Source organism: Felis catus, chromosome D4, assembly GCF_018350175.1.
Source record: "Felis catus isolate Fca126 chromosome D4, F.catus_Fca126_mat1.0, whole genome shotgun sequence".
Taxonomy (NCBI): Eukaryota; Metazoa; Chordata; class Mammalia; order Carnivora; family Felidae; genus Felis; species Felis catus.
In genome coordinates this window covers 28,524,977-28,669,155 of record NC_058380.1, presented here as the reverse complement: position 1 = coordinate 28,669,155, position 144,179 = coordinate 28,524,977, and the positions used below count along the sequence as shown (strand labels likewise).

Here is a 144,179-nt window from a genome sequence, read left to right as displayed (position 1 = left end):
TTTGTGGGGTGCCTGTGTGGTTCTGTGGATTGAACATCTGACTTCGACTCAGGTCATGATCTCGCGGTTGTGAGTTCGAGCCCCGCGTCGGACTCTGTGCTGACAGCTCAGAGACTGGAGCCTGCTTCGGGTTGTGTGTCTTCTCCTCTCTCTGTCCCTCCCATGCTTGTGCTCTGTCTCTGTCTCTCAATAATAAATAAACATTAAAAAAAAAAAGAAAGGAAATTGGTGACAAGATGCTCCTATGTAGAAATTGTCCTCTTCCTTTCCCTTATCTGTGGTTCCTAGTGTGATTACTCTCCCCCTCCAGATGACCAGACTTATCACTGCAAATTCATCTACTGTCTTGGCTTCTCTGCCTTGGCTTCTATTGCCTGCTCCTCCTGACAATCTACCACAAGTCCTTGCTGACGTATTCTCCAGGGTCACTCCTGTGACCCTCAACCACTTTCAAGAACCAGATTCCAGGACCGGGTGTCCCCAAACCCCAAGCAGTTACTTATTTGGGGACTTATTTACTAAAAAAAACTAAGAATGTGGCAGCCAACTCCTCCCTTTCCGGCTCATCAGGAAGCTGAGTCTAGAACCTTCTGAGGGAATGACTGTAGCAAACAAATCACGGGTCTCAGTGAGCACGGAGTCCAGGAGACTCTGCTAAAGGGAACAGGCCCTGGTGACCCCTGGAAGGAGACTGTGGCTCACCACACAGCATGTGAGTTCAGCACGGGGGAAGGCTGGCGAGGAATCAGCACTGAGCCCACTGAAGGGCACTGAGAGACAAATCAACCCGCATGGAAGTGTGTCCTCACAGTCAAACCTATGTTTTTTAACTGTCAACTGTATTAGAGAAAATTTGGGAAAAATACATTACCATTTAAAGAAGAAAGTGTTAATCACTGTAGTAAAATCCCAAAACACCACTGTTAACATTTTGTTCCTATGCTTATTTAAAAAAATTTTTTAACGTTTATTTATTACTGAGAGACAGACAGAGCATGAGCAAGGGAGGGGCAGAGAGAGGAGGAGACACAGAATCTGAAGCAGGCTCCAGGCTCCAAGCTGTCAGCACAGAGCCCGACGCGGGGCTCGAACTCACAAACCACGAGATCATGACCTGAGCGGAAGTCTGACGCTCAACCGACTGAGCCACCCAGGCTCCCCCTATGCTTACTTAAAAAACATAGGTGGGATTATAATGTGCCCTTAATATTATCTTCCGCTTTGAAGCCAGGAACAACCTAAGCATTAAAGTCCTGCTGCTAAAACCTATTCAACAATATTTTAATGTCCCCAAACCATTCTATCCTGTAGCTGCATAACAATTTACTAGACATTATTGTTGGTCATCTGATGTTTTTAATTTTTGCTACCATATTATAAAGAACACTGCAATGAATATCTTTGCACATAAAACTTTTTCCCCCTACATTTCTTTAGGATAGAGTCCCAGACATGGAGTTCCTAGCTTAAAGGGTGTGACTATTTTAAAGACTCTTGATACACATTCCTATGATGTGGGCGGGAAAGACACCCCTGCATTTACTAACTTCTGTCCTGTGTCCCTAAACCTTAGAGTCACAGTGTTTCCTCTACTGGAGTGTATCATGTAATATCTGGGAGCTCAACACATTAAGAAGGAAAGAAGCAGTCAGCCTTCTCATTTCCTGTCTACTTTGTGGGGACGGTTATTACAGAGAGGGTGGGAGGAGGGAAACCAGGCATAGCAACTGTAAGGAGGTCACATGATTTCCATGTCCAAACATAGAAGAGGAAACTGATAGGTAGCTGATGTGTTGACGCTAACTGTATGCAAACCACAGGACGGGGGTGGGGGTGGGGGTCCAATGCCTCACTTTGTTCATCTCATCGTTTACAAGGAAAAAGAATTTTTCACGTAAAAACAATTTCAGACCAATAAACAGAATTTCTGCCTTGCAAGCAGACCTGCTACGTGCTCGTACTGTTCTGATTTAGCCAGTTCTTCCGCTGTCTTCCCATTCTGTTGGAGAAAGAGGATTTGTTTCTTTCCTTCGCACAAGGGCTGCTTGTTCCACACACTAGTTCTGCCTTCAGAGGCAGAAACAAGTGCAATGGGCACTGGAAACAAAGAAGGTGGACAGAGCGTGTCCTGGATTTTAAAAAAATTTTTCTTAATGTTTATTTATTTTTGAGACAGAGACAGAGCACGAGTTGGGGAGGAGCAGAGAGAGAGAGAGAGAGAGAGAGAGAGAGAGAGAGAGGAACACACACAGAATCTGAAGCAGGCTCCAGGCTCTGAGCTGTCAGCACAGAGTCCCATGTGGGGCTCGAACTCATGAAGAGCAAAATCATGACTTGAGGGAAGTTGGCCACTTAACCGACTGAGCCACCTGCTTTTTTTTTTCTTTTAAGATTTTATTTTTAAGTAGTGTCTACACCCAACATGGGGCTTGATCGCACAGCCTCGAGATCAAGAATCGCTCGCTCTACAGCCTGAGCCAGCCAGGACCCACCTAGATTCTGTGTATTCACAAACCTCAGCACTCATTTGAGGCTAGTTACTGGTAATATGTGCACTTCAAAGAAAAGGCTTAGTTTTACGGACCATTTTGACCTAAAGAGTTTCAGTGAACATAAAAGGAGGACATTAGAGTTCACAGCACCTTTCAATTAGAGAATTTTCATAGGGCTGCAGTTTCGTAGCGAGCAAATTCACTTCCATTTCTGTGCCATGAATAAGCACGACACCAGCTAACATGTAGGGAGCACCTCCCGGTATCATGCGCCTGGTCCAGCTCTCGGGGCTGTGCCTGCACTGACCCTCGGAGTCGCCCTGGGGGAGGCAGGGACGGAGGCTGTTCACGTGCCCCCAAGGAGGAAATGGAGGCTTAGGGACTGCAGTTTTAAAGTCATTACAAATTCGAAAGTAAGAAATTGCAATTTCCATACCAATAAAAGCAGTATCTTTTCAACAAGAGTTAGAAGCATCTCGGCCCCTCTCTCAATGTTTATCAGTAACAGTTAAAGTTCCATTCCCACGGAAGCTCACGGACGCCCGAATCTGATTCACAGCACATCTTTGAATTTCTCAACTCGAGTCATAATCTGAGCCATGCGCGGGGTTTCATGAGACCAGCGTTTCTCAGCCTCAGCACTGTTGACGTCTGGGACCAGATCAATCTCTACTGTGTGGGCGGGGCTGTCCTGCGCATGCGGGATGTTTAGCGCATCTCTGGCTTCCGCATCAGATGCCAGCAGCATCGCCTTCCCAAACACGTGACAACCCAAAGTGTCTTCATGAGACAATATAGGGAAAGCAAAAGGGACTTAACTCCTATAAAGCCACTGGTCTAAGGCAAGGGTTAAATGTTTCCATAGGCTTAGAGGCAAAAATCTCCTTCTGGAAGGGAGACAAGGAGAGATAAGAGTCATTAGGGAGTAATGGTGGTCTGGGCAAAATTAGAAGTAGCAATTTAAAGCCTCCTTGCACAAGTATTTCTGTTTTCCAGGAGTTCTAAAGGAACGTTGAACATGGGGAAAGGCATCCTGTGATTGTCTTGTATCCACTAAAAAGTAACAACCACAAGATAATGACTGTGGGACTGAAGGATGCTTCCCCACTGCTTGCTCTCACCCTTTGGGAACGTGCCTTTATAAGCCTTGCGTGCTGTCCCTTCTGGGAGCAACATTCCTCCTGCTTGTTGGCTCCCTCGTACACGGGCTATCTCTAATAAGTTCTGCCTGCCTACTTTCTCTCAAGTTTAGGGTTGAGACTCAAAAACCTGGTCTTGGGGGTCCAGTAACAACATTCAGACATTGCCAAGCGTTCCCTGGGTGGTGCGAGATGGCCCCGGTTGAGAACCACTGCCTTGGGCCGAAGCTGGAAGCTCACGTGGGTGCTCCGGGGAGGCAGTCTCCCACCCATCTCTCGCTCTCCCTTAAAGTCCCCAGGTGTCTCCAATGGGCAGGTGAGGGCTTCTCGTTTGCTCTGGGGTCAATTAGGGATCTTGTCGGACACCACAGCCCAACCAGGAATTCATGCCCAACTGCCCAGATCCTTACTGACATAAGAAAAGGCTTCAGGTTAGTGGTTCCCAAATCTGACCGCACACTGGAATCGCTGGGGTCCTTAGCACCTCCTGGTGCCTGCACATGTCCACTCCCTCTGGACACTCTGCTTCTCTATGTCTGGTTGCCACCTGGACACTGCGGTTGTAAGTGTTCCCAAGTGATTCCATCGTGCAGGAAAGTTTGGGAACCACTGTCCCCATTGAAAAAAATCTGAGCCTTGACTAAAGTTGTCTTTTGGTGTTTTTGGTGATAACATTTCTCTTGGAGACCCAAGATCTGCATGGTACACAGGCAGAGGAACTTCAGTGACAAAGGTCCTTCATGGAGCCTCTGCAATGACAAGAAAGCCAACATCAACCAAATGACCTCCACTTGCCCAGCATTTTATAGTTTGCAAAACACTGTGCCCTAAGAGACACTACTCAGGCTCCCAAAAGAAAGGCCTGTCAGTGTAGTGGAAAGTTTGAATTTTGGAGTCAGAAAGAGTAGGTCGAACTCCTGAATGTACCCCTCACCAGCTGTGTGGCAGTCACTCGGCCTCCTGGGCTTCTTCACCCATAAGATGGAAACAGACACCCTCACAACACACATACTTGAGCAGATTAGAGAAAACCGAGTGGAAAGAACCAGCAAAGTGTCAGGCATAGAAAAAGAGAGCTGAGATTTTCCCCCAAATTCCCTGGCTTTCTGTCCAAGAAGAAAAAGAGTAGGAGCTGAATGTTTGCATTCTGGCCTTGCTCTACTGTGTGCCCCTGGGCCAGGTGCTAACTCCCTGGTAGTTTGTCATGAGGAGCAGACCATACCTGCAGAGAGGCCAAGACAATAGATGTATTTGCAGCTATAACTCAGACCATCTGGAAGAGGAGAGTGATCACAATCAGTAACCATGGATAAAGGAAAGGCAGAGGGCAATTTATACTTATTTCCTTTCCATGTCACTTTTTCTTGATATTCCCAGTGTTTCTCATCAGGGTGCAGTGGGCATTTTGGGGTGGGTGGGGCTTTCTGTCCTTATAAGACATGAGGACCCCAAGCAGCTCCAATCATAGCGCCCCCCCGCCATTCACTGTGAAATCAAAAACTGATTATACACATTTCCTGACACCCCTTGGGGGAGCTACTCTCTGTAAGACCCCCTCTTGTGGATCCTAAACACATTCATGCTAGAAGTCTATATCTGCAAAGCAGGGGGGTGGCCAATAACATAGGTTTCCAAGTGGGCTAAATTAGCAACAGAAAGACCCCTTCTTCTTGACCTGCAGGGGGCAGCAGAGGACTGGCCAGAGCACAGGGAGAGGCTACTTGGGTCCTGCCTGAGACAGCTCAGTGGGGCTGACCCTGGGGAGATGAGACCTTGCAGCCAGTGCATCTGGGCAGGGTGGGGCTGGGGGTGGGGGTGGCCAGGCCAGAACTTGTGGGGGAAGGAAGAAGCCGGGACAGGCCTGAGCTGGGTGAGGTGTGCTGTGACCCAGTTCACCACGAAGTGATTGGGGGGCAGCCGTGTGCGGGAGCCTCTGGTGCCCCCTGCAGAGCCCACCACATGAGTCTCTTCCCACCTGGGTGTTCAGTGCCCTCACACTGGGGGCTTGGAATCAGCCGTGGTGGCAGTATTTGCATCCCAGGAAGCAGCCGGTGCTGCAAATCAAGGCTTGTTCACCCCTAGCGAGCTGGCGAAGCAGCCCACCGCTGCTCTGGGGGCTCAGGAGCCCCACAGCCACACCTTGGGTTGTGGGAACCACCTTCTTACAAAAGGAGCGGCCCCTCCAACTCTGCCCTATGCCTCCCCACCACCCCCTCAACTGACCAGGCCAATGCAGCAGCCCAAACCTGCCCAGAACTCCCCCACAATGGAGTCCCAAACCCTTAGACACTTCACTTCCTGGTTCTTCCCCTCTCTGATTCAGGGGCTTATTTTTCAGGCTTTGCAATGAATATGCGCCAAAAAACTGATGTCTCTGCATCACTTCAAGGAATGTATATTTGTTCTCATCAGACTACTTTTTGCCTTGCATGGGCATAGGCAAGGTCTGGGTAATGCTGTAACCTCTGTGGTCCTTAGCCAATGAGGAACCAGGGGAGGGACTTACATGCTAGGAGATAAATTGTCTGCTGTAACTGCCTTGAGTGTGCCTGTCTAGGAGGCACCCACTCTTGCAAGATGTTGATTAAAGCTTTGCTTCATTGTGCTCTGGGTCTTCGTGTCCCTCCTTTGATTGGGTCAGTGGGCTTATTTCTCACATTTGGGGGCTTGTCCAGGATGGACCTTGACCTGCAGTGTTCAGGTCCTCTTGTTAGAGGAGAGACACATCCCACCCCGGTTTGGGTGGTCTTTCGTGGGAGGGCCCTGTCCTCTGTGGGGTCTGTGGAGCTTGAGATTTTTTTCCTTTGGCGACAGAATAAGTGACACTGCGGAAAGGGTAAAAGACAGGCACTGCAGCGACCTGGTAACTCTGTGCATAGACCAAGGTAGGAAAATTGGACTCTAAGTAGTGCCTTTGTGGTCAGGAAATCCTCAGGCTGAGTGTGTGTGACTGAGATGTATCCTAGATACGAAAGGAATGCAGTGTCTCGATCTGTAGTTCCCTTCTCCTGCAAGGGAAATGGCTGGAGACAGATGAAGCAGGTTCTGGAGAATGCAAGAAACCTCCATTAAGGTGGGTTGAGGGAAACTCAGGAGCAGGAACTAGCCTGGTGGAAGATGGGGAACAAAAATTCTAGGCCTAGGGTAAGGGAAGAGATACACAGAAAGAGGTCGGGTCTCTTTAGATTCTCCCAGAGAGTCCTCTGGGGCAAATTTACAGTACTGGGAGGATGCTTCTTGTACAAGGAACAAGAACAAACATAAAATAATCAAATTCTGTTGCTTTGTTTGGACTAAAGACCCAATTAAAGGGCAGTCTGCTTTTTGGCTCAGAGGAAGACTGATTCTATCAGGCTCTAGTTCTTTATGTGAATGACAAAAGTTCTAGTACACTGGAGGAAAGGGGCTCTCTGCTGGTTATGATTGTCTAAACAGGCCTCCTCTGAATAAACCCAGGTTGCTGGAGTAAACACAGGGCATCCCTTATGAAGGGGACTCTGATACTCTCACTGTTCCTCCTTCCTGATAGACTCAAGTTATTCTAGCTGTATGTGGGGGCTTCTCCCTCATTCATTTCCTGGGTTAATGACTATGATAATTGGAGCCAACTGTCTCTAGTTAGTCTACTTCAGGAGGAAGACTTTAAGGAATATTCCCAAGCAGCTGCCAAACTCCTACCTTTTGTTTTGGGGAAATTCCCTGTCTTCTCTGGCCTGACATAGACTCCATATTTCCACTATGGTAGGTAAAAAACATGGCGTCTGCTCCTCTGTCTGAGCTAACAAGATTTAGAACTGGGAATCTTCTTTCTCTGCTTTCTGCTAGCACCTCACCTCTTCTGCCTTCCCTTCCCCCTCCTCCTGTTTCTGCACCACGTAGGGTGTGGCCATGCATAACTGATTCCATACCTTCCTCTGTGCCTCAGGCACCATTGGCTGCTCCTCTCATCAAGGAGGGAAGTTTAAACTAACTAGTTTAAGTTTAAACTAACTTAAGTTTGTTGGTTTAATTAAGATAAACATGTATTTAGAGTTACCAGCATTAAATATGAGACTTACTTTCCTGGCTAGGTTGGTCAGCCAGCTGAATAAAAGTTTCCCAATGTAGACCCTAATTAGGACAATAATGATCCTGGGGACAGGATTAAGATGCAGGATGTAAGAGAGCTAATAATCAAAGAAATCAGGGAATCGGCTCCAAGATATCAGAATGTTGGCAAGCTTTTTGAGATATAGCAAGAGAAGGAAGAAACCCCAAATGTTTTCTTAGAGAGGCTTAGGGATCACATGAGGAAATATTCAGGTCCATATCCAGAAAGTCCAATGGGGCAGGGTCTCCTGAAGGTTAATTTTGCCACTAGAAGTTGGCCTGATATTGCCAGAAATTTACAGAAGATGGATGGATGGAATGAGAAGCAGATAGAAGAACTTTTGTGCTCAGGGAGGCACAAAAGATAAAAGGGATGAAGAGAGACAAAAACAGAAAGCAAAGATTATGGTAACTACTGTGGAGAAGATGACTGAAAGGAAAGGGGGAAGTAGAGGACCCCCTTGGGGAGAAAAATGATGAGGAAAACAAAGGCAAGAGAAATGTAGCTTAAATAAGTCTCATTACAGCTTGCAGCCCACTGATAGACACCTGAAAATATGCAGAATGTGACCTTCCTTGAGGAACTCATGGCTGCCTTGGTGCCTTAATGTTTTTGTTTTATTACCTAGGTTTTCTGAAGGTCAAATAAGCTCATGTTATCTCTGTTGCAATTTGCTAGCAAAATGATGACTTAAAATGATGGCTTCTCGAAATTTTTATGGATGAGTAATTGTAAGATCGCTTTCAAAGTCTTTGATAGTCTGAAACTTTAAAGTTTTGCTTGCATGATAAATGGGATTAAATTCATTGGATAGCTAATGAGATAAATGCTAAAGCATTGATGACCAAGCATAGATTTGTTTTTAATTTCTTATTGCAAAGAAACTAAGGCCATTTGGGTCTGTTGGTAAATATGCTTTGTGCTTAATAGATCCATAAATTTGCCATTTAAAAACCACTTAGTTTTCACTGCAGACTAAGGTTTCTAAGAGTTAAAATTCTGCTAAATGCAGTTAAGACCGACGGTGAAAGAGCAGACCTAGGCCGGCCGACTCCATTTTGTTCTGTGTCCTCCATCTTGAGTGACTATGTCCCCGACATGGCCACAGAAAGAAATTCCCGCTCAAACCTCAGACCATGCCTCCTCCCCTTGAGTAACTTCCCAATCAAACCACACCCGGCACCTGTGTTATGGGACTCTGGCCCTTCCCCAGCCAATCGGTTAAGGCCACCACCATTACCTACCTCACTGACTACCCCTAGACCCCTATAAAACCTTTGTGCTTTTGAAACTCGCTTTCTCTCTCCAGTATCTCACTGCTGTGTCGGTGCAGGTAGGGGATTGAGCTCGAGCTAGCTCGAATAAAGGCTCTTTGCTTTTGCATCGGACTTGGCTCCCTGGTGGTCCTTGGGGATCACGAATTCTGGGCATAACAATGGAAATAAGAATAGCAACTTTGTATGTAAAAGTAGATATGTAAAAATATATACGTATATGTACATATATAATGGAAATACATTTTTATTGGAGGTAAAAGAAAATAATTTTGTGCTAAATGAGACTGGTTGTTTGAAGAGGAATGGTTGGAGACATGATCTAAATGCAAAGGTGTAAGGGTTAAATTGTACTGTAGGGCTAACGCTTAGCTTGAAAGATAACAACTTTGTTCTGACACTGAAGGTCAAAAGATAACAACCTTGCTTTTAGTCTTGTAAATCATACTTCATACTTTTGTGAATCAGGCTTTACCAATGAAGGAAACAAAAGCTCAAAAAAGAGCATCAGAGACAAGGTCAAGGAGATCCACTGGTTGCAACTTAGCGGCAGAAAGTCTAAAATAATCACCTCATTCGATAACTGTTTCTGACTCATCTGGTAACTGTTTCTGACTCATCTGGGAACTGTTTCTCTGTTCTGTTCCCAGATAACGATAAAACGATGTGATCGGCTTTAAAAACTCTGTACCCCGGCTGTTCGAAGCCGCACTCTTATCAAGAGTGTTGGTCCCGATCGGTCGGCCTTGCCTCTCATTGTAATAAACTTTATTGTGACTGTCACTGGTGCCCATAGCATTCTGTTTCAGGAGTCGTGTGGATGCAACAAAGGAAAGTTGTAGAATGTTTGTGAAGGGAAATCTTTGGAAAGGAATTTTATGTGTGGTCAGGACGGACTAAGGTTAACATTTATGGATTTAAAAAGTACACGGATATAAGATTAAAATTATCCTTTACTCTCTGTTAAAAAAAAAACAACTCTGTTAAAACTCTCTGTTAAAAAAAAACAAGTTTTCTTGGATTGCTGGTCTGTTTTTGATAAAAAAGGTAAAGGGTTTTTTTCTGCTTTATCCAAAAAGATGGAAAGAACTATGATTTTAACCAAAAGGGCAGAACAATATGCCCTTTTGAGTTGTTTTGCTCAAGTCTTGGTTGAAAGTGCCCCCTCACCCCTTTGATCCAGAGGCTGGGGAGACGGTGGCATTGTCCTTGCTGTTGGCCTCCAAATGCTCCATATTTGTGTTGTTTCTGGAAGGCATAAGAATAGATGCCTGTGGCACATGAGGAATGGTGGACTGTGATATATGAAGGACTCTTACTGGGATACATGGGAGCCATTTTGCTACACTCAGCCCAGTGTATGCTGACTTGTACCAATCTAGAGACCTTAAAATGGACACCCACATGGCTGGAACATATTTATGTGGGCATTGACAAAACAAGGCAGGGGAATAAACCTCGACTTTGGCCCTTTTAGTTTCCCTCAATGGCTGATTTTAGCCTTAGGAAAAAGAAATGTTTTTGCCAGCCTTTTAAAATGTATTTGTAAAGGGGCGCCTGGGTGGCTCAGTCGGTTGAGCATCCGACTTCCGGCTCAGGTCATGCTCTCGTGGTCTGTGAGTTTGAGCCCCGCATCGGGCTCTGTGCTGACAGCTCAGAGCCTGGAGCTGCTTCGGATTCTGTGTCTCCCTCTCTCCCTGCCCCTCCCCCGCCCATGCTCTGTCTCTCTCTGTCAAAAATAAATAAAACATTTAAAAAAATTAAAAAAAAATAAAATGTATTTGTAAAGAGGAACAGTTTGATTATGATCAATATGTAAATTACTGTTGGGCCAAAATAAAATTAATGTCTCCCTTGATAACCAAGGGAATCTTGCTTGGTCACAGTCAATACCCCCAAAGTCCCGCAGGCAGGAAATGGAGGGGTAGGAGAAACCAGGGAAGATGGTCAGCTCTCAGAGGTAGTGAGAGAGACTTACAGGGCTTTTGGCTACCAGTCGATTTGCCAGTCAAAATGCAGGGCCAAGAGATGAGGCTTTTCCTGACCAGCTATAGGAAATTGAGATAAAGGATGCCTTTTTCTCCTTTTTCCTCGTAGATGGGCAATTCCCCAAACAAGGCCAATACTCCTTCGGTATGCATTCTGAAAAGTTAGAATGATTTTGATCCACAGCCCTAAAGAAAAAGCAACTCATTTGCTTTTGCACCGAGGCTTGGCCCCAATACAAACTGGAGGAGGAAAACTGGCCACCAGAGGGAAATATCAATTACAGTGCTAGGCTACAGTTTAACTTGTTTTGGACATCTGAGGGGAAACTGGGAGAAGTTCCCTATGTTCCGTGTTTTGGGGGTCTTAAGAGAAAATTGAGATATGTATAAGGTCGATCTTGGCCTATCAGCAACCCTTTTCAAGGTTCACAATGATGAAAGGAGGGCACCAAGGGTCCGTTGCCTGTACCCAAAGCAGACATAGAGAAAGAGGAAGGGAAGACTTCCACCTCAACCTTCTTCTCCTTGGGTCCTAGATCTATATATATCCAGACTTAAAACATGCACTTCTGCTCCCTGCTGCTCACCTTATCTAGGCTTTCCCCGTCCGTAATGTAACAGGCATGTAGTCCCCATAAGAAGCTACAGTGTCAGAAGGAGAAACAGAGGGAGGCAACACCATGATAAGATTACAAGTAGTTTTTTCATTGTGAGATTTAAGATGACTGAATTAGGGACTATAGTGCTACTAGCTCCAGATGGATAAACAATTGCCTGCACTTATAGTAATCTGGGTATGGAAGATAGATTATTTCCTTGAGGTAAAATTAAATGCACCTCATGGAGTTGTTCCTATGGGAACTGGATGGGCAAAGGAAGATTTGAGGATTGAGAACCAAAACTAGATCAAATCCTTATTTATTCTAACCAACAATATCACAAGATCCAAATAAATACAGAAGAGGGAGGAAAAACTATAGTTAAACTTAAAAAAAAAAGAAAATGACTAGACATGTCAGGTACTTTTTGGATGGCTACAATGCAACTTTCCTTTCCATGATGTTGTGACCTCCTCCTTGGAAACATTGCATTTGGAATATTAATGTTTGTTGGTCTAATATTCTATTTATTTATTTATTTATTTATTTATTTATTTATTTTTAATGAATTAATTTTTTTTAATTTATTTATTTTTGGGACAGAGAGAGACAGAGCATGAACGGGGGAGGGGCAGAGAGAGAGGGAGACACAGAATCGGAAACAGGCTCCAGGCTCTGAGCCATCAGCCCAGAGCCTGACGCGGGGCTCGAACTCACGGACCGTGAGATCGTGACCTGGCTGAAGTCGGACGCTTAACCGACTGCGCCACCCAGGCGCCCCAAATGAATTAATTTTTATTTTTTTAATTTTATTTTTTTTAACTTACGTCCAAATTAGTTAGCATATAGTGCAACAATGATTTCAGGAGTAGATTCCTTAATGCCTCTTACCCATTTAGCCCATCCCCCCTCCCACAACCCCTCCAGCAACCCTCTGTTCTCCATATTTAAGAGTCTCTTATGTTTTGTACCCTTCCCTGTTTTTTTATTATTTTTGCTTCCCTTACCCTGTGTCCATCTGTTCTGTGTCTTAAAGTCCTCATATGAGTGAAGTCATATGGTATTTGTCTTTCTCAGACTGACTAATTTCTCTTAGCATAATACTCTCTAGTTACATCCACATAGTTGCAAATGGCAAGATTTCATTCTTTTTGATTGCCAAGTAAGACTCCATTGTACATATATATATGTGTATATATATATATATATATATATATATATATATATATATACTATATCTTCTTTATCCATTCATCTATAGATGGACATTGGGCTCTTTCCATACTTTGTCTATTGTTAATAGTGCTGCCATAAACATTGGGGTGCATGTGTCCCTTCAAAACAGCATACCTGTATCCCTTGGATAAATATCTAGTAGTGCAATTGTTGGTTCACAGGGTAGTTCTATTTTTAGTTTTTTGAGGAACCTCCATACTGTTTTCCAGAGTGGCTGCACCAGCTTGCATTCCCACCAGCAGTGCAAAAGAGATCCTCTCTCTACTCATCCTCGCCAACATCTGTTTTGCCTGAGTTGTTAATGTTAGCCATTCTGACAGGTGTGAGGTGATATCTCATTGTGGTTTTGATTTGTATTTCCCTGATGATGAGTGATGTGGAGCATTTTTTTATGTGTCGGTTTGCCATCTGGATGTCTTCTTTGGAGAAGTGTCTATTCATGTCTTTTGCCCATTTCTTCACTGGGTTATTTGTTTTTTGGGTGTTGAGTTTCATAAGTTCTTTATATATTTTGGATACTAACCCTTTATCTGATATGTCATTTGCAAATATCTTCTCCCATTCCATCAGTTGCCTTTTAGTTTTGCTGATTGTTTCCTTTCCTTCACTGTGCAGAAGCTTTTTATTTTGATGAGGTCCCAATAGTTCATTTTTAATATTCTTTTTATATGTCATTTGTAGAAGCTGTCACATCTGCCAGAAAAATAAGACATCCAAGAAAATTTTGCTAGCCCAAATACCCTCCCATTATTTCGAACCTCTGGATTGACCTCTGACCCTGCCCTGACTGCTGTGCCCCTGTTATCGCTCCCTTTCAGCAGGAAACAGTTAAGATTGGTCATCATCTCAATTCTTAATGGTTAGGAGTCATGTGTTCAAAGAGGGAATATGATAGGAAAGGATGGGATTCGGTAGGCAGAAAGAGAAATGTTAGGACCTGAGTGGAAAAAACAAACAAACAAACAAACAAACAAACAAACAAACATATTTTGCAACAATGCTGGGAGCTTCTGACCACAGCAGACTGTCTTGGGCTTAAGGTTCCTCTTAAGAAGCAAATGTCTGTGCCTTATGCTCAAAATAACCTATATGTGAAAATGGAATTAATATAGAAAACAAGAGGAGGGATTGTAAGAAGGGAGATGATTCATTTTCAGAAATACCAAATAAAACTGTTGTCTAATTAACAATAGGTTTACAGCATATTGGAAATATGTATGAACCCTGTCCCCCCACAATGGAGTCCCAAATCCTTAGACACTTCACTTCTGGTTCCTCCCCTCTCCATTTCGGGGGCTTATTTTTGTGGGCTTTGCAATGAGCATGTGCCAAAAAAACTGAAGTCTCTGTGTCACCTCAAGGAATGTACATTTGTTCTAATCAGACTGCTTTTTGCCTTACATATGCAAAGGCAACATCCGGGTAAGGGTGTAACCTCTGTAGTCCTCAGCCAATGAGGAACCAGGGGAGGGACTTACATGCTAGGAGATAAATTGTTGTGACTGCCTTGAGTGTGCCTGTCCATCAGACACCCACTCCTGCAAGAAAGTTGATTAAAGCCTCGCTTCACTGTGCTCCGGGTCTCTGTGTCCCTCCTTTGATTGGGGCAGTGGGCTTATTTCTCTGATCTGACTTGAGCATCCTAGTTTCAGGGGGTTAGGAAGTTAGCTCATTTTTGTTTTGTTTGATTATCCTCCTAATCAGATTGTTTGCAAGCTGATATTAAAGTACTTACTTTTTCTAAGCCTAAGACAACACAGTGAAGAAAGGTGCCCAGGAATATTTTGGAAAATAAGACAAGGTGTAGAGTTTCCCCCAAATTTAAATTTCAGCACAAATAAGCTGCATTTGCATCACTAGGAGTTGCTGCTCCTTCCATGCTGGGACCCATTGCATCCTGGCTTGTGGGGAAAGCAATGTAAGCTCTCCATGCCTCCTCTGGCTTTCCCAGATACTGATGTCCGTCTGCTGAGGTTCAGTCACCTTTGCTAATGAGAAAGTGGAGCTAAGTTTCCAGTGCGAAAAAGCACTGAAAAAAAGGAAAAGTAGAAGAAACAGATTCACCAGGGCTTCAGAGATAACCACAGTGTCTGCTATATGCCAACAACTGTCCCAGGCACAAGAAAGACCACAGCCTATAAGCAAATAAGAAAACTGCCCGACGGGGTAAGTCAGGGATTGGCAAAGAGTGGCCTATGTACCAAAGCTGGCCCACCACCTGTTTTTTTTTTTTTTTTTTTTTTTAATAAAGTGTTACTGGAACAAAAACACCTGTTTCATTTCCTATTGTTTATGAGAGGTTTGGGAGACATGGCATTCACAATTGAGAACACCAGTCACTTTACAGAAAGGATTGCTGGTCTGGTATAAGTGTAGGGATTCAAACAGGGTGAAATGAGAGAAAGAGATTGGGGCCATGGTTACTCTCCACTGACTGCTCAGGGGACACCTCTCTAATGGTGACATTTAAACCAACATGTGAAGGACAAGAAAGAAGAGGCAGCCAGAGGACGGGCTGGGGATGGCAGGGAGAATAGTGAGTGCAAAAGGCCTGGGGCAGTAGGGAGTTGGGTGTCACCTAGGAAAGAAACCTAAAGGAGGGCTGATGGGGGCTGGTACCAGGGTTTGAGCATGGTGGTCTGGGAGAAAGGTGCCTGAGGGGATCTAATCAGAAAGGTAGGGGGCCATACATACCTAGGTAAGGAGATTGGGTTTGGTCCAGGAGGGTTTAGCAGGTGGGCACAAGATCTGACTCTGGTTTTAAGAATTTCCCTTCCACTGCCCAGAGAGGCCAGGTAGAAGGTGATCTTGGAGGCCAGTGAGATATGAGGGCACTTGGATGGGGTTATCCAGGCTCAGACACTTTGTGAGCCATGGGCAGGAGTGCAAAAGGAGGCTCCCATCCCTGGGTAAATATGTAAAATATAAGGTTAGAGTGAACAAACAGGGAAATAGCACATATCCTGCCTCTCACTTACATAAATACACCAATATGAAAACTTGGAAGGCAGGACTGGTTTAGAATTATGATCTTTGGGTTCTCTTCTGCTTTCCACTCTTCTTCCCAAGCCTGGCATCCTCCCCTGCCAGAGGCCCACAGCCATGGACACACCAGGCCTCATGTCTGCCTCCAGTCACACCAGCCTCCTTGAGGAGCAGGGACACACAGAGGAATATTTCAAGGCAAGAGGAAGAATTTAGGAAACATCATAGTCCCAGCTCCTCATTCTCTGGGTTTACTGTAGGAAGGTCTGACCAGGAGGGGCTTTTTGGCCACCAGGGTACAGGTGGTCTTGGATCTCCTGGTAGGTAGAGACCACAGAGGGACTTGTGCTCCCTCCAAAGAAATCGGTGCCTCTCACCTTCAGAGCTAGCTGGGAGCACTTCACTGTCTTCCTCAGGCCCTCTCTGTATCAGAACCACAGTCTACCTTGGAGAGCACACCTGTCAGGTGGATGGCAGTTACCTTTCCTGGGTCACTGGTCTGGGCCCCCACCAGTCCCTGTGCCACCACCTGCAGTGGGAAAGAGATTTCAGAACCTTCTGTTGTACTTCTGCATCAAAATCTATTGCGTTCAGATTCTCCAAGTCTCTCTATAATTCTCATGAGCCTCTTATGAACAGAGTGAGTGAGTGAGTGAATCTATGAATTATCCTGCTTCTCCCTGTAGGGCTGAGAGAAAACAGTGGGAAGTTTATGGGGTCCCCGGCCCCACCACAGCATTCGTGTTTGTATTTCCTGATGCCTCTTCTGAGCATCTGGTGCCATCACGGTGTCATGACGGAACAGGACCCCTCCACACAGAGGAGCAGGTGTCCCTGGGCTACCCTGACAGGCTGACCCTGGGTGCCTTTTAAATTGAGGGCTTCATGGGAGTTCCTCCAGCCCATTCCTGGTGTATCAAAATACTTTGGACGCAGGCACATCTCTGGTGACAGAGAGCACATTGGTGGTTGCCAGGGGCCAGGCAGGGAGAGGGGGTGACTGGTTATACTACGGAGCTTCCTTAGAGGATGGAAATGCTCTGGAACCCAGTCAGTGTTGTGTGTACACACTGTGCGTGTAGTAAAGCCTCAGAGCTTCCGTCCACCCTGAAATGGCTAAAATGGTCAATTACCTGTTATGTGCACTTTGCATGAATTGTTTTTGATGCAATGGGACAGAATAGAACATATCTGCAACATGGGTAATAATCGCAGACCAGGGTACAAACCTTCATAAATACAACAAGTAAGTCTAGAGATGTGATGTACAGCATGGGAACTACAGGTAATACTGTGCCGCGTGTTTGAAAGTTGCTAAGAGCATAGACCACCAAAGTTCTCATCACAAGAGAAGAAACGTTTCTAAGTATGTGTGGTGAAAGATGTAAACTAGACTTATTATGATGATAATTCCACAATATATACAAATTATGAATCGTTATATTGCATATTTGAAACAAATAAAATATTATATGTCAATAATACCTTTAAAAAAAGACAAAAAGAATTGTAGACCAGGAAGGAAGCAGCCAGGGATTCCAAACATGAGAATCAGCAATGACAATCTGCTAAGGGCCTTCTCTTTTTCTGTGAGTAATACACCCTGTCACCTGTGTTTAAGATACATACTGAGGACCCTTCGTCCAGCAGCTGAGACCCACATAGAACCTCCAATCTTGAGTCATAGTGAAGCTGCTGGGCCCTTAGGGGTCTGGGAAGACCACTCTGGGAGGATCTCTCAAGTGTGGGCTGCTGAAAACTGTCTTCAGAAGATGCTGGCCCAGACTCTCCTCTACCAGCTCTACAAGGTTCCCGCCCTCACCCCTATCATCCAAGCTGGCGAGTAGGGGCCTCCTCCCTGGCTCCTTTCTCTCCACTCCATGCTTGCTTTTGTGCTGTCTCCTGGCACAGTCTGGGAGGAGTGCTGGCTTTGTGTTGGTTGCTTGGCTCATGTCACCTGGGTCCCAATACGTTGGTGGCCTTAGGTGTGGTCAGCCCCACAGTGGGCCCTTCATGGCCTGTAATCGAAGATGCCTCTGCAATAGCAAGGACAAGTCCTCACCGAAATCACGGTCATAGTCGCAAGGGTCCAAATTGCAATGTTGCCAATTGCAGATGGTGTTGGGTTCTTCTTGGGGACTTGGCCCCCAGAAGACACAACAAACTTGGACAGCACAGTTTCCAGATTGCACAGATCCCCAATATTGGCCCCAGGATGGGTCCTCCCCTCAGGCTTTCTTCTTGGAATTCTGGGCGCATCCAGTGACTTGAGAGCAGAGAGCAGCACAGTTGGGTTCCTGTGGAAGCACGTTCCTGGGCGTCTCAAAATTGGTTGGTGGTTTTGAAAGGCTCCTTAATGATTTCACGAATGGTCCATGCACATGCATGGAGCCTACCTGGGAGGCTGGCTTTGCTGTCTTCCCCTCCTTCTGCAGACACAATTATGGGTGGATTCACATCCAGAACTGCAGGGTTGCCCATGGATGCCTAAGAAACATCCACAGGGACCAAGAGGGAATTGTGCCACCTGGGAAGTTATTTTTCCTGAATCCCCCTAGTGAGGGAATTCCATTTTGTAAAGATAAGAATAGAGGCCTTCAGAGAGTTTCTCACACAATGTCAGTTTTGAAGTTAACTCCAGACCCAACCACAGGTGGGGGTGGGGGTGGGGGGCAGTTATGAGATGGTGTGTGTGTGTGTGTGTGTGTGTATGTGACATATGTGTATATGTGACACACACACACACACACACACACACACACAGAAGGTGGGGGAGATGGAGAGAGATCTATTTAGATCTATGATCTTGACTTTTTCTAAGTCCTCATTGGGTATGAAGATTATGCCCCAGAAGCCTAGGAGTTACACTGAATCAGCTACACATCAAGTGATACGTGGGTTCCCAGGAGGGTGAGATTTTATCCCCTGTATTCATCTTCCACATCTGGAAGAATCTGGAAGTAGATTCTTGATAAAATGAGGCTCAGGAAGGCCAGATTATCAGCCAGGGTCACGGTGTATAGCAGCGTCCTTCAGGCAGTGCTGAAGGAGACTTGGTCATGGGGCTCAGTGACAGAAGATTCTGTTGAGGATGAAGTCTACTCTGGACAGCACGCGTGACGGGTCCACAAGGCCCAAGCCCCAAGTAGCAGGGGTGGGGACAAGAGTGTCCTGGGAAGGGACAGGGCATGGCAAGGTGGGAGGGGCGCACACACACACACACACACACACACACACACACACACGCCGCTGTGGGGCGGGGTCTCACTGCCTCCTCTCCGCCTGCAGGCTCCTTGAGCGTCAGCAACCTGTACCCGGGCTGGGAGCATGTGAGCATCAGGAGCCGCAGCATGATGTTCGGGCCGGGCCTCACCAGGGGGACCCTAGAGGTGGTGGTGGCCCTGCCCCAACACCCGCACTGCGTGGCTGGTGACCAGTCCACCAAGGCCATCGACATTCAGAACGCCTATCTGAACGGTACAGTAGCCCGCCCACCGCACCGGGGAGTGCGCCCAGAGTCCCTTTGCCCGGACTGTAAATCACCCCCCCCCCCCCCGGAGGCCTCTCCCACTGCATGTGTCACAGCCCCACGAAGGACAGAGGAAGAGCCGCACAAAGTGACCTTGCGATGACCCAGTGAAGCGTGGCTGGTCAATAACCCTAGTGAAACCAGACACCCTGCTGTCCTGGGCACCTAGCAAAGCCCCAGGCACACAGTAGGTGCTTAATAAATGACTGCTGAGTAAATCAATACATTTTCTAGGCAGAGCCAAACATCCACTTGGATGAGAAAACTTATAAAATATAATCCCATTAGCAGTTTGACAAATGCAAATATGAGAAGAGTGATTCTTGAATACATCTCCACTCATGGCTGATGCTATGATACAGGCCAGGCAGTTTTTTCCCACAGGCAAAATTTCAAGTGCTCTCAATCATTTCCAAGGGGGTGAAGCTTTAAATGTTACCAGGGAAAGTTTACTATCTCCATCAACCACTGAATCCTTGGTGCTGCACCTTCCGAGCTCCCAGGAACCCCAGTTGGGACCATGTCACTTGAATACCAGCTTCTGCCCTGTTGAGATGCAGTTTAGGGCAGGGATCAATAAATTTCTTTGAGACTCATCTGCGAAGACTGTATGAGTCCTTGTTTATTCAAGCACTTGGTAGAGTGTCTGGCATAGTGGAGGCATTCAGAAAATGGCAACTGGAAGCATCTTCATGATATTTTGTTATTTCAAAAAATATTTAAAGTGGTTATCATAGGGAGACGAGGTTTGGCTCTTTTCTCTTTTGTTTGCTGTTTAATTTTCTATTTTTCAGTTTTAATCCATATATGAGATGATGCCATAGTCCTTTCATGACTTTAGATTCTTGAGGGCTTAATCAGGCCAAATTGTTTATGAGGAGTGAGGTTATCTGATTCATTATCCCCCAGACCTTTGCTGAGCACAGGGGCACAAAGCCAGGTAACCATATGGCTGTTTACCCAGGCCCATCGTTGGGCTCAAGTCAACAGTACCTGAAAAATTGGCTCTGGGAGGTTATTTTCAAGATTGGAGCTATATTTTGGGTGAGTTAGATTAGACTTCATCTTTGCAACCAAAGGTCACGTGCTTCTGAGAGGCTGGGGCCTCAACCCCCTCAAACCCCTCTGGACTCAGCAGCTTCCAGACACGGGTCAGGACCAGGATGGGAGCACAGGTCCCTGCTGAACATCCTGGAAAGGAGGCCCAGGGAGGAGCCCCTGGTAGGGGATTTTAAGGAATGGTCAGCCCCCTGTCATGGGCACCTCCATGTGGCAGGAGCGGGAAATGGCCCAGGGGACAGCTGCTAATCTCCCAGAACCCCAGCCTCGGATGCTTGCTGGTCATGACTATTGCTCACAGCGCCAAGTCTTTGCACGGAAAGGATGAAGAAGAGTGTGGGCGTAGGGAGGAGGGGCAGGAAAGAAGTTGCACAAGTTTCTACAGCAAAGGTTCCCCTGAGATGGGGCTGTGATGTGCCCTCCCTCTCAGGGCTGACATTTGGTGAGGAGGCCTGGCTGGGTGCCCAAGGCTGTGACTCCAGCCTATGATGCTCCTGTCAGGGGCACAGTGAAAGGCCTGAGGCCAGCTCTGGGTAGATGATGTTCCTTGTCCCCCTGAAATCACAGAATTTACAACTGAAAGAGACTTACAGATGGTTTGCTTCAACCTCAGTCTTGGGGTCTAGAGAGATTTAGACAAAACTGTACCATCAGTTGCTAACAATTCAGACTAAGTGTCAGGCCATCTGCCCACACCTGGGGGCCTGTTATTCTCCTGTGCTAAGTATTTATATGGTAAAGTAGTGTGTGTGTGCATGTGTGTGTCACGGGTGTACACTTATATGTGTATACTGTGAAAGTTGAGTATGCATACGTGTGCATGTGTGTCTTATGTGCATAAGTGTGTGTATGTGTGTGTATGTGGTGTATGTGTGTATGCACATGTGCATATGTGAACTGTGTGTGTGTCCCTATGGGTAAGGGTATGTGTGTCTATATATATATGTTTGTGTTTTTGTGTATGTATGTGTGTGATGTGTGTACTGTGTATAAGTGTGTGTGTGTGTGTGTGTGTGTGTGTGTGTGTTTTCATGAGGTAAAGGATTCTCTGTCCCTAAAGACCTGTTCTCCCAGCCAAGAGCCATGACCCTCACCCATCCATCCACGAGTGCCTGTTCGGAGACTCACAGAGCAGGTGAGGACTGTCTTCTTCCCCCCAGCTCCCCACCATCCCCACCCCTGTGTGAGCCCCACGGGGCCCTGCAGAGCCCTCGGGTTGCATCACATCCAGTGCTGATGATAATCTTTCTGTCTTCCAAGAAGGGAAGGCCAGTCACCCGAGAACGAGGCCAGTGCTGATTCCGATGAATCATGCGAATCCGTGACTGTACTCTCGTGGAAAGGAGAGGCCAGGCATTTTTGGTGACAGTCCCGCCTCTGCAAGTCAGCAAACCAAAATCTTTCAGTACTGGCCGTCTCAGTACTCAGGCAACTGGAGCTCAGGCAACACCCTTGGCTTTCGGGGCCCTTTGATGCAATGAAAGTTTTATCCAAGATAAAAAAAAGTTTTATCTCTTTTTTTCTGACATATTTTCATATAACTGAAATCATGCAAAATGTACAATTATATATACCGCTTTTTTTTTAAACCTGACACCATGACAGCTACTTTTCAATGTTATTGGAAGCTCTCCAGAAACACCAGTTTTAAGGACACATAGGACAATGGTGTTGCCTTATCTCGATTCATGTAACTGTTCCCGACCAGGAAACACTGAGGCATATTTCCCTGTTATAAATAAAGATGGGATCAACATCTGTCTGCACAATTTCCTTTTTTGTATTTTTGATTGGACATGGAACTTCTTTTGTGTGTATGGGTTGTCGCAAGACAGTTAAAATTCAAGGAGAGAAGCATTTATTGCTGTGCACAAAATTACATGTGTGTTTCTCTAGATCTGTTTTTTTTCCCCCCTGGAAAAACATTATTTTATTAGCTGTTGACCCACCTTATAATACTCTCACTACAGTTTTTTGCTACATATAACAACTTTGAGAATATCACTATTCCACCATCATCATTGTTAATATATAGTTAGTGATAGTTTTGAAAACGTTCAGCTCCAAAGCTCATTATTGGTAGTGCCATATAAATATTTAAGATTATTTTTCGATCTGGGGAAACTCTATCCAGTTTTTTAAAAATTTATAATTTTAACACACAATGTTATATTAGTTTCAGGTGTGTAACATAGTGATTTGACCATACTGTACATTATACAATGCTCACCATCGGACATGTACTTCACCTATCACTACACAAAGTTAATACGACATTATTGCTATATTTCCTGTGCTGTACTTTCCGTTGTGGGGAGGTATTTATTTTGTAAGTGGGAGTTTGTGCCTCTTAATCCTTTTCATCTATTTTTCCCATCCCCCCCCCCCCTTTGTAGCAACGGCTGACTTGTTTTCTGTATTTATGGGCCTGTTTTGGTTTTTGGTTTGCTTGTTTGTTCATTTGTTTTGTTTTTTAGATTCCACACGTAAATGAAATCATATGGTATTTGTCTTTCTCTGCCTGACTGATTTCACTTAGCATAATACCTTCTAAGTCCATCCATGTTGTTGCAAATGGCAAGATCTTATTCCTTTTTATAGCTGAGTAATATTCCATTGTGTATATATGTCACATCTTCTTTCTCCATTCATCCATCAGTGGACACTTGGGCTGCTTCCATACCTTGGCTATTGTAAATAAGGCTTCCATAAACATAAGGGTGTATATATCTTTTTAAATTAATGTTTTCATCTTCTTTGGGTAAATACTGAGTAGTGGAATTATTGGATCATATGATATTTCTATTTTTAATTTTTTGAGGAACATCCATACTGTTTTCCACAGCGGCTGCACCAGTTTTCATTGCCACCAACAGTGCATGAGGGTTTTCTTTTCTTACCAATACTTGTTCTTTCTTGTTTTTTTGATATTAGCTATTTTGACTGGTAGGGGTGATATCTCATTGTGGTTTTGATTTGCATTTCCTTGATGATCAGAGATGTTGAGCACCTTTTCATGTATCTGTTGCCCATCTGTGTATGTTCCTTGCAAAAATGTGTATTCAGTTCCTGTGTCCTTTTTTAATTCTGATTATTTGTGTGTTTTTTGATGTTCAGTTGTATGAATCCATTACATGTTTTGGGTACCAACTTCTTACCAGATATCTAATTTGCAAATCTTTTTTTTCACATTAAATAGGTTGCCTTTTCATTTTATTTATGGTTTCATTCACTGTGAAAAAGCTTTTTATTTTGGTGTGGTCACAATAATTTCTTTTTGCTTTTGTTTCCCTTGCCTGAAAAGACATATCCAGAGACGTGTTGCTAAGGCTGATGTCCAAGAGATTACTGCCTATGTTTTCTTTCAGGAGTTTTATGATTTCACGTCTTTAAAGCTATTTAGTTCTTTAATTCATTTTGAGTTTATTTTTGTGTATGGTGTATGAAAGTGGTCTAGTTTCATTCTTTTGCAGGTAGCTATCCAGTTTTCCCAGCACCATTTATTGAAGAGATTGTCTTTCTTCATTGCATATTCTTGCCTTTTTTTGTCATAGATTAATTGACCATATAAGCATTTCTGGGCTTTCTATCCAGTTCCACTGAATTCTGTGTCTATATTTGTGCCAGTACCATATTGTTCTCATTACTCTACATTTGTAGTGTATCTTGAAATCTGGGATTATGATACCTCTAGCTCTGTTGTTTCACAATATTGCTTTGGCTATTTAAGGTTCTTGTGGTTCCATATAAAGTTTAGGATTATTTGTTCTAGTTCTGTGAAAAATACTATTGAGATTTTGATAAGTATTGTATTAAATCTGTAGATTTGTTTGGGTAATAGGGACATTTAAATAATATTTGTTCTTCCAACCCATGAGCATGGAATATCTTTCCATTTGTTTGTATTGTCTTCAATTTCTTTATCAATGTCTTATAGTTTTTAGAGTATAGGTCTTTTACCTCCTTGGTTAAATTTATTCCTAGGTATTTTATTTTATTTTATTTTATTTTATTTATTTTATTTTATTTTATTTTATTTTATTTTTTGGGGAGTGCAATTATAATAGAATTTTTTTCTTAAAAAATTTCCTGCTACTTCATTATTAGTGTATAGAAATGCAACAGATTTCTGTATATTAATTTTGTATCTTGAAATTTAACTGAATCTGTTTATTAGTTCTAATGGTTTTTTTGGTGGAGTCTCTAGAGTTACCTATATATAGTATCATGTCATCTGAAAATAGTGAGTTTTATTTCTTCTTTTCCAATTTGAATGTCTTTTATTTTTCTTCTCTGATTGCTGTGGCTAAGACTTCTAGAACTATGCTGAATAAAAGTGGCAAGATTGGACATCCTTGTCTTGTTCATGACCTCCAGGCACAAGCTCTCAGTTTTTCACCATTGAGTGTGATGTTAGCTGTGGGTATGTCATATATGGCCTTTATTATATTGAGGTATGTTCTTTCTAAATATAAAGAAAAGAAAAGAGAAAGAAAGAAAGAAAGAAAGAAAGAAAGAAAGAAAGAAAGAAAGTTTAAAAGAAAAAATAGAAAAGTTAGAGTCTTAGGATAATGGACATTTCTTTCAAAGGAATAATTTAATCTCAGAAAAAAACCTATCCATTTGTCCTTATTTCTATATTTCACTGCAGTAATGACCACTTAGTTGTGGGCAGTATGGCTTTCAAGTTTATTATTGTTTTGTTTGTCCTGGCAAAGCTCTATACTGTGTATAGAAGTGTGGAGAAAGCCCCACAGGCCCCTTCCCATGAAATATTTCATGGTCATGTGGATTCTATCCCCTGACACTATAAAACTCACCCTGTGTTCCACAGGTCCAAAGTGGCTGCACCAGTTTACTTTGCCACCAACAATGCACAAGAGTTCCCTTTTCTCAACATCCTTGCCATGATTCTTAATTATTGTCCTTTTGAAAATAGTTGTTCTAACAGGTGTAGGTGATAGCTCATTGTGATTTTCATTTGCATTTCCTGATAATTAATGATTATGAGCATCTTTTCATGTGCCTGTTGGCCATCTGTGTGTCTTCTTTGGAAAAATGTCTGTCCATATCTTCTGACCATTTTTTAACCTTTTTTTTTTTTGCTATTAAATTGTATGTGTTCTCTGTATATTTTGGATATTAAACCCTTATCAGATGTGTGGTTTGGAAATATTTTCTCCCATTCGGTCGTCTGGCTTTTCATTTTGTTAATGGTTTTCTCTGCTGAGCAGAAGCTTTTTAGTTTTCTATAGTTTTCCCACTTGTTTGTTTTTGCTTTTGCTGCTTTTGGAGTCAGATTCAAAAAATCATCACCGACACCTATGTCAAAGAGCTTGCTGCCTCTGTTTTTTTCTGTAAGTTTTATGCTCTTAGGTCTTACATTCGAGTTAGATTTTTTTAATGGTATAAGAAAGTGGTTCAGTTTCATTCTTCTGGTGTGGTGGCCCAGTTTTCCCAACAGCATTTATGAGGAGATTATTCTTTCCCCATTGTATATTCTCACCTTCTTTGTTGTAAATTAATTGGCCATATATTCATGGGTTTATTTCTAGGCTTTCTATTCTGTTCCATTGATCTGTGTCTATTTTTATGCCAACAAAAGGGACATGGGATTTCTCTATATTATTTTTACAAGTGCATGTGACTCTATAATTATCTCAAAAGAAAAAGTTTAATGAAAGAAAAAGCTTCTCTGTATGTTGGGAAAGCTAAGGAGCAGTTGCTGTGTTGAACAAAGGCTATTTCTTAGGCACCAGCATCCATTTCCTCTTGTCCTGGTGGGAGCAATGCAATTTCTTCTCTTCTCTTCTCTTCTCTTCTCTTCTCTTCTCTTCTCTTCTCTTCTCTTCTTTCTCTTCTCCTCTCCTCTCCTCTCCTCTCCTCTCCTCTCCTCTCCTCTCCTCTCCTCTCCTCTCCTCTTCTCTTCTTTCTTCTTCTAATTTCTTTTTGAGAAATCATTATATGATTTCTCCATTATAAGCAGTCTTGCTGGGGCTATAATCAAGGTGGCATGCCTTTCTCTAGACGCAGATGGGATATTAACAGATGTCGTCTTCCAGATCTTGAATCTTGAGCACAGTTATGCAGGATGGAAGAAACAGTGTGAATCTATTCATTCCAATAGCTGAGCCCTAACAACGCTGCTGAATATTTCCTGCAACTCAGATGCCATTGTTGCCCTGGATTCTGGTTGTTTTGGTCCTGACATCTGTTTTTCCAGCCTGAGGTCAATTCTGTGAACATCCCAATATCTCTTCCCAAATGCCTTTTAGAAGAAGTTCAATTGGTTCGGCTTACCTTTCATGTGGTCTTCAAGGAGATCTCACAACCACTTGAGCTGTTACTCAGGTTTCACTCAGCACTTACTCAAACTCAAAGATTTTTTGTTCTTTGCATACACTAAATTAGAATACCCCCCACTACCCTCCAAATTTAGATTATTGGGAAAGGGAGCAAGTGTTCAGAGGCTCTCTCACAGAGAAGTTACTATGGAAACAAATGCAGTGATACATTTTAACTATTTAACAATACTTAGCATATCATAAGTGTTGACAAATGCTACCAAGGTGGTGATGATAATGATGATTGTAGAATATCTGAATTAAAAGTTGCAAGTAACTTGTTCTTGTTGCTGATAAAGTGAAACCAAAGTGAAGTGGTTATTTTAGTAAGTCAATGATACACTTGTAATTTTCTGGTCATTGGAATGCAGATAGTAACAATTAATGAAAAACCAGCTGCTATGACTTTACACCAGTCAAAATACATTTCCTGCCCATATCTTACGGAGGTTGGGGGGGAAGTCGCCTGCTAGAGTAAAGTCACAAATGCTCACTGTGAATATCTTTTTCAGTTACTGTTAAATTGTCTGGAAGTGATTTTTCCCCCTATTAATGGATCATTCTGGTGCTACTAGAAAGATGTGAAATATTTGGAAACTATAATGGATGTGATATAAAATAATAGTGTGAATTCTTAAAGGCCTTGTAATCTCCAATAATTTGGAATAGTGAACTGGACAACTACTCTCAATAAATGGTTGGCTAGACTAATACATTTTTTCCCAAGATGCATAAACATATTGTAAATCTTTGAAAGCAAGCACTATTGCAGAGTTTTTATTTTCTATAGAATGATTTAGAGCATATAGCTTAGTAGAGATGAGGTCCCTCATAGCAGAGCAGAAAAACAAACTTTTCAAACAGAAAAGTCAAATACAGAAGAAAAAACAGCTTTCCCCCTGAAGGAAAGTCAGTTCCCGTGTCTCCCCCTCTTCTGCTCTTTCCCAGCAGGTGCACACATCTTAGTTTCCCTGGGAGATGTTCTTTTTTTCTTTTTTTAAAAAATTTTTTAACATTCATATATTATTGAGAGACAGAGCATGAGCAGGGGAGGGGCAGAGAGAGAGGGAGACACAGAATCCAAAGCAGGCTCCAGGCTCTGAGCTGGCAGCACAGAGCCCAATCAATGCAGGGCTTGAAACCACAAACTGCAAGATCATGACCTGAGCCAAAGTCAGACACGCAACTGACTGAGCCACCCAGGCATCCCTCCCTGGGAAATGTTCTAATGCTCTACTTTAGAAACACAGACTAAGGATCTGGAGGAAATTTTTATTGTTTTACAAATAAATGTGAACTCAGTAACTAATTGTTCTCTTGTAGCTTTAAAGATGAAAGAATGGTATTTAAATCCTGTGTCAGCTGAGTATTTTAGAATAATTTACAGAAGAAGAGAGTAAGGCCCAGATGGGTGGACAGACTTCCCAGCAGCTCACCCTGAGTTTGGACCACTGGGTCTGCTGACAGCTGCCCTGTGGCTTCTGGTGAACCCAGGCTGCAGGCACTGGTGACCAGAGAGGCTGGAGGTCAGGCTTTCCTTTCCCAACTGCTTTTCCAAGGGAGGCTTACTGTCACCTCTTATTTCTACCACATCAACAAGCACAGTAATCTTACTTGGGGCATAGCTCTAGGGCCAATAGAAAGATCTTGGCTACTTTTTTATAGTTTTTTTTTTTTTTTTCATAGCAAAGGCGGGAATCTGCTCAATATCCTGATACAGATTTCTATTTTTTACAACGTAACTTTCCTTTTTTGCCCTGATTTCACGAATTTTATGGTAATGCAGTTTCTATTGAGGTAGAATTTAACACAGATTAAAATTAACATATCTTGGGGCGCCTGGGTGGCGCAGTCGGTTAAGCGTCCGACTTCAGCCAGGTCACGATCTCGCGGTCCGTGAGTTCGAGCCCCGCGTCAGGCTCTGGGCTGATGGCTCAGAGCCTGGAGCCTGTTTCTGATTCTGTGTCTCCCTCTCTCTCTGCCCCTCCCCCGTTCATGCTCTGTCTCTCTCTGTCCCAAAAATAAATAAAAAAACGTAGAAAAAAAAATAACATATCTTAAGTGAATTGCCTGGTCAATCTTGACCAGTATCTACACCCATGTAACTATCCCCAGGATCACAATATAGAAATCTTCATCCTTCTAGAAAGTTCTCTTGTGCCCCTTTCCAGTCAATATTTCCCTTGCAGGTAACTGTTGTTCTGATATCTATCACCATAGATTGGTTTTGCCTGCTCAAACTTCATATACTATGTTCTTTGCATATGTGCCTTCTTTTACTCGACATAGTATTTTTGAGATTCATGTTTGTTGCTGCACATAGAGATACTTTGTTCTTTTTAAATTGTTGAGTATTAATATACTACCATGTGTTTACCCACTCTCCTTGGATGGACACCTCTCCATGTGTTTCCAGTTGGAAGTTATTATGAGTAAAGCTTCTGTGAACATTCTCACTTGGGCAGATCCTAACACTGGAATTGTTGAGCTGGTGGGCAGGTGTATAATTACCCTTATAAGAAGCTGATGAGCCCCTGTCCAGAGTGGTTTACCTTTTAGGCTCACTAGTAATGTCTGAGAGTTCCTGTGGCTCTGAAACTGTGCCCCATAGTGTTTATAAAGTTAAAACTGTCACCTGCAGGCACCCACTCACCCTCATTCTTCACAGGCATGTTAATCTTTTATAGGCAAACAACAGAAAGAGCTTTAGCTGGCCTAGACCACTTTGGGCTTGATCAATGGCAGACTCATATCTGTGTGGATGGACCTTGGGGTGTCCAGCAGTTACCTCTGCCTCATTATAATGTTAAAATATCCACCCAAGCTTCATTAACATAACATGTATAGGTATTTTAAGTACATCTGTGCAACCATCTGCCTGCCTTTACATGGAAAACAAAACTCCCTTTTCTGAATGCTCATCCTAACCCTACATAAAAGAAACCCTTTTATCCCCACCTAGGGACTCATGGCTTCACAAAAAGACTTCCTGTGATCTCCGTATTTGATGCAAACACAGTTTTCTTTGTGGTAACAACTCCACTTGTTGTAGTCTCTACCTGTAATTCACTAGGGAGCAAACTCATGTTATTTCAGTTACAGTCCCACATCTCCACCCACACTTAGTATTGCACCCTTGTCAATTTCATCCATTCTGCTGGGTATGAAATGTCATCTCCTTGTAATCTCATCATTTTTAAGGAAACTTGAGCCACCTAAGCACCCTCAAATGACCTCCTAAATTCAAATAGTCAAGAAAAGCTACTTGTAATTTACAATAGAACATTATCTCTAGCATGATGGGTAAAACAGAAGACAATGAATTTTATTTTAGGTTCTGTGAGTGTAGTCCTAAGACATGTATGAGTAATATATCATTTCGGAAGCCAAATTTAAGAATATTACTACCTGTATCTTGGCTTGTAACATATAAGCTTGCTTACCACTATACTTTATGGTTCATTTCACCAATCTTGTGACCTGGCTCGTGGAAAGTAAAAAGTAAGTAGGAATTGCCTGTGTATGAAATTCTTGAATAACTGTTTTCTGAAATAAGCAAGGCCTCTGGAAAGATTTTGTCTTTGACCTCTTAAATAACAATTCAACCAAGTAAATTGGAAGATCTATATTGGCTTTATTAAATGATTCATGAATTGGGCAGCATTCCACCTAGCAAATAGAGGGAAATTCCACTGAACCAAGAAAAAGAAACATTTTAAAAGGCAGAGAGAAGATATTAAAAAAAAGAAATAAAAAAAGAAACAGTCAACAAAATTAAAAGACAATCTACTGAATAGGAGAAGATATTTGTAAATGACATACCCAATAAAACGTTAATATCCAAAATGTAAAAAGAACTGATAAACTTAGCACCTAGAAACCCAAATAATCCAATTAAAAAAGGGGGGGGGGAAGAAAGGAAGAAGACACAAAGAGACATTTTTCCAAAAAGGACATTCAGATTGCCAACAGACACATGAAAAGATGCTTAACATCAGTTATCATGGAGGAAATGCAAATCAAAACTACAATGAGATATCACTTCACACTTGTCATAATGGCTAAAATAAAAAATACAAAAAATGATAAGCATTGATGAAGATGTGAAGAAAAAGGAAGTCTAGTGCATGCACTGTTGGTGGGAATACAAACTGGTATAGCCACTGTGAAAAATAGTATGGAGGTTCCTCAAAAAATTAAAAATAAAACTGCCATATGACCGATTGTGCATATACGATATATATATAGTGCATATACCGATTGCACTACTCGGTATTTACCCAAAGCGTACAAAAACACTAATTCAAAAGGATATATTCATCTCTGTGTTTATTGCAGCATTATTTACAGTAGCCAAATTATGGAAGCAGCCCAAGTGTCAGTTGGTAGATGAATACATCAAGAAGAGGTGACGTGTAGGTATGCATTGCCATTCTGGGAGGCTGAGAGTGAGTCTCTGAGCACAGAGAGTTCATCTTGTCTGAGTTTCACTCAGCTTCTTGAATATATAGACACAGACCTTACACCTTCTGTTTTAAAATTACTGCCATAAAATAGGTACAAAATTTACTAGTTATAAAAGCTGGATCTGGGTTTGGGTTTTTTAGTGGATGGAATAAGTTAAGGTTATTGGTCTAGATGGCTAAAGCTATTTTTTGAAAAAAATTTGTGGAGAAGAAACTTAAAATTGTATTTCTATTTGGAGGGTCAAATTTTCATTGGCCTTTCCTCCTTGTTTTTACTTGAGAAGAAATATCTTCTTGGAATTTTTATCTTAAAGAGATGGGCCATAAGGAGTTCCTGGAGAAGACCAGGCTGAAAGCTAAGTATTTACATTGTAAAGGCACTGGGAAAAAAATACAAACACTTTCTAGAAGGACGTTTCTTCTTTACAGTACTTATAAGCCTTTTAAAATAAATAAGGGAGGTGTTGGGATTGGTAAAAAGGATTGGTGATCTTTGAATTGTTTTTGAAAGCACACCTCTGGTCCTGTAAAGCCTGGGTTCATAAAAGAAGTATAATGGAACTAAAGAGTGTTTGTCTGCCTAATGCACTGCAAGCCAGTAAAGAAACAAACACCCAGCTGTTGCAGTGAAGAAAGATAGGCTATTTATTGGTGTGTTGTCACCCAGGAGAGCAGGGAGCTAATGCTCAATGTCTCAAATTGTCCCCTGGCTTACAAATGAGGATTTTTAAGGGCAAGAATTACAGCCAGGGTCTCCGGGTGGAGTGGCATTCAAGGACTGTTGGAGAATGAAGTCACATTCTTAAGATGCTGTCTTCTATTCTTTGCTTCCCTGTCTGATCGGGAGGGGGTCTGTTCTACTTCAAAGACTGTAACTCTGCAAAACGTCTCTATTGTACGTCAGTGAGTTAATAAAATGTAGTGTACTGGGGCAATATGTCCTGTGATCTTATCGATAGTATTTTGTTACCTTACGTGATTGTGGAAGTGTTCTCTATTTATAACTACAATTATTTTAAACAACACATAGCTAAAATTCTGCCACAGTGATCAATAGTGACTTACGTGTAGCTTAACAAATCTGCCTTCTGTTCCATTCTCTGCTAGTATTTTTCCCAGTTTCACAGGGACAGCAGTGTTTAGTTTCTCAAACAATTGGTTGTTGCCTAAATAATATCAAAGGACTGACACACCCATCTGCCTGTAGAAAGCCTTCTTTTTCCTGTGAGTGCATTTTGCTTAAGGGAGAAGCTAAAAAACAAAAATCTATCAGGCTCTGAATATCAGCTTTTAATTGGGCCATATTTCTGATTATAAAGCTATTAAATTAAATATTTTGTTGGGTTTTAGCCAAACACAGTAAAGATTTCTGATTGTATTAAATGATTTCATGGAGCCAAGAGGTATCCTCAAAGAGGGTGTAAAAGATACTATTTTTACAAAATCTAGACCCACTCCCAAAGACGGCCAAAGAGAGAGCTGAGGCAAATGGAAAGCCAAACCATGTTCTTAGGATGTAAAACAAAAGGAACAATAAGGAAATAGTTTTTCCCAGGAAAGAAGGATTCATAGCCAACAGGTCTGGAGTTGGAAAGGAAGGGATGATGTGAATTTTTATTTCCTTCTCTCACCTGGGCTCAGGGGGAATCTATTTAAGAATAAAACAAATAAACAAACAAATGAAAACTCTTGAGGACCCTGGCTGTGTTTATGAAATGTTTTACTGTGGGCCTTAGTTCAGTCTTTGACCAAGGATGAAAGGCTTCTCAGGAGGACCACCTGTAACCTCAGGTGGTGTCCTGTAAAAAAGGTGGGTGTCTCTTCAGGTGGAAAGGCACCTGGGATGGGAAAATGGCAGACACAGAGTTCAGGGAAAGGAGGGCTGAGGAGGTGGAGGACATAAGTCAGTTTTACAGTCTTTGGTCTTAAGCACCTCTCGTGTTTCTAATTGTTCAGTAGCCTTTTGTAGTGAATCTTGAAGCCTTTTGGAGGCTTCTGCATATGAATTAAAGTAGGCACCCCACTCTGTTTATTTAGATTGGGATGCCTGACTTTCATGTACACTTCTTAAATGAACAATCTGGCCTAACTGGAAGGTTCCTCATGGTGGCCACTGTAATTCTAGGTTATTTTTAAGAATTTTTTTCCATTTTGTTAGATATCTGTTGCTATCTACTGATATCTAGAAAGCTATATATCTTGCTGATATAACTTCTGGGACCATAGTTTTTAGGCACAAAATAAGCAGGTGTGCTGGAAGCTAGCACACCTGACTCTTTAGAATTGAAGGATCCCTTCAATTTGGCTTTCTCAGAGGGGAACTAATACTTAAGAGGGAAGTGCCACAGGACTGGGGATAGTGTGTGTTTTACAGTGTATTTTTATTGCATGGAAGTTTTCTTGAGCTGGAGGGTGGCCTAGTGTCCATCTAACCTATTCTATGACCAACTTATTCTATCATGGCAGACTTCTTGAGGTGGCCAGAGCTCTAGCAGCCTTTAAATGCTAGACCCTTGCCTACCAATGTTTGTGGCTTTTTGGCCTCCAAGATCTTGCTAGCAATAGCCTTTATTTACACAAACAGGACAAACATGTTCCTTCATATATCAGCAGCACTGTGTCTTGTCACTAGGAAGGCCCTATGAGCACCACCATCCATTCCCTTAGGAACCTCTTGCTGAGGAATGTGGCATGAAAGGCAGGGGTTGCCTCAGGGAGACCCTTCTGTCAGCTCAGTGGAAGTCCTGGCAAACACACCAGCACCATTGGGCTCCTGGCATAACCATCTGCAGCTCAAGCTGACCTGACCTGTAATGGATGGTTAATGGGATCAGGAGCTTCAAGGCAAAGTTAGAGACAAACAGAATGGACCTTTGACCCAGAGGAGCTTACCCATAGTGTTAGGAAAGAAGGAAGACCTTGAAACCATGTCTCGTATTTCTCCTTGTCCTGAATGCTGCTAGAAGTTTACTCCAGAGCTTGTTCCTGTCACCAAATCGGTTAAATTGTACAATTCAGCCAAGTAAACTTGAAGAAGTAATTGGCTTTATTAGACAACCCATGAATCAGGCAGTATCCCATCTGGCAAGTAGAAGGGAACTCAGCTGAGCTAAACCAAGGAAAGATTTTAAAAGACAGGGCAGGGGAGTCTGGCTGGCTCAGTCAGTAGAATATGCCACTCTTGATCTCGAGGTTGTGAGTTCGAGCCCACATTGGGTGCAGAGATTACTTAAGAATAAAATCTTAAAAATAAATAAGAAGCAGGGGAATAGCCAAAAGAGAAGAATGGAATTTATTAGAAAAGAATGCATTGTTTGGACAAGGTAGCCCTGCTAATGAGAGCAGAAAGGCTCTCAGTAAATTCCCCAGTGTGGACCAGGAAATTGACTCTTTCAGGGTTTCCTTGCTAGGGGTTGAACCTGCAGTTGGGTTAGGTATTAAGTCTTGGTTTCCTGACTTGGGCCCTTAACCTAAGTGACACCATTTTGGGCCTATGGATTTCTGTTCAACAGCCTTCACAAGGAAGCAGTATTAAATTAGCCCTACTCTGTGCTCATGCCTGACATGTATTATCTCATTTAATCCTCTGAGTAAAATGTAGTTATTGCCTCATGTCCTCACTGAAGAAACAGGCTGAGGGTGTTGCAGGGCCTGAGGGGCCCACACGGAGAGAGCTGCAGAATGGCCATGCTGGCCCAACCCTGACTCCAGGTGGTGTTCAGAATCCCTTTGACCATGGCTGTCCGGGAGCAGAGAAGTCCTGAAGATGTGTGAGGAAGGTCACTAGGGTGTATCATTGACATAGGTCCAGAGAAGTAGGCGGTGTAGACCTATGGAAGCGTGTTTCTAAGGAGAGCAAAACCGGTCGTCAGACAGCAAATTCATGGTTTCCTGATAAACGCTGTTTTGCTAATTTTTCTTAAAGTTCTTAAATCTCAAGAAACCAGGTTGGATACTGAAGAGGTAAATGTAGTTTCTAGATTCTACTTTTCCTCCATTTCTTTAAACCATTCCCCCCCTAATAAATAATACATTACTGTCGGTTTGGAGAAAGGTTTGAGAGGGAAGAAGAATTCTTGACAGTCAGAGGTAGGACAGGAGCATTACAAAATGCCACGCCTTCCCTGGACACCCCTCCCGTCTGCCCCTTTTTCGTCTAAGGATTTGAGCCTTGTCCAATTGCGTCCCGAGTTTTCATTTCCAGTCCACTCCAGAGTCTTCCCAAACTCAGAGCATCCCTTCCTGTAACAGTGATAACACATCTGAAGGTGGGCATTAGCCACTTCGTCTACCTGCCCCACATTTGCCTGGGGTAAACAGGAACCACTAGACTAGATTATCCTGTTCTCAGTCCTCTGGGAGATTCTTACCAAAAATTCGGTGACTAAAGGACATGCAGGGTGACATTGAAAACCCATTTAGGCTTCCTTATGAACTACTTTTCGTGAGCCACTAGCCAGCTCATGGATTCAGGGTAATTAGTTCATTCGGGTCCCCAGGCAGGCGCCATACACCACCGCTCCGCCCTCCCTCCTCAGTCCTGTTCCTGGTCCCCCAGCTCTCCTGGCCAGGATGCCACTGAGACCGTTAAGACCTCCCTAGGCAGGTCAAGCATGAACCCAGCCAGGTAGCAAGACTGGAGTCCCAGAGCACGGAGGTCCCGCCCACATATCGGCTCAACCAATCGCGGTGGGAGCAGGTGGTGGGGGCGGGGCCCTCCAGGCAGAGTCACAGGCCTTAAATGCACCTAGGATGCACTCTTCTCCCTGGGGAGAGTGGGAAGCCCCCGGACCCACACCTGTGACTGCACCTGCACAGTTGCACCTGTCACAGGTGATTTTCCAGCGCAAGACCTGAGCAGGGGGTCGGGAGGGACACTCTCGGAACCAGCGCGGCCTCCAGCCTTGGGAGTCGGGAGTTTGGGGCTCCCAGGAAGCTCTATCTGCAGGTCTGGCCCCTCCAGCCGCGGCCCCGTGATCCCCGCAGGTTTTGCTGCGGGGCCCTACCCCCTCCCTCTCTGCCCTGAGATCCAAGTCCCCCGGAAGAAGCGGAGGTCGCAGGGCAGTGTCCCGCACATCCCACATCCTCAGCCTTCCTCCTTCCACAGCTCTGTGGAAATACTCGGGAGGATAAATTCAATGTTTTTACTTCACCGGGGTGGCTTTTACATCTCAGAAAAAAGGAGGTTGGCTTTTCAGACAGCTTGGCCTGATCAGATACTCATTTCTTTTCCCTTCCCAGGTTTTTGAAACATGCATCCTTTACTCTTCCTGGCTGGCCTTTGCTTGGGGGTAGCCTCAGCTGCTCCACAGCTCTATCAGAGCTTAGATGCACGATGGTCCCAGTGGAAGGCAACACATGGGAAACTATATGGCATGGTTGGTAACATCTAAACTGCCCAGTGAAACTTGCAGAGAATGTTCTACGCTGGTGGGAGTTCATAACACAGAGTAGCTTGAGTCTGCTCTTACCAGCTCTTACCAAGGCAGTAAGCAGGGCACCTTGACTGTACACAACGTGGGCACATGTCCTGCTGTGTGGTTGCTGGAGAACAGCTCACAGAAGCATCAGGCCATCCCTGGCTGTGGTTTCTCCTCCTTGCTGGGAGCACATCCACTTGGTGCAGGTGATTTGCTTTCAAATAGAAGTCAAGATGATAAGATACTTGTTTTTCTGCAGGATGAAGTATGGAGGAGAGCAGTGTGGGAGAGGAATATGAAAATGATTGAACAGCACAATCGGGAACACAGTCAAGGGAAACACACCTTCACAATGGCAATGAATGCCTTTGGTGACATGGTGAGTGTGGCATGGATTGCTGAATGTTATGTGTGTCCTCCTCACAATATTATTTATTTATTTATTTGTTTGTTTGTTTATTTTATTTTATTTTTTTTATTTTCCTCACAGTACTTAAAAAAAAAAATCTCACGCTTGTCAACATTCTATTTCCTTTTCCTTGAAGACCAATGAAGAATTCAGGCAGGTGATGAATGGCCTTAAAATCCAGAAGCGCAAGAAGTGGAAAGTGTTCCAAGCACCTTTCTTTGTTGAGATCCCCTCATCTGTGGACTGGAGAGAGAAAGGCTATGTAACTCCTGTGAAGGATCAGGTGTGACAATATTCAGCAGGTCCCTCTCAAGAATAGAAGACAGGGGCACGTGGGTGGCTCGGTTGGTTAAGCGTCCAACTTCAACTGAGATCATGATCTCGTGGTTTGTGAGTTTGAGGCCCACAATGGGGCTGACAGATCAGAGCCTGGAGCTTGCTTCAGATTCTATGTCTCCCTCCCTCTCTGCCCCTCCCCTGCTTGTACTCTGTCTCTGTCTCTCTCGCTCTCAAAAATTAAATACAACATTAAAAAAAAAGAATAGAAGACAAAAGGAATTAGTGTCCTTGCTATGGATGTTGGGGAAGAATATGCAGTTTGTTGTTTTAGGAAGTTTTAGATCTATGGGCTGTTGTGAAACTCTTACTGTTTATTTTGTAGACTAAGAGCTTTTCAATTTTGTTTTCAGGGTTATTGTCTTTGTTGTTGGGCTTTTAGTGCAACTGGTGCCCTTGAAGGACAGATGTTCCGGAAAACTGGCAAACTTGTTTCATTGAGTGAGCAGAACCTGGTGGACTGCTCTCAGACTGAAGGCAATGAGGGCTACAGTGGCGGCCTAATTGATGATGCTTTCCAGTATGTTAAGGACAACGGAGGCCTGGACTCAGAGGAATCCTATCCATATCATGCACAGGTAAAGAGAGCTTCTTGTCTTGTTATCCAAGTTGAACAGGTTCAAAGACAACAGCTACCATATTTATATTCACATTTTAGATTGTAGACTTTGTATCTGCAGACTGTCAGAACTGTCATTAAAATTTATTAGTCCGGCATAGTTCTCTGCCTTGATGGTTACCATATAGTTGTTCCTACTTCTATGTTATGTGGAGGTAAGTACAGTATACCATTCTGTATACTGGTATGGATTTCTCCAGATTGAAAAATTTCTTATGGACAAGGAGACCAAGAGTGTGTCATTGAATAGATACCTGCTGATTTTTCAATTTCAAAACAACCAGTAAATAGCATTTCAGCTCCTGGGGTGCATTATAACAAATTTGTCTTGAATTCAGTAAGTTTCAAACTGTTTTGAACCCATGTTCCCCAGGAGGTGGATGGTAGTAATCAAGTCTCTTCCCCTTTACCTTTGAAAGGGAGACTCCTGCAAATACAGGCCTGAGAACTCTGTTGCCAATGTCACTGACTACTGGGACATCCCTAGTAAGGAGAATGAACTTATGATCACATTGGCAGCTGTGGGGCCCATCTCTGCTGCTATAGATGCAAGCCTGGATACCTTCCGCTTCTATAAAGAAGGTAAGCATTTGTTCATATGGAAATTTAGGTAGAAAAATGGTACCATGACGTACCATGTAATTGACTAGTAGGTATTTAGAATACAATGTAGAATTTTGAGTGTGTTGATTAACATGGTTGTTCATTCTGTACATGTAGTATTTGTGCCTGTTGTTTCTGTGTGACATTACTTGAATCATATCTTCATGATTTTAAGCTTGTCATAAATATATTTAAATGGCTACAGAATTTGATTTGGTATAGCTCAATTTACATTTTTTTAGTTATCAGACCTTTCGAAATTTCTAAGGAATTGTATTAATATAATTGAAACTAGAAAAAAAAAAACTCTTGGCTCACATAATTTTGTATTTTGTGCTGTATCCCCAGGCTGACATCCTAAAAGTAGAATGACAAGGCGTCAATAAGCAGTCATTTATGCTTCTTGGCAAGTTTTTTGGAAAAGAGTTTGTGCCAACTTGTATTTCTGGTGGCATTAGATGAGGGCCTAAATCTCTAGCATATTAAAAAATCTTGTTTTTAAAATCTCTCTGGATTTATGTTATTTCAATATTTAATGTAATTTATGTAATATGTAATTTAAATATTCATTAAATATTTAATGAAGTTTGATATGCCTACCAGCATGGTTGATAAGCCACATGTCACCCCAGCATTGAATTTTACTTTTCCAGGCATTTATTATGATCCAAGCTGTAGCAGTGAAGACGTGGATCACGGTGTTCTGGTGGTTGGCTATGGTGCTGATGGAACAGAGACAGAGAACAAAAAATACTGGATTATCAAAAACAGGTATAAAAAGCCAAAAATACTTATCTTTGAAATTGAAAAGGGAATCCTTTTTGGAATTAGTGTCTGGATGCAGGTCCTCAAACCCTTGAGCACACTGCTGAAGTCGCAGAAGTCTTTACCCCACACGGGGGGGAACACAGACATATTCATTGGATGATACTAATAAGGTACTGTCTCAAGTTTGCTAAGGTCCTTGCTATAGTTTTGGTACCACTGCATTTCTAAACTTGAAAATTTTCTTATTTCTGAAATACATCTTGCCCTGAGAGTTTCTTTTTCCTGTCTCTCATTTTGCAGTTTCGTGAAAGGTTGGGGGAATAGCTTTCTGTGCAGGTTTGGAACGTAAACCATGAACAAGAACAGCCTCTCCTGATACTTTCTGAATCTGTCTTGGCCTCTGGTGCACTGCTCAGTACCAAGTCCCATTGTTAATAAAGACAAATGTATTTGATTTATTTGAATAAAATGGCAAATGCTGTCTTCTTTCAGCTGGGGTACAGACTGGGGCATGGATGGCTACATAAAGATGGCCAAAGACCGGGACAACCATTGTGGAATCGCCTCTTTGGCCAGCTTTCCTACTGTGTGAGATGATGGTGGGAAGAAGACCTTGATTGGCAACAAAACATCCAGAAAATGAATTTTAAAGCTGACCACACTTTATTATGTGGGATAAAACACTTGAACCTTTGAGGATACAAGTTGTGATTTGATTCTGTGGTATTTTATACTGGTAAAATGTTACTACTTTGCTTATTACTGCCGTAAACAGCTTTGTATGATTGACTCGTCTAATATGTCGAAATTTTATTGTTTTAAAAGGATGTATGAAGTTTTACCTTTTAAAATAAAGCAATTAAAATTTTTCTTTATTTTTTTTTTGAGAGAGAGAGAGACAGAGAGAGTGAGCAAGGGTGGGGAGGGGCAGAGAGAGAGGGAGACAAAAAACTGGAAGCAGGTGTTAGCACAGAGCCCGACATGGGGCTCGAACTCACGAACTTTGAGATCATGACCGGAGCTGAAGTCAGACACTTGAGTAGTAGTGAGGAGGGGGGGAGGGAAGGGAGCCAACTGATGGACATCTTATCATTTCTTCTTTTTTCTTTTCCTTTGAATAAATGTCACTTTTTGAGGCAAAATTAAAAATAATGTGGTAGTGGGGAAGTTTCTAATAACTTTTTGTAAAGTCAAAAATGTGATTGGGCTCTAGGGATATAACTGAATGTGCCAGGGGTCCACTAGGGGAAAGGCTGGGTGGCCTCTGGCTCTTACAGTTGTAAATATGCACATCTCATGTCAGCTGCTCTTTCACTGTTTGATTCAACCCTTAAATGGAACAAAATGTGACCAATGATCTATAAAGACAAAGGTACACTATTTTAATAAGGAAAAAACTTCACATTTTAGAAAAGTAAATACACACATAGGATTTCCAAAATAAAAAAGTGCACTAGATATAATGGTCATTTGACCTTAGATGGTTACAACCCAGCTAAGTTACAGGACGGATGTCATAGAGTCAGTTTTGGGTACATCGTCTCCACTTGCTAGTGAAGACTACATCAGTACTTTGCAGGTGAGGAAGGACCGAACACAGCGGATTGCCAGGAATTTGTGTTGTGGGTCCACAAGGATTGAGGGTAAGCCCCTAGACATGAGGGGTGGATTCAGAAATAATGCTGGGGTTTCAGAGGTGGCAGAAAGGTGATGGCAACCAAAGTGATCATCTGAGGTTGAATTTACCTAACCTCAGAATTTATTAAAAGAAGACAAATTGCTTACAGTCTGCAGGCTAAAGAAGCACATAGTTTAATTTGCTCTCTGAGTGTTCAAAAGTATCAAGTTCCCACTCAGGAAGTATAAGGAGAAGGTGGAAGTTAAGAGACCCCGTAAGCCCTCAGGGGTGCGTGAGGTGGAGGACAGTCTCAAGCCTACAAGGTCCCCTGTTTCTTGATTCCTCTCTCTCTCTCTCTCTCTCCCCCTCCCTGTATCTCTTTTTTTCCTTTGTTTGTTTAGTTTCTTAAATTCCACATAAGAGTGAAATCATATGGTCTTTCTCTGACTGACTTATTTTGCTTAGCATAATACTCTCTAGCTCCATCTATGTGGTTGCAAACGGCAAGATTTCATTCTTTTTTGTGCCTGAATAATATTCCATTGTATATATACCACATCTTCTTTACTCATTCGTCTGTCGATAGACACTTGGGGTCCTTCTTTAATTTGACCACTGTAAATAATGCTGCTATAAACACAGGGGTGCATGTATCCCTTTGAATTGGTGTTTTTGTATTCTTGGGGTAAATACTCAGTTGTGTGATTGCTGGATTTAACTTTTTGAGTAACATTCACAGTGGCTGCACCACTTTACATTCCCACCAACAATGCACGAGGGTTCCTTTTTTCCCACATCCTCGCCAACACTTGTTGTTTCTTGTGTTTTTGATTTTAGCCATTCTGACAGGTGTGAGGTGATACCTCATTGTAGTTTTGACTTGCATTTCATTAATGATCAGTGATGTTGAGCATCTTTTCATGTGTCTGTTGGCCATCTGGATGTCTTCTTTGGAGAAAGGTCTGTTCATGTCTTCTGCCCATTTTTTAAGTGGATAATTTGTTTTTTGGGTGTTGAGTTGTATCAGTTCTGTATATATTTTAGATATTAACCCTTTATTGGATATGTCATTTATAAATGTCTTCTCCCAGAGAGACAATGGATCTTTGAGGAACTGAAAAAAATCAGGAAAATTTAACTCCAGGAGATTCAATCAGTAAGTAATTCTGAACAGGATTTGGACTGGGTGCGAAATTAGGAATAAGTAACAGGGTTGTTTATACAGCCTTCTGGGCTCTGAATCCCTTTCTCTGGTGAGGAGAACGTCTCTGTCTCCTGGTGCAGGGAGGGCGCCTGCCACAGGGAGAGTTCTTTCCTGCTTTCAGGGGAATGGGGGAGGGTCTGAGTGTTTTAAGTAATTTTTATTTATAATAATCAAAATGCCAAAGTGGCACATTTCTGGCAGCTGCCCTTGGCCCCTACACCTTCACGGCGTGACCCTGGAAAAGCCCCTCCAACATGAAGGGCCGGCCTGGCTGTTCCTGCATAAGCAGCCGCTAGATGGCAGCCAGGCTGTAAAACCCGGAGGGATGTCAGGGGAAGTGAGCCTCAAAGTGGAATGCCTTCCTTGAAGGATACAACGACGACGTTTCCAGTTGTGCAAGATGAGAAACGTTCTGGAGAAGGCTGGTGGTGGTGGTGCACAGCAATGCCCACGTACCGGCTGCCTCTGGGCCGCGCAGGTACATATGACTAAAACGAACAATCTTATTTTATGCTTCTTTTACCACAGTTTTTAAAAAATGAAGTCAAAAAAGATAAAGCTGAAACCTAAAAGTATCCGGGAATATTTTAGCTTGCGGAAGAATATGCAAGGTTGCCAGTTGTGTTTAGAGAATCCAGCAAAGCAGGGCCCCCAAAGAAGGGGGATGGGGATAGAAAAAATGATAGATTGCTGTTTTGGAAGAACTTGGTATTTCAGAAACAACCTTTAAAGTGGTTCCGTAGGAAAAGAAGGTAAGAATTTTGTTTGGCCTCTTTATCTTTTGTTTGCTGTGAATCTTCCCCCCCCCCCCCCCCGTTTGAATGCATACATGGGATAAAGGCCATAAAGACTTAGGATTCTTGAGGACTTAATCAGGCCCAATTGCTTATGAGGTTGTCTGATTCATGGTCCCTAGACATTTGCTGAGCACCTATCATAGGCACCAGCCCCGGACTCATGACAGGGGCACAAGGTGGATGACAATGTACCTGCTCACAGAGCTAGTCATGGGGCTCAACTCCACAGCTGCCTGAAAAACTGGCCCTGGGGGGTTATTTTCAGGGATTGGAGCTGTATTTTGGGTAGCCACCTGAAAGCAAGATCAGACTTGATGTTTGCAGCCAAAGGTCATGTGCTGCTTCGAGGCTGGGGCCTCAACCCCCTCAGGCCTGGGTCTCAGCAGCTTCCAGACACAGGCCAGGACAGGGATGGGAGCACAGTCCCCGATGAATACCCTGGAGGAGGGAGAGGGAGGAGCCCCTAAAAGGGGATTTTAAGGAATGGTGAGGCCCCTATCATGGGCACCTCTGGAAATGTGTGTGGCAGGAGCAGGAAATGAACCAGGGGACAGCTGCTAATCTCCCCAAACCCCAGCCTCAGTTGCTTGCTGATCATTATTGTTGCTCACAGGGCCAAGTCTTTGCTCCTAAGGAATGAAGAAGACTGTGGGCATAGGGAGGAGGGGCAGGAAAGAAGTTCCACAAGTTTCTAGAGCAGAGTTTCCCCACAGACGGGGCTGTGATGTGCCCTGCCTGTAGGGACTGATGTTTGGTGAGGGGGCCTGGCTGGTGCCCAAGGCTGTGACTCCAGCCTGCAGGGCCCCTGTCAGGGGCACAGAGAAGGGCCTAAGGCCAGCTCTGGGTAGATGATGTTCCTTGTCCTCCTGAAATCACAGAATTTACAACTGAAAGAGACTTACAGATGGTTTGCTTCAACTCAGTCTTGGGATCTGGAGACAAAGGGTTTAAGAGATTTAGACAAAATTGTGCCATCAATTACTAACAATTCAGACTGTCAGGCCATATTCCCACACCCGGGGGCTTGTTATTCTCCTGTGCTAAGTATGTATATGGTAATGTAGTGTGTGTGTGTGTGTGTGTGTGTGTGTGTGTTGAGTGTACACTTATATGTGAATACTGTGAAAGTGTGTATGCATACGTGTGCATTTGTCTATAAATGTGTGTGCATGTGTGTGTTGTGTGTGTGTGTATTTTGTGTCTGTGTTTCATGAGCCAAGGGTTTTTCTGGCTCTAAAGACCTGTTCTCATGGCCAAGAGCTGTGACCCTCACTGATTTATCCATGAGTGCCCATTTCCCACAGTCAGGGTGACTAATAGAACACCCTGAGAACTTTTTCTAAAAATATATGAATTTGTTAATTAACTGTTGACACACTTTATAATGCTTTTTTGCTACATTATCTTACCATATAACAGCTTTTATAATGTGAAGTTTTAGTAGGAATGGAAAGAAAATTCAATCTTCCTACCATGATGAAAGACAAAAATGATTAGTCAATATTATAGTTGTTGATATTTTTGAAAACCTCCAGCTTCAAAACTCACTATTGGTAATACTGTAAAAATTTTGAAGATTTTTTTCAAATCTGGAAAAATTCTATCAAGTTAGATGTTTTTTTCATATGTAAGCTTTAGAATCTTCAGACATGTGAAGATTTCTCATCTAGTGACCTATTTTGAGTGTTCATTGATTGTTGACTCTCATTAACCACTCTATGGGGGTTTGCATCCTTCATCTGGTTTGAGGGGCTGAGATCCTTTGCGGGCTCCCCTCGCTGGGGATGCATTTTCACTAGTGCTCTGGGTTCTTCTCCATATGAGACTCCCTTGCCACCTGGCTCAGGTCCCCGTTTCTCCAGCCTCCTCATGTCTCTGCACCTGGGAGCCTGCCGTCCAGCTGGGCCCTGCCTGCACTCCCATTGGGAAATGACTGGAAGACTTTATTGGTCAACAGGGGCAGTGAATAGTGAGGACCCCACGAGAGACCCTTCCATATAGAGAACACACAGTCCCAGGACAAACATGCAAAACTGGTTATCTTCTAGAATGTTCCAATTGTTTCTCTTGGTGACATCTAACTTATGCCCCATAAACTGGACAAAGTGCACTTACGACTTGATTAGGTGTCATTCATCATTTTGGCAAGATGCTGTCCTGAAGATAAATACAAATAAATTTTACTACCTCAGTTCCCAAAGTGTGTAGTTTGAGTCTGTTTTCCAATGAAGATGAGCTTCTCATTTACTGACTCTGGAACCCTGAGCAGCCCTCCTGTGTGTCAGAGGTTCCCATACTCTGGGATTTTCATGGAATAGTAAAATTTCATGAAGAACATGGAGACTGAGACTTCGTTTTGCAAAGTAAGACTGCTTATAAAGAGCAACGGGTACCAGGGTGTGTGGGGGGCTCAGTCGGTTAAGTGTCTGACTCGATTTCAGCTCAGGTCTTGATCTCAAGGTTTCTGCAATTGAATCCCGTGTCCAGCTCTGTGTCGGGCTCTGTGCTGACAGTGCAGAGCCTGCTTGGGATTCTCTGTTTCCTTTTCTCTCTGCCCCTCCCCTGCTCCCTCTCCCTCTCTCTCTCTTTCAATATAAATAAACATTTAAAAAAAAAAGAAGAGCAACAATTCCTATTTCTTTTGTCATCACAAAGCATGTTTAATTTTAATTACTTAAAGTAATTAATTTTATGTTAATTATTTATAATGTCACTTTAAAAAAGAAGAATAGATTGAAAAAATGAGGAAAGTTAGAGTCTGGGAATACTTGGCTATTTCTTTAAGTTGAATAATTTAATCGTGGGCGAAAAAATAATCCAGTGGCTCTTATTTCTGTTTTCTAGATTTGTGACCAGTTTGTTCTGGGCAGTGTGGTTTTAAACTTTATTGTTATGCTTTTTCCAGAAAAAGCGGTGTATAGAAGTACAAAGAAAGCCCCACAGGCCCATTCCCATGGAATATTTAGAGGCCATGTGGGTTCCATCACCTGATGCTATAAAACTCACCTCCTGTCCCACAGGCTGGACCTCACTTTGGGAAGCACAGTGATTCTGGCTGTTCTTGAAACGCGCTCACAGATCTCAGTGTTAGTAGGAAACCTGGAGTCATGCACATGTCAGACCACAGCCCTGTCATGAAACACAGGGGTCAGTGCGTCTCTGTTCCATAGACACGGGGATGGAGAATGGGAAGAACAGGTTTTAATCCCTGAGTATCCTGACACTTGCCGTCTAAACTTCCCATCCCTGTCCTTCCTTCCACATTACATAGAAGCTTGGAATCCTCATCCACGATAGCCACGTAAACATTTGTTAACACAGTTACCATGCTGCTTGCTGACATCTTTCATTTCCCGAAGACGAGCACAGTGGGAGACAAAACGATTGTGAGTCGGGATGGCCTAGGTCCCACCCAGCTTCTCCTGAGCTTCTGGCATTTGGAAGGATGGTTTGTCCTTCCATAAAGCCTGGCTTTTTATTGAAAGGCAAGAGCTCAAAGCCTGAATATTTGACTCTTATTTTCATCTCTCCTTTACTACACCTCCCAAGGCAATGGATGCTTCTGGTGAATCAAGGGTGGGTTGCATAAAATAAAGTCAATAAAAATGAACATAAGCCTTCCAAAAATGTTACCCTCATCACAGTTGAAATTGGAGGGCTGGGAGGAAAGGGGAGTGGGGAGTTAGTGTTTCATGGGGACAGAGTTCAGTTTGAGATGAGGAATGTTCTGGAAATGGATGGTGGTGAGGGTTGCAACAATGTGACTGCACTAAATGAAAATGGTTAAAAGGGGTCAATTTTGTTATGCGTATTTCATCACAGTAAAAAGCAATTCAACTTGCTTCCCAGTGAGCAGGTGAGTGTGGGAAGTTGTTTCCTTCTCTCCTGGAAAAAGAACAAGCAACAAGTCGGGCACGATGGTGGCGTGTGGTCTCAGGAGGGCAGTGCTGACCTCCTGGGGTCCAGCTTCCTGGTGCAGTCCTGTGAGTGTGACCAGCCAGCTGGGACCTTCTGCTGCCCCACCTGTCTGGATCACAAGCTCTGAGCAAGCAGGGGTGCAGCCGGCTGTGTATCTTCCCTGCAACAGCATATTTCCTGTCCAGCCCCTGGAAATGCATGTGTGGTGTGCAGGTTGCCCTATGGTGCCTGGAAAAGGCTGCTGTGGGCCCACATTTTACCTGTGTTCAACCCAAGCCCTGTGTGCCTGGGACGGGATCTTCTCCTGTACAGGTGATCATAGGCACCAAGCCTGACGTTTCTAGTAACACCATTTGGCACAGCTTGGATTGGATATTGCCCAGGCTGCTGGGATTCCTCTGAACTCATCGAGCCTCCACTATGTGAATCAGGGGACATCAACTGAGAACAGTTCCCTTTGCAACAGGAAAGCATACAAGTCAGGTGGAGGAGACTAGAGGGTGGGGAAGTAATCCAGACACAGGAACCCAAAGCTGAGCGCACATGGCTGGTATGACAAAAATGTCTTAACCCATTAGAGAGTCTGACATTTTCTTTGTTTGTAAACCTTTATCCTTGTTAATGGCTGAGTAGAACTAGAAGAGAACTATCATATTTTACTATTCTTCTTAAAATAAAATGTGACTTGTAAGTACTCAAGTAAAATCCAGTCTCCTTGTTTCTTTAAGGAGCTTCTCCTCCCCATGCCTGTACAAGTGTCCTGGGGTCTTAGGGACAACTGTATTTGCTGCCTTTTGTCATCCCAGGATGTGTGACCTGATCATTTTGTGGCCAAAGGCAGTGCCTGGGAATCTTCCAGAGCCACCCGTTCTAGGCCCAAGCCATGCACAGCCTGAATGCAAGCAGACTCCTGCCCTTGGCCTTTGAGAAGCCCCTGCCCTTTCCCAGTATTGGGGAGACCCTTCTCCCTTCTCATCCATAGACAATGGACACTTCATACCTTGATGACAGTGACCTTAAAGGACATTTTCCTTTTGGGCTCTGGGATTAGGACACCCTTTTTCTCTCTTCCAAGCTTGGTGCTCAAGACTCTTGTGGACTCAGGAATTGTATTCAGGATGTCAAATGCTGAACAGTGACTCTTTCCTCTTTTTGTTCCTGCTATTCAAATCCTGATCTTCTGTGGGACAAAGATGTCCCTGACTGTAGAGGGGTCATGTCCCCAGAAAAGAAACATAAACCTGAAAAGAACACTGACATTTCTGAAAGTATCACTGTCATGTATGACATAGGTCTGCAGGCCGCTACAGGGCCTCTCTCAACATCTGATACAGTCTCCCCTCAGCCCTGACAACCACACCTCAGCACCTACTCTAGAAGAAATAACTCAGGGGTGGAGGAGTTTTCTGCTAGGAGAAGAGAGTTGTGGTTCCTGGGGGGAGAAGGGAGGATCTCCCCATGAATCAGTGCAAGTCACAAAGGAGGCACTTTCCAGAAATGTTGAATGGACACAATGGCGGAGGGTTAGAGACTGTGCCTGGGGTAATGACATGGGGCCCCAGGGAAGACTGTGGTCCCTTGGTTGCTGTCCCCAGGACTGCAGCATAGAGCATTAGGTGTTGTCCTCTGCATTCTCTTTGATTATCTTTAATGACTGCCAGCCTTCAATCCCGGGGCTGGTACTACCGTGTGATGCTATGTGCTATGTGCTGGCTAGTGCAGAATTAATTCTATGAGAGAAGGTAGGCTGCTAATATTCTATCAACATGATGGTAATTTTTATCTTTATTTTCAAGGCTTCAGGACTCCTTCACATAGTTCCAGAGTTCTTGACCATGATTGTGCTGTACTGGCTATCAAATATTATGCTCTCAAGTTTGAATTTAGAGGCCTTGATCATTAAACTTCTTTGTCTTCAGTGGGACTTCATGGCTAAATGTCAGCTCACCTTTCCACACATCACTTCTGAGATAATCCTGGGTGATCCTGATAGTTGTTAACCAGCAGAGTGTGACCCCAAATCCAACAACCATAATGGGGGCCTCTCAGCCCTGGCACCTCTGGCAATCAGATGATGCCCATGGGTCCTGTTTCACAATAATGCTCTCAAATGTTTGAAATAAAATACATGTACTAACAAGGTAACTGGATATTGAAATATATTTATCAAAATATATCAATCAAATTGGGTAACATGATAATATGTGTACCTCCAGTGGGGGATCTTCTAAGTGTTCTAACTTCAAAATAGTGACAAGAGTAAATACTTTTATAAGATATCTAGACCAATCATAATTGATATGAAATATCTGATTTCCTATGATGACAAAGTCATGGGTACTGTAAATATTACTCTGATTTGTTGGTGACATATATAGTTGAAGGGAATGCTAATTTTTAGTCAAGAACAGTAAAAAGAATCATTTCTTCCCTACAAATTCATGGCCTTTGTCATGAATTGTATTCTGCCCCAAATTCATATGCTAAAGTCTAATGCCCAATGTGACCTTGTTTGGATATAAAGCATTTTAAGATGTAATTGATGTCAAATGAGGCCATAGGGTCAGGTCCTAATATGATAGGTTGGTAACTTTGTAAGAACATGAACAGAAACAGATCTCTCTCTCTCTCAGTCTGTGTCTTCCTAGCTCACATAGCAAGGAAAGGCCATTTGAGGACACCACAAGAAGCTGGCCATGTACAAGACAGTAAGAGAGCTCTTACCATAAAGCCAATCCTCTCTCACATTCAGCTTGAACTTTCAAGCCTCCAGAACTGTGAGAAATAAATTTCTATTATTTCAGCCGCCCAGTCTGTGATATTTTGTTATGGTAGCCTGGCTAGCCAAAGACTGTTTAAGACAGGCTAAGACTAAGAAAGGACCCACCCCTATCTCCCCTCTTTGCTTCTAGACCTGTAAATAGAGTCTAGTCCCAACAGGCCCCTAAAGGTGAGGTATGAAGTGTGACCCATGAGGAGGTGCACTATACTCCAAAGGAACTACTCGAGTTTTCTAACTTATGTAACCAACTCTGGGGAACATGTATAAGAATGGATCTTAAGGGAGTGAGGCAGTGGGGAGAAGAACATATACTTGGATAAGAATGAATTCATTGATGTGAATTCATATCTCTTCTCCCTAAAAAGAGGTTCTGCATTTAATGTTGCAGCTTGGGTCTAGCAGTTTGTTTGGTTGGTTGTGATACACGGACCAAAAGGTCCATAGTGAGAGAGTTGGAAGTGCCGGACCTGCCCTGGTTTAATGTAGAGGCAGGGATTCACAGGTATAGGAAGGTTGGAATGTTAGACTGGATTTATCACTTAAGACATTCACACCCACACTGGGAGGATGCAGAAGACGTATTTTTACCACCTTGTGAGAAATGAATTTGTGACGGGCCCAGTGGCAACACTCAGCAGCCCAAGGCAGGGCCGGTGCCATCACTGTGATGGACAGCAGAGTCAGAGCAGCAATCAGAATTGTCTGCCTCATGCACACCTGTGGTGTTGGCTGGTTGATCACAGTGTTCCTAGAACTAAAATAGATAAAAAGACTGGTAAATTTTAATGAAGCAGAAAAATTCCAAGTCAAGTGAACAAGAAGCTACCCTGAATCACAAAACAGAAGATAATACCTCTCAATCGTTCCCAGACTTGAGTCAGTTTATAGACCCAGAACCCTTGAATGAAGGGGAGTCTAGGTCCCCCTAAGGAAGGACACTGGTACACTACCAAAAATTATCCTGTTTATCTTTCTACCAGCTATCCCCAATGTACCTATGGCATTTTACCAGGATAACTCTACATTGGAAATAATTAGACCTTCTAGGGACTACTAGACACTCTGAATTGGCACTAATTCCAGACCTCAAATATCACCATGGTCCAATAGAGTATAGTCCCATGGAAGTCAGGCAATCAATGGGGTTTTGCACAGTTCCATTTCCCATTGGGCCTGATAGGTCTTGAAACCATCCTGTGGTTATTTCCCTGGTGCTAGAATGCAAAACTGAAATAGATATATATAGCCATATATCTGGCAGAATCCCCACATTGGTTCCCTGACGGGAAGTGAGGATGATTATGGTGGGAGAGTCAAGTGGAAGCCACCAGAACTGCCTCTACCTGAGAAAACAACCAAAAGCAACATCACATTCCTGGAGAGGTTGCAGCGATTAGTGCCACCATCAAGTAATTTAAGGGTGCAGGTGTGGTAATTCCCACCACGTCCCTATATGCCTCTCCTATTTGGCCTGTGGAGAAAACAGATGTATTTTGGAGAACATGGGTTATCATAAGCTTAACTAGGTGGTGGCTTTAGTTGCTATGAAAACCAAATGTACTTACATTAGTTGAGCAGATTAACACTACTCCTGGTATTGGTGAGCATCTTTGATCTGGCCAAATGCCCTTTTTCTAATCCCTGTCATAAGACCAACCAGAAGCAGCTTGCTTTTAGCTAGAAAGGTCAGCAATACACTAAGCGTGTCCTACCTAAGGGATGTATACACTTTCCAGTCCTATGTCATAGTTTAGTTTCCTTGGATCATGATTACCCCTCCTTTCCAGAAGATACTGCTGTGATCCATTACACCTGTGACATTATGTTGATTGGACCTCTGAGCAAGAAGTAGCAACTTCTCCAGACATATTCATAAGACTTTTATGTGTTAGAGGATGGGAAATAAATCAGACAAAAAATCAAGAACCTCTACTTCAGTGAAATTTCTGGGTGTCCAGTGGTATGGGGCAGGGTGAGATATCACACCTAAGGGGAAGGATAAGTTGTTGCTTTTTTTTACAACCAAAACAGAGGTACCAGGTTACCTTTGGATTTTAGAGGCAACATATTCCTCATTTGGATATGTTACTCCAGCCTATTTGCTGAGTGACCCAAAATACTGCTTCTGTGAGTGAGGTAAGAATAAGGTTCAGTTGCTATTCAGGCCACTTGGCCACTTGGGTCACATCCAATGGTGCTTGAAGCATCAGTGGCAGATAGGGGTGCTCTTTGGAACTTTTGCCAGTCCCCTATAGGTGAATCACAGCACAGACCCTGAGGATTTTAGAGGAGAGCCCTACTCTCCTTTTGATAAGTAGGTCTTGGTCTACTTTATCATGCCTTAGTAGAGACTGAAAGTTTAACCACAGGTCATTAGATTACAGTGGGACCTGGGATGCCTATCATTCATGGATGTTATCTGATGCACCAAGCCATAAAGTTGGACATGCACATCAACACTCCTTCATCAGATGGAAGTGGTATGTGCACAATCAGGCCTAAGTAGGCCCTGAAGGCACAAGTAGGTTATTTACCTTAGGAAGGGGCCCAAATGCCCATGTACCCAACCTCTGCCTTCTCTTTCCAACCTGCACTTATGGCCTCACTGAGATCTCTCTATAGTCTGTTGATAGAGAAAGAGAAGACTGGGGCTTAGTTTACAGTTGGTTCTCTATGATGGACAAGCACCACCCAAAAATAGACAACTGTAGCACTGAAGCTCCTTTGGGACATATTTGAACAGTGGGGAAGGGAGATCCTATCTGTGGACAGAACTTCTAGTGGTGCATGTAGTTTTCCCTTTGCTTGGAAGGAGAAATGGCCAGACATGGGATTATATTCTGACTCATGAGCTTGGCTGATGGTTTAGTAGGATGACCAGAGACTTGGAAGGACCATGATTGGATAAATGGCCCCAAGGAAATTTAGGGAAAAGGTATGTGGGTAAACCTCTCTTAATGGGTAGAAAATATAAAGATATCTGTGTCTCGTGTGAATGCTTACCAAAGGGTGAACTCAGCAGAGGAGGATTTTAATAGGAGGAGTGGGTAAGATGACCTGTTCTATGAATAGCATTCAGCTTCTTTCCCCAGCTACCCCATTCATTGCCCAACAGGCCCATGAACAAAGTGGCCATGGTGGCAGGGATGGAGGTTGTGCATGGGCTCAGCAACATGGACTTCTACTCACAAAGGTAACCTGGCCATGGCCACTGCTGAGTGCCCAATCTGCTGGCAGCAGAGACCGACACTGAGTCCCTGATATGACACCATTCTCCAGGGTGATCAGCCAGCTACATGGTGGCAGGTTGATTACATTGGACCACATCTGTCATGGAATGGGCAGTCTTCTGTTCTTCCTGGAACAGTCTGAATACAGCAGATTTGCCTTCCTTGCACAAAATGCTTCTGCCAAAACTACCATCCATGGATTTGTAGAATGCCTTATCCACAGTCATGGTATTACACACAGCATTTCTGTGTTCAAGGACCACACTTTGCAGCCAATGAAGTGCAGTAATGGTCCCATGCTCATGGAACTCATTGGTATTATGTTCCCTGCCATCCAGAACAGCTGGCTTGATAGAATGGTGGAATGACCTTTTGAAGGCTCAATTACAGTGCCAACATGGTGGCAATACATTTAAAGCTAAGGTAAGGTTCTCTAGGAGTTTGTATGTGGTGTGAATCAGCATCCAATATGGTGCTTTTCCCCCAACAAACAAGATAAAAAGGTCTGAGAATTAAGGGGTGGAAATGGAAATGGCACCACTCACTATTACCTCTAGTGACCTACTAGTAAATTTTTGTTTATTGTTCTTATAACCTTATGCTCTTCTGGCCTAGATATCTTAGTTTAAGAAGAAAATAGTGAAGCCACACAACAGTGAAGCTATTGGTGTGGAAGTTAATACTACCTCCCAGCCACTTTGGGTTCCTCATACCTCTGAGTCAACAGGTAAAGAAGGAGCTCATTCGTGTGAATGTTCCTTACTTGCTACTCCGCAGTGGGGGTAAGGAAGGGTATGTCTGGAATACAAGAGATCTCTCTGGGTGGCCTACGATTAAGGTCAATGGAAAATTACAACAGTCCAATCTAGGCAGGACTAATAATGGCCTGGACCCATAAGAGATGAAGGTTAGGGTCACCATATCGTGTAAAGAACCACAACTAGCTCAGGTGCAAACTGAAGGTTAAGGAAATACAGAATGCCTAACGGAAGAAAGTAGTTATAAATACCAGCTATGTAGGACCACGTGACCAGTGCCAGTGATGGAGACTGTAATCGTCATGAGGATTTCCTTTCTATTTTGTTACGAATACATTTCTGTTTGTGTATATGTGCATGAACATAGAATATTAAAATTTAATTTAATTTAATTTTTTAGAGAGAGAGCAAGGGAGCAAGTGTGGGAGTGGGGCAGAAGAAGAGAGAGAGAGAGAGAGAATCCCACAACCCTGGGATCATGACCTGAACTGAAATTGAGAGTCGGTCACTCGACTCACCCAGCCACCCCTTTAATTTTTATTTTAATTCCAGTATAATTAGCATACAGTGTTATATTAGTTTCAGGAGTACAATATAGAGTTTCAACAATTCTGTATATTACTCAGTGCTCATCAGGATGAGTGTACTCTTAATTCCATTTACCTATTTGACCCAACCCCCCCACCCACCTCCCCTCTGGCAACATCTCTTTGTTCTTTATAGTTAAGAATCTTTTTGGGGGGATTGTCTCTTTTTTCCCCCTTTGTTCATTTGTTTGGTTTCTTAAATTCCACATATGAGTGAAATCATGTAGTATTTGTCTTTCTCTGACTGTCTTATTTTGCTTAGCATTATACTCTATAGCTCTATCCATGTTGTTGTAAATGACAAGATTTCATTCTTTTTTAATGGCTCAATATATTATGACTTAATATATACATATCTTGAGTCATATATGTATATATATATACACACATCCATATATATAAGTTTGTATTTATACATATGTATGTATATATTTATATACATATTATAAATATATATATAAAATAGAAGCAGCCCAAGTGTCCACTGATAGGTGAACGGATAAAGAAGATGCAGTACACAACAGTGCATGAGTGGTTTTTTTCCTCCACATCCTCATTAACGCTGGTGGTTTCTTGTGTTTTTGATTTCAGTCATTCTGGTAAGTTGTGAGGTGATATCTCCTTGTAGCTTTGATTTGCATTTCCCTGATGATGAGAGATGTTGAGCATTTTTCCATGTCTGTTGACCAGTTGAATGTCTTCTTTGGAGAAATGTCTGTTCATGTCTTCTGCCCATTTTTTAAATCAGATTATTTGTTATTTGGGTGTTGAGTTCTGTAGGTTTTTTATATATTTTGGATACTAAGCCTTTACTGGATATGTCATTTGCAAATATCTTCTCCAATTCCATAGATTGCCTATTAGTTTTGTTGATTGTTTGCTTTGCTGTGCAGAAGATTTTATTTTGATGTAGTCCCAATAGTTTATTCTTGCTTTTGTTTCCCTTGCCTCAGGTGTCATATGTAAAAATGTCAGTGAAATTACTGCCTATGCTCTCTTCTAAGATTTTTATGGTTCCAGGTCTGGTATCCATTCAGGACCTTAATCCATTTTGAGTTTATTTTTGTAAATGGTGTAAGTGTTCCAGTTTCATTCTTTTGCATATTGCTGTCCAGTTTTCCCAACACCATTTGTAAGAGATTCTTTTTCTCATTGCAAGTTCTTGCCTTTGTCAAAGATTAACTGACCATATAATCGTGGGTTTGTTTCTGGACTTTCTATCTTGTTCTATTGATCTATGTGTCTATTTTTGTGCCAGTACCATACTGTTTTGATTACCATACTGTTTTGATAACTACAGCTTTGTAGTATAACTTGAAATCTGGAGTTGTGATACTTCCAGCTTTAATTTTCCTTTTCAAGATTTGTTTGGCTATTCAAGGTCTTTTGTGGTTCCATACAAATGTTAGGATTGTTCGTTCTAGCTCCGTGAAAAATGCTGTTGGTATTTTGATGGGATTGCATTAAATATGTAGATTGCTTTGTGCAATATGGACATTCAAACAATATTTGTTCTTCTGATCCATGGAATATCTTCCATTTGTTTATGTCATCTTCAATTTCTTTCATCATGTTTTATAGTTTTCAAAGTAGAGGTCTTTCATCTCCTGCTTAAGTTTATTCCTAGGTATTTTATTGTTTTTGGTGCAATTGTAAATGAATTTGTTTCCATAATTTCTTTTTCTGCTGCTTCATTGTCAGTGTATAGAAATATGACAGATTTCTGTACATTGATTTTGTATCCTGTGAATTTACTGAATTCATCTATCATTTCTCTAGTAATTTTTGGTGGAGGCTTTAGGATTTTATTATGTCATCTGCAAATAGTTAAAGTTTTACTTTTTCCTTACTGATTTATTACTTTTTCTTGTCCGGTTGGTGTGACTAGGACTTCCAGTACTATGTTGAATAAAAGTAGTGAGAGTGAACATCCTTGTCTTGTTCCTGACCTTAAGGGAAAAGCTCTCAGTTTTTCACCATTAAGAATGCTATTAGCTGTGGGTTTTTGTACATGACCTTTATTATGTTGAAATATATTCCCTCTAAACCTACTTTGTTGAGGTTTTTTTTTTTTTAAATCATGAATAGATTTACTTTGTCAAAGATTTTCCTGCATCTACTGAAATGATCATATGGCTTTTACCCTTTCTCTTCTTGATGTGATGTATCCCATTCATTGAATTGTGAATATTGAACCATCTTTGCATCCCAGGATTAAATCCCACTTGACCATGGTGAATGAGTTTTTATGTATTGTTGGATTTGATTTGCTAGTATTTTGTTGAGGATTTTTGCATATGTTTATAATAGATATTGATCTGTAGTTCTTTTTTTTATGTGTGTGGTGTCTTTTGTTTTGGTATCAGGGTAATACTGGTCTCATAGAATGAATTTGGAAGTTTTCTTTTCTATTTTTGGGATAATTTGAGAAGAATAGGTTTTAACTCTTCTTTCAATGTTCAGTAGAATTCACTGTCTGGTCCTGGACTTTTTTTTGTTGGGAGTTTTTGATTATTGATCCAATTTCATTATTGGTAATTGGTCTGTTCAAATTTTCCATTTCTTTCTGATTCATCTTTGGGAGGTTATGTGTTCCTAGGAATGTATCCATTTCTTCTAGGTTGTTTAGTTTGTTGGCATATAATTTTTTGTAATATTCTCTTACAATCTTTTCTATTTCTGTGGGATCGGTGGTTATTTCTCCTCTTTCATTTCTGATTTTGTTTATTGGAGCTCTCTCTCTTTCTCTCTGTGATGAGTTTGGCTAAAGGTTTATCAATTTTGTTGATGTTCTTAAACGAACCAGTTCCTGGTTTCATTTATCTATTCTATTGTTTCCTTGTTTTTAGTTTCTATTTTTTTGTTTCTGCTCTAATCTTTATTTTTTACTTCTTTCTACTGGTTTGGGGTTTTGTTTGTTCTTCTTTTTGTAGATCCTTTAGGTGTAAGGTTAGATTATTTACTTGGAATTTTTCTTCCTTCTTGATGTAGGCCTGTACTGCTGTAAACTTCCATCTTAGAGCAGCTTTTGCTGCATCCCAGAGATTTTGGAATGTTGTATTTTCATTTTCATTTTCTCTATGTATTTTTAAATTTCCTCCTTTATTTCTTGGTTAACCTGTTCATTGTTTAGTAGCATGTTATGTAAACTCCATGTATTTGTGGTCTTTCCAGGTTTTTTTTTTTTTTTTGTGATCGATTTCTAGTTTCATAGCATTGTTTTCAGAGAAGATGCATGGTATGACTTTGACGTTTTTGAATTTGTTGAGACATATTTTGTGATCTATTCTGGAGAATATTCTATGTGTACTTGAGAAGAATGTGTATTCTGCTGTTTTAGGATGGAATGTTCTGAATATATCTGTTAAATTCATCCGGTCCAAGGTGTTACTTAATGCCACTGTTTCCTTGTTGATTTTTCTCTTTGGACGATCTGTCCATTGATGTAAGTGGGGTGTTAAAGTCCCCTACTATTATTAGATTACTATCAATTAGTTCCTTTATGTTTGTTATTAACTGCTTTAGGTATTTGGGTGCTTTCATGTAGGGTTCATACACATTTATAATTGTTAATATATTCTTGTTGGATTATTCTGTTTATGATTATATAGTATCCTTCTTTGTCTCTTGTTACAGTCTTTGTTTTAAAGTCTGTTTTGTCTGGCTTTCTTCTTATATCCATCTGCATGATAATTGTTTCTCCATCCTTTCACTTTCAATCCGCAGGTGACTTTATGTCTGAAATGAGTCTCTTGCAGGCAGTATATAGAAGGATCTTGTTCTTTTATCCATTCTGTCCCACTATGTCTTTTGATTGGAGTGTTTAGTCCATTTAAATTCAAGGTAATTATTGATAGATATGTACTTATTAGTATTTTGTTACTTATTTTATGTTTTGTTGTTGCTGTTTTTCTCTGTTCTTTTCTTCCCTTGCTCTCTTCTCTCATGAGTATTTGGCTTTCTTTAGTGATATACTCAGATTCCTTTCTCTTTATTTTTGCTTATCTATTACTGGTTATTAATTTGTAGTTACCTTTATTCTGTATATAGCAGTTCATATTAAGTTGATGGTTGCTCAAATTTGAACCCACTCTTGACTCCTCTCCCTCCACACACATTTTAGGTATATGGTGTCATACTTTACACCCTTTTATTTTGTGAATTTCTTAACTGATTTTTAAAGATATATTAATTTTTTACTGCTTTTGCGCTTTCCACTTCTCTTACTTTTAGTTATGGTCTTTCGTTTTCACTCAAAGAGTCACCTTTAACATTTCATGTAAGTCTGGTTTAGTGGTTATGGATTCCTTTAACTTTTGTTTGTCTGGGAAACTTTTTATCTTTCTTCTATTCTGAATGATAGCCTTGCTGGATAGAATATTCTTGACTATAGATTTTTTCCTTTCAGCACTTTGAACATATCATATATCATGGTATTTTTTGTTGATTTTCATTTTACTATTTACTTATCAAGGAGATAAATACATATCATTCCAGAACCTTATCTCCTCTTTGGGGAAAGGAATTAGTGCATTTTCGTTGCATCAGCTTAATTGAGCCATGTTAGGCAGAATTATGCCTCATATTCCAGGAAGCTTTCCTGCCCCAGGGCACAGATTTGAGGTCAGGGCCACATGACCTTACAAACCTTATGCTCATTTGTGGTAGACAGACGCTTATGATATTACAAACCTGCAGGAGAAACTGGCTTTGGGGACCATCTCACTCTGTGCTGCTGCCATTCTAGCCCCCTGCCATCTTGATGACCCAGTTGACTGCCTACAGGCCCCCTCCTTCACTGCAGGCTCCTCTCAGTATTGGTTAAGGGGACAGAGCCTTGTGACAGGCCCATGGCAATGACAGTCTTCATGTGACTATCATTGCTGTCTGCAGATGTGGAGATATTGCTAACAGTCTGATTTCTGGATACCTCACTGGGGGGTTAATAATAAATAAGCAATAATATATTTGTGCTCAGAAAAAAATCATGTGATTGGGATGTGAAGGAAGAATGACACCAGTTCATATTTTCCTGAGACTGCTAGAGAGTTGTTCTTCATTGAATCAGTATACATCTAAAATAGAGATAAGGAAGAAAAGAGGAAGACTATATGCTTTCTATTCACTTAGACTGGTTTGTACATGGCCACTTGTGGCAAAAAGTGACATGCCATATGATTCTATTTTAAGAATTGATTACCCACTACAGATCATTATAGACAGTACTAATCTGTTGTTTTTTTTTTTAAATATTAAAGACAAAGCAAAAACTCTCGTAATGAGTTGAGTTGTACCATAGAGAAGTCCTCAGAACAATTCGAATCTGTAGATTCCCAACTAACACATCCAGTGTGGGCTAGGATGGGTGTGTGGGGGAGAACTCTCACACACTGTGTGAAGGTATAAATTGGCTTAGGATTTTTAGAGGGCAATTAGAAGATATCTGCAAAATTTTAATGGGAATACTAATTGATTTAGTATGTTCCCCGAGAATCTAAAGAAGTATCCACACACATGTACAAGAATATTTGTACAACACTTATATTGGAAAAATATCAATCTGAGGACAGGTCAACATCCCCCACCAGATATGTCCCTGTGGTAGAACTCCACCTAACCATATAAAAGAACCACATAGATCTACATGTACTGACATAAAGGATGAACATGCTATATGATTGAGTGAAAGAAAGTGGCATATAAGTTTTAATCTGATATACATGAAAAAAGAAATCACACAGTTTAATTTATTCCTTCCTTAGGCAATGGATTACATAGAAAAAAAGCCTGATAAACATTGTACAGGCTATTTTTTTTTTTTTTTTGATTTCCACTAATCCCTCTGTTGCTCCAAGTTAAGCTTTGATGTCCAGAATCCCTTCAAGTTTTTTCAGCTTCTATCCTGTCCGGTGGAGAAGAACAGCCATCTTCACCTCTCACGCCAAACAATCCTGTTCTTGGGCCTCAAAAGGGAAGCCCAGAAGAGTAGTGTTGTCTGTCCATCCAGCCCTACGGAGGCTTGCACCCATATGTGGAAATCAGGACTCATCTCTTAGCAATGCATAAAGTCTGTCTTAGTTTGTGCAAGTGGGCTGTTGGCAGAGTACCATTGGCTAGGGGGCTTATAAAGAACAGACTTTCTTTCTCAAAGTTCTAGAAGCTGAAAGTCTGAGACGAAGGCAGTCATTGAGAGGCAGACAAAACCTGAAGTTTTGTCACCTGGGGAAACACATTTGTGCCGAGTGGCCTGAAGGAAGTGTCTGTCATGGAAATTACATTCCTTTCAGATTTGGACTAAGTGTCCACCTAGATTTACTTAAAGTCTGCAGGTTTTGTTAGTGTTTGAGTTTTCTGGAATTAAATATTGAAAGGCATTTATATAATTGACCACAACTCAAAATTAACAACTGAGCACTTGGAGCAGAATTATCCAGCAACCCTGCTGATTGTGTTGTAAGACACCTACACAAGTATGTCAGCCATCATGAAGCAGGCACATAAACACCAGTGAACAGTGTACCACAGAAATGGTCTCTGCTTGATGGAAGCATTGGGACAAAACTGAGAATAGATTAATTTGAGGTGAAGTCTCTGAGTCACAGCTACCTTCAACTTTCTTAGGTGGTCAAATTGAGATTTAATTTAAACTGCTAAGGTGTTCCCTTCAGGGTACTTGATCTCTTCTCTGCTGCTCAGCAGGAATTGATTGTCCTGATCATGTACCCTTCATTCCAAACGATGGAATCCAGCAATTTTGCTGAACTTTCTCAGTGAATGAGCCATAAAGAGAAAAGCCATGTGGCTGGCTTTTCCATCTCACTAGACATTGCTTTAGAATAGGGAATATATTACAAAGAAAGTGATCAAGGATTATAAGACCCCCATCGAGTGGCCAGATGACGGCATTTGCTAAGCCTCATTTGTCTGGCAAATCTATAAAGGTGGTGTGGGAGATACAGGGAATGGAGGGTAGAAGGATTACAGACACCATAGCATAGAATTGTAATCACAATGCTGCCTTCAGAATGCACTGGGATAGGGGTACCTGGGTGGCTCATTCTGTTAAGCATCTGACTCTTGATTTCAGCTCAGGTCATGATCTCGTGAATTTGAATCTCACATCAGGCTCTGCACTTTGCTAGCTTGGAAACTACTTGGAATTCTCTCTCCCTCTCTCTCTGCCTCTACCCCACTCATGGTCTCTCTCTCTTTTCTCAAAGTAAATGAATAAATAAACTTTAAAAATTAAAAAAAATCTCTAACCTACTTACAACTCACACCAACAAATGTGAATTTAACTATGCACTAGTTGTATAAATGAAGGAAACAGCTTCAAATACCAGATTTCTGAACACTTAACATTTTTTAAAAATTCTAAAATATTCTGAGAAACAAGATTTTACTTAAAGGATTCACTATCTCCAATAATTTGGTGTCCTGGACCATATAAGTAATCTAAATAAATGGTAAACATTTTAAAGAAAGATTTCCCCAAGATGCATAAACATATTATAAATCCTTGAAAGCCAGCACTATTGTGCAGTTTTTATTTTGTATGGGAAGACTTCGGTCATATAGTTCAGTAGAGATGAGGTCCCTCACAGGAGAGGAGAGAAACGGGCTTTCCAAACAGAAAAGTCAAATACAGAAGAAAAAACAGCTTTTCCCCTGAAGGAATGTCTGTTCCTGGGTCTCCCCTGCTTTTGCTCCTTCCCAGCAGGTGCACACATCTTAGCTTCCCTGGGAGATGGTCTAACACTCCACTTCAGAAACACAGACTAAGGATCTAGGGGAATTTTTTATTGGCTTACAAATAAAATCTGAAATCAGTAACGAATGGTTCTCCTACAGCTTTAAATACGAAAAAATGCTATTTAAATCCTGTGTCAGCTGAGTATTTTATAATAATTTGCAGAAGAAAGTAAGGAAGATCCTGAGCTTCACAGGAGCTCATCCTGAGTTTGGACTGCTCTGCTAATGGCTGCCCTGTGGTTTCAGGTGAACCCAGGCTGCAGGCACTGGTGACCAGAGAAGCTGGAGGTCAGGCTTTCCTTTCCCAGGTGCTTTTCAGAGGGAGGCTTACTGTTGCCTCTTATTTCTGCCACATCATCAAACACAGATAGTAGTCTATTTGGAGCACAGCTCTAGCGACAATAGATTCTTGGCTACTTTCTAAAGATTTTTTTTTCATAGAAAAGGCAGGTGTCTGCTCAATATCCTGATACAGATTTCCAATTTTTACAATGTAACTTTCATTTTTTGACTTAATCTTCACAATTTTGTGCTAACAAAGTTTTTTATTGATGTAACTATCATTTGCATAGAGTAAAATCAACAGAGCTTAAATGTATAGGTTAAGTTTTGATAAATGTATAACACCCATGGACTTATATCTTCCACATCGAGGTATAAAAATCCCCATCATTCTAGAAAGTTCTGTTGTGCTCATTTCCAGCCAGTACTTCCCCTGTAAGTAACTGCTGTTCTGATATCTATCACCATAGATTAATTTTGCCTGTTTAAATTCCATTTGAGACTTTTATAGTATGTTTTTTCTCATATGTGCTTTCTTTTTCTTGATATAGTATTTTTAAGATTCTTCTGTGTTTTTGCATGTAGAGATAGTTTGTTCTTTTTATTTTTATTTTATATTTTAATGTTTATTTATTTATTTTTTGTTTTGAAAGAGAGCCAGAGTGAGTGTGTGAGTGGGGGAGGGGCACAGAGAGAGAGGGAGAGATTGGATCTCAAGCGGGCTCTGTGCTGTCATCATGAAGCCTAATGCCAGGCTTGAACCCACAAACTGTAAGATCATGACCTGAGCCAAAATCAAGAATGGGATGCTTAGCCAACTCAGCCACCAAGGCTCCCTGATAGTTTGTTCTTTTTAATGTTTGAATATGAATGTGCTATAGTGTGTTCCTCCATTCTTCTGTGGATGGACACCTCTCCATGTGTTTCTAATTGGGAGCTATTAAGAATAAAGCTGCTGTGAGGCTAGTACAGGACAGCCCACTTACCGGGTGGTGTACCTGAAGTGATGCCACACTATGTCATCCAATAGAACCTGACCCCTGTGGGTCATCCTTGGAAGCCAGCACACATCCATCCCAGTGCAGTTGCTCAAAGCTTTCCCTTCTTATAGTTGCCCGGAGTGGGGCAGTGGGAGATGTGGGCTCTGCCTAACACCCCAAAAAGATGGGGTAGTCTGGGAAAGAGGAGAAATGAGGGTGGCATCCAGATGGCCTCTGGGCCTGCAGTGACCTTGTCTACATTTCCCATCACCCTTTGTTCCCCAAGTCCCACAGACCTGCACAGGGTTCCCCTTTCATAAAGGATTTGGAAGTGGCCACTGCGGAGAACATCCTGTCGTATGGAGGTTTCCTGAATGTTTGTGGCGGGTAATGAGGCAGAAGAGGATAAGGGTGACAGTCCCTCCCCCACCACTAGGTACATCCTAGTACACAGGACTAAAAGGAGGTTTGGCTGCACATCTGATCAAATACAGGCTTTGATCATGCAGAGTCTCTTGTCCCAGGGCTGAGGGCACAGGCTCAGGGACCATGAACAGGGCTGGGGTTGTTCCTCTGTAGCTGGGAACCACCCACCCCCAGATGGATGCCAAGGAGCAAGGGTAGAAGAGGTGCTCTGTCCTCTCCTTTCCATCCCAAGGTCCCACCTTCCCACTGGGCACCCTGAGAAACGGGACAGCCTGTGCACGTCCTCGGCAAGCTGGCAGGTAGAAAAGATGAGCACCTGTGGGGAGGCAGAGAGAGAAAGAATGGCAGCATCAGTGGCCATTGGTGGCTCCAAGTGGGCCCTTTGGTGGAAAAAGACACTCAAGCAGCTTTAGAAAAAATAAAGCCAACCTCTAAATTATTCACTAACTTTAAAGAAATGCCAATGACCAATATGAAATTATAACAGAATGCACTAATAATCAAAGATGGGAACCTCAAAAGTGTTGCGTTAAGTGGAAGAAGCCAGGTACAGAAGAAAACAGACCATATGAGTCCATTTATATAGAATTCTAATAATGGCAAAACCATAGTGACAGAAGGCAAATCTGTGATTGCCAGGGGCCAGGCTTGTGGTTTGTGGCTGGGTGACAAGGGACAGGAGGGAACTCTGTGGAGAGATGGATGTGGTGCTTATATCACTGGACACATTTGTTAAAACTCATCAAATGCTACATTAAAATTTGGTGAATTTTACTCTTTGTACATAATATTTCAGTAAAGCTGACATTGAAAAAGATTTTTAATTTAAGCAAACTCATAATTTTAGACATTTTAACACTTTGAAAAGATTTGACTCCTAGTCCAAGTCCTTCCTGTTATATTCTGTAGTTTATGAATGTGGATATGGAGGTCCAGAGAGAGAAGACGTGACTTAAAATCACATGTCCTGCTGGTGGTCAAGCCACATCTGGATCCCCAGACCTTGTGTCTTATTAGCCTTTCTCTTCTGCCATCCTTCCCTTCACATGTAAACTGTGAGCATGTAATGTCTCACATTGTCACCCGAACAAGTCACAGGCACCATAAAATATCTGGCAGATACATAGTCCTTAATGTTTGACGTATAGTAGAGGAGGAAGATAGTATTATTATATAGTATTATTTCCATTTTTCTATTGGAAGAGTAGAAGCACAGAGCTCAACTTACATCCCTGAGGGCACACAGGTTAGTCACACTTTGGTTTTCAACTGTACAATGGATGAGTAATTCTTACCTCATATGGCTGTTGCAAGGAGTGAATTAAATTTTTTTTTAATTTTTTTTCAACGTTTTTATTTATTTTTGGGACAGAGAGAGACAGAGCATGAACGGGGGAGGGGCAGAGAGAGAGGGAGACACAGAATCGGAAACAGGCTCCAGGCTCTGAGCCATCAGCCCAGAGCCCGACGGGGGGCTCGAACTCACGGACCGCGAGATCGTGACCTGGCTGAAGTCGGACGCTTAACCGACTGCGCCACCCAGGCGCCCCAAGAGTGAATTAAATTAAATCAACCCTGTATGTGGAGTGCCTGGTGCATGAGTTCTCAGTATACCATAAATGATGTTAACAGCAACATTTACGGTAATGAACATGATAATTGTGAACACTACGGTGGACGTAATAATACTTGGATTTTATGATAGTAAAGTTGAAATTAGAACACTTTCCGAAGATATGCAAATGAACTGGTTTACAAGTTGTGAGGAAATGGACATTCTCAATTACTACAGTTGGGAGTGCACATTGGAATAAATACTTTCAGCAAGTAGTTCCGTTTTAAAATTGTTTTTAAATGATATTTGTGCACATCTACAAAGATACATGTGCAAGATGTTCATTATAGTGTTGCAAAGGAAGAACAAAGATGATCTAAATGCTCATCAGGAGGTGAAAAGGAGAATGTTAAAGGAATGCTCTCTGTATTGAGCTGATGGACAGAGAGCATGGATCAGGAAGGATGTCCATGCTATAGTACTGGATCTGAAACGGAAGAGTTTGTAGAATTGATACCATTTATGATCCTAGACATTTTGCTAATTCCTTCAGTTGTAGGTGGGAGATGGATTCTGTACCCATTATGTTCAAAAGAACATTTTTCCCCCTGAGAAAGAACTCTAAGGTGGTGATGGCGTTTGACTAAACCTTCAAGGACTGAGGGGCACGTGGCTGGTTCAGTTGGTGGAGCATGCGACTCTTGATCTTGGGGTTGAGTGTGAGCCCCATGTTGGGTGTAGAGATTCCTTAAAAATAAAATCTTAAAAAGGACCTCAAAGCCTGCACCAAATGCCACTGCCTGTCCTCTAGGATCAGAATATCAGCCCCTGTTTTCTCTGTGAACACAGAAGGACCTGCAAAAGGTGAATAGTGAGGTCACCACAGGGACTCACTGGGTGGGTGAGGGGGTCAAGGAGTCCCTTCACTTGAAAATTAAGACCACACAGCAGGTAACAAGTGAATGGGCTAGAGCTGAACCAGGTGGCAGACACTGGGTCCTGTGGCACATTTGATCCACGAGGGAGGGCATTACATAGCCTTGGTTGGAATGTCTTCTATTTCACGTGGTTCAGGACTTCTCTTTTTTATGATAAAAATCTGGAGCCTTTCTCAGGCTCCCCCTATCACCCTATCAGGGGGATGGGATGGCTACATTGAAACCTGGGGACCCACAAAGTGAGAAACTGCCAAAATTTTAGGTCAATGCTGTGGAAAGAAAGTGTAAAGCTGTATATTATCTAAAGGGAATGTTTGCCTGCTGCTCCACTGGATGCAAGCTCCCCCAGTGCAGGGAGTGTATCAGTGTTTGTTCTTCTTTGATTCCTTAGTGCAGGGCTAGACATAAAAGGGACTCAATAAGGATTCATAGAATGAATGAATGGCAAAACATCATTTCCTGCACCCAGTCATTGTACTGTCATTATCCTGAGCTCCTGCCCTTCCTTCTCCAACACTTTACGCAATATCCCCAGGAGGAACAGAGTGCAGGTCATTTGCAAAGGAAGAGATGGAGAGGACCCCCAGTCCTGCTGATCTGGCTAGAGAGCTATTGGTAAGAGCAAGGGCCAGTTGTTTATGTCACTCTGAGGTCAGGCCTGGCACTCTTGACCCCTGCTGTGTAAATTAAGCCTCAACTCCTCAAGATCCTTGTCTCACACCTACCACTTTCCCTGGGATGGAATGGAAACATGTTTTACAATTCTGTAACCTTTTTGGGGGGATTTCAAATCCATTTACAGGTTCAGGTGAGCACTGAGGTCATAATGAGATAAAACACCGAACTCCCCAGAGCCAGGCTCTCCACTTGGACTTTGATGCTTGCGCACCTGGCATCAGGCTGAAAGGAGAAGACAGGTGAGCCATGCTGGTGCCCTCAGCTGGACCTCCACATTTTCCTGTCCCACCAGCTTCCAGAGGGGTGATTCAATATTTCTTGGCCTAGTTTTAGATGTGGGGCACATTTGGTATAAAAAGAGGCCATACTGTCTCCAGTGCATTTGTATCACATTCCAAGAAAGAAGGAAGGCCATTCTTTGGAGCAGCCCCTGCCACCCAGCCTCTTGTCTGGCTGTTGCCTAGGCGTGCAGGTGTTCATACCGTGGCAGCTCAGTCCCCCTGCACAATCTTATGGAGCTGGGCTATAAGGACAACTGTAAAACCCATGTATCAGCACATGTACTTAGAGATCTTGAATGACTGAATGTGTTGAAGTCCATGGTACATTAAAAATTTTTATGCTTCTGGGATTATGTGGGGCCTGAACTTCTCTACTGGCACAGGTCTGTTCATGCCAGCTCGCTCCTGCCTCTGTGTCTGCCTCCATTGAGTGTGAGTTTGAGGAGCTGGATGCTCCAAATTGCTGGCAGCATCTGTATCTGGAAATTGGTGATGAGTCCCATGACTATCCTTATAGAGTGGCCATGTTTCCAGAACACAGAAATTGAAACATATGCAGAGATGTCAGTGCATATGATCACAGTCGTGTTAAGCTGCAAAATTCTGAAAATGATTATATTTATGGCAGATTAGTTGACATAGAAGAGGTGTGAAGGACTTACATCTCCACATAGGGTTCACTTCCTAATACAAGATCCACTTCTGGCTCATGGTTTGGTAGCACTAAAGCAGTTGTCATGCTAAACTGAGTTGTGCAGAAGGAATTGGTGAAAGGTGCATGGTACTGGCCAAAAAAAGACAACCGAAAGACAGAGTTTACATGGTGCAGTAGTAGGGAGACCCTGGGCTTTTGTTATCCCCCAAACATAGCTATATTGAGGTCAGATCCCATGGAACACCCGGGAAATATATCTGTGGAGCAGCAGAAGGATCTCCACAGTTGGAGGGAGACAGTGTGGCAGATGCAAGGTGTGTGGATGTGCATCGGGGGAGAGAAAAACAGCGGTGCCATGGAGGGAGGAAAGCCTTTCTGTGGAGAGACAAAAGGGAGAGAAAGAGAAGAGTTGAGAAAGTGTGGCGCCAAGTTTGCACAAGAGGAAAATCTCTCTGGGCCATAGAATGGGGAGCAAGAAGTACGGAGTGTCTGCAGGGTTTTTTTGGTGTTGTTTTGTTTTTGTTTATTGTTTGTTGTTTTTTGTTTTTTTTCACACAGCATTTGGAGCTCAAACTCTGAGGTTTTGGAGCATGACTTTCTCTGGAGGGGATTGTGGCATGCGCTTCTGGGGAGGAGGGAGCCAGCCCTGGAGTGTAGAAATCTAGAAATCTGGAAATCTCCGGGGTGCACTGGGAGAGAACAGTCCCCTTCCTGGAGTGCTTTTAGAAGAGGGGTTATTGCCTCCCCAGGGACAAAAGACCCCTCAGGCGCCAGCCAAAGGACTTTCATTAGCACCCAGAGGGAATACAACCTTTGCTGCTTTCAGCAGTGCTACACCATAGTTTCTGCACACTGTGCAGGCGTGGGGACAGCGTGGAGACAGCGTGGAGAGGCTCTACTCTGGAGGAGGGGAGTGGATCCACACCATGCCAAGTTCTTTAAGACTTCAGGTTTTGAATTCCAGCTGTGGGCCCAAGAAAAAATGCAGGAGAGTTGTGGTCTGTGAGGGCTGCCTGAACAGCTGGGGGGTGGGTGTCAAGATCCCTGGTCCTGGGAGCAGAGATTGGGGTGGTGCCATTCCCCCCCCCCCCCATATCAGCATGGTGGAACTTCAGAGAGCGACACGGAGGCCCCCAGTGCAGGCAGGAACCCCCAGTGCAGGGGGGATCTGCTTACACCAAACCCTGCCCCCCACCCCGTGTCTGGCAACTGCTTAGTTACTGGGGCAAGACTGCTCTGAGCGGAGGCAGCAACACAGCGGATCTCTCCTCCAGACCAGCACAGCCAGCACCGCGCATGCCCCAACTGTGCAGAAAATCAAGTGTCTCAAAATGATACCCGCACTTCTGGTGGAAATAGGACCAGGGTTACTTTTTATTCTTTTTTTTTTTTTTTTCCCTTTGGAATCAGGCAAATAGTTTCTTTCTTTCTTTTTTTTTTTTAATTTTTTAATGTTTATTTATTTTTGACAGAGAGAGAGAGAGAGACAGAGCATGAGCAGGGGAGGGGCAGAAAGAGAGGGAGACACAGAATCTGAAGCAGGCTCCAGGCTCTGAGCTGTCAGCACAGGGCTGATGCGGGGCTCGAACTCACAATCCGCAAGATCACGAGCTGAGCCGAAGTCCGACGTTCAACTGACTGAGCCACCCAGGCACCCCAGGCAAATAGTTTCTTGTTTGGTTTTTTCATTTCCTTTTCTCTCTCTCTCTCTCTCTCTCTCTCTCTCTCGATAGGCTTTTTTATTCTTTTCTTTTTCTTTCTTTTTTCTCTTCTCCTTTTCCTTCCGCTTCCCCTCCCTCCCTCCTCCTCCTTCTTCTCCTCCTTCTTCTTTTCCCTTTCTTTTTCTTTGGAATCAGCTTTATAGTTTTTTGATTCTTTGCATGGTATTTTTTGTTCTCTTTCCTTTTCTTTCTTGTTTTTGGGCGTCAGGCTCCCTCCCCCCGCTTTTTTCCAGGCTTACTTCGACAAACAAATCAAAACACACCTATTAAAGGTCCAAACACTCCCCACTGCAAGCAAGGAAGAGCTCTGCAGAGGACTGACCAGTGGGAAAGAGCAGCCAAAACACAACAGCAGAGTGCACACAGCATACGCCAGAAACACTTCCTGAAGTGCCAGGCCCTGGACAGTGTATGACCCCTTTCTAAAAATTTTTTTTTAACGTTTATTTATTTTTGAGACAGAGAGAGACAGAGCATGAACAGGGGAGGAGCAGAGAGAGAGGGAGACACAGAATCCGAAACAGGCTCCAGGCTCTGAGCTGTCAGCACAGAGCCCCCCGTGGGGCTCGAACTCACGGACTGTGAGATCATGACCTGAGCCCAAGTCGGACGCTTAACCGACCAAGCCACCCAGGCGCCCCTATGACCCCTTTTTAATGCAGCATTACTTTCAGGTGCAGGAAGCATCAAGAGTTTTTAAAACACGCAAGAGACAGAAACTTAGCCAAAATGGCCAGATGGAGGTATTGTCCCCGAAACACAACCGAGAGATGTTGTTTAAAGAAACAGGCTTCAGTGTGAAGTTCTAATCAGAAGATGTGAAGTCCTGTTATGCAGTACAGCTACTGCCACTGGAAATTATCAATAGCGGTGAAACCAGAGCAATACCTCATTGTCATTATACTACCTGGCCAGATTTTGGAGTCCCTTAATCACCAGCCTCATCTCTCAATTTCATAAAGTGGGAGAATGTGGTTCCTTGAATCCTGAACACGAGCCTGCAGTAATCCACTGTGGTGCAGGCGCTGGGCAGTCAGGCACCTTTTCTCTGGTAGATGCTTGTCTTGTTCTGATGGAAAAAGGAGATGATGTTACCAGAAATAATTGTCACTAAATGTGAGAAAATATTCAGTGGGACTTATTCAGCCACCAGATCAACTCAGATTTCCATATGTGACTATCATAGAAGGAGCAAAATTTATAAAGGGAGATTCAAATGTACAGAAGCGATAGAAAGAACTTTCTAAGGAAGACATGTCCTGCTTTTGATCATTCACCGACCAAAATAATGACTGAAAAATACAGAGGGAATAGGATAGGCCTAGAAGAAAAACTGACAGGTAACAGGTATACAGGACCAAACTCTAAAATGCAGGATACTACAGAGGAGAACAGCACTAGTGTTCCACAGAAACACAGTCAAGAGGACCAAAAAACTAACATGGCTCCGAAGGTGCAGCCGATGAAACAGAGGCTAATGAGACCGAAAGTAAAGGAGAAAATTTTCCCAATTTTAAAAAGAAAAACAAAGAAACAGAAGTTTTCCCTAAAAATATATTTGAAGGAAAATTCTCCCTACTTATTCTACTTACTTGGACATGGTCAGGCCAAGACGGATAGACACTTAAATGGTCGTTACTTGAGTATATTCTGCAGCTATGAATTTTGAACGATTGATGTGCAAAGACCAGAAACAGACTCCAGAAACTACCTGTAGATTGCCTCCCATTTGCCTGTTTTCAAAGTAAACTTTACATCCAGGGAATGAAGAACATCACCAGCAGAAGACTTTGCAGAGCCCTCTAAGTGGATGTACTGGTAAGTTTTTTAATGTGTGTATGAAATGTAGAAAGATGTAAAAGAAATAAATCAGGAGAGACTACTTTGTACTGTATTGCCATTCCTACTGTATTTTTATACTTTTGGGCAGCATTAAGTACTTTTATTAAACAGAAAAAACATTTTTGAGCCTCTAGTCATTTCAATGCAATGTACTTTTGTAATCACGTAAGAACTTCAGCCTTGGGGCACCTGGTGGTTCAGCTGGTTAAACGTCTAACTCTTGATTTCAGCTCAGGTCATGATCTCATAGTTTGTGGGTTTGAGCCCCATGTCGGGCTCTGCACTGGCAGCGTGGAGCCTACTTGGGAGTTTCTCTCTTTCCCTCTCTTTCTGCCCCTCCCCCACTCACGTTCCCTCTCTCTCTCTCAAAATAAATGAATGAACTTAAAAAAATAAAAAGAACTTCAGCCTCAAGTATGTTTGAGGAAGAAGAGCTTCTGTTTCCTCAGAGATCTTAAAATGAAATTTTTAATGAATCAATTTTTAAAAAATCATATGGGGTTACCAGCACATTTCAGTAGGGAAAGAATGCTCTTTTCAACAAATAATGCTGGGGAAATCGAATATCCACATACTGAAGAATGAAGTTGGACCCCCTAATTTACACCACTGCAGAAATTGATAGAAAATCGACCAAAGACCCAAATGTAAGAGGGAAAATGATAACAAACTATGATAAAGACATAGAGGATGAGCTTCATGATATTGGATTTAGTATTAATTTTTTGGACATCACTCAAAAGCACAGACAACCAAAGAAAAAATAGAGAAGTTGTACTTCATCAAAATTAAAAACTTTTGTGCATCCAGGGACACTACCAACTTGATGAAAAAGGGAATTCACAGAATTTGAGACTATCCTTGCAGATGATAGCAGACTGGAGCCCTGTCCAATGCTGATAGAAGTACCAAAGGGTGCATCCACTGTGGAACACAGGAAAAAAAATGAAACACAGAGTTATCCGATCCAGGAAAGCTACTTCTGGATTTATACCCCAAAGTATTCAACACATGAACTCAAACGTTTGTACCACAACATTGACAGCACGTTATTCAAAATAGCCAGATGTGGAAATAACCCCTGTGTCCACGCAGCAATGACTAGAGAAACTAAACAGGGCACATTCACATAATGGAATATTACCTCGAAAATAAAAGAAATTTAGGCACATGTGACAACATGGATGAATGCTGAAGATATTGTGTTAAGTGAAAAACTCAGGCAAGGACAAATAGTACAAGATTCCACTTACGTGTGAGGTACATGTGTCAAGTTCATAGAGATGGAAAATGCCATGGGGGTGCCAGGGACTGGTGAAGGGAGAGTTATTGTTTAACTGGTACACTTTCGGTTTGGTGAGATAAAAAAGATCTAAAGATGGATGGTGGGGATGGTTGCACAGCAATGTGAGTGTACATGATGCCCTCGAAATGTACACTTGAAAATAATTAAAATGGATATTTTAATGTTATGTACATATTACCCCAGTAAAAAAATATGTATGATTATACTTCTAAAAGGTTTGTTAATTTAATCTTAAACAGAAATTAGATTCCTAATCCACATAAACTATGACTCCATTTTTATCAGAAGAATTCAAAATTTGCACAGAGAAAAAAGTGATGTGGGAAGGGAAGGGAGGTCATGATGATTCTTTTTCTTATGGGTATTTTATATAATAAATCCATCTTTTAAGTAATAAAAAAGGACAAACATGTATGTTTCTGGTTTTGTTCCTTAAATTCTTAATTATATAAATTAATATTTAATGTATATGTTTTCCCTCCATCTAAAACGTTTTCACAGATTGTCATTTAAATCTTGACATTAATCAAAATGTGTCCACATAGTACTATATCAACGATGGGTAGAACTGTTTTTGTGAGATTGTAAAAATTCATATCTAATAAATAAAGCCTTGCTATCTAAAACAAAAAAAAAAAGAATTTTGAATGTAATTAATGCCACTGAGTATATGCTTGCAAATATTACAAGGATAAATGTTATGTATATTTCTTCACAATAAAATTGTAAAAAATAAATAAATCCTGACATTAATTGTAAATTAGAGTAAAAATCATTGAAGCCGAAGTCATTAAAGCAAAGTTCTTAAATTAAATCTTTGAAAAAATACATTGGATACTGAGGAACATAACACAGAGAGTTGGGAGGAAGAAGCAGTTTCTACATTCTGCCTTTCCTCCTTTTATTAAGCAGATTTTTCTGTAAATAACTTGTTTCTGTCGGTTTTGAGAAAGGCTTGAGAGGGAAGAATCCGTGACTGGGCGAGGCAGGACAGAAGCATAACAAAATGCCACGCCTTTCTTGGACACCCCTTCTGCCCAACCACTTTCCTTCCGAAGATTAGGTCTTGCCCCTGGCGTCCTGTATTTTGGGGACTTCCACTCCACCCCAGATTCTTCCATAACCCAGAGGCATTCGTCCTGAGACATTGATAACATCTCCCCCTGGTGGGCGCTGCATTCCTTTCCCTGCCCCACCTTTGCGTGGAATAAACAGAAACCACTAGACTAGATTATCCTGTTCTCAGCCTTCCTAGAGATCCTCATTCCAAACTCTAGGACTAAAGGACACACAGAGTGACGCTGAAAACCCACTTGGGACTTCTTGCAAGCTTCTTTTCGGTGAACCACCGGCAGATCCCATGAATTCGGGGTAACTAGTAAATCCGGTCCCCAGGGAGGCTCTGGATCCTCTGTTCCACCGCCTCAGCGCTGTCCTTGGTCCCCCAGCTAGACTCCCCTGAGTGCCCTGAGGCAGGCTCAGGCTGCTCTGGGACCAGGTAGAATCCAGTATGTTGGTCCTTTGATCTGAATTCCAGGGCACAGAGGCCCCGCCCACAGGCCAGCTCAGCCAATCGTGGCGAAGGAATGTGGTGGAGGCGAGGCCAGCAGGGTAGAATTCCGGGCGTTAAATGGGAGGTTTAGGACCCACCATCAGGCTGTGAGACCCTCGGATCTGCGCCTGTGATTGTGCCTGTCCAGTTGCAGCTGCCACAGGTGATCTTCCCACGCCGGGCCTGAGCAGAGGGGCCACTCTGGGAACCAGCATGGCGGCCAGCCTTGGGGGTCGGGGGTTCGGGGGCTCCCAGGAGGCACTGTCCCCTGGACTGGCACCACCAGACGCGGTAGCCTGATCCCCACAGGACTGGCCGCGGGGCCCACCCCTCCCTGCGTCAAGATCCAAGTACCCTGAAAGCTGCGGGAAGGTGACAGGTGGGGAGGAGGGCAGCAGGCCCCCAGAACATCCCAAACCCTCAGCCTTCCTCCACAGCCCTCTGTAAGACACTTGGGAGGATAAATGCAGTTCCACTTTAGAGGCTCTAACATCTCAGAAGAAAAGAGTATGGCTTTTTAGATGGTTTGGTCTAATAAGAAACTCATCTCTTTTCGCTGCCTAGGTTTTTGAAACATGCATCCTTCACTCTTCCTGGCCGCCCTTTGCCTGGGAATAGCTTCAGCTGCTCCACAAGTCGATCCAAATTTAGATGCACAATGGTTCCAGTGGAAAGCGGCACATGGGAAAATATATAATGTGGTTGGTAACATCTAACCTGTCCAGGGGGACCAACAGAGGACAATCTGTGCTGGTGGCAGTTCGTAGCAGAAAGTTGCTTCTTGAGGCCGCTCTTACGAAGGCAGTAAGCAGGGCCCCGTGACTGTGCACAACGTGGGCATATGTCCTGCTGTGTGGTTGCTGGAGAACAGCTCCCAGAAGCATCAGGCCATCCCTGGCTGTGGTTTCTCCCCCTTTCTGTCAGCACATTTACTTGGCACAGGTGAGCTGATTTTAAAAAGACATAAAGATGGTAAGTTATATGTTTGCCTTTAGGATGAAGAAGGATGGAGGAGAGCAGTGTGGGAGACGAATCTGAAGATGATTGAACAGCACAATCGGGAATACAATCAAGGGAAACACAGCTTCACAATGGCAATGAATGGCTTCGGTGACATGGTGAGTGTGGCATGGATTGCTGAACGTTTTGTTCTTTCTCTTTTCAGTACTTTGCCAAAAAAATCTCATGCTTGCCAACATTGTTCTTTCTTTTCCTAGAAGACCAATGACGAATTCAGGCACACAATGAATGGTCTTAAAATCCAGAAGGGCAAGAATGGAAAAGTGTTTCAAATACCTTCGTTTGTTGGTATCTCTGTACCTGTGGACAGGAGAGAGATGGCCGATGTAAGTCCTATGAAGAATTGGGGGTAACAACTGATCAGGTCTCTCTTCAACAGTGAAGCCAGAAAGAAAGTGGCCCCTGCTATGGCACACTGTGGTGCAGTATGCAGTTTGCTGTTTTAAAAGAGTTCTCAGATCAATGGGCTGTTGTCAAAGTCTTGCTATTTGGTTTGTAGACTGAGAGCTTTAGAGGGTCAGCATGGTTCTTCTTGGGCTTTTAGTGCAACGGGTGCCCTTGCAGGACAGAAGTTCCAGAAAACTGGCAAACGTGTTGCAATGAGTGAGCCATGAAAAAGGCATTTTACAAATAGATGATGTGGCACCACTTTTGTAAAAGTAAAAAAAAAAAAAAAGCACCTAATTAAGTACATGCATAGATAAAGAAAAAGGATAATTAATAGTTTCTTGGAGGGGTGCAGATAGAATAAAAGAAAGGGATCCTTACTTTATCTTTGCTGCTTGACTCTTAAAACTATGAGAATGTGTTCACATATAAGTTGTGTACATCATTTATTAATTCAGTTGGGCAGCAGATTTTATGATGTGCCTACCCTGTGCCAGGTCCTGTCTGAGTGCTAAGGACGGAGAGGTGAACAAAACAAAGATTCATGATCTGATTCACGATAGATTCAGTGCTGCTGTGTGGAGAGACACAATAGCAGCCTGAACAAACATAATGGAACACTATGTCAGATGGCGGCCATGCTATGGGAAAAACAAATCGGGGAACGGGAGAGCAGTACCAGGAGAGGTTGTGTTAATTTTAATTCTGGGAAAAGACACACTTCTTGGAGAGGGTAACATTGCAGCCAAGGTCAGACGGAGGGGTGAAGCCTTGTATACATCTTGACAGGGAAGCAACAGAAAATACATAAAAAGGGCATTTAAACTAAAAGAGTGTTTCTAAAGATTAAAAAATACTATATACAAGATATCAAGCATCCTTTTCTAGGATCTCACTCTCGCCACCTCTAGGAATGGTCTGACTCACACTGGAGAGGTGGGCAGGAACAGATAAGGGGGGCTGCCCCCCTCTCTGGTGAATGGCTGGCCCCACCTGAGACTGTTTTCTGGCCTGTTCCCCAACAAAAGAGCTTCTCAAGCACAAGAGGGCTTTTTGTTTGCAAATCCAGCTCATGTCCCTGGAAGCTTCATTTGTCCTGCAAGTTAGGTTGACACCCAGGGCAGTGTGATGATCATGTGACAAAGGATCCCAGACTTCCTGGGACAATGTGGATGATGGTCCAGGAAGTACAGGCCAGGATTACCCTCCTGCACTTGAGTGACCAAAGGAGAGCCAAGCTGCCCCAGGAGACCTGACTCTGGGGGCCAGCCCTGTGGCAAGAGGACTTGTCAGAAGTCAGGACGTCAGTGACAAAAGGCCATCAGTATCCCCAGTATGAGGAGGGATCTGGTGCCACAACCAAGACCTCCATGGTCTCCCGGGTCTCCCCCCATCTCTTTCTCATGCTCTTTTCTCCCTCACAGGGAAAAACAGGCGACACTTGATGTCATTGAATGAAAGTGGCACTGAAGAGTAAAGAACATGTGAATAATCACAAGTTAAATAAAAAGAGAAGGAAGCAAAACATGTTTGGAGTGCATGTTTGTGTGTGAGGGAATGCTTCTCTGTCAGGTGTTCCTTGTCTCTGGTGTGGGACCCTGGCTGGGGCCTCACTGACATGGCAGAGGACTGGCAAGGGAGGGAAATGGTAGCAAACCTTCTGGAGTTCCCTTTTCTGCTTGGCAAATGCTTAAATCCACTGCTCTGGTGACACCTCTGGTAAGCCATGTGGGTTTCTTAAACTTCTCTTACCTTGGCCTGCTGATTTCCCTGGGAGCCCAGCATCCTGTTGAGCTTGTGGACTCCTGAGATCTAGGTGGACACTGTGGGGGTATAACACAACCTTGCGGCCCTGATGGGTGGCCGAGAACCACTGTGACTGTGGGGATATAACATGGTCTTGCGTCCCCGATGGGTGGCTGAGAACCACTGTGAGCTGACAGGTGTCTTACTCTTCCCGCCTGGATGTTCAGTGAGTCTACTTGTCCAGGCTGATCTTGACTGCATGAGTCCAGTTGTGTTCCTGGGTTGCTGATAAGAGCACAAGGCTCCCTGTGTAGACCAGGTATGGTCGTTTCCTGGGGCTGATGAAACAAATGACCACAAACCCAGTGGCTTAAAGTAAAGGAAATGTGTTTTCTCACAGTCTGGAGGCCAGAATCCAAACCAAAGTGTCTGCAGGGCTATAGACCCTCTGAGAGCTTCAGGGGGTATCTTTGCCTCTTCAGCTCTGACAGTAAGTTTATTGTTAGGTTTCAGACAAGACTTTTAAAATTGAAATTTGTTTTCAGTGTTATTTCATGGCAATTGGCTTCTTTTCAATGTGCTTCTATGCATGATGGCCTCTGAGACTTTTCACAAGTTTAAATAAATACAAATGTCTTTGAAAAATGCAAGAACTTCTAACTTCTGCTTAATTGTTTAGACATCGGGGAGGTCTCCATGCACTCAGCAGTGGCCATTGCTAGGTTGTCCTTGTGAACAGAAGTCCATGTTGCTGAGCCCATGACTAACCTCCATCCCTGCCACCATGGCCACTTTGTCCATGGGCCCATTGGGTGATGGCAGTGGTGTCTATGTAAACAGGCTGATGTTATTCACAGAATGGGTCACCCTACTCACTTGTCCTCTTCTGCTGAGCTCACCCCTTGGTGACATTCTCTCGGGACACAAATATCTTCACATTTCACCCATTTAGAGATGTTTATCCACATACTTCCCCCCAAATTTCCTTGGAGCCTATTACCCAATCATTGTCCTAAGTCCCTGGTCATCCTGCCAAACCATTGACCAAGCTCATGAATCAGAATATGATCTCATGTCTGGCCATTTCTCCTTCTAAGCCAAGTGAACAGCTAAATACACAGCTAGAAGTTCTGCTCCTGGTTAGGATCTCCATTTTTCACTGTCCTTCAGAGACGACCCAGAGGGACATCAGTGCCACACTCGTCCACTTTTAGGGGGCATCTGCCCATCATGGAGAACCAACTGTAAGCCAGGCCCGAGTCTTCTCTTTTCTCTGTCAATAGACTGTACTTGTTCCCTATCAGGCCATAGGAGCAGGTTGGGAAAGAGAAGTCCAGGGTGGGGGTGGGGTGGGGGCCCCTTCCTAAGGTAACTTACCTGTGCCTTCAGGGGTTACAGGGATTGGATGGTGCACATACCACCTCCACCTGATGCTGGAGTGCTGCTGTGTGTACCCAACTTCATGGCTTTGTGCATCAGATAAGTTCCCTGCCTGATGCCATGTGTTTGCTGTTGTTGCTGGTAGCCTGCAAACCACTCTCTGAGTCCCGGGAAAACATAAGGATTTCCCTGTGGTGGCCCCTCCTGTGACCCAGCACCCAGGAGCAGATGTGGGAGTGTCAGCAAGGCAAGTGGGCCCCCTTGAGAGCCAGCGTTACAACAGCCATCATTCAACTGTCCATGTGTGGCAGGTGCTGTGATTTTACAACATCCCAAAGATGGAGACGTTCCTGCAGGAAAGTGGGGCTCAGTGAGGCTACGCACACGCTCATCAGTGCAGCACCCAGAGTCAGTCCTGAAATAAGAATGTCCTGTGGCCTTCAGTGGGCTCCGGGCTTCAGTGCCAACTCCTCACCAGCTGTGGGGTGGGGGTCCATCCCTGTGCTGAGCTCACCTGCTGTGCGGTGAGCCCGATCTCCTTCCAGGGGTCCCCACGGCCTGCTCCCCTCAGCGGAGTCTCCTGGACTCCATGTTCACTGAGACCCATGATTTGTTTGCTGCAGTCATTCCCTCAGAAGGCTCTAGACTCAGCTTCCTGATGAAGCAGAAAGGGAGGAGTTGGCTGCCACGTATTTCTAACCACATTCGTGTTTTTTAAAATAAATACATCCAAGGGGTGCTTGGCTGGCTCAGTCGGTTAAGCGTCTGACTTTGGCTCAGGTCATGATCTCACGGTCCGTGAGTTCGAGCCCCGTGTCGGGCTCTGTGCTGACAGCTCACAGCCTGGAGCCTGTTTCAGATTCTGTGTCTCCCTCTCTCTCTGCCCCTCCCTTGCTCATGCTCTGTCTCTCTCTGTCTCAAAAATAAATAAAAACATTAAAAAATTTTTTTAATAAAATAAATATATTCTCAAATAAGTAACTGCCTGGAGTTGGGGACACCGGTCCTGGAATCTGGTTCTTGAAAGTGGTTGAGGCGTCACAGGAGCGACCCTGGAGAATATGTCAGCAAGGACTTGTGGTAGGTTGTCAGGAGGAGCAGGTGATACTTACAGAGAAGCCAAGACAGTAGATGTATTTGCAGTTTTAAGTCGGGTTCTTGGAGGAGAGTGATCATACCAGGATCCGCAGATAAGGGAAAGGAAGAGGGCAATCTGTACATAGGAGCATCGTGTCACCAATTTCCTTTTCATGTCATTTCTTCTTGATGTTCCCAGTCTTTCTCACCAGGGTGCAGTGGGCATTTTGGAGTGAGTGGGACTTCCTGTCGTTGTAAGACATGAGGACCCCAAGCAGCTCCAGTTATAGTCTCTCCCCATTCATTGAACTCAAAAACTGATTTTACACATCTCCTTACCCTCTGTAAGACCCCCTCCCCTGGATCCTAAACATATTCATGGGGAGAAGTTTGTATCTGCACAGCGGGTGTGTGTGGGGGGGGGGGGTGGCCTTAAATTGCCTGACCATTCCATAGGTTTCCCAGTGGGCCAAATTAGCAACAGAAACACCCCCTTGTTTTCGCCTCTAATCACGTAGAAGAGCCAGGATTGTATCTTGTAAAAACATGGTTAAAGAAGCCATGGGCTTCCTGTTCCAGAAATACAACCTAAGTCATCTTGTTGACCTGCAGGGGGCAGCAGAGGACTGGCCAGAACACACTGAGCGGCAACTTGGGTCCTGAGACAGCTCAGGGGGCTGATCTTGGAGAGATGAGACCTTGCAGCCAGTGCATCTGGACAGGGTGGGGCTGGGGGTGGCCAGGCCAGAGCTTGTGGGGAAAGGAAGAAGCCGGGACAGGCCTGAGCTGGGCGAGGTGTGCTGTGACCCAGTTCACCACGAAGTGATTGGGGGGCAGCCGTGTGCTGGAGCCTCTGGTGCCCCCCGCAGAGCCCACCACACGTGTCTCTTCCCACCTGCGTGTTCAGTGCCCTCACACTGGGGGCTTGGAATCAGCCGTGGTGGCAATATTTACATCACAGGAAGCAGCCGGTGCTGCAAATCAAGGCTTGTTCACCCCCAGCGAGCTGGCGAAGCAGCCCACCCCTGCTCTGGGGGCTCAGGAGCCCCACAGCCACACCTTGGGTTGTGGGAACCACTTTCTTACAAAAGGAGCGGCCCCTCTGACTCTGCCCTGTGGCCCCCCTCCAACCGCCCCACCCCCCACCCCCCAGTGAACAGGCGAGTGCAGCTGCCCAGACCGGCCCAGAAGTGTGCTGTTGCTTAGTCAGACCAATTCTGCCTCCCAGGAAGACGAGGGGTGCTTATTAGGATGTTGGGGAGGGGGTACAGGTAGATGTCACGTGTGCATCTAGTTTTACTATCACTGCACGTGTCCTTCCGATCTGATTTTAGCATCCTAGTTTGAGGGAGGAGGATGAGGATTTGGCTAATTTTTATTTTGTGTGATTGTCCCTCTAATTAAATATTCCATAAACTGATATTAAAAGTAGTTACTTTTCTTATTCTGAAGATGAAGATAGTAAAGAAAGGTGCCCAGGAATATTTTGGAAAGTGAAATACAGTTGGGAGTTTCCCCAAATTTAAAATTCAGCACAAATAAGCTGCATTTGCATAATTAAGACTTGCTGCTCCTTTAGGGCAGAGTCTAACTGCATCCCACCACTTGTGGAAAGTGATGAGCCCTCCCCACTCTCTTATCTGCCTTTCCCAGATACTGATTGTCTTTCCTGCCAATCTGTTGACGTTCAGTCATCTTTGCTGATGAGAAAGTGGAGCTAAATTCCTAAAAGGTGCAGAAAGAAAAGAAACTAGTAACCAGGATTCACCACGGCTTCTAAGAGCAATGCAGTTACCAAACAATATTCACTTAAAAGATATTCACAGTGTCTAGATATGCCAAGACCTGTTCTAGGCACAGGAGAGACCACAGTGAACAAAAGAGGCAAGATTGCTTATAAACAAAAAAGAAAAATGCCAGATGGGGTAAGTCAGGGGTTGGCAAACAATGGATTAGGAGCTAAAGCTAGCCCACCACCTTTTTTTGTGAATAAACTTTTATTGGAACATAATCACCCCTTGACTTCCTACTGTCTATGCGTGGTGTGGTATACGTGGCAGTCACAATAGAGACCACCGGTCACTTTACAAAAGGTTTGCTGCACCTGCTGTAAATGCAGGGATTCAAACAGTGGCAGCTGGTGGAAGGCAGAGGGAATAGTGAGTGCAAAGGGCCTGGGGCAGTAGAGAGTTAGGTTTCCCAGGAAACAGATCAAAAGGAGGGTTGATGGGGCCTGGCACCAGGGCTTGAGCATGGTGGTTTGGGGGAGAATGGTGCCTGAGGGATCTGATCACAGACTTGGCTGCTTGGCCAGGTCAGGAGACTGGATTTGGTCCATGGGTGTCCTGCAGGTGGGAACAAGATCTGACTCTGGTTTTAGGAAGCCCCTTCCCACCCCAGGCTGCCCAGCCAGAGAGACCAGGTAGAAGGTGATCTTGGTGGCCAGGTGAGATATGATGGCACTTGGATGGGGTTTTCCAGGCTCACTTACTTTGTGAGCCGTGGGCAGGAGTGCAGATGGAGGCGCCCATCCCTGGGTAAATATTTAAAGTATAAGGTTAGAGTGAACAAACAGGAAAATAGCACATGTCCTGCCTCCCACTTACACAAATACACCTTCTGACCACCTGGAAGGCAGGACTGGTTTAGAATTTTGATCCTTGGATTCCCTGCTGCTTTCCCCTCCTCTTCCTAAGACAGGCAGCCTCATCTGCTAGAGGCCCACAGCCATGGACACCCCAAGCCTCACCTCTGCACTAACCACAACTACCTGCCTGGGGAGGGCAGGGGGGACACACAAGAGGATATTCCCAAGCAGGAGCCAGAATTTAGGAAGCACCATAGTCCCAGCTCCTCACTCTCTGGGTTTACTGCAGGAATGTCTGAAAAGGCAGGGCTTTGTGGCCACCAGGGCACAGGTGGTCTTGGGGCTCCTGGTAGGTAGAGACCACAGAGGGGACTTGTGAGCTCCCTCCAAAGAAATCGGTGTTCTCCCACCTTCAGAGCTGTGGGGCGGGGGGAGGGAGGGCAAACTCACTGTCTTTCTCAGGCCCTCTCTTCGTCAGAACCACAGTCAGCCTTGGAGAGCACGCCTGTCTGGTGATGGCAGCTGCCTTCCCTGGGACACTGCTCTGGGCCCCACTAGTCCCTGTGCTGCCACCCAGCGGTGACAAGAGAAAACTCGCCACCCACCTGCAGTCCGGGAGAGACTTCAGAACTTACTTATACTTACTTATACATCCAAATTGGTTGTGTTGGGATGTGGGGGGATAACATGCTCATTTCAAAATTTCTCTGAATACAGGAGTACAATGGAAGCTTGGGGAAGAAGTATGAACCAACATGAATTTACAAATAGAATGATTATAATATTGCTAGCACATATCTCAAATACTTACTGAGCACTAGCTGTGTGCCAGGAGCCCGGGACCATATGGTACGTGTGACACCTAATTTAAACCACACTACAGCCTTAAGGGGTATCTTCATCACCCTTTTACTGAAGCCGTAGGGGTCCAGTCGGCTCCCTGACGTCACACAGCTGGTGTTTCATGATGTGTCTGGCTCCCGAGCCAGGGCTTATTGAAGAGTTTTAACTCTGTCTGAATAAGGGTATTCTCATGCACATATTTTCCATTTTCCACTGTGATTTTGATCAATTTGGGCATGTAAGATAGGTTACAGCTTCTCTGAAGCCAATTGTTTTCCCCATGTGATGATTAGGTTCAGCAAGGTCGGTTTTGCAGGCAGTTTTTGGTGTCACCGCTGGAGGGAGTCAGCTCTCTTCTGCTGTGGGTCAGGGTCACTCCAGTCTCAAGCACTAAGGGAGGGAAAGTGGTGGAATGAGATGGTGTGTGTGTGTGTGTGTGTGTGTGTGTGTGAGAGAGAGAGATAGAATGAGAGAAAGGAAGACAGAGACAGAGACAGACAGGGAGACATTTGGAGAGGGGAGAGAGAGACAGAGAATGAGAGAACGAGACAGAGAGAGATCTATTCAGATCTGTGTTCTGGAATTTTTACAAGTCCTCATTGGGTATGAAGATTATGCCCCAGGAGCCCAGGAGCTACACTGAACCAGCCACATGTCAAGTGATATGTGGGTTACATGGAAGGGATACATTCTATTTTCTGCTCAACCCTTACCCCACAGAAGTAATGTCTCCATTCATCTTCCACATCTAGGAAGCTGGAAGTGGCGTCTTAATAAAATGTGGCCCAGGGTGGCAGGATTATCCACAAGTGTGGATGACTTAAAGTAATGGTTAACTTTGTCTGTCTCAAGCTTTCATGGATAATTGTCAAGATAGCTTTTAAAGTCTTTGGTAACTTAAAATGTTAAAGTTTTTGCTTGCATAATAAATTGGGATTAAATTCATTGGATATCTAATGAGTGAGATAAGAGGCTAAAGCACTAATTACTAGATGTAGATCTGTGCATTTGACTCGTTGCAAAAAACTAAGGCTATTTGGATCTGTTGACAAACATGTTCTGTGCTTAATAGATTCATAAGTTTGCCATCTAAAAAAAATTCTGACGGGCATAAACATAAAGATGGTGGTGTAGGAGGATGCTGGGCTCACCTTGTCCTGCTGATAACTTAGATTCCACCCACATCTGCCTAAATAACCCAGAAATCCACCAGAAGACCAGCAGAACGGACTCTCCAGAGCCAAGTGTAGACAAGAGGCCCACAGAAGAGGGTAGGAAGGTCAGAGAGGCAGTGCATGCTTCATGGACTGGTGGGAGGGAGCCAGGGCTGTGGAGGGGCAGCCCACTGGGCAAAGCAGAGCCCCTTGCAAGAGTGGAGGGGCCAGACTGCATGAGTTCTGAAAGCCAGGGGGACTTAACATCTGGAATGTTAGAAGTCAACAGCTCTGCTCAGAGAGCAGGAGGGCCAGAGGACACCGGGAGGGAGAGGTGTTGAGCCCCAGAAGACAGAGCTCAGCTGGGCGGGGAACAAAGGCGCTGGCCAGCGCCATCTCCCTCTCCCATCCCCCAGCTGAAATCCCAAAGGGAACCAGTTCTCATCACCGAACTTGCTTGCACTGGGCAAACACCCAATGTTGTGCCTCTGTGGATCTATGCCTCTGTGCCTCCATGGGTCTGCCTGCCTCCCTCCCGGTGCTGCAGGGCCCTTCCCACAGGGGACCACCAATGGCAAAGCGAGCTAAGTCTGCCCCTCCTGCCCCTGTGCACTTGCGGATCCACCCCGGCTAATACATCAGATCACATCAAAGCAGCACCACAAGCCTGACAGTGTGGAAGTAGCCCAGACAGGGGTCACACCACTCCACAGTGAGTCCTGCCTCTGGGAGAGGGGAAGATAAGGTACACACCAATCTGACTGTGGCCCCAGCCATCAGGTCTGACTGTGGCCCTGCCCACCAACAGAAGTTACTCCAGACAGCACAGGGTAAGTGCCCTGCAGTTCCGCGCCACCCCAGGGACTACTCAAAATGACGAAATGGAAGAATTCTCCTCAAAAGAAACTCCAGGAAGTAGCAACAGCTAACAAATTGATCAAAAATGATTTAAGCAATATAATGGAACAATAATTTAGAATAATAGTCATAAAATTAATTGCTGGGCTTGAAAAAGCATAGAGGACAGCAGATAATCTATTGCTACAGAGATCAAGGGACTAAGAAATAGTCATGAGGGGCTAAAAAATGCTATAAATGCAGTGCAAAATAAAATGGAGGCGGCCATAGCACAGATTGAAGAGGCAGAGGAGAGAATAGGTGAATTAGAAGATAAAATTATGGAAAACGAAGAAGCTGAGAAAAAGAGAGATAAAAAAAATCCACGAGTATGAGGGGAGAATTAGAGAACTAAGCGATGCAATGAAATGGAATGATATCCATATAATAGGAATTCCAGAAGAGGAAGAGAGAGAAAGGGGGTGAAGGTGTATTGGAACAAATCATAACTGAGAACTTCCTTGATCTGGGGAAGGTAAAAAGCATTGAAATCCAAGAGGCACAGAGAACTCCCTTCAGACGTAACTTGAATCAGTCTTCTGCACAACATATCATAGTGAAACTGTCAAAATTCAAGGATAAAGAGAATATTCTGAAAGCAGCTAGGGATAAACAGGCTCTAACTTATAAGGGAGACCTGTAATACTAGTGGCAGACCTATCTACTGAAACTTGCCAGACCAGAAAGGAATGGCAGGAAATCTTCAATGTGATGAAGAAAAAATATGCAGTTGAGAATCCTTTATCCAGCAAGTCTGTCATTCAGAATAGAAGGAGAGATAAACATCTTCCCAAACAAACAAAAACTGAAGGAATTCATCACCACTAAACCAGCCCTACAAGAGATGCTAAGGGGGATTCTGTGAGTGAAATGTTGCAAGGACCACAAAGTACCAGAGACATCACTACAAGCATTAAACCTATAGATAACATGATGACTCTAAACCCATATATTTCAATAATAACACTGAATGTAAATGGACTAAATGCTCCAACCAAAAGACATAGGGTATCAGAATGGATAAAAACAAGACCCATCTATTTGCTGTCTACAAGACACTGATTTTAGACCTGAGGACACCTTCAGATTGAAAGTGAGGGGATGGAGAACTATCTATCATGCTACTGGAAGTCAAAAGAAAGCTGGAGTAGCCATACTTACATCAGACAAACTAGACTTTAAATTAAAGGCTGTAACAAGAGATGAAGAAGGGCATTATATAATAATTACAGGGTCTACCCATCAGGAAGAGCTAACAATTATAAATGTCTATGTGCCAAATACGGGAACCCCCAAATATATAAAACAATTAATTACAAACATAAGCAACCTTGTTGATAAGAATGTGGTAATTGCAGCGGACTTTAATACTCCACTTATAACAATGGAAAGATCATCTAGAGACAGGATCAATAAAGAAACAAGGGCTCTGAATGATACATTGGCTCAGATGGACTTGGCAGATATATTTAGAACTCTGCATCCCAAAGCAACAGAATATACCTTCTTCTTGAGTGCACATGGAACATTCTCCAAGATAGATCACATACTGGGTCACAAAACAGCCTTTAATAAATATAAAAGAATTGAGATCATACTATGCACACTTTCAGATCACAATGCTATGAAACTTGAAATCCACCACAGGAAAAAGTCTGGAAAACTTTCAAAAGCATGGAGGTTAAAGAACACCCTACTAAAGAATGGATGGGTCAACCAGGCAATTAGAGAAGAAATTAAGAAATATATGGAAACAAATGAAAATGAAAATACAACAATCCAAATGCTTTGGGATGCAGTGAAGGCAGTCCTGAGAGGAAAATACATTGCAATCAAGGCCTATCTCAAGAAACAAGAAAAATCCCCAATACAAAATCTATCAGCACACCTAAAGGAAATAGAAGCAGAACAGCAGAGACACCCCAAACCCAGCAGAAGAAGAGAAATAATAAAGATCGGAGCAGAAATAAACAATATAGAATCTAAAAAAATGGTAGAGAAGATCAATGAAACCAAGAGTTGGTTTTTTGAAAAAATAAACAAAATTGATAAACCTCTAGCCAGGTTTCTCAAAAAGAAAAGGGAGATGACCCAAATAGATAAAATCATGAAGGAAAATGGAATTATTACAACCAATCCCTCAGAAATACAAGCAATTATCAGGGAATAGTATAAAAAATTATATGCCAACAAACTGGACACCCTGGAAGAAATGGACAAATTCCTAAGCACCCACACACTTCCAAATCTCAAACAGTAAGAAATAGAAAACTTGAACAGACCCATAACCAGCGAAGAAATTGAATCAGTTATCAAAAATCTCCCAACAAGTAAGAGTCCAGGACCAGATGGCTTCGCTGGGGAATTCTACCACACACTTAAAGCAGAGATAATACCTATCCTTCTCAAGCTATTCCAAAAAATAGAAAGGGAAGGAAAACTTCCAGACTCATTTTATGAAGCCAGCATTACTTTGATTCCTAAACCAGAGACAGAGCAAAAAAAGAGAACTACAGGCCAATATCCCTGATGAATATGGATGCAAAAATTCTCAATAAGATACTAGCAAATCGAATTCAACAGCATATAAAAAGAATTATTCACTATGATCAAGTGGGATTCATTCCTGAGCTGCAGGTCTGGTTCAACATTTGCAAATTAATCAGTGTGATTCATCACATTAATAAAAGAAAAGGTAAGAACCATATGATCCTGTCAATCGATGCAGAAAAAGCATTTGACAAAATTCAGCATATTTCTTAATAAAAATCCTCAAGAAAGTCGGGATAGAAGGAACATACTTAAACATCATAAAAGCCATTTATGAGAAGCCCACAGCTAATATCATCCTCAATGGGGAAAACTTGAGAGCTTTCCCCCTGAGATCAGGAACACGACAGGGATGCCCACTCTCACTGCTGTTAACATCGTGTTGGAAGTGCTAGCATCAGCAATCAGACAACAAAAGGAAATCAAAGACATCAAAATTGTCAAAGATGAAGTCAAGCTTTCATTTTTTGCAGATGAGATGATATTATACATGGAAAACCCGATAGACTCCACCAAAAGTCTGCTAGAACTGATACATTAATTCAGCAAAGTCGCAGGATAAAAAATCCATGTACAGAAATCAGTTGCATTCTTATACACTAATAATGAAACAACAGAAAGACAAATAAAGAAACTGATTCCATTCACAAGTGCACCAAGAATCATAAAATACCTAGGAATAAACCTACCCAAAGATGTAAAAGATCTGTAGGCTGAAAACTATAGAAAGCTTATGAAGGAAATTGAAGAAGATATAAAGAAATGGAAAAACATTCCATGCTCATGGATTGGAAGAATAAATATTGTTAAAATGTCAATACTACCCAAAGCTACTTACACATTCAATGCAATCCTAATCAAAATTGCACCAGCATTCTTCTTGAAGCTAGAACAAGCAATCCTAAAATTTGTATAGAACCACAAAAGACCCCGAATGTCCAAAGTAATATTGAAGAAGAAGACCAAAGCGGTAGACATCACAATCCCAGACTTTAGTCTCTACTACAAAGCTGTAATCATCAAGAAAGCATGGTATTGGCACAAAAACAGGCACATAGACCAATGGAATAGAATACAGACTCCAGAATTGGACCCACAAAAGTATGGCCAAGTAATCTTTGACAAAGCAGAAAAGAACATCCAATGGAAAAAAGACAGCCTCTTTAACAAATGGTGCTGGGAGAACTGGACAGCAACATGCAGAAGAATGAAACTAGACAACTTTCTTACACCATTCACAAAAATAAACTCAAAATGGATAAAAGACCTGAATGTGAGACAGGAAACCATCAAAACCCTAGAGGAGAAAGCAGGAAAAAAACCTCTTTGACCTCAGCCGCAGCAATTTCTTACTTGACACATCCCCAAAGGCAAGGGAATTAAAAGCAAAAATGAACTATTGGGACCTCATGAAGATAAAAAGCATCTGCACTGCAAAGGAAACAATCAACAAAAGTAAAAGGCAACCAACGGAATGGGAAAAGATATTTGCAAATGACATATCAGACAAAGGGCTAGTATCCAAAATCTATAAAGAGCTCACCAAACTCCACACCCAAAAAACAAATAATCCAGTGAAGAAATGGGCAGAAAACATGAATAGACACTTCTCTAAAGAAGACATCCAGATGGCCAACAGGCACATGAAAAGATGCTGAATGTTGCTCCTCATCAGGGAAATACAAATCAAAACCACACTCAGATATCACCTCACGCCAGTCAGAGTGGCCAAAATGAACAAATCAGGAGACTATAGATGTTGGAGAGGATGTGGAGAAACGGGAACCCTCTTGCACTGTTGGTGGGAATGCAAACTGGTGCAGCCACTCTGGAAAACAGTGTGGAGATTCCTCAAAGAATTAAAAATAGACCTACCCTATGATCCAGCAGTAGCTCTGCTAGGAATTTACCCAAGGGATACAGGAGTACTGATGCATAGGGGCACTTGTACCCCAATGTTTATAGCAGCACTCTCAACAATAGCCAAATTGTGGAAAAAGCCTAAATGTCCATCAACTGATGAATGGATAAAGAAATTGTGGTTTATACACACAATGGAGTACTACGTGGCAATGAGAAAGAATGAAATATGGCCCTTTGTAGCAACATGGATGGAACTGGAGAGTGTGATGCTAAGTGAAATAAGCCATATAGAGAAAGACAGATACCATATGTTTTCACACTTATGTGGATCCTGAGAAACTTGACAGAAACCCATGGGGAGGGGAAGGAAAAAAAATGAGGTTAGAGTGGGAGAGAGCCAAAGCATAAGAGACTCTTGAAAACTGAGAACAAACTGAGGGTTGATGGGGGGGGGGAGGGAAGGGTAGGTGATGGGCATTGAGGAGGGCATCTTTTGGGATGAGCACTGGGTGTTGTATGGAAACCAATTTGACAATAAATTTCATATATTAAAAAAAAAAAAAGAACTCACCAAACTCCACACCCGAAAACAAATAATCCAGTGAAGAAATGGGCAGAAAACATGAGCAGACCCCTCTCTAAAGAAGACATCCAGATGGCCAACAGGCACATGAAAAGATGCTCAACGTCGTTCCTCATCAGGGAAATACAGATCGAAACCACACTCAGATACCACCTCACGCCAGTCAGAGTGGCTAAAATGAACAAATCAGGAGACTATAGTTGCTGGTGAGGATGTGGAGAAACGGGAACCCTCTTGCACTGTTGGTGGGAATGCAAACTGGTGCAGCCACTCTGGAAAACAGTGTGGAGGTTCCTCAAAAAATTAAAACTAGATCTACCCTATAACCCAGCAATAGCACTGCTAGGAATTTACCCAAGGAATACAGGAGTGCTGATGCATAGGGGCACTTGTACCCCAATGTTTATAGCAGCACTCTCAACAATAGCCAAATTATGGAAAGAGCCTAAATGTCCATCAACTGATGAATGGATAAAGAAATTGTGGTTTACATACACAATGGAATAATACGTGGCAATGCGAAAGAATGAAATATGGCCTTTTGTAGCAACGTGGACAGAACTGGAGAGTGTTATGCTAAGTGAAATAAGTCATACAGAGAAAGACAGATACTATATATTTTCATTCTTATGTGGATCCTGAGAAACTTGACAGAAACCCATGGGGGAGGGGAAGGAAAAAAAAAGTTAGGGAGGGAGCCAAAACATAAGAGACTCTTAAAAACTGAGAACAAACTGAGGGTTGGTGGGGGTGTGGGAGGGAGGGCGTGTGGGTGATGGGTATTGAGGCGGGCACCTGTTGGGATGAGCGCTGGGTGTTGTATGGAAACCAATTTGACAATAAATTTCATATTAAAAAAAATAAATAAATTCTGACATAACATAGAGTTCACAATTTGTTACTACTTAGTTTTCACTGAAGACTAAGGTTTCTAAGGCTTAAAATTCTGCTAAATGTAGTTAAAACTGATAAGAAAAGCAACTCTGTATGTAGAAAAGTAGGAGAAATAAAAGAAAGATATAAAAAATAGAAATATATTTTTGTTAAAGGTAAAAGAAAGTGATTTTGTCCCAAATGGAATTGGTTGGAGAGAAATGGCTTGGGACAAAATCTAAAAGCAAAGAAAAGTTGTAGAAGATTTGTGAAGGAAATTCTTAAAAAAGAAATTTTATGTGTGGTCAGGATGGACTAAGGTTAAAATAAATGGATTTTTACCTTGGTGCTGGCCTCCAAATCCTTCACAGTTGTGTTGTTTCTGATCAGCAGAGAACTGGATGCCTCTGCCGTATGAGGGACACTCCAGAGGACTGGATACCTCTGCCGTATGATCCGTGAAGGGCTTTTACTAAGATACATGGGAGCCATTTTACTACACTTATCCCATTGCATGCCAAAAATGGATATCCACATGGCTAAAACATGTTTATGTGGGCATTGTTGAAAAAGACAGGGGAATAGACCTTGACTTTGGCCCTTTAACCCCCTCCCTCAATGGCCAATGATCAATATGTAAGTTACTGTTGGGCCAAAATAAAATTAGTACATCCTACAACAACCAGAAAAGTCTTGTTTGGTCACAGTCCATACTTCCACGGTCCTGCAGGCGAGAAATGGAGGAGTAAGAAAAAAAAGGAAAGACCAGGTCGACTCTCGGAGGTGGGGTCAAGCTTGGGTAAGAATGACTACTCCTAGCACCTCTGAGATTGACAGGGCTTTTGGTTGCCAGTTGCATAGACAGCCAGGAGAAATCTCATCTCTTGGCCAGCTCTAGGAAATTGGGGTAAGGGACAACTTTCTTCCTTTTTCCTATAGATGGGTAATTCCCCAACCAGGGTCATTACTCCTTTGGAATAAATTATGATTCATTTTCTTTTGCACAAAGGCTTGGCCCCAACACAAATTGGAAGAGGGAACCTGACCGCCAGTGGGAAATATCAATGACAAAACTATCCTACAATTGGATTTGTTTTACAAATGTGAAGGGAAATGGGGAGAATTCCCCTATGTTCATTGTTTCTGTACCTTAAGAAAAAAATTTGAGATATATGTAAGCAATGTAAGGTGGATCCTAATTTAATAGCAACCCTTTCTAAAGTCCAGCAATCAGGAGGGAAAACAATTAAGGGCCCCTTACCTGTACCCAAAACAGACCTAGAGAAGGAGGAAGGGAAGTCTTTCTCCTCAACCTCCTCCTCCTCCTCGGATCCTCAATCTATATATATAAAAAAAATTACAGTTCAGCTCTCTGCTACTCACCTTATCCAGGCCCTTCCTGTAATGTAACAGGCATGTTTCCCTTACAAGAAGCTAGAATGCTAGAAGAAAAAAACTTTACATTACAAGATTTAAGACAGATAAAAGGAGATCTGGGTAAATTTTCTGATCAGATGAGTATATAAAGGTTACGTATGTTTTTGAGTTGACTTGGAAAGATATAATGCTTTTGTTAAATCAGACTCTTAATGAGACAGATGTTTTGAAAAAATTAGGGAAATCTAAGATTTAGCCCTTAAATTATGCTAAATTAGCCACTATTTTACAAACACGAAACGAGAGCTCAATGGCCTTCCTGGAGAGGTTGAGGGAGGCTCTCATTAAATATATAGCTATCTCCCTATATATAGCTATCAGTCTTAAGGCTGAGATGATTTTAAAGGACAAATCTGTCACTGAATCAGCCCTAGATATTCAGAGAAAATGCAAAAATTGGCTGTTGGCCTTGAAGGGACCCTGGAGGAGCCATTACGAGCTGCCAATTGGGTATATTACAACCAAGATCAAGAAGAAAACAAACAAACAAACAAACAAACAGAAAAGGAGGCTTTAAAGAAAAAAAATCTGAGGCCTTAGTGTGGCCTTGCGTATTATGTCAGACTGGACTTCCTGAGGTCCTAGCACCAAATGCCATTTATATGGCCTTTCAGAGCACTAAAATGAGAATGTCCTCAGAGGGGACAACCAAAATGAAAACCCCATAAGCCATGCCCATTATGTAGAGACAATCACTGGAGATCTGAATGCCCTTGGGGACCTCTGTCTGTGAGGGCTCAGATAACCAATGTCCCTGGAAGGGACTAACCAGGGCCTGGACTCTTCACGGTGGCTCCCCTAAACCAACTATCAGAGACCTGGAGCCTCGGGTACTCTAAATATAGAAGGAAAACTGGTTGATTTCCTTCTTAACACCAGAGCTACATTTTCTGTCCTCCTTTCCACTCCAGGCCAACTATCCAAACACAGCATGACGATTAGAGGCATCTTCGGAAAACTTCTCACTAAATTTTTCTCTCAGCCCCTGGGAGAAACCAGGGCAAACCTGATTTTTTCTCAGTCTTTCCTGATAATGCCATAGAGCCTTACTCCCTTGCTAGAAAAGGACACTATAACTAAATTAGAGACTATGGTGCCACTACCTCCAGGACAGATAAACAATTATGTGAGTTTTGAGAAATTGCTGGATATTGTAGGCTATAGATACCAGGATTCAGGAAAATAGTTTGCCTGCTATATCAGTTATTAAAGGAGATTCAATCCCACTTACTCCCCCTCCCAACAAAAAAATAAATAAGCTCCAGCCCTTGGAATGGTTACAAACAGAGCAGGACAATTACTATTACCAACTCACAGAGCTAAAACATCATTAAAACACAGCATCAGACCTTTCATTTAGGGAGGGACAAAACTTATTAAACGGCCCAAAGGATGTTTACTGGAAAAAAAAATTGCCAAGGACAGTTCTGCAAGTAGTATCAGCCTGTAAAGTATGTCTTAGAAACAACCCTTTCAACTACAAACTTGCTCTCCTAGACAGTCAAGGAACTGGAAACTATCCAGGAAAGACTAACAATTAGGTTCACTCATATGTCAAAGGAATTCCAACATCTGTTGGTATGGATTAATATTTTTACTAATTGAGTAAAAGTCTTCTCCTGCAAGACAGAAAAGGCACAAAAATTAATAAAAGTTCAGCTTTATAAAATAATACCCAGGTTTGGCTTACCTAAAAATTTGCAAATTAATAATGGTAGAGGGCTGCCTTGACTCTTTCTCTAGTAGAACCCCTGGCTCTTGGAAAAGTTTTACACCTCAAAATAAAGCAGACTGTCTGCTTATACTCAGCAAAACTCTAAATAACAATTCACAAGCATTAGATGCTTAAAAATTTTTTTTTTTTTTTAATTCAGTTAGGGCCGAACTCTTGGAAATAGAGCAACCACAGATTACTTACTGCTCCTGCTCCTCCATCACCTGGGTTATGAGAGATTCTCTGACATATGTTGTTTACAAGGTCAGGGTCTCTCCTGGGTTGTTTGACAGGTTTGAAAACTGGGGACATTATCTTTAGATACTCTCTTGTTGATCAATATAATCTTTACTTTGTGTTTCTCTTTGTGTCTGCTCATGCCTGCCAGCCTTCCTATAGAACTATACCTTGGGCCACTTGACCGACCCTTGGGTAGACTCTAACTGCTGTACCCCCACACCATCCCTTATCAGCTTGAAGAAGCCAGAATGGTCATTGTCCCTGTTCCCTAACAGCAGTTACAGGCCCAATTCCAGGGGAGAAATAAATAGGGAAGGGTTAACATTAGGCAGGAAGAGATAAGGGATCTTCAGGGAGGCAGACTGCAGCTACAAGTGGGAGGCTAAAGGAGCAGATGGGGTTCTCCCCCCATTACCAAGGGCATAAACAGGGGATATAAATGAGATAGACAATCTAACTCTAAGGGAACAGATGCGGGCCCTCGGCTCTACCCTAACCACCTTACACTACTGGATCAGGGAATGATTACCTGCCAATGTGACCACAGACGCTCACCCCTTTAAACCAGGAGATGCAATATGGATAAAGGAGTGAAATGTCCAACTCCTAAAATCCCTCTGGAGGGGCCCGTTCATTGTCATTTTGTCCACTTCTATTGCAGTAGCCTAAATGGGTCCCTGGATTCACTACAGCAGAGTAAAGCCGGCATGTTGAAACTGGGAGTGTATTCCTCATCCATTAATGCCATGCAAGCTTACCATATGGGAAAAGCAACCTGCAGCTCCAGAGGCTCCAGGAGACTGTAGCTCTGCTTTAGTCACTCTGGAAGCTGACTAATCTACGCATGGCAGAAGCTTGAGAAATCGGCAGTCTGATGAAACAAAAGACTGTTCCTTATTTTCTAGATCTGTTTCCTTACTTTGATGCAATGTCACGCCTTTTTTCTCACTATTATTGTGATTCTTGGTCTAATCTTTGCCATAGGATTGGCCAAGGCCACCCTGGGCAGCTGGAAATGTGGTGACAGGTTTCTGTTAACACTCATCTTCCTTTTGTGGATAGGATACTTTGTTGGTACCAACATGGGGAAACAATGGCGATAAGAACTAGAAAATTAGATCCCCACAAACCTATAGTAAAACAAAATACCCCAATCCTACTACCAGGGTTTGGCTTCTCAAAAACTCAATTATTGGGAAAAACTATCTTGCTTAGTGGGGAAAAAGTTCATTGTCGTCTTGGTTAAAAACTTAACATGCCTAGGCCAAAAATTTTATAACTCAACTGTCCAAAAAATCCAATGGTGGGGGCCCCAGATCACCCTGAGTCAGATTCCCACCCTTTGTCTAACTTCTCTCATCTCTGAGAGGCCTGGTACAATGTCAACACCACCATCAAATGGCGAGCCCTAGGTGGACTATACTAGATATGTGGAAGGACAGCCTCTATAGTACTTTCCTCAGTCTGGTCAGGGTCATATGTGCTGGAAACTATTCGTCAAACTTTCTTCCCGCTCCCACTTGCCAGAGGGAAACATTTGGGATTCCAAGTGTATGGGGACAGGGGACTCAAAAAAAAAAAAAAAAGCTGTGTGCCTTACAAATTGACAATTAAAAAGATGATAAATGGTCTCCAATGTAATCCAATATTATGGCCCTGCCACCTGGGGCTACTGCACTCCCATTCACATGCTAAATCACATAATAAGACTACAAGCAGTTATAAAAATTATAACCAATAAAACTGCCAGAGCTCTTAACTTACTAGCCAAGCAACAAACCAAAATGCACAATGCTTTCTATCAAAATCACTTGGCCTTAGATTACCTACTTGCTTCTGAGGAAAAAGTTTGTAAAAAGTTTAATCTAAGCAACTGCTGCCTACAGATAGATAAGAAAAAAAGTCATAAAAGAGATACAAATCAAATGAAAAAGACTGCTCATGTCCCCATCCAGACCTGGAATGGTTAAAAACCCAGGGAGTTATTTAGAAAATATTTTTCAACTTTCAGGGGATTCAAAACTCTTATAAAAATTTCCTCCTAATTGTGGGAGGTTGCTTAATCCTACCTTGCTTAACTCCCCTAATCTGTCTCCAGTCTGATCGAGGCCATGGCTTAAAAAGGATGACCACTCATGTAATAATGTTATAAAAATATAAGCCTCTAAGCCAAAATGATGCTCTTTGACCCAAATTTGCCCTCTTTGGGCATCAAAGGGGGGAATGTGGTAGGGTCCCCTCTTTAAGGAAAAAAAAAGACAAACTTCAAGGCAACCTGGTTATATGCATACATGACAACATCCCTCATGACCTTGTTACATGAGACCACTTAATCAGACTACATGTCTGTATGTTACCATATATGGGAGACAAAGAAATAAAAAACATATATAAAAAGCTATGCCATGTGGTGTTCGGTGCTCTGTTCTTTGGGTACGAACCCAACTTGAGGGGTGCCGGCAGGAATAAAGAAAGAAAGAAAAGCCTCAGTGTCATGACTCTCTGTGCCAGAATTCTGCTACAATTTCACACGTTCAAAATTGAGCTGGTATTGTTCCCTCTCCTTGAACCAGTCTCTTTGTTCTGACAATAGGTCAGTTCAGTTAAACTCATTTCAGGAGGTAGTGATTCAGGTGTGTTCTCAAAGTTAGGCGTATGGTTTAAATAACCAGGTTATAAATAAGAGGCATTTGTAGGAAAGCAAAAGAAAACCAGTGGTTAATAATTGAATCAAATTAGGGGCGCCTGGGTGGCTCAGTCGGTTAAGCGGCCAACTTCAGCTCAGGTCATGATCTCGCGGTCCGTGAGTTCGAGCCCCGCGTCAGGCTCTGTGCTGATAGCTCGGAGCCTGGAGCCTGTTTCAGATTCTGTGTCTCCCTCTCTCTGACCCTCCCCCGTTCATGTTCTGTCTCTCCCTGTCTCAAAAAAATAAATAAAAAACATTTAAAAAAAATTGAATCAAATTATAAACAAGTTTCTGGGGGTGCCTGGGTAGCTCTGCTCATAAGTTTGAGCCCCAAATTGGGCTCCATGCTGTCCGTGCTTGGGATTCTCTCTCTCTCTCCCTCTCTCTCTGCCCTCCCCCACTTATGCTCTCTCTCTCTCAAAATAAATAAATAAACTTAAAAAACAAACAGAAAATCCCAAAAACAAAAAAACAAAACTAACCAACCAACCAAACAAACAAAACTCCAGTTTCTGAGGATCGACCATCAAGAAGATGTCTAGATACCAGGCTTGAAGCAACCTTCATAGAATGCAGACAGTGGCGATCTGACAGATCTGGCTTGTGGCTTGAATGTCTCTGATGATCCTTTTGAGTGCCTCCAGAGAAACATGGTCTTATATAGGAGCTCTTGTGTTAATTTCTCTGAAGAAACAACTTTTACGTTAAGTTGTTTTTATTCAGTTTGTGGGGCTTCAGGAAAAGGAGCAGTTTTAGTTATCAAATATTTCCAAGTCAAAAGGATGGGAAAAAAATGGAAAATGTTAGTTTGGAGATGTGTAACCAAATTTTGCCAAAAATTTGGCAGAAACTACAGGAAATCAGGATCTAGTCCAGTTTATAATAAACTTTTAGAATATAACATCTATAAAAGTATGTTATTGAACATATTTTTTCTCCCTATAATTACCCTACCCTCATTTTACCAAAATACCCAAATTAAGAGGAATTTGCAAAATAATTCTAGTTTCCAAAAACTTGATCTGATTATTTACGTAAGTGCAGTAAGAATAATGATTGATCGCATAGGGATTGATCAATAGTGATTGATCACAGTGATCATAAAGAATCTCTAGATTGAACTTTTAACAGCCTCTCAAGGCCAGAAGCCATGCCAAATACTTGCCATCAGATTTTGCCTGCAATACCTACAGATTTGGGTGAATTCTTGTCTTCTTGAGGTTCCCAAAATATCTTGAGTTTCCTATACCTGTCAGGAAGTGACCTTCTTTACTCACCTAGTACAGTTATCAAGCTTCTGGTTTTAGATTTTTGTTTTTTGAGTTTTTGTTGTTATTGTTTTAAATTTTTGTTAAGGGGCTTTATTGGCTTTATGAAGTCAATCTTTGTTCCTGAAAGCTGTGTGGCCACCTATCAATATACGCATGTCTCTGTGAAATATGACATCCCAGCCAAAGCCTTGGTAATGTCATTGGTGCTTTCAATTGTGTCCTGTTCCAAGGAGAAAAGATTCTTATTGCGCTTATTCAAATGAATATATTGTCATAAAATATAAGGATACTCAAGGAGAATTTTTCACTTCCGGAGGGATCAGGCAGGGAGAAAAAGATAAATGTTTCAATTTGTTCACAAAGGTGTAAAAGTACATTTTATCAAATTGTTGTAAGTCATACTTAGTGTAAGAGAAGAAGTTTTGTTAAATGTGGAAAAATAAAACTTTAAAAATCAGTGTTGTTTCTAACACAAATGTCATAAAAACTATAATCATCCCCCACTGTTCATTCACCCCATGCTATGAATTCAGTTCTACTTGAGTCCAGTTTTTCCACCAGTTCCAGAAATTCTCGCCCAGTTCAGTTTTATGATCTTAAGGTAATCGGAAATCTGTATTTGTCAAATGTCCTCTTCATGAATTTGTCTGAAGATGAAACACATTTGCAGGAATCTTGTAAAAGCATCTGAATACAAGTATAACTGTTTGTAAAATGTGAAAGACTTAAAAATGGCCATGTTTAGAGATCTGATGAGAGTTCATGACAATGCAATTGACAAGGACATTTGGAAATTTCTTTGGCACACAATATTTCAAGATAATTTAGTAAGGACATATCAGATTTCAAGGAGTTTTACATAATTCTTAGAACACTTATTTTAATAAATTGTATCTACACAAATATAATCATTTATTTGACAATCCTTCCCAAATAAGCCTAATTAGTTTAATTTCTCACAAAATCTTTGAAATGCTCCAGAGGCTTCTGGACAATTTCAGTTAGACTGTCATCAAAAGACTTTATTTTAGAATTTTATTTTGGGAAGTATGTCAAAAAATATGAAAAGAGTTGAACATCTCATTAAATAGGATCACAGATGATTATGAAATAATACTTAACCCAAGTGACAATAAAATATTTTAAAGGCAAATACAGGTTATATGATTGTGAACAAAACATAGTTATTTTATTTTATTTTATTTTATTTTTATTACTATTTTTTTTAAATTTTTTTTTTCAACGTTTATTTAGTTTTTTGGGACAGAGAGAGACAGAGCATGAACGGGGGAGGGGCAGAGAGAGAGGGAGACACAGAATCGGAAACAGGCTCCAGGCTCGGAGCCATCAGCCCAGAGCCTGACGCGGGGCTCGAACTCCCGGACCGCGAGATCGTGACCTGGCTGAAGTCGGACGCTTAACCGACTGCGCCACCCAGGCGCCCCAAAACATAGTTATTTTAGTATTAGCAAGACTCAGTTTTCTTGAATAATTAAAGATGTGATGAAGTCAAAACATAGATACTTTGTTTTTCTAGGTAGATTACATTAAAGGTAAAGAGAAAATTTGTTCACAACTTTTTATCAAAAGCAAACCGATAATCTAAGGCAATGCTTTCTCCTTTTAACAGAAAGAAAAACCAAGTTCTAGTTTTGCACCAGTGTACTTTTGAAACTAATACTTATTTTTAAATACATTCATTATAATTTTTATCACAAGTGACCACACACAAAGTTCCTTTCAAAAATTCTTTTTAAATAAACGTTTATAACCTACTCTTTTTTGCACTCAGATTTTATGTTTTTTTCCTCTTTAAATAACCAGACTTACTTTAGGGCAAAACTATTTTCTTTTGTCTCAACAAAAATGTATGTTTATTTCCCGTACTGTCTTACCAAAAATGTACATCTTTCTTTCCTTGCATACAGAGTTGTCTCTCTTATTATTTTAGTAAATTTAATCCTATATATGAATTTAGAATTCTTAATTCTCAGAGACTTTAGCTTCTAGTGAAAAATGAGTAGTAAGCTCTTGTGAACTGTGTCACCAGTATTTTTGTAGATTGGTAAATTTATCAATATATTTCATTATTTCTAGAAACTTGTGCTTCCTCACAGTAGAATCTTTCAATAAAGCACAAAACATGTTTGCTAACAAAACCAAATTTATTTTTAGTTTCTCTACAATAAGGAAAACAAAAGTTAATAAACCTATGTTTGATACTTAATATTTGTTATTTTATCTTATCTGCAAATGACCTGGATGTTTCATGAATTAACCACACAACATAGCAAAACTCCAAGATTATCAAAAATATTTTGAGAAACTATTTTCAAAAGTTTACCTACAACCTTTTTTCAAAATTGACATCTATTCATTACTTCTTTTCAACAATTGTGCTCAGATCACCAATAACAACTTCAAGAGACACCACAGGAAGTCACTCATCCTCCTATGCTTTTGTTTCTTTGTTTGTTTATTATTATAAACTTTTGTAATGGAGATGACATCCATTTATTTGACTTTAAGTAAACCCAAACAGGATAAAAGATTTATTTTATTTTATTTTATTTTTTAAAATGTTTATTTATTTTTGAGAGATAGAGACAGAGCATGAGCAGGGAAGGGGCAGAGAGAAAAGGAGACACAGAATCTGAAGTAGGCTCCAGGTTCTGAGATGTCAGCACAGAGCCCTACCTGGGGCTCAAACTCATGAACCATGAGATCGTGACCTGAGCCGAGGTCAGATGCTCAACTGACTAAGCCACCCAGGCGCCCTGACAAAAGACTTATTTTTAATGCTGATAACTTTAAAGACATGTCTAGTTTAATTAAGCCAACAGCTTTAGCTTTAATGCAAAGTGAAAGGGTTGAAAAAAGTAGGTATTGATTTTTAATGTGAACTCTGTTTAGTATTTGACTCTGTCAGTAGGTGACCACATTTCCCCTTTCAAATAGTCATTGGTCTTCCAAGTTACTGCTTCCAAAAAAAGGCTCAACCCAAAATTTTAGAATTTTATAGCCATATTTCCAATTCAAAATTTATCCAAAATAAAACAAAAGCTCTCTGAAAGAAACTGTCAGTTAACCATATATATTTAAATACACTGAAAACATATATATTAAATATATGTGTCCATTTCATGGGAAAGGAAATGAATCACTACAGGATAAGACAATAGTTTCAAATTTTAGGCAAACTAAGACAAATTCTTAACTAATCTCTGGAATTTTTGCCCCCAAGTAGGTAGCTGCCAACTCCCTGGCTGACAGACTTGGAATTGCATCCTTATTATGTACTGTTCATGAGAGAAGACAAGTCAAAGTTGTTCTTTTCACATGTGGATTTTTATTTTGAGCCTTTCACACTGAGCACAGAATTGCCTCTGGCTTCTGGACCTGTGATGAGCAGTTCGCTGCTGCTGTTCATGGGTGTGATTCAGGGGCTTTGCTGTTTGTTACTCATCACCACTGTTTCCATTTATCATTAACTTAGGGTCCTGTATGCTCCAGCAACTAGCTTAGGAATTGAAAGATTATGTAAGTGAACATTTCTTTCACAAGATCCCCCAAATCTTGACCCAGTGATTGAACTCATTTAATGCAAAACTAATTAAAGTAAGAGATAGCATTCTGTAACGAACTTAAGAGAAAAGGGAGGAGGTGGAGGAGGAGGAGGAGGAGGAGGAGAAGAAGAAGAAGTGGGAGAAGGCGGGGGAGGAGGGGGCCGGGAGGAGCAGGGGAGGAGGAGGAGGAGGGGGACGAAGAGGAGGAGGATGAGAAGAAGAAGAAGAAGAAGAAGAAGAAGAAGAAGAAGAAGAGAAGAAAGAGGAGGAGGAGGAGGAGAAGGAGAAGGAGGAGAAGGGGAAGTGGAAGGGAAGGGGAAGAAGGGGGGAGAGGAGGAGAAGGAGGAAAATAAATGAAGGGGAGCAGAATATGCCACTCCAAAATATGACACTTTGACATACTGATTACTTTGAATTCAAGTTACTTGAGAAACAGTCAGTACAAGGATGTTTTGACCCTCCTTTGTCCCCCAGAAAGCAGGAAATAAATCTCCCATGTGAAAGATACTGTCTGTGTACCAGGAAGAAGAGAAACATATTTAATGCCAGAGATAGGGACTTCAGGGCCAAGAAGGCTGTATAAACAGAACTTGCTACTTCACTAATTTGCTACCCCAAGCCCAAACTTCTTTGTCTTGTTAATTCTTCACAAATTTATTGTTTCTTTGTCTAAGAGGTATAAGAGCTGCCTGCTTTGATAACTTCTTTGAGTCTCCTGTGTACAGAAAATTAAATTTGATTTTCTCCTCTTAATCTGTCTTACATTTACTTATTAGGCCAGCCAAAGTACCTAGAAAGAAAGGACAAATGTTCTTGCCCTACAGTACAAACAATTGTTTAGTAGCTCCTTGAAGCTTCTTCTTGGCTTACTATGGTTCATGGCCCTTTTATGTTTCCCAAGCACCAGGACTTCTTGAACAATAGCAACCTTTGCACTTACTGTAAGCAGTGTTTATCTGCTGGCAAACTTGAAAACAACTTAGAAATCATTCGAAGCAATAGATCAATATACTGTAAACCTCAATTTCATTAGTCCCATAATGGAAAAAGTATTTGTTCAGAAAGAAATAAGTCAAAGGTCATGATTTTCCTCAGTGTTGGGCATAGAGGGTAAGGCATGAATCTGATTAAAATGCTCCTTTGGGGAGGTTTGTTTTTCCCCATTTAGTACCCCATCTAAGATTTCTTTGTCTAATCTAATAATTCTCTAACAGTGCAAGGGAAGACAGAAACTACTCAGGGCAGGCATCTAGTGTTTTGTGTTTGGACAGCGTTTAGAATTAATTCAGCATGGTATAAATAATGACTAGTGACAAGCTAAGGCAAGCTTCACAATAAGCACTTTGTTTGACAAAACAAATGTATAAGTTGTAAAGAATGGAACCCAAGCTAGAGTGAGTAATGGATCAGAGCTGAGTAAATACCAACAAGATCAAAGACACAAGCTGCTGTTCTCCTGAGATTTAGAAATCTGGTTGCTCAAAAAAAATTAGTTGGTAATATTTAAAACTTGGACAATCTTTCATAAACAAATAACATAACATAACATAAACCAATTTGAAAGATCAGGAAATGTTGAGTTTGTGTGGCCACAGCAGTGGCTGTCCATCAGATAAGATGTCCTCCAGGTTGTCACGGGAACTGCCATCTCTGTATATTTGGGGTTGGCCTCACTTGAATTAGATACTCTCTGACCCACACATTCTGGTTTAGGAGGTTTGCAAAGCATAGGAAAGTGACTACTAGAGTCTTCTAAGGAAAGAAGGAGAAACCCGCAGCATTTAGGCTTGGATGAGACCAATAAGAGAAATTCATCCAACAAAAGAGACCGAAATGCAATAAAAAAGCAAGCACTGTAGGTGATTCCAAACACTGAATATCATTAGATGGCATGCAAAATCTGCAATATACCCTTCCAGGTAAGAACATGAGTAGTACTCTTCAGAAATTCTGTGTAAGCTCAGCTCAATTTTTCAGCTTCTTATCCATGTCTGTTACCATGAGGATACCAAAATCAGGAAGACAGTCTCTGTCCTAAGGAATTCACCAACTGAAGCAGGAGACTAGCATATATAAATGCATAAAAATACATGAATTTATAATTCTATAATAAAAGACAAATATCCCAATTAAAATAAACAGATAAAGGACTTACCTTACATCATGTAATAGATTAACTTACAGTGGATGGAAGAGCTAAACATAAGAGATAAGACTATAACACTCTTAGGAAATGTAAAAGAAAATCTTGATGATTTGGGATTTGGCAATGGTTTCTTTGATATGACACCAAAATCACAGACAACAAAGAAAATATTGATAAATTGCCTCCATCAACATTTGAAACTTTTGTGCATCAAAGAACACTACTATCAGCAGAGTACAAAACCAACCTACAGAATGGGGGAAATAACTGCAAATTATATCTGATAAGGATTAATAGCCAGAATATACAAAATAATTCCTACAACTCAACAACAATAACAAAGAACCCAATTATGAAATAGGAAAAGGATTTGAATAGACATTTCCCCAAAGAAGTTATAGAAATGGCCAATAGGTACATGAAAAGATGTTCAACATCATTAGCTATCAGAGAAATGCAAATTAGAACCACAATGAGATTTCATTTTATACCTATTAGGAAAGCTATAGTAAAAAGACAGATAGTAATGAGGGTTAATGAGGATGTGGAGAAATTGGAGCCCTTGTTAACATCATCCACTGTATAGGAAAAAACGTTATTTTAGAGATACTAATTCTTCCTAAATCAATTCATAAATTCTGGCAATTTATGAAAATATCAATACACTTTTTGGGAAGAAACTTGAAAGAAAGGATGTTAAATTTATCTGGTGAAGTAAACCTGAACATTTGTGAAAATGAAGAACAAAGGAAGCCCAACTCTACCATATCAGAACATATCATGAACTAACAATATTTACATATTCAAATTGAAGAAGAAATGTAAACACCGACCAGTAGATGAAAATAGAGCCTGGCCCTGGGCCTAAAGATAGATGAGAAATTCATTTATGGTGAACAGGACCTTTCAATCAGCATGGGAGAGGATTATTTAGAGAACAGCACTGGGCTAGCTGCTTAGAAAAGAGGTGTGTGTAAGATCCCTACCTCATTCTTGGTAACCAAATTACTTCAAGATGGAGAGAGACTTAAAAGGAGAAAATAAAAAAAAAAAATAGAATAAGGCTGTCCAATGAAAATCTCTGTGATGATAGCAACACTTTTTATCATGACTATCCAACACGGCAGCCACTAACCACATGTGATTGTTGAGCTCTGGCAATGAGACAAGTGTAAATGAAAATGGAATTTTACATGTTATTTAATGTTAATTAATTTAAATTTAAACAGCCGCATGTGGTTAGCAGCTATTGAATTGGACAACACAGAAGAAGGAAACATGAATACATTAATTTTTTAATTTGGTACACAAAACCCATTAGATATTAAGGAAGATAAATCTGTTAACATAAAATTGTAAACATCTCTATGGCATAAAAAGTTGAGGGCACCTGGGTGGCTCAGTTGGTTAAGCGTTCAACTCTGGCCTAGGTCATGATCTTTTTTTTTTTTTTTTAATTTTTTTTTTCAACGTTTATTTATTTTTGGGACAGAGAGAGACAGAGCATGAACGGGCAAGGGGCAGAGAGAAGGAGACACAGAATCGGAAACAGGCTCCAGGCTCTGAGCCATCAGCCCAGAGCCCGACGCGGGGCTCGAACTCACGGACCGTGAGATCGTGACCTGGCTGAAGTCGGACGCTTAACCGACTGCGCCACCCAGGCGCCCCCCCTAGGTCATGATCTTACAGATCGTGAGTTTGACCCTATGTCAGCAGGCTCTGTGCTGACAGCTCAGAGCCTGCAGCCTGCTTTGGATGCTGTGTGTCCCTCTCTCTCTGCCCCTCCCCTGCTCATGCTCCGTCTCTCTCTCTCTCTCTCTCTCTGTCTCAAAAATAAATAAACATTAAAAAAAAGTTGAAAGCCCACACATATTTCTAAATGAACAACAACAAAAGGTCAGCTTCCTTCATTTACTAAAAGCTTATACAAGGCAACAAGAAAAAGATAAATAATGCTAATTAAATACGTTCAAGGACAGAAATTTATCAAGATGAAAGTAGGTGTTCAATAAATACAAGGTAAACTGTACAACATAAATCATAATTGAACAAGTGCAAATCAAACCATGAGGTTCATCTTTTACCATCAGATGGCCAGAAATGTAAAAAGATTCATCACATCTAACACTGTCAAGGATGTAGGGAAATGGGTACTCATGGTCCTGGAGACTATAAATTGATGCAACTTTTCTGGGAGAATATTGGGTAACACAAATGTTAAGTGCTCATATACTTTGATCCAGTAACCCCAGTAAGCAATGTGCTGTGCACATCTACTTGCACAAGGTCATGAGTGGACACATTTGGGCATCTCCATTGCAGCTCTGGGTCTCCTGGTGGAAAATCAGAGGCAAGCAAAACTTTTCTCCATAAGGAATTAGCTCATTCTGTCCTCTCAACACTAAGGCTGGGCAGCACCTTCAGTCAATGCCACAAATCTGTCTGTGCTTATGTAGAACAATCTTCAAGTCATGAAAGAGAAAATCAGGTGAGACTAATATGCTCTACCTGATCTGCTGAAGGGGATGAGGGGTAGATATGGAGATGGATGTGCATAATCCCTCCCGCCGTCCCAGCTCAAAGAATAGAAGCAACACCGAGCAGTGGTCATCCCTGGAAAGAGCAACGTGACTGAGGGTATGGGAGGGGGGGGAGGCTTTTGCTTTTAATTTTGCATATTTCTGTATGTTTTACATTTCCTCATCTTAGATCACATTTTAAAATTGAAGTAAAATGCACATCAGATAAAATTAACAATTTTAAAGTGCAAAATTCAGTGGCATTTAGTACACGTTCATAATGCTGTGCAACAATGACTGTCAGATTACAGAACATTTCCGTCACCCAAAGGAAAACCCTACACCCATTAAGTAGTCCTTCCCCTCCCCTCTCCCAGCAGGCCCTGGCAACCAGTGATCTGCCTTCTGTATTTATACATTGACCTTGTCCTTACATCTGGCTCCTGTCACTCAGCATAAATGTTTCTGAGATCTATCCATGTTGTGGTATGCATCAGTACCTCATTCCTTTTATGGCTGAATAATACTCCTGTGTATGGATGTACCACCTTTTATTCAACCATTCTTCAGTTGTTGGACATTTCACTTGTTTCCACCTTTGGCTATTGCGAATAATGTTGCTATGAACATTTGTGTGCAAGTTTTTTCTGTATATCTGTTTTCCATTATTTGAGGTATATACTGAGGAGTGGAATTGCTTGGTCATATGGTAATTCTGTTTAATTTTTTGAGATATATTACCTTAAAATTTTTGTTAACAAGAGTGGAAATTACAGTTTTAATCAGTTGGAAGCATTATAGACTCTTTAGTGTCTTCCTCTTTCTTTCTGTATTAAAAAATAGCAATTAAGAGTACTTAATAAAAGAAAGCAACAGTTTCATGCCAACGCCCACCAGGCCAGCCTCTCCTGCTTTCATCTCTGCCGCTGTCTCTTCACAGAGATTTTCTGAGGAAGGGAGGGGGCGCAGATTATTTTCCCTAGTTTCCTTTTAGTCTTTTTAAGAGATCACTGCAAATTTCCACCACAGCCAGGAGGATGCCCACCCCCCTGTGGAGGGTATCCCCATTTGTACAAAATCAAAATCCTTTTGTATATAGGTGGAAATTCTAGAAACCAATTTTGGGTTTCATTGTATCTCTGTTTGTCTTATCAGTCAGAATTGGATACTCCTAACACCATCCAGAATTTTAGTCAAAATAATCGTTGTTTTTATATCAAAAAAAAAAAAAGTCTCTCCCTGGACTCTCAAGTATTTCCTGAGAAAATTATCAAGCATTCACCCTGGTTTCCTCTTGTTAAATGTAGACTAAAGTTTCTGGGGCCAGAACTGACTAATTCCTAGTCTTCAATTTATGAAACTTATAAGGGATTTTATGTAAAAACAAGCAAGCAAAACAAAAACCTCCAAAAGACAAAACAACTCCTATTCTAGGAACAGATGCATATTAAATCTCAAGTTTCATGTCAAAAAACAACTGGTGAATTCTGGAGATTTGCTTTATGTTGGGGAATGTGTACCTTCCTTTGTTGTTGAGAATTCTTAATTTTTAAAAAGAGGAAAAAAGAAGGGTCTCACTTTTGAATCAGTATTGGAATATTGATTAATATGTTGGGCTCAGTATTCCAACATTTCTATGATAAGAGAACGCCGACTTTCTATTTTTAAGAGGGACTAGTCCACTGACCAAATGTTACAGGGTGAGGAGAGATCAGAATAACCTGCTGTCTAGACCATACCACACACATCCCACCTGTTCCATGTATTGGGTGCAAAATTGAGGCAGCTATTTAAGGGGTATTTGACTAACGTTAACCTATTCTGTATCTAACATATACACTTCCCTTTACTTTATTTTTATTTCACTGTCTCCATTCTGAACCCATAGATTAATTTTATGATCTAGTGAAATGTCTACGAAGCTGCCCAGTGCAGCACTTTTTCAAAGGGTGGATAGAAATCCTTTAGTGGGCCATAAAATCCATTTAATGGGTCATTACTAATATGTTTTTTTTTTTTTCTAATGAAATGCATCTAAATAAATGGAATGGGACAGAACAGAATGAATTAGATCAGATCAGAACAGAACAGAATAGATTTGAACAGAAAAGAATGAAAAATATATCTTAGAACACAGTAGACAGGCAGTTTATTTTTGTTTTGGTGGGGCTTGTGCGTGTGTGTGTGTGTGTGTGTGTGTGTGTGCTTGTGCACATATGCTCTGAATTAGATATAAAAAGCATCTGTTATTAATAGCCACAGTCAAAATTCTTCCAAATACTAGCCTAATGGATCTTTCTTATTCTTGGGAAACTGTGTAGATCCCCGTAAACTTCTGCTTCTGCTCTGCTTTGTAAAGTTACAAAGTGTAGTTTTACCTTAGAATAAGTGTCTTTCTTCTAGCCAGAGAAGCTGGGCTGTGAGAAAGGATATGAGAGAAATATATATATTTTTTTAAGATCAGAGAGTATTATTTAGGAGGAGAGAAAGTTAAAATGGAATTGGGAAAGACCTTAAATATCTTGTAAGAGTTCCAGTTTCACTGAGAGGTGAAGGGACTGCACAGTGTCACCTGCCCGATTCCCAGTGAGACTAGAACATAGACCTGACTCTTCCAGCTGGAACCCCCTCTCTGGGTGACACTGAGCCAGGAGGACCTCCCTTACTCCCAACCCCCGGGGTCTGTGCTATCCGGAAACAGGAGGGGAGGAGAGGGTGAAGGGAGAAAGGAGACTTCTTTTTCAAAACAGAATGATCTATTTTCTTTCTTTTTACTTTTGGTGCAAAGGTGAATATTTATTTAAAGCAGAAAAAGAAATCACAACATTTTATAATTTTTAAAAAGCTAATGCTATATTAAACATTATAAAATCTAGAAAAAGAGTACACTATTTTTGTTAATCAACTACCTGACAGATTTTCTCTTGTTAATTTATTTGGTTGCATACTCTCTGTGTCTGCAAATGACAATGCTTTTGTAATACTTTCTATAGAGAGAATTGGAATGATCCATTTTCAATAACACATGGTCATTGCGCATATTCACACAATGCAAGGATGTGAACAACCCTATAATCTCAACTTCTAGAAATCTCTATCAAGATGACACATTCCTAGAAGATGCTTTATGCATATATATACTACATATATATAGTGTATGTATACATACACACATATTTGCATGTAGTATATATACTTGAATGTATGTTTATATATGTATATATTAATATATGCATATACATATTTGTGTTCATAAACAGTCACATGTCTATGCTTGTATATATGAGAATATACTCATTCTGGAGCGCTTTTCTTTCATTCAATATTTTGTGGCCATGTTTTGCTATTGATGTGTGAAGAAGGATAAACTTTCTTTTTTTAAAATTTTTTCAGTGTTTATTTTTGAAAGAGAGAGAGAGAGAGAGAGAGAGAGAGAGAGAGAGTGTGAGTGGGGGGGGAATGGAAAGAGAGAGACACACAGAATCCAAAGCAGGCTTCAGGCTCTGAGCTATCAGCACAGAGTCCAACGTGGGGCTTGAACTCACGAACTATGAGATCATGATCTGAGCCGAAGTTGGACATCCAACCAACTGAGCCACCCAGGCACCCCAAGAAGGATAATCTTTCTAATGAATGAACAGCTGTGCAGCACAATATGTACCCAGAGTATCGTGGATATCCCAGAAGATATTAACCAGCCCCTATGGATGGATACTTCAGTTGTTCCTCTTGTTATAAACAATTCTGTAACGACATATCTTTGTGCATTTATCTTTCTTTTAGTTGAACTATTATTGCCTTAGGATAAATTCCTAGGAGAATTCAGGATAAACTGCTAAGTCAAAAGCTGTGGGTATCTAATATTTGAAATCATGTTGCTAGATTGTCCCCTGGAAAGGTTGTGACATTTATATTTCCATTAATGTTTCATGAGAGTGCTTATTTCCCCCCTTCCCCATCATCAAGCATATTCATCTTTTAAACTTTGCCAATATCTTATGCATTTTAATTTGTGTTCCCTTTCTATTAACATTTTCTCATTTGCTGGCTGGACACTTGTGTTCCTTCCCTGGCTTGTGTGGTCATTCCCTTCACTGGTTTTCCATTCGGGAGCTCATCCTGTGGTAAGATTGACAAGGGGTCCTAGTGTGGTCAAGCCTGTTCACCTGCTGCCGGTCATTCAGGGCTGATGACTTTTTCCGCCTTTGAAACCTCTCTTTCAAAGAGATTTATGGTATTTTTCATGTAGGAGTTTTATTTTTTATTTATTTATTTATTTATTTATTTATTTATTTATTTATTTATTAGTGGTAACATAAATATCTTCCTTCATGGGCTCTCCAGAAGGACTTTTTAAGCATAGAATGGAGCCACTATGAAACATCTCCAAGGTTGGGAGCATGTACATAATTTTAACTTTATCAACCTCACAATTCACATCCTGTGACTTTTGCCCTCAAGATGTCGGATGGTTTGTGCAGGATGACAAAATGCAACCCTCGGAGAGGTACAGGAAACTGCACTTTTGAGAATTTCATTTAGGAAACAAATGAAAGAAAGAAGAAACCTGTCTGAAGTTTCAGTTTGGGGCAGTAAAGGCATGTCCCTGGATCCTGTTCATTGACTGCCACTCGGTCACATGGAATCATGAGCTCTTTCTCCTTGGAGGTGATGAGGACTTCTGGGGATGGCCAAGCTGGCACCACTCCACACCACACAACATTATCCATCACAGGATAATGGCGTCAATAATGACACCCCCAGAATTTGGTGAGAGAGGGTTCACTTGCAAACAAGCTTGTGCTCCTCTTCCAGCTTAAACCAGAATTTACAAACTTGATCTGGAAATTCTTTGACTCTACTGACTGGAGTGTTTGGGCTGTATTAATAGCCACATGAAGTCCAGAACATGGTAATCCTGTTGAGAGACGAAGAATGTCCTAAAGCTTGGGGTAAACACAAGGCCCTGATATTAGGGCATACAAATGGGACTTTCAAATAGAATCATTCCATCTAAAAGCAAATGTAAGTGAGTGACCAGAATCTACATAGGTGGTAGCTCAGCAAACAAATGACTCTCAGAGATTCAGGCCTGAACTTCTGAATTTTGAAAATGCGATCTGTTTTTTTAACAAACAATTTTCCTGGGAAAAACTAGCTGGGGAATATTATCTTTAAAAAAATTTTTTTGAGAGAGACAGAGTGTGAGTGGGGGAGGGGCAGAGAGAAGGAGACACAGATTCTGAAACAGGGTCTGGGCTCCGAGCTGTCAGCACAGAGCCTGACACCTGTCTCGAACTCACGAACCAGTGAGATCATGATCTGAGTTGAAGTCAGCCACTTAAGTGACTGAGCCATCCAGGTGCCCCAGGAATATTATCTTAAGCAAGTAAGTTTTAGCTGTAAAAGATGTTGCCTGTTTATGAAGAATGGACAGAGTCCAGACTCTCATACCAACCAGAGCCAAGTGGCACCTACCTCTGTCAGCCAGGCCCCCAAAGCCAGGACCCAAACAGAGACCCAGTGAGGCAGCATTGTACTGGTTCTTGCCTTAGGCTTCCTTCACTCACCTCGGGAATTTTTTTTTCTGCACATACTTTGAAGTGGCAGCCTCAAAATTCTTGGGACCATAGGACAGAGCAAGGGCTCCCTCACTGACACACTCTAGAAACAAGTCAAACCCCACCTTCTTCATCAATCCCCAGACCTGTCCTCTACTTCTCAGAATGTTTCTGGATATTACAAAAGTTCAGGATATTGGAACCAAATTGTCCTGTACTTAAGAAAAAAAAGGCAAAATTGAAATCACAATTACCCCGAAACCTTATAGAAAGGAAAAAAATTGCATTCTTTCTCTGTCCCTTAAAGTTATAACTCTTATTACCTTCAAAATGCAGCCCATAATCACCTGAGCCTGAAGGGGAAAAAGCGGGGGAGGGGGGAAAGAGGCCTTTTTATAATACAAACTTCAAAAGGGCTTGTCTGGGAGCAAGAATTCCTTTTTCCTCAAAGGTCCTTCTAATTGGACTATGAATCAAATTGACATGGAACAGTTTAACAGAAGAAAATCAAGTAGAATAGCATAAGTATGGGGATACACACAGATACGAAAATTCCAAAGACAGACAAAATAAGGCATATAGGTCATTCTGAACTAAGGAGAAGGAGGTAGGGGACTGGGACTTCAAAGGGAAGGAATGCACTTCACAGGAAAACAAAGAGTAAGTATTTGGTAAAGAAATGTGTGCCCTGCCATATAGATGGGTTACTTAGATAAAAGTTGTCTCTGGTAATAACCTTTATTCTGGAAAGATCCTACAATTTAGATTCCTCTATGTAGTTAAGGGAGAGGCAAAAGTTTCTCTTGAGCCCACAGGGTCTCAGTTGCCTTCAGCTCAAAATAATTCACAGGCAGAAGTGGCTCATTTGGGGCAACTGCCCTCAGCCCCTGCGGGCTCTTGGGCCCAGGCTCTAACACCTCTGAGAAGAAGCCACTATGTCCTAAGAAGTCCATCTTGGGGACAAAAAAAAAAAAAAAACTTTCTCTGTGCCTATGTGATGCAAATTTTCTACTTCCTTCTCTAGAACCCAAGACCCATTCTTTAAAATGCAAATTTTAGGGGGTGCCTGGATGGCTCAGTTGGTGGAGCTCAGATCATGATCTCATAGCTCTTGAGTGAGTTGGAGTCCTGCTTTGAGAGCCCAAGGAGACTGCTTTGGATTCTGTGTCTGCCTCTCTCTCTGCCCCTCCTCTGCTTGCTCTCTCTCTCTCTCTTTCTTATAAATAAACATTTAAAAAAATAAAAAATAAATAAAATGCAAATTTTAGGAAAAAGTTTCTCATCAGAGGAGAAAAAAAGCAGGGGGAGGTATTTGGAAACTGGGCCTATAATGTCCTTTCCATAAATATTAGTAAAAATACTATAATATTTTTAGTTATATCTATGTGTACATATCTGTGTCCATATGTGTGTTGTAAATGTGAGATATTTGCTCTACTTCTAGATGGTATTGCTGAAATTAATTTGTAAAAGAGCTCTATTTAGTTGATTTAAAGGCAAGCACTGTAAAGACTGGGCAATCTAAAAACTCAGAAAGCTAGAAACTAATCCAAATGTTTTCCAAGTTTGTGTGATCTGAAAAATTATTTGATATTAAGGCTAACTTAAGGTTGTTGGTATAAATGACATAGACATGGCTTCAAAGTTATGGCCATTAAAATTAAAACTTTTATTCTGCCTGCGTTCACTGAGAGTTCAAATAAGTTCATGCTATCTCTGTTGCCAAATTTATCAGAAACAAACCTACTTAGAACAATGATTGACTTTGTCTAATGTCTCATGAAGTTTTAGGGTAGTCTAAACAATTGTTAAGAATAGGTAAGTTGAAAAGATGTGAATAAAAAAAGAAGTGTTTAGGTAAATTTTACAAATAGTTTCCTCAAATCCTTTTGGTAACCTAAACCACATTTGGCTAAGTAACGAGTTAGGTTGAATTCATTGAATATCTAGATTATTTCCAAATAAGATAAAATAACAAACCATTAAGCATTGAACATAGGATTATATACTTTTGTCTTATTACTGAGAAATTAATGATAAACTTGGGTCTGTCAGCAAAACATGTTTTGTGCTTTATGAAAAGGTAGTACTATGAAGAAACATCTTTCTAAATTAGAAAATGTATTATAAAATGTATTTGCCAATTTAAGGAATTTCAATGGAACAGTTCACAGTTGCTTACTATTTAGTTTTCACTAGAAACTGAATTTTCTAAGAGTTAAGAATTCTAATAAATGTAATTAGGACTACTAAAAGTAACAAGGGAAACAGCAGTATGCAAAGAAATGAAGACGTGTTTTTGGTAAGAAAAAGATTTAAGGAATAAAACCACATTTTTGTTGAGGGAAACGAAAATAATTTTGCCCTAAAGTGAAGCTAATTATTTACAGAGGGAAAGCTAAGGACAAAATCTAAAGGTAAAAAAGAAAGTTGGGGTGCCTGGGTGGCTCAGTCGGTTAAGCGCTTGACTTCGGCTCTGGTCATGATCTCCAGGTTTGTGACTTCGAGCCCCACATGGAACTCTCTGCTGACAGCCTAGAGCCTGCTTCAGATTCTGTCTTCCCTTCTCTCTGCCCCTCCTCTGCTCGTGCTATGTTTCTGTGTCTCTCAATAATTAATAAATGTTTACAAAAATTTTTAAAAAGTTGTAAAATTTTATGGAAAAAAAACCTTTGGAAAATGATTTTATGAGTGATCAGTAGTAGCTAAGATTAGAATAAATTTATTCAAAATGTGTTTTAACATCAAAAACCCTGAAGCAAAATTAGAATTTGTTTTTTCTCTCTGTTAAAAGAAAGTTTTCTTAGATTATGGGCTCAGGTTTTTATTAGAAATTGTGAACAAAGTTGCTGTTTTTACCTTTAATCCGCTTAGAAAAACAAAGATTCTCAAAAAAAAAAAAAAAAGTGGGGGGGGCGCCTGGGTGGCTCATTTGGTTGGGTGTCCGACTTCGGCTCAGGTCATGATCTCGCGGTCTGTGAGTTCCAGCCCCGCGTGGGGCTCTGTGCTGACAGCTCAGAGCCTGGAGCCCGTTTCACATTCTGTGTCTCCCTCTCTCTCTGACCCTCCCCCGTTCATGCTCTGTCTCTCTCTGTCTCAAAAATAAATAAACGTTAAAAAAAAAAAAAAAAGAAAAACAAAGATTTTCTTTTGTCTTTAGCAAAACTTTGATTATTCAAGAAGACTGAGTCTTAATATTAAGAGCTAAATTTTGTTTACAACTATATAACCTTCTACATTTGCCTTTAAAATCTTTTATTGTCACTTGAGTTAAATAAATAAATATTGTTTCATAATGATCTGTGATCCAATTTAATGAAATGTCAAACCTTTTGATATTTTTTGACATACTTCCTAAAGTCAAATTCTAAAAATAAAGTCTTTTGACCACGATTTAACTGAAATAGTCCAGAGGGCCTATAGAACATTCCAGAAGATTTGGGTGTCCTTATAAAAGAAGATATTACCCTAATTAGGCTTATTTGTTATGCTAAATTATATGAGAAACATTGCCAAATAAGTGATACTAACACTCAAATTACATTTGTGTAGATACAACTTATTAAAATGAGTGTTCTAGAAATTGTGTAAAACTCCTTGGAATCTGGTATGTCTTGGTATGTTTTTACCTAAAAGTGTTGTGTATTACACAACCAAATTTTCTTGTCAACTCCGTTGAGAGAGTGCAAGCTGGGAAGGGGCAGAGAAAGAGGGCGAATCCTAAACAACTTCTGCACTGTTAGCACAGGGTCCAAGTGGGGCTGGAACTCAAGAAACCCTGAGATCATGCCCTGAGCCAAAATCAAGAGTCAGATACTTGGCTGACTGAGCCACCCAGGTGCCCCAATCCTGCTACCTCCAGTTTCTGGAAGCAGCTCTCAAACTACTTTTTGATTATTCTCCCTGCTTTCCAACTTGGAATAATTTGAAACCAAAGCTGCCCTTTTTCTTGAAGCCCAGAAAACTAATACAAACAACTAGATATAAACTTCAGAGAAATCACAACAGCTCATGTATAGACACACTCCATGCCTGTCGCTCTGTGGGCCAGACGTTTGAACTGCTACCAAGTAAAATCTGTCAGACTGCCACTGCCTGTCCTCACTGTATCTGATGGTGTTTCCTCCCTGACATGTAGACTTTTTGACTGGCTGGGTCTAAGAACTCAGAAACTGGTTTATACTTTGATCCAGTAATTAACCACTGTTTTTCTTTTGTTTCTATCACGATGCCTCTGATTTAGTACCTGATTGCTTAAACCATAGCCCTAACTTTGAAAACACCTGCCTCACTGCCTTCTAAAATATTGAACTAAACTGACCTTCTATCATAACTGACTTAAGAGGCTGGGTCAATGAAAAGGAAGGAGGGGCACCTGGGTGGCTCAGTCTGTTAAGCGTCCAACTTTGGCTCAGGGCATGATCTCACTGTCCATGGGTTCAAGACCTGCCTCAAGAGTCTGTGCTGACAGTTTGGAGCTTGTAACTGCTTCCAATTCTCTGTCTCCCTCTCTCTCTGCCTCTCCCCCTCTCAAAAATAAGTAAACGTTAAAAAAGATTTAAAGAAGGAATGACACCAGCTCAACTTTGCATGTGTAAAACTTCTAGGGAAGTTTCAGAGGGGGGACTGTAGGGGTCAAGGCAGGCTGCCCCAAGATGGGCCACTTTGGCATATTGATTATTTTAAATAAACTTATTTAACAGACAGCCTATGCAAGGAAGGGCACTCACTTCCCCCTCTGTTCCCCTAAAGGCAGTAAATATATCTGTCATGTAAAAAGTGCCTTCCCTGTACCAAGAGGTAGACAGAGATGACCAGAGATGGGAAATTTAGAGCCAAGAAGGCTGTTATAAATAGCCCTGTTACTTTTTGCCAATTTACCACCAGCCCCAATTTTTTTCAGAATTACCTACTAATTGAAGCTCCCAGAGTTAAGTTTTTTATTTTTTATCCTGTATTTTTATCCTGACAGATTTATTGTCTTTGTTTACATTACTGCATATGGGATTGGTTGGTAGGGTTAGAACTAAGCAAAAAGTCCATTTATGTCCATTCTCACAGGCAGCAGGTGCTTTGTCTTTTAGCTGAGGTCAGCAACAATTCTGAGAATTTGAGTCAGAAGACAGTCAGTTTCCTTATGGCTTCTGTTCCATTTGAAAGCTAGTCTTCTAGCCTAGCTAAGAAGACTCCATTTTGAATCTTCTTTGACATTAACCACATTGCAGGTGTTCGATAGTTACATGAGGTAGTAGCTACTGTCTTACACCACAGACTACAAAACATACCCATCATCACAGGAAGTTCTATTGGATGGTCCTGCTCTAAAAAATCTGTTTCTGTCTAAAAATTGGCAGCAGTGGGATTCTTAAATCACTGTATTCCCATAAACCAAAGAGGTCAAATGCATTTTTGGATAACAAACTCTTTAAGGACAGGGCCTGGGTTGCTGAGAATGACCTTATAGAACCCCTAAATGCCCTACCTTCTGCAAAGTCTTTAATGTTTTTTGATGATGGTGTTGGCTCCCCAAAGTAGACTCTCTGGCCCCAATTCAAGTATTAGGAATGACCAGGAAATTATTCCAGGGGACTGGAACTAAAGCATAGAGTTCAATGGAGTCCCAAGTGTTCATTCTGCCATATTGGGTACCCCCGGGTCAAGCATGATGAGAGCCTTTCCTTGTCCAGTGGAAAGAGCCACCAGGTTGTACTACACAGAGTGCATAGCCCATTGACTGATATTGCATCCTGGCTACAGGACATTTTTTTTTCAAAGGCTCATCCTCTGAGGTCTGCAGAAGAGGAAAGAGGAACATGGTGTGTTATTGTCTCTGGACAGAACCCTTTGCCAGAGTCGTAGGCTTCAGATCTACTTCAACCACTGAAGGAAGTACAGTTCTCAGGATTTTGAGCTGAAGCTCATGCATCTGGAGGGAATGAGCTGCCATGTTAACAAATGGTTCTACCTGAGCCATTTTGCAAAGGCCATTCTTGGACTTCTCCCTGGTTTCTGAACACATTTGTCTGCATCCTGCCAAGAAATCACCTAAGATGCTAAAACCATAGCCTCTCTTCATAGTTGTAAGCCATGCTCCTTAACTGTTATAACAACCAAGGTCATTAAGCTCTGATTTTGTGCCGTATCTCATTGTACGTACTCACCAGCCCTCCAAGGGAAATATCTTTATCATCTCCATTGTGTAGATGAAACACTCAGAGTCTGAATGTTTAGATAACTCACCCAACATCAAGAGGCCTCAGAGGTGGAGTCAAGCCCAGGCAGCCTGGCCCAGGGCTCTTCCCTGTTCCACATGCTGTACCTTGAACACCTTAGTCCTTGCCTGCCCCTCACCTCCATCTTCATACCCCCCCCCCCACACTGAGCCCATGTCTACAGTTTGGAACGTTTTCTTCAGAAAGCCTCTCCCTTCGCCATGGCAGCAGTGCAGGTATGAGTGAGAATTCAGAGAGACAGGACAGGTGGGGATGCTGAGGAAGGAGCAGCGAACATTCTCAATGGAGGGACAGAGCTGCAACTGACACTCTATTTCAAAACTCACTTTCCCCAATACCTCTTGAAGGTTCCTTTCCCTCCCTACCTCCTTGTGCTCTAAAAGGCAAGTAAATCAAAACTTATGAGTCTGGAAAAATGAGTAGCAAACTTCTGGCCTTGTCTGTCAGGAGCTGAGTTGGGGTCGGGGTGGAGAGGAGTTCTTTCCCCACCTTCATCTGGGCTTCTGACTACACAGCAAAACCTTCAGGGATGGGGGAGAATTCTGGACAAACATTCGGGCAGGCTCTGTACCCTTATATGGCAGATGTGAGGGAGCTTTGAAGGAGAGGTGAACCAGCAGACTTCAGTCAAGTTTTCAAATCAGAAAATGAAAATGGATTCAGCTTCACAGACCAGAGCCCATGGCTATGACATCTGTGACAAGTTGAGGCTCCAAGCTCACGCTTCTTAGCCCACCATACCCAAGGAGTGTAGTGCTCCATGTGCAAGGGTTAAATACAAACTGCTGGCCTCACTGCTTCTGAGTCATTCAAGTTCCTGTGTCTTGTTTGCTAGCACAGCTACCTCAGCTGTTTAATTAGATGCTCTGTTCTGATTTCCTGCTGAGCAGAAAATTCCAGAGAATTACAAAATGATGGAGGTGAACAAAATACCTTTAAAATTTTGAGGACACACTGGTGATTATGTAAATAGGAAACAGAACAATGCCCTTCTCAATAATGTCGTGGAATAAGGGGCCAGTCTACTCTCTGCTAGCAATACCCTAAAAAGTTCATTGTAAAACCTAATCTACCTTTCTTTAAGTGGCATGTTCCCTTTAATAATCTGTTATTTTCACAATGTTGCATTCTTTCTAATAGGTTTTTTTTGGTGCAACTAATTACATTTTTATCTGACTTGGATGTATTCAAAAAATTGGCTTTATTTTCAGATTTCTGAAGAACCAGGCCCCAGAGCAGATTCTTAAAGTGGACCAGCAGCATCAGTATCCCCAGGAATCTTGTCAGGAGCACAAATACTTGTCCCCTCCCCCCACCCCCATCTGGCCAGACCTACAGAATCAGAAACTCTGGGCCTCCAGAGTCAGGATTCCAGGTGATTCTAAGACATGCTACTGTGGGAACCACAGCTCTAAAGCATGAGCTTGAAAGACTCTTTAGAAAAGTGGAAGGTGTTTTTTTAAAAAAAAAATTTTAACGTTTATTTATTATTGAGAAACAGAGAGAGACAGAGCGTGAGCAGGGGAGGGGAAGAGAGAGAGTGGGAGACACAGAATCCAAAGTAGGCTCCAGGCTCTGGTCTGTCAGAACAGAGCCCGATACGGGGCTTGAACTCACGAACCGTGAGATCATTACCTGAGCTGAAGTCAGATGCCTAACCGACTGAGCCACCCAGGTGCCCCAGAAAAGTGGAAGGTTTTTAATTGAAATCTTTAGTCTTCACCATTGATGCTTCTGAAACAGCTCCATTCAACCATCAGAAAGACCACATTTTCTGTGTATGAAACCAGGGTTCCTTCCCACTGATTTCTCCTTGACCGGAGTTCTGTCCTTCCTCTGAGCTATGATCCTGCAGTCTCTGCACAGGGTGGCACCTTCTCCATGGCCCTCTGGCCTCTGGCCCATGGCTGGAGGAGAAGCAATCCTTCCCCCTGGCTTCACTGGCTTTTAATAACAGGTAGAACTCTCTGGTCTTAAGAAATAACCAAAATTACTTTATAAATCCCAAAACTTTCCTCCAGCCACTGCCCTATCTCTGTCTTCATGTAGATCCTGGAGTCTAGGATGCCTGTCTACAGTGACTGTCTTTCATCTCCTGCTACCACCTCAGGCTGCCAGATATGACTCCATCGACTCTATCAGGAGCACACTGTCCAGTTCTTCTGACCCTATCCCTGGGCAGTGTTGGGTCCCTTGGCTACTGTCTCCTTCTTGGCATGGGTCTCTCCTGAGCATATGTCCACTTCTTTTCTGACCTGTGATATTGTGATTTATAAGAAATATGTATTTGCTCATTCAATGACCAAAATATATTTCTAATATTTGTTTGGTCCTTGTCCACAATTTCTGGCTTACAACCCCCTAAACCCTTGGGATTTCCTATGTGTTGAGAGTGAGCGATGTGTCTTTTGTTATGTTAATAAGGTGACTTTTGGAAGGAGCCTAAGGATGGAGGCTAGTTGCCAATAGACTCAGCCATCTGTTTAGAGGGTTGGAACTTTCAGCCTCGCCCTCTGACCAGAAGAGGAGAGGTGAGGGGCTGGATGTTGAATCACTTGCCAATGGCCAATGATTTAGTCAATTGTATTTATGTAATGAAACCTCCTTAAAGCCCCTAAAAGAGTTTTCCAGGTTGATTAGCAAGTGGAGATTTGAGGAAAGCTGGCAGGTCTAGAGAGGGCAGGGGAGCTGTGTGCCCTTTCCCATAGCTTGCCCTGTGCAACCCTTCCATATGCCTATTTCAGAGTTATATTCTTTATTAAAAAACTGTGGTCTAGTCAGTAACTAAAACTGGAAGCTGCCCTAGCAAATTAATTGAACCCAGAGAGGGCATCTTGGGAATCTTTGACTCATAGTCAGTCAGTCAGAAGCCCAGACAAGAGTCGGGGCTTGTGACTGGCACCTGAAGTGGGCAGGAAGGGCAGCCTTGTAGAACTGAGCACTAACCTGGGGGGTCTAATGCTATCTCTGCATAGGGTGTCTTTAACTGAGTTGAATTTTTGGATACCCCACTGGTGTCTGAGAATGGATTGGTGCTGTGTAAGACATTGAAATTGGGTCCAGGAGCCTTTCATGGCCTTCTTTCTAAGTGTCTCCATGTGCCTTCTCATTTGCTTTTACAAACTCCCGTCTTTCCTATCTCAATGGCAGTGCAGGATGCTATGGGGATGCAAACAATGGGAGTTAACTCAGTCTCAGGGCCAAGAGGAAAGGTCATTTAAACACCAACAAACTATCTAGTCAAGTTGATGCTTGAGATGTGGGTTCCTTACCATGATGCTGAACACTGAAGGTACCCTGAGAAGCCATCTAGCACTCTCTGGGTGACCTTCCATCCAATCTAAGCTGGACTCCCCCCGCCCCCCCCCTGCCCCCCCGCTAACCACAAGGCTTCACATACAGAGGCTCCTGACCAGACCTGAGAGTCTGCTTGCCTCATCACTGAACCAGCAAGGAATAAGCACCTAGAGCTCATACTTTTAAATCAAACCCCAAAATATCTAAATCAAAGATGCACCAGGACAACATCAGGCTTAACCCAGGGATTCAAAGTGACTCAACATCAGACAGTCCACTGAAGTCTTGCATTAGAGTAAGGCAACAGTGGTGGGGATGTAGGGGCCAGAATGTGCCATCAGAGGATGCCATGCTCTCCTTTCTTACTGCAGCCTTGGGCAGGCTGGCTTGTACAACCCAATGCAGAGTTCAGGGTGAGTATAATTCAGGACCCAGGATTGTTCCTCAGCTGACCATGGCTTGGTAGCAGTAATAGAAACAGCAGAATTTTAATATGTACTTGACATTTTCAGTCTTCCAAAAGGAAACATCGATTTTCTTTTTCTTTTTTTTTCTTTCTTATTTATTTATTTATTTATTTATTTATTTATTTATTTTAATATATGAAATTTATTGTCAAATTGGTTTCCATACAACACCCGGTGCTCATCCCAAAAGGTGCCCTCTTCAATACCCATCACCCACCCTCTCTTCCCTCCCACCCCCCATCAACCCTCAGTTTGTTCTCAGTTTTTAACAGTCTCTTATGCTTTGGCTCTCTCCCACTCTAACCTCTTTTTTTTTTTTCCTTCCCCTCCCCCATGGGTTCCTGTTAAATTTCTCAGGATCCACATAAGAGTGAAACCATATGGTATCTGTCTTTCTCTGTATGGCTCATTTCACTTAGCATCACACTCTCCAGTTCCATCCACGTTGCTACAAAAGGCCATATTTCATTTTTTCTCATTGCCACGTAGTATTCCATTGTGTATATAAACCACAATTTCTTTATCCATTCATCAGTTGATGGACATTTAGGCTCTTTCCATAATTTAGCTATTGTTGAGAGTGCTGCTATGAACATTGGGGTCGATTTTCTTTTTCTATAAATATTCTGATTTTAACCAATGGGTTTTTAATGCTTATTAGAGACATTATCTGAAATGTGCACCTCAAAGATTCCAACTGAAATCTTCAAAATCTCTTAGGAATACCTTAATTTGGTGAGTGTACAGCACCTGGTCTAAAGACTGCAAAGCCACGAGGAGAAGGTTTTGCTGGAAACAGAGGCGAGAGACAGCACCTTCAGTCATGGTGTGTGTTGCTTTGATGAATGTGGTGAACACTCAGGGGAAGACCCATGCACCATTCATATGCCTCTTTCCTCAAGCTGAGACCCTGGGTCCCTTCAAGTGAAATCCCAAAACAGGGAGCTGGGAAGAGCTTGGGACTCCCCCACTCCATTCTCAGAGGCCACATATCAAAGATTTGGGGACATTGGTGGAATGGTGCCTGAGTGACTGTCCTTCCATAGGCAGGGGATGGAAGAACTTTTGGGATCTCTAGCCTGTGATCAGAGAACCCCTTTCTTCTTGGTTTCTCATTTCTTCCTGATCAGCTTCCCAGGGTAAATGCTTGGGTCTGTCTGAGGGGGAGTCCAGGAGTTCTTTCCATTTTCTAGCATCCCCCAAAGCACAGGGAAGGTGGGACCATTCACTGGTTTTCATTGTACTTTGGGCACATGGACTTCAGCAAGCTCATAGGTACAAAGAACAGACCGGTGGTTGCTAGAAGTGAGGAGTGGGGTGTGGGAGAAATGGGTGAAGGGTATTAAAAGGAAAAAAGAAAAAAAATAATGCTGTCACCTGTTTAATTATTTTGTCCAAATCAACTTTAGTTCAAATTGGTTTAGTTTTGAGAGTGGAAAAAAACATGAAAATAATTCCAATAATATAAATTTTGAAATATTCACTAACACTAGTTTCAATTATTATGGTATACATAGAAAATATAATATTTCATACAAAATACTTATAAAAATAAAATTATTTTATATATTTTAATATATGTGTGTGTGTGTGTGTATATATATATATATATATATATATATATATATATATGCTTTAAAGGAAAATGAAACACTTATAATGGTTACCCAAGCATTAAAAATAATATAAACACAGTAATTATTTCTGTTATATATTCACATAATTTCGCACTTCCTTAGCTATCTTATCTCATAGCTTATCACTGCTATTATTTCTAAGGAATATGTTTTTTCTCAATATTGACTTTGTTTTAATTTTTCATCAGACTTCCTAGAATATTTCTCAAAATTTACATTTTGTAGTCAATAAATTTGAAATTCTTGGTACTCCCAATTGACATTTCTATGAAGAACACAATATTTGAGAAAATATATGGGAAAATATTCTGTCTACGAGTACTGAGGGATGTGTGCTCAGAGCAAATTCTGCTAAATGCAGGATGGTCTGCATTTTATTTTTTCATATGTAAATGTGGAAATATTTGAGCTCAAAACAGATGTAGGTATACATCATCATGATTCCTGGCAAGAGGTGAAAATACCAACATGAGCAGGAGTTTGGAAGAAGTGGATTCCAACCCTCACGGATGATTTTGAGGGGCTCAAGGCTCCAGTGGGAGGAAGACACTGCAGGCGGAGTGGAATGAGCAAGGGAACTAGGATTAGAAGTGGAGCCTGGAAATGGGACTGAATGGCTTCAATCTCATGGTTGAACTTGAACGGATGAGGAGTTGCTTCTTATAGATGAACAAAGAACATGGTTTCTTGAGATGGAAAAGCATCTTGACCTCCTGGTGAAGATGCTGTAAAGACTGTTGTTGAAATGGCAACACAAGATTTAGGATATTACATATCTTGTGTTGATAAAGCAGAGATAGGGTTTGAGAGGACTGACTCTAAAATTGAAAGAAGTTTTACTGTGGGTAAAGTGCTAACAAATAGCATTGCGTGTGGCAGAGGAGTCATTCATGAGAAAAGAGTCAATTGCAGCAAACTTCATTGTCGTCTTATTTTAAGAAACTGCCTCTGCCACCCCAACCTTTAGCATCCACCACCCTGACCATTCAGCAGCCATCAACATTGAAGCAAGACCCTCCACCAGCAGAAAGGTCACACTTGCTGAAAGCTCAGATGATGGGTAGCACTTTGTAGCAATGAAGTATTTTTTAATTAAGGTCTGTACATTATTTTAAAGATCATAAATACTATTGCACATTTAATAGACTATAGTGTAGTGTCAACATGACTTTTATATGCACTGGGAAACCAAAAAGTTCATTTAACTCACTTCGTGATATTGCCTTATTGCAGTGGTCTGGAACTGAAGTGGCAGTATCTCTGTGGATGCCTGTGCTGTCTTTTGCCTCGATTCATAATGACCACCTTCAACATACTTTTACAGTTAAAACTTGTCAGTGAGCTGACTTTATTCTTTTGAATGATGGGTGACCAAATTTCTCGTCTCTCTTCTTTATCTATAAAATGAAAATACACTTATCTGACCTGAGTTGTGAGAAAAACGTCTAAAAAATATAGTTATCACAGTGTTAGACCCACAGTTGATAGCATCTGATCACTAACTGTATTCCAATGTGCCTTTATGACACACGTCCTCCCCATCTTATAATGACATCAATTAACTGGAGGTGGACATCTTTTTCCTTGCTGAATATGCATATACTTGTTTTTGTCAGCTGGACCACTGTGAGCTCATTGTTTTAGTCAAACCAATTAAGGACGATTTGAGGGGGGACATGAGTCCACATGATTGTCTAGAAGTTTTTGTTCTGCTAAAAACAAGATATAATCATCAAGAAAACTTCAGAATAGAAGCCATCAGCTTGGAAAACAAAAGCAAAACAAACAAGATCACAGTGTGCCCGGCTGGTGTGGGCAGGGCCAGTGAGGCCAAACCCCAGGGCTTTAGATGGGTGGCCTTAAAGCCACTGCCCAACATCAGAGATCCCGGAGACTACACCTTCTGACGGCATCTGCACAACTACATGATCAGGTGAGCAACCCGGTGGGGCTGGTATAATCTTTGGGTAAGTACTTGGGAGAATAAATTCAATGATTTTACTCCATCATAGTGATTTTAACATCTAGAAGAAAGGAGGATGGATTTTTAGACAGATATGTCTAATCAGATACTTATCTTTTTTTCCTTCCTAGGTTTTGAAACATGTATCCTTTTGTCTTCCTGATCGCCCTTTGCTTGGGAATAGCCTCAGCTACTATAGAGCTTGATCAAAGTTTAGATGCACAATGGATTCACTGGAAGGCAACACATGGGAAGCAATATGGAATGGTTGGTAACATCCAAACTATCCAGGGGACCCAAAGAGAATGTCCGTGCTGGTGGTAGTTCGTAGCACAGAGTAGCATCTTGAGGCTGCTCTTCCTAAGGCAGTAAGCAGGGCACCGTGACTGTGCACAGTGTGGGCATATGTCCTGCTGTGTGGTTGCTGGAGAACAGCTCCCAGAAGCATCAGGCCATCCCTGGCTATGATTTCTCCTCCCCTCTGTGAGCACATCCACTTGGTGCAGGTCAGTAGGTTTTAAACAGAAATAAAGATGATAAGTCATATGTTTGCCTCTAGAATGAGGGCTGGAGGAAAGCAGTGTGGGAGAAGAATATGAAAATGATTGAACAGCACAATCGAGAACAAAGCCAAGGGAAACACAGCTTCACGATGGCAATGAATGGCTTTGGTGACATGGTGAGTGTGGCACGGATTGCTGAATGTTTTGTTCTCTCTCTCCTCAGTACTTTGCCAAAAAAATCTTAATGCTTGTCAACATTCTACTTTCTTTTCCTTGAAGACCAATGAAGAATTCAGGCACATGATGAATGGCCTTAAAATCGAGAAGGATGAGAAAGGGAAAATGTTTAAAATACCTTTCTTTGCTGATATCTATGTACCTGTGGACAGGAGACAGACACCTGCTGTAAGTCCTGTGAGTATCAAGGATGACTAATCATCAGGTCTCTCTCCAAAAGGAAAGCCAAACCCCCTTGCTATGGTTTCCTGCTGTGGAAACCATATACCATGTTTGCTATATTTTAAAAGAGTTTTCAGATCAATAGACTGCTGTCAGTCTTGCTATTAGTTTTGTAGACTGAGACCTTTATAATTTGTTTCCAGGGTCGGTGTGCTTCTGGCTGGGCTTTTAGTGCAACTGGTGCCCTTGAAGGACAGATGTTCCGGAAAACTGGCAAACGTGTTTCCTTGAGTGTGCAGAACCTCCTGGACTGCTCTTGGCCTCAAGGCAATGAGGGCTGCAATGGTGGTCTAATGAGCAATGCCTTCCAGTATGTTAAGAACAATGGAGGCCTGGACACAGAGGAATCCTATCCATATGTTGCAAGAGTGAGTGGAGCTCCTCACCTGTCACCATTCCAGCTCTGCCCTTAGAGCTGAATGCTTTTGAAGAAAACAGACACCATGTTTAACATTCACATTTCCAATTGTAGACTCTATCTGCAGTCTGTCAGGACTGTCATTAAACGGTAATAGCCTGGCATTTTTCTGGTTAGATGGTTACCACATAGCTGTTTTTATTTCTATGTCACATGGAGATATGCATACCTTTCTATATAGGGTACAGATTTCTCCAAGGTGAAAAACTTCTTATGGACAGGTAGACCACGAGTGTTTCATTGAATCCAGACCAATTAGCTTTGCTTTTTTTTTTTTTAAGTTTATTTATTAATTAATTTTGAGAGCGAGAAAGACAGAGCATGAAAGGGGGAGGAGTAGAGAGAGAGAGAGAGGGAGAGGGAGAGAATCCCAAGCAGGCTCCATGCTCCGTGCAGAGCACGGGGCTTCATCTCACAACTGTGAGATCATGACCTGAGCCGAAATCAAGAGTTGGATACTTAACCGACTGAGCCACCCAGGGCCCCTCACACCAGTTAGTTTTTCAATTTCAAAACAATAAATACCCTTTCACCTCCTGGGTTGCTTCACAACAAACTTGACTTGGAAATCTTTTACCTGTAAGCTGCTTTGAAGTCGTGTTCCCCAGGAAGTGGATGGTTGTAATCAAGTTTCTTTTCCCTTACCATTCAAAGGATGGACCCTGCAAATACAGGCCTGAGCATTCTGCTGCCAATGTCACCGCCTTCGAGAACATCCCTCAGCAGGAGGAGGCCCTTATGATGGCAGTGGCAAATATGGGGCCCATCTCGGCTGCTATAGATGCAAGCCTGGATACCTTCCGCTTCTATAAAGAAGGTAAGCATTTGTCGATGTAGAAATTTAGGTAGAAAAATTGGAAAACCACCCTAAGAAACAGCAAGAGTGACACTTTGGTATGTAGAACTCAATGTAGAATTTAGGGGTGTGTGGACTTAACATAGTTGTTCATTCTGTACATGTAATATTTATGCCTGCTCTTTCCATATGCCATGACTTGACATATCCCCATGAGGATAAGTATATCATAAATATATTTAAATGGCTACATAATTTGATTGGTATGGCTTACTTTACTTTTTTCTAAATATTAAAAATTTTTTTAACGTTTATTTATTTTTGAGACAGAGAGAGACAGAGCATGAACAGGGGAGGGGGAGAGAGAGAGGGAGACACAGAATCTGAAACAGGCTCCAGGCTCTGAGCTGTCAGCACAGAGCCTGACGCGGGGCTTGAACTCATGGACTGTGAGATCATGACCTGAGCCGAAGTCGGACACTTAACGGACCAAGCCTCCCAGGCGCCCCATACTTTTTTCTAAATATTAGACCTTGATAACTTTTAAAGAATTTTGCTACTGAAATTAACAGTGGAAAGTAGCTCGGCTCGAGTAATTTTATGTTCTCTGCTGTTTCCCTAGGTTGACATCCTACAAGTAGAATAATAAGATTTCGGCGGGTGATTTTTTTAATGCCCCTTGACTATTATTTTCAAAAGGGATTGTGACAGTTAGTATTTCTCCTGGTGTGAGATGAGGGCCTAAATCCCCACCCTTTCCCGCTAAACAAAAATATCTAACTTTTAAATCTCATCTGAATTCATACCAATATCACAACTGAATTTTGAAATGCCTCCCCTACTGTGGTTGATAGGCTGGGTTACTATCACATGTCACGTGGGAATCCTCACTCAGCATTGAATATTACTCCCCAGGCATTTATTATGATCCAAAGTGCAGCAGTGAAGACCTGAATCACGGTGTTCTGGTGGTTGGCTATGGCTTTCAAGGAAAAGAATCCGATAACCAAAAATATTGGTTTGTCAAGAACAGGTATGAAAATCCAGGAATACGTACTTTTGAGTTTGAAAAGGGAATGTTTTTTGGAACCAGTGTTTGGACGCAGGTCCGCCAACCCTTGAGCACACTTCTGAAATCCCAGCAGTGTTTACCCCATCTAGGGGGGAGCACAGACATAGTCATATGATGACAACATTAAGATACTGTCTCAGGCTTGCTAGGGTCCTGATATAGTTTTGGTACCACTGTATTTCTAAATTGGAATTTTAAAAAATTTCTATAACACATCTGGGTCCCAAAATTTTCCCTTTCCTGCTCACATTGCAGTTTTGTGAAAGGTCTGGGGATAGAATTCTGTGCTGGGTTAGAACTCAACCATGAACAAGAACGGCCTCTCCCGATTCTTCCTGAATCTGTCCTGGTCTCTGCTGCACTGCTCAGTATCGAGTGTTATTATTCATAAAGATAAACGTGTTTTACCATTTGTAACAATTGGAAAACCCTGTCTTCTTTCAGCTGGGGCGCTGACTGGGGCATGGACGGCTACATAAAAATGGCCAAAGACCGGGACAACCATTGTGGAATCGCCACCATGGCTAGCTTTCCTATCGTGTAAGATCATGGTGATAAAGAAGGCCTTGATTGGCAACAGAATATCTGGAAAATGGATTTTATTTTAAAGTCGATCACATCTTATTGTGTGGGAAAAAACACTTGAATCACCGAAGATCCAAGTCGTGATTGGATTCTGTGACCGTTCACACTAGTGACGAAACTACTTCTTTAATCCCTGCTCTAATCAGTGGTGTGTGGTTAACTTGCTTAATAGCTTTTTAATTTCATGTTTTAAAAGGTTGCATGAAAGTTTTACGTTTTAAAATAAAATTTACTGTCATATGCTGAGGTGTGATTCTGTTTTTAATACATAAACTGCTTTATAGTAAAAAATGCAAAGGTTTTGTGGAGAGGAAGAAATGTCCTTATTTCCTCCAGTATTCCTCCTAATTTCCTTCCTTATTTCCAAGTGGTTTAAGAATTTAATTGAGATGAAATGGGTCAATGGGAGAAAAAAAGCCTCAAAATTTTATTACCAGGCAGGGAGGCCCAGTAATGAGTTTGAACACCACCCCCCCCCCCCACCCAAAAAATGATCAAGTTGGGCGGGGTTTTTTTTTTTTTGGCAGTCTTATATATTTTAGACAAAGACAATAATTTGTGAGGAATTGACAGGAAAAAGAAAAAAGGTGTGTGGGAGTTTTAAATTGCAGGAATTCTAAGTGGAATCTGGGCTGAGGTTGTAGATGAGTAAAAAAGTAACAAGGTTTGTTTCTACAGCTTTTTCAGGTTTGAAGCCCCATCTCTGCTGATAAGGATGTCTCTTTACCTCATAGTACAGGGAGGGGACCTTTCATATGGGCCACTCATTTCCTGCTTTCAAGAGGGGCATGTGACAGCCTGGGTGTTCTTGCACCGGCTGTATCCCAAGTAGCTTCAACTCAAGATAGTCAATATGCCATGGTGGCACATTTTGGGGTGGCCTCCCTGGGGCTCAGAGTTTCTTCCTCTGAAACTCCCCTGGAAGTTTATATAATAAATAGCTGAGCAGATGACTGTGGAGAGAGAAATCCAGTTTGGATTGAGCAGTAAGAAATCTACAAAGAATAAGAAAAGCATAGATCACCATGAGGATGAATGAATGGGTGAACGAGGGTGTGGGGTACAGGCTTCCAGTATGGAATGAATCAGTCACAGGAATCAAGGGCACAGCATAGGGAATATAGTCAACAGTATTTTAATAGCAATGTAGGGTGGGGGTAGCTACACTTGTGGTGAGCACAGCATAATGTATACAGTTGGCAAGTTACTATCTTGTACACCTGAAACTACGGTAACATCGTGTGTCATTTATGCTCAAAACATTTGGAAAAAAGAAGGCAAGAGGATGAATAAACAGAAGAGAACGCGTTTCCCCACACCTCATGAAATGAGTCCCACAATCCTGGAAATAGATCTGCTCAAATAAATGTGTTTCATTTATTTGGTGGAAAATAATTCCTTTTTAAAAGTAGATTTAAGTTAGATGTTATGTGCCTCATTTGGGATAGATAAAAAGCAACATTTTCTACTGATGATTGCACGAGCTCCCCCTACTGGGCAGTCACGGTATCTAGAACATGATAACTTTAGGGGCGCCTGGGTGGCGCAGTCGGTTAAGCGTCCGACTTCAGCCAGGTCACGATCTCGCGGTCCGAGAGTTTGAGCCCCGCGTCAGGCTCTGGGCTGATGGCTCGGAGCCTGGAGCCTGTTTCCGATTCTGTGTCTCCCTCTCTCTCTGCCCCTCCCCCGTTCATGCCCTGTCTCTCTCTGTCCCAAAAATAAATAAAAACGTGGAAAAAAAAATTAAAAAAAAAAAAAAAAACATGATGACTTTGGAGACCCCCAGAGGCTAAGCTGTTACCTTCTGACTGGAGTGTTTTCAAAGCATGCATAGTGGTATTGAACCCTCCTTGTTCCATTATCATAGACAGATTTAGGATTGCCTTTTCTAATTCACCATCTCTGAAACTTGGGAATAAGATCTTTAATGCTGAAGAGAACCTGGAATTCTGATGTATCATCCGATTTTCCATGATTCCTCAACAGGCATGTTGTGTGGCACAATTTTATGAACAAATTCTGTCACAAAGCACAGTGACAGAAGAGCCAGGTATCCAAGTCCCTATGGTTCTGACCATTTAGGTGGGAGCCCTTTATATGCTTTGTTGACACATGAAATAAAGGAGAAGGGCACCTGGGTGGCTCAGTCCTGAAGCATCAGACTTCAGCTCAGGTCATGACCTCACAGTTGATGAGCCTGAGTCACATATCAGGTGAGTTCGAGCCCCTTTCAAGTTAGCCTCCTGTCTCTCTCTCTCCCTCTCTCGTTCTCTGTCCATCTCTGCCCTTCATTCACTTGGGCCCTCTCTCAGTCTCTCAAAAAGAAAAAAAAAACCAATGTGGTTTATAGACAAGGTGAGGTTGAAACCTGTACTTTTCAAAGTCTGGAGTATTAATTGATAGTGTTAATGTTCATACATCTCCATTTTTCTTGTGGTCCTGTCAGGCTTTGAGAGCAGCACACGTTTCAAAATAGCTGATTTCAGGGTCTTCTGATTGGCTCTGGCAACTAGAAAGCTTGGTTTTGTCACTCAGCCAAGAAAGCCCAGATTTTTGGTCCACATTTTTAGGTGGTTCCTTCCTCTGCAACTTTCTTGGAAGATTCACGGATTCAAAGTTGAGCTGATAGTTTTATCTCCTTAATCCAGTCTCTTTGTTCTGACAGTGAGTCAATTCAGTCAAATTCATTTCAGGAAGAGGCAATGCAGGTATCTTCTTAGAGGGAGGCCTCTGCTTCAAATGATCAGGTAATAAATAAGAGGCAATTCTATGGCAATACAAGAAAGATAATGGTTAATAAAAGGATCCAGTTATAAACCAGTTTCTGAGTTCCAAGGATAGCCAGTTGAAAGACTCTCTAGATGCTGGGCTTAAAGCATCTTTAGGCAGATAAGGTAGGTAGGTAGTGGCAGGCTGACAGACTTTCTGAGAGGCTCACAGAGGAACCGGCATGAAGATTGTCTACATATGAGTTTTGCAGTGATTTCTCAGAAGGTTACATCAAGTTGTTCATATTCCATTTGCAGGGCTTCAGGGAAAGGGGAGTTTTGGGTATCCAGTGATTCCAAGTCAAGAGGATAGAAAAAAAGTAGAAAATATTAGTTTGGAGATTGTGGCCAGGCTTCAGAGGAAACTAGAAGAAATTAGGATCTCGTCCAGTTCATAGTGAACTCTATTAGACTGTAATATCCACAATGGTGTGTTATTGAAACATAATGTTTCTTTCTATAATCACCCTCATTTTTACCAAGGACAGCCAAATTAAGACCAATTTGTTTGCAAAGTGTAATAGTTGCTTTTTTTTTTTTTTTAACTTGGCCTGATGATGAAACTGCTGTAAATCATAGCTTATGAGAAAAAGTTGCTTAGGATTCCTTACTAATTAACAGTCCCAAACATCTGTTTTCTTCATCCTGTTAATTCATCATGAATTTGTTGTCTGTTTGTCACAATGTATAAAAACTGCCTGCTTTGCTTAAAGACTCAGATATAAGTATCAGGCTGTTTTTCCAATGGGCTTTATTGGCTCCATAAAGTCTGCCTGAGTTCCTTCAAGCAGTCTGGTCATATCTGTGTCTGTGCAAGTCCCCGCTTGAATATGACATTTTTGTCAAAGCCTTGATGATGTAACCAGAGTTTCCAAATACGTCCTGTTAACAAGGTAAGCAGATTCTTATTCAACTTATGCAAATTAAAATATTGTTGTGAAAATATGAAAACACTCACTGAAAGTTTTTGAATTCTGGACAGATCAGGTAAGGAGAAAAATGTAAGTGTCTCAGTCTGTTCACAAAGGCATATTTTATCAAATGGCTGTAAGTCATAGCTTAAAATAGTTTTTTTAATACTGGAAAAAACATTTAAAAATCAGCAATGTTTCAAAAAATTTGTAAAATGAGAATCATCCTCCATTCATTCAGTGCCATGTTATTAATTCTTGTTCTGCTTGAATCCAGATCTTCCATTTGTTCTGGAAATTCTTACCCAGTTTAGCTTTATGATCTTAAGGTTATCAGAAGCCTATACAAAAGAGTTCTTTCCATCAGCCTCATGCAGGTGAAACACATTTGCAGAAGCTGTTGTAAAAGCATCTGAGTAAAAGTCTAACTGTCTATACATGATAAAAGACTTAAAAATGTCCACAGTTAGGGGCGCCTGGGTGGCTCAGTCAGTTAAGTGTCTGACTTCAGCTCAGGTCATGAACTCATGGTTCGTGAGTTGGAGCTCCGAGCTGGGCTCTGTGCTGACACCTCAGAACCCGGAGCCTGCTTCAAATTCTGTGTCTCCCTCTCTCTCTGTCCCTCCCCAACTTGTGCTCTGTCTCTCTCTGTCTCTCAAAAATGAATGAAAACATTAAAAATCATTCTTAAATAAAATCTTAAATAAAATCAATTTTGCCATGGCTTGCAAGAAACCAGGAGAGTTTTTCTTCTGTTCTGATAACAGTGTAGCTGGTGAGCAGTACTTCATAAGGTCCTTCCCAGCGAGGTGACGGCACACGTCTTCTTCCAAAGATCTTGAGGTCCACCTGGTCTTCTGGTGGCAACATGACGAGTGGAGGTGTTAAACTCCTTACTACCTGCTGTGGCAGTGGCACATCTAGTCAGAAAGCATCAGCCCATCTGCTGAGCATGCAGACAGTGACCAAACAGTGAGAATAGCACAGGGCTTGGTACAAATCTATCAAATCCGTCTATACAACCACAGAGGGCAGGTGGGCTTAGGAAGCCTTCCTGGGGTGTGCTGATTTCTTCCAGAGATTTCCTGGGATTTACAAATCATTCACTGGGAAATCATTTGGTCAGGAATGTTGTGGATGCCTGGGCAAATCCAACTGTCTTTTTGGTCCTTCATTATCTTTGTGTCCAATTTGGTGGGTGGTAAGTGTAAGCCACAGGGTCAAAAGAAAGGGTGCTCTAGGAAGTGGATTTGGCCCACTGTATAATCCATCTGATAGTTGTTTGACACCTTTTTGTATCTGACTGTCCTTTGTAGACTGTGGGGCATTTGCCGGGTAATGAATACTGTCAGTCAGGGATAAAGGCAGGGTTCACAACTGGGTGGAGAAAGAACAAGTGGGCCTGTTTGGGGTGCATACTTACAGCTCTGCCAACCCTATCATTTTCTAAAGATGCAACATCAGCTGTCTTAGTATGCGCTGAACAGTGAACAATGATGGTTTTAGAAGGAGGGTGAATAGTTGTGATATGTCCGCAATTATAAGCCTTTTAGCAACGGAAATAAGATGACGGAGGGTTAGTTAAAAGCGCTTGTTTGTAACGGGTCTGTCATGTTGTAGAGAGGTGCTATGATTTATGAACTTGTAAGACAGCAGGCACCACACACAGGTGAATAGGGGAGCTTAATGTCAGAGTGCTGGTTTTGTCCATCAGGTGGCAGCTGTGGCCACCGCAGGAAAGCATGGGGACATACCTGATGCCACAGCGTCTGATGGGCATGAGAAATGTGCTCCTGGCTGTATCTGATTGGCAAAAGGCTGTCCCAGAAAGCATGCAGCAACACCATGCCTTTCATTCAGTATAAATGAAAGGGCTTGTCAACGTTAGGTAAGCTAAGAGCTGGGGTGTGGACAGAGCCAGTTTTAAGGCTTCAAAGGAGGTTAATGCCTCTAAAGTCCATTGATATCTGAGAGAAGAGCATACAAAGGTTTATCAAACATTGCAAATTAGGGACCCTTTGGAGGCAGTAGCCAGCTGCCCCTCAAGATTTGTGTAACTGTGTATTCATTTTGGGGAGAGGGATGGACATAATTGATTCAAGAATATTTGGAGTGAGATTTTGAATGCCCTGAGGCATGTCCTAAACAGGTCATGTCATCCTAAATAGAAAACCGTTGTTTACATCTCTTGGAGTCTAGATGTAGAGCTGTATAAGCTGTCTGCCTTGTTCAGCTAATGCCCCTAAGAGAATGAGGGAGTCCATAAAAGCTCCCAGCTTGCTTTGTTTATAGAGTAAAGGGTACCAGCAGGGAGCCTTGGGTAGAAGTTACAGTGTCTAGCTGGACTTTAAGGACTTGGGAAAATATTGCATACACCAAATATCCTTGGAGTATGCAAGCCCAGGTGAATGGTCTCCCTTTAACTGTGAAGGCACAAGAAACCAGGAGTCAGGGTGCAGAGGAATTGAAAAGGAAGCTGCTCACAGGTCATTTCTGTAAACGAGGCTGCATCAGCAGGAATGATGAAGATTATCAGCTGGATTGCGGAGCACAGGGTGCTGAGAAATTATGAAAGAGATTATGGCTTCTAGATCCTGTACAAACTGATGGATTTGGTTTCCCTCTGAGTCACATTTGCCTTCTTTCTTTATGGGCAAGATTGGGGTGGTACAGGGTCGGGTGGTAAAGACAAGGATGCTGTGGTTCAAGAGAGACTCTATTACAGGGGTATCACTTGCTCTGAGTCTCTAGAGGGAGGGTGCTGGGCCACGAGGGTGAGGGTGGGTTCCTCTCCTGAGAAATGCACCCAAGCTCCCTCTTCCTAACAACTTCAGCCGCGTGTGTAGCCCAAAGACTGACTCGGGCATCTTTTAAAGATCCATCCTCTTCAGAGGAATTTATCTCAGGATGAACTTGCAGTAAAGACAGCAGGACACTTGAAGCTTGACCTGAATGTGAGGAAACAAAAATGCCTTTTTTTTTTAATGTTTATTTATTTTTGACAGAGAGAGAGACAGAGCATGAGTGGGGGAGGGGCAGAGAGAGAGGGAGACACAGAATCCGCAGCAGGCTCCAGGCTCCCAGCTGTCAGCACAGAGCCAGACGCAGGGCTTGAACTCACAGACTGCGAGATCATGACCTGAGTCAAACTCGGAACTCAACCGATTGAACCACTCAGGCCCCCCCCCGCCCCCAATGCCTTTTCTTATTGCAGTTTATATTGGCATTAAATGTAGATAACAAATCTTTACCAAGAAGGTTTGCCAGTTAACATCTGGGAAGCAGAAAGGCCTGGGAGTGTGAACAGGGCCTGAAGAATCTGGGCTGGGCTGGGACATGGACTGTAAGATGGGTCGCCCCGAGACTCTGAGAGCCTGAACAGAGTCAGGTGACAGGTAGAGATCAATCTTCTGAGCAGATGGGAGAGAAAGTCACACCATTGTGACTCAAGATATCTAGTTCCTGAGCCTCTGTTTAAAGTTATCTGGAAGGTCCTGGCGTTGACTGAGTACTGGCTGACCCATCATTTAAAGGGGGAATTGTCCCTCTGGAGAAAAATGAATTTTTTCAGGGTTACGGGGATTAGGGGAAATTGTTTCTTAGACTTTCCTTTTTCTTAAGTGCAGGACAATTTCTCCCCCAATGTCCTGTATTATTTGCAATATCTGCAGTTGTCTGGAGGCAAACGGGGACACGTCAGAGTGGGCTGGAGTCATTCTCCATCATGCTTTCACCTTTCCAAAGATTCAAGTTGTAAGGCAAGACTGGTTTTCTGTTCCTTTCTTTTATTCCTGTTGGCTTTCTTGTGAGCTATTTTCAAAGATGTAGGTAGCTGTCTCCATTATTTTGTTTGGTGTTTGCCCTCTCCCACCAACCACACTATCGTGGACTTATCAGGTGTTTTTTTTTTTTAACCATATTTTAAATGTTTATTTGTTTATTTTTGAGGGATAGAGAAAGAGAGTGCGGGCAGGGAAGAGGGAGACAAGCACAGAATCTGATGCAGGCTCCAAGCTCAGAGCTGTCAGCATAGAGCTCAATGGGGGATCCGAATGCACAAAAGGTGAGATCATGACATGAGCCCAAGTTAGATGCTTAACCGATTGGGCCATCCAGGTGCCCCTGTTTTTTAACATCAGGGGGGAAATCTCCCACAGAAGCAGAAATTAGAAGAATTTTATGTTCTGGGGCTACCGGATTGAATACAGTGTACTTTTTAAAGTTTGTATAAAATCCTTAACAAACGCTCTTCTTCCTGAGTGTATATTTCATCCATAGACCAATTCACTTTGGGGGAACAGGCCTCTTCCATTGCTCCTATTAACCCTTGAACAATTGAGCCTTCTCCTGGTCATTCCCAGGAGGGCCAGAGAGAGGCTGAAGCCCTCTGTGTCCCCTGTGAGGGGGGCTCTTTGGCCTGCCTGGTAACAGCCGTATACTCATAGGCTGGAAGGACTCCCTTTAGCAGCCAGTGAAGGTGTCTGTGAGTTGGGTTGCAAAAAGGTATTAATTTTTAAAATTTCTCTGTCATTTTGGTAGGATCTTCTGAGTATAGAGGTAAAGGGACTTCATAATTGAAACGGTCTGTCGCTGTCCAGGAAACACTCCTCGAGGACATTGCTCAGGAATGCCTGGAACTGGCAGAGCTTGATCACGAAGCCCTGGAGACTCTGAGCAATTGTAAGGACCGCAGCATGAGTTTTACTGCCCTTCCTGGCCACTCCTGCTAGATGTACTTCTCAACACTCAGCACTTACAGGAGCAAACTGTATTTCCCAGGCCAGGAGTCCAGGCTGAGGTACTCTCTATAAATCTTGTAAAGAAACAATAGTTAAAATAAGGAGCTGGACGTTCAGGATTTTTCTGGGAGAATTGGAGTTTTTGTATTTAAGGGAACTGGCTGAAGAGCTGGGGCTCGGTTTTGAAGGGAAAGTTTCTAGACCAGGAGCCCAGAGATCCAAAAGATCTCCTGGAGGGTCAGGGACAGAGGCGTGGGGATGAAGGAGATATAAGAAGGGGGATTGATGTCAGATTTGGTTTTTGATTCTTATTCTGATTTTTGTTTTTTTATTAAGAGACTCCCTAAGGCTAGCCTTATACTGGTTTGTGTTTTCTTTTCTTTTTCTTATTTTCTTTTTTCTTTTTTAAAATTTACATCCAAATAGCATATAGTGCAACAATGATTTCAGGAGTAGATTCCTTAGTGCCCCTTACCCATTTAGCCCATCTCCCCTACCACAACCCCTCCAGTAACCCTCAGTTTGTCTCCATATTTATGAGTCTCTTTCGTTTTGTCCCCCTCCCTGTTTTTATATTATTTTTGTTTCCCTTCCCTTATATTCGTCTTTTTGTCTCTTAAGTCCTCATATGAGTGAAGTCATATGATTTTTGTCTTTCCCTGACTAATTTCACTTAGCATAATACCCTCCAGTTCCATCCACATAGTTGCAAATGGCAAATTTTCATTCTTTTTGATTACCAAGTAATACTCCATTGTATATATATATACCAACTCTTTATCCATTCATCCATGGATGGACATTTGGGCTCTTTCCATATTTTGGCTATTGTCAATAGCACTGCTATAAACATGGGGGTGCATGTGTCCCTTTGAAACAGCACACGTCTATCCCGTGGATAAATGCTTACTAGCACAATTGCTGGGTCATAGCATAGTTCTATTTTTAGTTTTTTGAGGAACCTCCATACTGTTTTCCAGAGTGGCTACACCAGCTTGCATTCCCATGTGTTTTCTTTTCATTTTGATCCTCCCCTAAATGCCAAGAAGGCAGCTGCTAGGAAGGAGAACTCTCTAAGAAATGTTCTAAATATAGAACATTTTCTAATCTGAAAGATCTGCTGTCTGCTAATGGCCAGTGGGATCACCATTAATATATTTATTCTAATCGTGACTCAATCCAAGAAGCATCTTTATGAAAGGACTCAGCGACAACTTTCCAGGATTAGAATAAGTCTCTACCATGGATGCAAGGATGTTTCTGGAGAGGGTATGGATGAAGATGTCCCCATGATCCAAAGTTTACTCCTGAAAAGAGTCTAAGAAAACAAAGACCTTTGCGCAACATCCTAATAACAAGTGTGCCAGGATGCCCACATGGAGCTCCAGGCTCTTATGATCTGGCCTTGGTCCCCAGGGAGACTCTGCTGCTGTACTGTATTTGGAGCCTGTCACCAGGGATGCCCAGGGATCCAGGCAAGGGCTGAGACCCCACCTCATGATGGGGAGAGGAAAAGCCACTGAGCAGAGGGGCGTGTGGGATGGAAGACAAGGCTGGGTCCATTTGGAACATGCAGTCTGCCATAGTCAGTCTCTGAACATCCCCTAGAAAGGACTGTTTGTAAAAGTCATCTTGCTTCACCATGACAGGCTCGCTCAGACTGCTGTCCACACCATCCTGGGAGTTCAGCCCAAGACTCTGAGAAATGTGCAGGTGCCGATGGGACAGAAAGCGGGTAGATCTGACTGATGTGTGAACAATTCAGCAGATATTAGAAGCTTCTGTAATTTACAAGCCATTCATATTTATTTAAAAATTGGAAAATCACAAACCATCTTTCATAAAATTATTTTGAGGAGCACTTGGGTGGCCCAGTCGGTTGAGAAATAGACTCTTGATTTTGGCTCGGGTCATGGTTTCAAGTTCATGAGATTGAGTCTCATGTCAGGCTGTGCACTGACAGTGTGGGGCCTGCTTGGGATTGTCTCTCTCCCTCTTTCTCTGAGTTTTCCACTGCTTGTCCTTTCTGTTTTTCAAAATAAATAAATAAACTTAAAAATCCTACTTCTAAGAGAAGCTTATAGACATGAAATAAATAAAGCAGAAAACAAATTTTGACTCCTCTCTAAGTCTTGCATGTATTATAAAGTAATTACCAGTGTTTCCTACATTCCATAGACCTTTATAATTTCTATCAAAACAAATTGCAAGGGAAGCAAATGATTCAGAAATTAGAAAGTGGAATTTGGACAAGTGTGTGTGTACCTACAACACTTGGTTCTTTTAGGAGCAAAGGACTCAGAAGAGTGAAGAAATCTCCATTCCAGCAGCGCATATATTTCAATCATTATCACTAAAGCTTAGAGATCACACACTATTCAAGTCCTTCTTTTTTGTTCCAACATTTTAAGGTGGAGGAAAACATTAATGGTAGTTAGGCCACGTTTGTGGGCTTCTCTAAAGAAATTAAAATCCTAAACTGTCAGCTCACAGAGCCCAACGAGGGGCTCAATCCCTCAAAACATGAGATCATGACCTCAGTTGAAATCAAGAGTTGGACACTCAACCAATGGAGCCACCCAGGCACCACTGCAGTTGTTTTACTTTTAAAAAGTAAAATTTATACATTTTTAAAAGAAACTTGAAAATTCAAAAGTTACCACACTAGTCACTCATACAAAAGTATTTACAGCAGTAATGAGTGAAGTGGTAACATTCACAGTGAAAAATGTCACACAATCAAATCACAACTTGGTTTTTAAATGATTCAAGTGTTTCACCCCACACAGCAGGGTGTGGTAGGCTTGAAAATAAAACCCATTTTCTGGATAATTTGTTGCCAGTCAAGGTCTTCTTTACACCATCATCTCACACGATAGGAAAGCTGGCCATGGTGGCGATTCCACAGTGGTTGTCCCGGTCCTTGGCCATGAGTATGTAGCCATGTTTGCCCCAATTTGCACCCCAGCTGAAAAAAATGGGTTTTTTCATTTATTACAGAGGAAGAAACATTTCTCTTTATGGACAATAACACCTGATACTCAGCAGTGCCCCAGAGGCCAGGACAGATTCAGGATGAATCAAGAGAGGCCATCCTTGTTCATGGTTGAGTTCCAACCCAGCAGAGAAATCTATCCCCAAAACTTTCACAAAACTGCAAAATGAGAAATAGGAAAAGGAAAGTCTTGGGTCAGATGTGTTTCGGATGCAGTACTACTCAAACTATAGCAGGACCCTTGCAAGCTTGAAAGAGTAGCTTAATGCCATAAAATGAATATGTCTCTGTTCCCGCTAAGTGGGGCAAACACTTCTGGGGTCTCAGAAGTGGGCTCAAGGGTTTGATGATCTATATCCAAACACTGATTGCAAAAAGGATTTCCTTCTCAATTCCAAAAACAAATATTTTTGGCTTTTTATACCTGTTCTTGACAATCCAGTATTTTTTGTTATCCGATTCTTCTCCTTCAAAGCCATAGCCAACCACCAGAACACCGTGATTCAGGTGTTTATTGCTGCACTTTGGATCATAATAAATGCCTGGAAAAGTAAATTCAGTTCCAAGGTGGGACATCAAAGCGACATGATAACATCTAACAATAACTGAGTCACCGCAGTAAAGGAGGCATCTCAAAATTCAGGTGGGATATAAATCCAATAAGACTTAGAAATAAGTTCTTTTTGTTTAGCAAGGCTGGGGATTTAGGCTCTCATGCACAGCATCACACACACATCATCACAAGCTCTTTTGTAAAGAACAGTCAAGGGGATGGAAGAACACTCGCTGAAACTTTGTCATTCTATTCTACCATGTCAGCATTGGGAAGCAGCAGAAAAACACACAATCACTTGAGCCAAGGGGTTCTTTCCAGTGTCCATTTCACTAGTAAAACTCTTTGGAAATCTTCCAGGTCTAACAGGTGGGAAGAACTAAAGTAAGTTAAACTATACCAATCAAATTATGTAGCCATTTGAATATATTTATGAAGTGCTTGAAAGCAGGGGAATTTGGGTGAAGTCATGTCAACATGCTGAACAACAGGCACAAAATCACATGTGCTGAAGGAACAACTACGTGAAATCCATACCCTCCTGATCTGTACACAGCAAAGGGTCTATCTTGCCTTATATGATGGTGGTTCCCCATTTGTCCTGCCTACTTTTCTACGTAGACACATGCTGACCTTTTTTATAGAACTGGAAGGAATTCAGGCTTGCATCTACAGCAGCAGAGACAGGCCCCACAGTTGCCACTGTGGTCATTAGGCCATCCTCCTTGTTTACGACACTCCAGAAGGCAGTCACGTTGGCAACAGAATTCTCAGGCTTGTATTTGCAGGATTCGTTCTTTCAAAGGTAAAGGGGGAGAGACTTGATCACTACCATCCACCTCCAGGGGAACAGGAGTGCAAGACTGTTTGCAACTGAATGATTTCCAAGTCAAGTTTGTTATAAAGCATCTCAGGACATAAAATGGGTTTGACCAATTTGACAATAAATTTCATATATTGAAAAAATAAAAAATAAATAAAATGGGTTTGATTGTTTTGAAGTTGAAAAATTAGCAGTGTCTATCCAATGAGACACTCTTTGGGTCTACTCATTCATAAAGTTTTCACTCTGGAGACCTGTACTGTATATAAGATGGTGTTCGTGACACCGTGTAACATAGTTGTAGGAACAGGTATATGGTAATGAGGTGATCAGAGAGCTGTGCTAGTAGGCTAATACATTTTAATGGCAGTTCTGACCATTTGCAGGTATAGAGTCAACAATCACATACAAGAATTCTAAATACAGGATCTGTTTCTACTGAAATGCTCAACTTTGATAGAAGATAAGGAACTCCACTTACCCGTGCATGATATGGATAGGATTCCTCTGAGTCCAGTCCCCCATTGTCCTTAACATACTGGAAGGCTTTATCCATTAGGCCACCATGGCAGCCCTTATTGCCATGAGACCAAGAGCAGTCCACCAGGTTCTGCGCACTCAATGAAACAAGTTTGCCAGTTTTCCGGAACATCTGTCCTTCAAGGGCACCAGTTGCACTAAAAGCCCAACAAGAATGACAGTCTCCCTGAAAACAAAACGCAAAAGCTCTGAGCCTACAAAATAAATTGCAAGACTTTGACAACAGCCCATAAATCTTAAAACTCTTCTAAAACATAATAAACTGCATATTGTGCCTCAATTTCCAAAGCAACAACACTGATTCCTTTTGGCTTTACTCTTGAGAGGGATCTGCTGAATACTGTCCCACCTGATTCTTCACGGGAGTCACATAGCCTTTCTCTCTCCAGTCCACAGATGAAGGGATCTCAGCAAAGAGAGGTGCTTGGAACACTTTCCCCTTTTTGTGTTTCTGGATTTTAAGGTCATTCAACACCTGCTTGAATTCTTCACTGGTCTTCAAGGAAAAGGAAACAGAATGTTGGCAAGCATGAGATGTTTTGAAAAAGTACTTAGAGGAAGCATGAAACATTCAGCAATCCGTGTCACACTCACCATGTCACCAAAACCATTCATTGCCATTGTGAAGCTGTGTTTCCCTTGGCTGTGTTCCAGATTGTGCTGTTCAATCATTTGCATATTCCTCTCCCACACTGCTCTCCTCTGTCCTTCTTCATCCTGGAGACAAACATATAACTTACCATCTTTGTTCCATTTAAAATCTACTGCCCTGGGACGTGTGGGTTCCTCAGTCAGTTAAGCATCCAACTCGGGCTCAGGACATGATCTCGTGGTCTGGGGTTTGAGCCCAGTGTCAGGCTCTGTGCTGACAGCTCAGAGCCTGGAGCCTGTTTAGGTTTCTGCATCTTCCTCTCTCTCTGTTCCTCCTCAGCTCAATTTCTGTCTCTTCCTCTCAAAAATAAATAAATGTGAAAAAAAAAATAAAAAAAACCTAATGACCTACACCTAGTGGATGTGCTTACAGAAAGGAGGATATCCCACACAACCAGGGATGGCCTGAGGCTTCTGGGAACTGTTCTCCAGCAACCACACAGCAGGACAT

The 144,179-nt window shown here is 42.0% G+C and overlaps 3 protein-coding genes and 1 pseudogene across 7 annotated transcripts in view; 3 read left to right on the top strand and 1 right to left on the bottom strand.

Annotated features, from left to right (window-relative positions):
• The first annotated feature begins 35,976 nt into the window (after positions 1–35,976).
• Positions 35,977–40,224, top strand: PDP (progesterone-dependent protein). Of its 4 annotated transcripts, none has more exons than XM_023242241.2 (8): positions 35,977–36,034; positions 36,443–36,579; positions 36,881–37,000; positions 37,167–37,313; positions 37,720–37,944; positions 38,405–38,567; positions 39,242–39,359; positions 39,849–40,224. In XM_023242241.2, exons 2-8 carry the CDS (start codon positions 36,454–36,456, stop codon positions 39,946–39,948), a joined length of 999 nt encoding a protein of 332 aa, XP_023098009.1. In that variant the 5' UTR covers positions 35,977–36,034; positions 36,443–36,453; the 3' UTR covers positions 39,949–40,224. The 4 variants fall into 4 exon arrangements, with proteins under 4 accessions (XP_023098009.1, XP_023098007.1, XP_023098008.1 ...); XM_023242239.2 differs by having other exon boundaries at positions 39,242–39,526; XM_023242240.2 differs by having other exon boundaries at positions 39,242–39,526; positions 39,657–40,224.
• Positions 40,225–42,532: 2,308 nt separating this feature from the next.
• Positions 42,533–74,518, top strand: LOC101083156 (annotated as a pseudogene).
• Positions 74,227–129,994, top strand: LOC111559124 (procathepsin L-like). 2 transcript variants are annotated; one of them, XM_045043284.1, is made up of 8 exons: positions 74,227–74,381; positions 74,783–74,919; positions 75,214–75,336; positions 126,698–126,832; positions 127,021–127,245; positions 127,950–128,112; positions 129,007–129,124; positions 129,608–129,994. In XM_045043284.1, exons 2-8 carry the CDS (start codon positions 74,794–74,796, stop codon positions 129,705–129,707), a joined length of 990 nt encoding a protein of 329 aa, XP_044899219.1. In that variant the 5' UTR covers positions 74,227–74,381; positions 74,783–74,793; the 3' UTR covers positions 129,708–129,994. The 2 variants fall into 2 exon arrangements, with proteins under 2 accessions (XP_044899219.1, XP_044899218.1); XM_045043283.1 differs by lacking the exons at positions 74,227–74,381; positions 74,783–74,919; positions 75,214–75,336 and adding exons at positions 125,763–125,885; positions 126,047–126,182; positions 126,475–126,594.
• A 10,126-nt stretch (positions 129,995–140,120) lies between these two features.
• Positions 140,121–144,179, bottom strand: part of LOC101082639 (procathepsin L-like) — a 4,329-nt gene continuing 270 nt past the window's right edge. Inside the window, exons 2-7 of the mRNA XM_023249692.2 lie at positions 143,672–143,794; positions 143,427–143,573; positions 143,019–143,243; positions 142,348–142,510; positions 141,586–141,703; positions 140,121–141,134 (exon numbers count right to left, since the gene is read on the bottom strand). Coding sequence (XP_023105460.1) covers positions 141,035–141,134; positions 141,586–141,703; positions 142,348–142,510; positions 143,019–143,243; positions 143,427–143,573; positions 143,672–143,794 — 876 coding nt within the window. The 3' untranslated portion in view covers positions 140,121–141,034. The remainder of the gene's footprint in view (positions 141,135–141,585; positions 141,704–142,347; positions 142,511–143,018; positions 143,244–143,426; positions 143,574–143,671; positions 143,795–144,179) is intronic.

Bases quoted from the DNA above. Each gene is read 5' to 3' on its own strand.
- PDP (XM_023242239.2), top strand. From the start codon at position 36,454: ATGCATCCTTTACTCTTCCTGGCTGGCCTTTGCTTGGGGGTAGCCTCA. The intron at 37,001-37,166 runs GTGAGTGTGGCA...TTTTCCTTGAAG, and splicing joins TGAATGCCTTTGGTGACATG to ACCAATGAAGAATTCAGGCA. The intron at 38,568-39,241 runs GTAAGCATTTGT...TTACTTTTCCAG, and splicing joins CTTCCGCTTCTATAAAGAAG to GCATTTATTATGATCCAAGC.
- LOC111559124 (XM_045043284.1), top strand. From the start codon at position 74,794: ATGCATCCTTCACTCTTCCTGGCCGCCCTTTGCCTGGGAATAGCTTCA. The intron at 74,920-75,213 runs GTTGGTAACATC...GTTTGCCTTTAG, and splicing joins ATGGGAAAATATATAATGTG to GATGAAGAAGGATGGAGGAG. The intron at 129,125-129,607 runs GTATGAAAATCC...GTCTTCTTTCAG, and splicing joins TATTGGTTTGTCAAGAACAG to CTGGGGCGCTGACTGGGGCA.